Here is a 141,105-nt window from a genome sequence, read left to right on the forward strand (position 1 = left end):
AGTAAAGTCTATATTAAAAAAAACGTTGCAGCTCTCAAAGAAGAGGGAGTCATGGGCTGGGCTTCCTTTCTCAAAGGTGCCTACCACATTCCACCCCTTGGCTACTCCATACACCCATACCCCCTTGCTCTCTACATACAAACTTGTTTTTGCTTAACTCAACCCAACTGTCTCGCATTCCACTACAAAGTTATTAACTTTCCCCCACCCAGAGGCAACCAACATCATGTCCAGATGTTACATCCAGATGCAGTCAAATTAAGGCCCCTGTTCAGCATCCACCATCCTCAGGGGACTGTCCTCCACTAATTCTGTAACAATCCCTGTAGCAATCAGGACTGTTAGTCGCAAGCTGTGGAAACCAACTCTGGTTGAAGTCAATAGAAAGAAATTTATCGAAATGGTATTGGGTAGCTTGTAGAATTATCAGAAATACTGCAGACCAAGTCTAAACCTGGGCTAGACCGGGGACACTTGGAGTAAAGCCAGGGCTACAGCCAAATTCAGGGCACAAAACCGGTCAGGTGATGTCACTGCCAGCTACCACCGTGCCACTCAGCGCCGGCCGCCATGGCTTGCTCTGCTTCCAGCACTGACCCCAGAAACTCCATGTTCTCGCTGCTGCTGCTTTTAACTGCTAACACAATGGATTCGCCACCAACCTTGCTTCCTTCCTTCACCAGCTGCCTGTACAAAATCTGGGGCAGTTCCATGAGATTGGCTCGCCTTGGTCACAGGCCAGCACCCTAGCTTTAAGGGAGGCTGGTGTGGGGATGTGAGGGTTTAGTTTCTGCAGTGGGAAGGAAGCAGTGCCTCCCCCTGAGGCTCTAAAGTGGGGAATTTCTCAAACAAAGGTGGAAAATGGATAGATGCCTATTATACTCCCATTCACTTTTCTGGACTAGCAGGAAATTTCAAGATCGTCATTCTTTTGTCTGCGGCCAACAACAAAAGAAATGCAAATCTGCCCTGAAACAAGCAAAAACCCAAGCTCAAATCTTCCCAGCCTCCACTGCTGCCCCCAGGGCATCCGGAGAGCGTTTTTCCAGAACCTCAGCAGTTAGAGTTTCATTTTGTCAAAACAAAATTACATGTGCTTCAGCCTTGGAATGGCTTCTCCTCCTCCCTTCTTTTCTTCTTTGACCACAGGAGCTCCAATGATTTTAATCTTTATAACTATCACCTTTCCCATTTCCACTTCCCTGCTCTTAGGACAGCCGCGTACCATGCCCCTACCCCCCACATCAGGCTCGTATCGCGGGCTTTTCTGTTTTCTGGGCTTTGTGCGAGGCAGCAGTTTTATATAGTCTCCAAAGCAGAGTACAGCTCCTCGAGAACTATCTTTTCACAGAAAATTCAACGATGGCGGTTTTTATTTGAATTTGCCCTGATAATCCTTCTTCTGGTCCGCGGAGAGTTCCAGGACAGCTGACGTCATAAGAGTCCCTCGGACCTTGTTGCTCCCCGACCTGCTTCCTCCCCTGGTCCCAACGCCTATTTATAGAGTCCCTGACCACAGACACGGAATACCTCTTCCGAACCCCTCTCTGACTGTATCAGTCTGCAGTGCTGCATAACAAAGTACCACAGACCGGGGGACGGAAACGATAGAAAGGTATTTCCTCACAGTTCTGGAAGACAGAAGTTCGAGATCCAGGTGTTGGTAGAGCTGGTCCCTTCTGAGGTTTCTCTCTTTGGCGTGTAGACGGCTCTCCTCACCCCGTGTCCTCACATGGTCTTTCCTCCGTGTGTGTCTGTGTCCTCACCTCCTTTTCTTCTAAGGACCCCAGTCCTACTGGATGGGGGACCACTCTAATGACCCCGTTTAATGTGATGCCCTCTTCAATGGCCTGGTCTCCAAATACAGTCACATTCTGAAGAACTGGGGGTTAGGACTTGTGACTTTTGCGGGGGACTCAATTCAGCCCAGGACACTCACTCACCAACCACCTGTCACCGGCTGGGTGGGCACTGCGGGCTGGTGACGAATGCGTGGGCTCAGGACCCAGACATGCTGGGGTGCACCCCGGCCCCGCTGCTGGTGCACGTGAGGCTGGCAGTCCTCCTCTATGGTCCTGCCCACCCTGCTGTGAAAGAGGGTTCGTGCAGAGTGAAATGGGATCAAAGGCGGAGACGTGCAAAGGTGCGGGACAGATGGGAACAACATCGTTCGCCGTCAGCGGGGAGGTGGACGAATGAGACGGGCCCAAGCAGGGACTTCTGGTCACTTCCCGGTCACCGGCGGTCCTGACGATGGGGGCTGCCGTGCCGCGTGGGGGGCACAGGTTCAAGGCGTAAGAGTCAGGAGAGAGAGGCGTCTGTGGGAGGCCCGGGAGAGCCCAGGGCTTCTCCACAGCTTGTGTACTTGGCACAATTTGGAAGCTCTCATTTTGGGAGCCCACTTGAAGGGTTGGGACTTTTTGCACTCGTCCCCCTAGTCACACGGTTGCGCCTCTGAGGAACACCTTCCGCATGAGGAAAGACGCCAGTGGAGTGGAGCAGGGACCCAGAGGGGGCGGTGAATGGGCTCAGGAGCGGAGGTGCTTGGATGGCAGCCCTGGGCCAGTTCCCAGGCTGGCAGAGGGCGGCGTCTGGGGCCACACTGGGCGCCAGCTCTGCCATGCCCCTGAGCCACAGGCTCCCCAGCCGTCACGTGGGGGGGAGGATGCCCATCTCAGCAGAGGTTTGGATGCTGGGCGTGGCCCTGACTCAAAGCCGCGCTTGCTCTCCATGCTGCACTGCCAGCTGCTGGAAAGGCCGCTTCTGCATTCACACACTAGACAGGATTTGGTTTTCGGCTGTGCCCTGCGGCATGCAGGATCTTAGTTTCCCAGCCAGGGATCGAACCCTCCCTCGCCCCCTGCAGTGGAAGCGCGGGGTCTTAACCACCGGACCGCCAGGGAAGTCCCTTGACAGGATTTATTGAGCACCCAAGGTGTGCAGACACAGTCCTTGCCCTCAGGGAGCTAGTGGGTTAGTGGGTGGGGAGAAAACCAACACTTTAACAAAGAAAGAAAGGAGTATGAAAGGGAGAAGTGTCATGAAGGGGGTGGCATCTCGCCTGAGACCTGAAGGATCGAACGGGGCGGCTGGCCGAGTGGAGAGGCAGGAAGGGAGGGGAGGAGCTTGGGTGTTCTAGGAGCTGTGCAAAGGCCAGGGGGCTGCCGCCAGGGCGTGAGGGGTGCAGGGCCAAGATGAGCCTGGAGCGGTGGGCAGGGGCCAGGGCAGCCACTGCCCTGAGAAAACCACCCAGGTGGGTAGCAGCACCTCATGTGAGAAAACATAGCGGTCCTGTCCTCCAGAGCCTGGGCAGCGTCAAAAACATTTGCTTTCTGACTTGGGGAAAAACAGTCCACGTGTGCCAACAGTGATCTTTCAAACAAAATGGAGAATTATTTGTTATGTGGAGGAGGGCAAGCATTTGTTCTGCTCCTCAGAGATGGGAGAAAGCTGGACTGTCACAACGGGACATAACGAATGACTTCCTGCTTGGAGCAGAATCCGAGGGGTGTGTGTCATCTTGTCCTGGACTGGGGGCCAGGTGGCGGGGGGCTCCTTTGGTCCCTAATTCCCCCTGTGGAACCTCTCTGAAGACCATTCCATCTTCCACAAACTACAAGCAAATGTGCAGCTCATCAAGTTTCCTGACTCTTACCTCAAGACCCAGAAAGAAAATGATTAGAATTTAGTGCCAGAAAGAAACTTGTCTCTCCAGATAAAATGATACATTTCCTTTGGTCAGAAAACAGGGACTGCATAAGTGATCATAATTAGATTTTTGCTTTGGTTGCCAAGAAACTCAGAGTCAAGTTTATGTGCAGGAGTTATATCACTCCAGGTTTCCTCCCTGTCTCAATTGTATCCTAAAAAATAAAAATTAAACATAACAATATTTTCACTAGTCAAACACAACATCCACTTTCATTTAGCTCCCTTTTGATCTTTAGCTGCATGACTATAGCTTTTACAGAGTCATAACTGCAGTGTGAATGTAAACATTCTCACTCAATCTTGTTTTCCTTTTTCTTTTTACATAATATTAGTTCGCAAAGATCCTATTTCTACTCAAGCATTGTATTTAGCCCTTTCGACTACGGCACAATATTCTGTTGAATCACTGACTACTGACATCGGTGAATTCAATTGTACATACCGTAAATAAGCTATTGTCGGACATTGCATTTTTCTAGCTTTTCACCGGAATAAACAATTCTGCTACCATAAAAATAAATGAATAAAAGTTATGAAAGAGAAATACAGATATGAAAAATGTTCAACCTCTGTGATGATGAAAGACATATATTGAAACATCGAGACACCCGTCCTTTTGACTGTGGAAATAGCCCAGATGAAACAAAGATACTCGTGCTGGAGAGGAGATGGAGACACGCACGGCTCAGCTCCTGTCTCTCTCTGGGCATGTGAATTAGTCCATTTCTGGGTGTAGCATCTGCTCTTCTAGTGTATCCATGCGGGGAGCTGAGCCCAGAGCACACAGGTTTCACTGCAGCACGATTTATAGCCCCCAACGTTGAAATGATCTAAATGTCCAATAATAGGAGAGTGGTTAATTAAACGTGTGTACAACTTTTATACTATTCACTCACTGGATGTATAATTTAGATTTCTAATAAGAGGGGGAATGTTTATGCTATAGTGTTCGGTGAAGAACAGAACCCTGGATACAGATGAGCCCGGGATTGGGAGTCAGATGGCCTGGATTCAGATCCCAGAGCTGCCAATCACTGGTCGTGAGAATTTGACCAATGACCTCACCTTTCTGAGCCTTGGCTTCCTCATCTGCAGAATAGGGGTACTAAAGCCTCCTGGGGCTGTTGTATTAATGAAATAACGTAAGAGCATATAATCTACTACACACGCTACACTTTCCCTGGTTCTCTAACCTCCTTCCACGGCACCCTGATTCTCCCATGGCTTAAGAACATCAAATTAATATGAAAGTACTAGTGAGTCTCCAATCTGCCTCCAGCTCAGAGCTCCCCACTCACCCTTTATCCAACTGCCTTCAGGACTTTACCATAGCACATCTGTGGGCTTCAGGGACCCACATTGTCCAGTCAAAATGGACCAGATAATCTTCCTGAGCTGCTCAGGGTCTCTGATGCCTCCACACTTTGCAGATGCTACTCCCTCTGCCCAGGAAATCCTTCTCCCTCTACTGCTCGTCTTTCAAGGGCCAGTCCCATGTCCCGTTTCTGGGAAGCCTCCTTAACCCGGGAGGCCATTAGCAAGTGAGCCCCTTTCATGAGCTTTTCTGGGCTCTTTGCAAACCTCAAACTTAGGAGGTAACCTGTGGGGAGATGAGTGTTGTGTCCTTCTGTTGTTGTTGGGGTTTTTTTCTGGCTGTGTTGGGTCTTGGCCACTGCGCGCAGGCTTTCTCTGGTTGTGGAGCAGGGGCTGCTCTTTGCTGCGGTGCGCGGGCTTCTCATCGCGGTGGCTTCTCTTGTTGCGGCGCACAGGCTCTAGGCACGCAGGCTCCAGTAGTGGTGGCTCACAGGCTCAGTAGTTGTGGCTCACAGGCTCTAGGCACACGGGCTCAGTAGTTGTGGCTCACGGGCTCTAGAGCGCAGTCTCAGTAGTTGTGGCTCGCGGGCTCAGTAGCTGTGGTGCATGGGCTTAGTTGCTCCGCGGCATGTGGGATCTTCCCGGACCAGGGCTGGAACCCGTGTCCCCTGCACTGGCAGGTGGATTCTTAACCACTGCGCTACCAGGGAAGCCCTGTCTTTCTGTTTTTGATTTTTTTTTGTTAGAAAATTTCTTTATTATTACTCATTAAGCACCAGCTTAATACTGCAGAAATTTCAGATCACCCATCAACAACTCATTCTTCCCCACCCCACAGCCCAAATTCTTGATAAAGAGCTCTTCAAGTAAAGACACACTCTCTTCTCTCCTCTGTATAAAACTTGACGAAATAAAGGCAAAGAACTGTGTACATCTTGCTGTAAAGGCTGCCCACAGCTGTGGAGACAGTGTCTGCCCAAGGCTCCCTTTACTGTCCAGGTCCTGAAAGACTCTTGTTCATGAATTGTCTCTTCACAAAGCGAGTCCACCACTTGCTGGGTTTATCATTCTGAGGGTTAAAAACTTTCTCCCAAAGTCTCAGTCCAGTCTCTTGCCTCAGCTGTTGTAAGCAGGTCCTCATCACTTCATCTTCCTGTTTGTTCGCAGGTTTGGCGTAAATTGCATTAAGTGGAAAACCAGGCTCTGGGGGAATGGGAAAATTAGTGATTCCCAGTGTATACATTTCTTTCTCCCCTTGGCTTTTAGAATTGCACTTTTGGAGTTTCTTTAGACACTCAGAAATGTAGAGGGTTATATATATCAAGGTCCTATCAGCTTCATTCTTAATTTCATAGTTTTTGAAGAAGACATTGGCCTTGAAGTAATAGATAGCTTCAGTCACAATATCTGTATCTTTTGTCTCTCTAGGGGCGGGTCCTTTGAACTGACTGCTGATAGGCAACAGTGCCATGTTTCCAATGAGTTTCATGTCAGGGTCCATGAGGGGAGAGTGGTAAGCCGGCATCCTGGAGGCGCCCAGGTTTCAACCCCGGTGAGGAGGGTCGGGTTAGAGCGCGGCGCTTCCGCTCTGGCAGCCCGGGTGGGGTTGTTTTTGATTTTTAAATCTATCATTCATTCAGAAAAGGGCTCATGTAAGTGAGCAGCTTCATAAAATTGCACACAATGAACCCAACCTTGAAACCAATACACAGATTTTAAAAAACATCCTAACTGGCCCCGGAGAAAGCTGCCTCATGCCCCCTCCAGTCCCTAACCCATCACCAGGGTCATCACTCTCCTGACGTGTCTGAGAGCCTCCCTGTAGCTGCCTGGGTTGTAGAGCTCTCACTTTTCAGGGCTGTGTAGTGCTCCAACCTGACTGCCCAGGGCTTTCCTTTCGCTGCTGGTGAGGTTGGGGCCTTCCTTGTTGGAAGCCGTTATGAACTACGCTGCAGTGAACACTCTGGTACAGGACTTTCTGTCTCTCGGTGCACACTGCACAACACGTATATGCCTTTCCGCTGGGTGTAAACCCAGAGTGGGACTGCTGGGTCAGGGGACCCCTACACTTGGCTAATGGTGTTCCTGCGGGTCTCATCCCGTTGCCCCTCATCTTCACCCGTACACGTTTTGTTTTTGTTTTTCTTCTTCTTTTAAATAAATCTATTTATGTTCCCAACGGATTAATTCATCCTCAGTAACCACCGACTGGTTGCAGCCATGAACTCCTACACAGGCCCAGCGCAAAGGCTGCTTCCTCTCCGGCAAAAAGAATCTCTTTCTCCCCGCGGTTGGGTGTCCCGGGTTCATCATCCTCCACGGATGCTGGGATGTTGGTGGAGTCTGTCCGCTGCCCGCCCCACTGGCAGTCCCCTGAGGGCAGAGCCAGGTCGCAGCCCGGGACACACCTGGAGTTAGCCACCGACCTGCAGAGCCCCGGGCGACCCGCGCGCAGGGATGGCGAAGGCGCGAAACCCGCAGACCGCGGGTTCGGGGCATTACTTGGGGGCCGGGTCCCACAGGGAGCCCCCCGAATGGTCACTACCCTCAGAAGGCGCCTCCGACCCTGGGGACCCCTCGTCGCCTGACTTCCTTTTTGGCGGAGTCGGGCGGAGCTAACCTTTGCTACCCAGCCCGCCCCTCCGGCCGCTGGGTGGGAAGGGGATCGGGTTTCACTGGCGCAGGGGGGGTGAGGGGTGAGGGGGGAGTGCCTCCCGCCTGACTGCGCCCCCCTTCCCCGGCCCCCACCAGGGAGAAGTCTGGGGTCCCTGCTCCCAGCCCGGCCGTGGGCCTGCGCGCCCCTCGGGCCTGGGGTGCCAGGAGGGAGGGCCCAGGAGGTCCCGGGCGGGGAGCGGTCGAGGGGGGAGGGGAGCGGGCGCCCCGCGGCCCCGCCTCCGCCGCGCCCTCCTCCGGGGCGGGATAATTGAACCGCGCGGCCGGGGCGCTGCGTTGGCTGTGGAGGCTCTGCTGGAGCTTGGAGCCCGCGCTGCCCGCGTGCCGCGCCCGGAGCCGAGAGCCGCGCCCCGCGCCCCGCGCCTTTGTCCGCCCGCCGCCCGCCGCCCATGGAGCGCGCCGTCCCGTCGCGCCGGGTCCAGCTGCCGCTGCTGCTGCTCGGCGGCCTCTCGCTGCTGGCGGCCCAAGGTAGGGGCGCGGGGGCGCGCCGGGGGGGTAGGGAGCGCCCAGAGCCCACGGCCCCCACGTTAGTGACTCCCCGACACCCCGACCGCCCGGACCCGCGCCCCGTGCGACTCTTGGAGCTGCCGGCGCCCGGGAGCGTCGACCGGCGCTGCGCCCCTCCGCGGTCTTCAGGCTGTGTGTGCTGCGCTGCCGCTAGGCCCCGGCGACGCTTCCCGCCCCCACCCCGACCCGTCTCCTGGCTTCGGTCCTGATCACCTCGCTGACGTGGGGATTTGTTTTAAAGACGGATCCCTGCAGACACATCCTCCTGCCGGCCCTCTCGCATCCACCCTGCCCACCCTAGCGCCCACCCACCCCCTGGGGCCAGGGTGCGGGCTGGGGGAGAGGAAGGCTGGCTGGTGGTTGCCAAGGACCCCCCCCTACCTTGCACCACCCAGTGCCTGCTCCTTGCACCTGGAGCGCCCCTGGCGTACCTGTTCCCACTGCCCCCACCTCCACCCCTGCGCAGGCGCTGTGGTACCCAGCTTGCTGGGCAGTGGGGACAGTAATTTGCCCAAGAGGCAAAAGCAGTCATGGGGTAGGAGGTGGACGTGAAGAAAGCAGAGAGGAAGGGAGTGGGCTGAAGGTGTTCAGGGCCATGGCTGTGTGTGCAGAGACCCCTGCCTGCCCACCTGAGACACCGAGGACCCCAAGGCACGGGGTTCTGCCAGGCTCCAGACTCAGCTGTGGCTGGGGACAGGCCACCTCCAAACCCAGCCACCTGGTGGCAGAGGGCTGCCAGGGGGTCTCCACCAGCAGACCCGTGGCCCAGAGCTCCCAGCCATGACCTCTGACCTCTCTGCTGACCCGTGGCTCATCAGTCATTAGCCAGGCCAGCCTTCCTGGGGCCAGGCCCAGATAAGAGCCCCGACCACCCTTGGCATCCCACATTCTTTATCTCTGGCTCAGTTGAGTTTCTTTTAAACTCTCTGGGGACCACCCTCCTCCTCCGTCAAAGGTCACTGGTCAAAGGTCACTGGTCTCAGCTAATACTTTGCCAGGATTCAGGGATTCCTGGAGAGGCTGCCGGGGGGCGGGGGGCGGGGGGAAGAGCTGTGCAGAGGTTTCTTGGCTCAATGGCTCCCTGCAGCAGACCTTCACGGAGCTCTGGCTGTTCCAGGCATCGGCTCCATCCTGGGCATGTCTCGGGTGGGACATCTCATGGGGTGGGGGGAGGTGCAGGGCTCAGCATTGGCAGCAAGAGCCATCCCAGGCCCTGGGGCTTACGGGAGGCTTCCTGGAGGAGATGGCGTTTGGGCAGGAGCTGGTCAGGCAGGCAGGGAAAGAAGGGAATTCTGGTGACCCCTGGCTGGAGTGAAAGCCCAGAGGGGCCTTAGACTGGGGGCCAAGACTCCTGTTGGAAATGGAAGGGGCCCCAGAACCTCCTGTATTTTACACCCAAGGAAACTGAGGCGCAGAGAGAAAGCTTAGTTGAACTTTCCTGAGCCCGAGTCCCCAGATACTCCATCGCTGTTCTTTTCTGCCTGCTGTTTGAGAAGGGTCCCCTGCAGCCTGGCAGTGTCCAGCTTTGAAGGAGCACCGAGACTTGCTAGGCTGAAGCCTGACTGACGGTTTACAACCATCTTCTTCACAGAGAAGGTCCTAACTTGAAGTGTATAAAGGAAACCTTAATTGCACACTGATGAGAACGCTGTGGTCCTTTGTCTCTTTTGGGAGGTCCCTCTCTGGAGTTTCAACAAGTTTAGTGTGGTTTGGGGAGAGAGAGTTAGAAACTTGCCTGGTTCCTTTCTGTGCCTGCAAACTCAGAAGCTGTAAGGTTCCCTGAAGCCTTGTAAGGCCGAGGGTGACACTGTCCCCACCCTCCGTAGAGCTGCGGGGTCCAAGAGGAAACATGCAGTTTAAAAGTGATCATGGAAAAGGCCTCGATGGTGAGCCCTTTAGCTAATCTGCTGAAACCCATTTGGTGACCTGGCCACGGAAACGCAGAAGGGGCCTGGACTTCCGTGCCAGGGGGCAGAGTTGGAACCACCGGTCTGTCCTGTATCCATCTGTCCAGTTGGGTTTTCCTGAGAGCCAGGGTGGGCGGGAGTAGAGAGAAGGACGGTGTTGGGAAAGACGGTTGTGTTTTCTCCAAGACTTCTTGGCCTCTGGCTCCAGCCGGGCAGCCTTCCTGACTGATTACAGAGAACATCGCTGGGAGGAGAACAAAGGGGAGAGAGGACTTGGCTTGGAAACACGTGGCGGCACCGCTGCCGCTCCTAGAAGTTTCCCAGTTGGGTGGCAGTGGCGGGACATGCTGATGGGGCTGCTGGAGCGTGAGACAGTGTGCGCTGAGGGTGCAGTGCCAGGGCCTCTCCCGCGGAGCCACAGCTCTGGGTCACGACCCCTCCTGGCACTGCCCAAGGCCACTCCCAACTTGGGCTCATTTGCCGCCTCTGATGGTGGCGGGGGAGCATGACTCACCGTTGGGACCCAGCAGGCTGCCAGGAGCGTTTGTGGGACTGCAAACATCTTTGCCTATCATCCCTCAGAAAAGAACCACGGGCTTATCTGGTGGTTTTCTCATTTGTAAAATGGGGATAACAGAGACCAACTTTTTAGTTTGGCTGGAGGATTGAGGGAGAGAACAAAGGACGACGCCTGTCATGGTAGCTGTATTATTATTATCTGTTATTTGTGATGTCCCCTTCCTAGAGTAGGATAGGACAGTATCCTTTTCCCCAAGATTGCACTACTAAAACTGCATTTCCCCAGCCAGGAGCTGGGAAGGAGGCCCAACAGGGCCGCAGAACCTGCGGCAGCTGTCGAATGCAAAAGCCGTGTTGGTAAAGGTCATGCAAAGTGGCCTCAGCTGGCCTCCTTAGGCGTTCAGTCATCTGTACGCGAAATATCTGCTGAGGGCCAGCTCCGTGCCAGACACTGTTCTAGGTCTTGGGGATATGGCAAGGAGGAAGAGAGACCTGGCCCTTCTGCCCATGGGGCACATCTCCCGGGAGATCCAGAAAAGCGAACAATTACAAACCAACTCCAACTGGGAGTGAGTCAGGGAAGACTTCCCGGAGGAAGCAGCATGCAAACTGGGATGTAAAGGAACAGAAGGAGGGCTGGGAGGAGGATGGGGAGGGTGTCCCAGGCAGAGAGAACAGCATGGACAAAGGTCCGGAAGGTGAGAGAGAACGTGGGACTTCTAGGAGTTCTGCCCCCTCCTCATGCTTGGGGAAGACCGCCGTGCCTCGCACCTTTTCCAGCAGCCCCTTCCCCAGCAGCCTCTTCCCCAGCGGCCTGCACACACCTCCCCCCGCCCTTTCCTCTGAAGGTGGAGCTCTGAGCAGTGGGCACAGTGGGTGGAGCAGGTTTGCAGGAAGACTGTTCTAATAGGGAGTATTTTGTTGGTATGTTTTACATGATAAGAGGTTTTTCTTTTGCAAAACATCAAATTATAACAATTTCATTAATAATGCTTTTGCAGGCTTCATATGGTTCCAGTTTCCCTGTAATGGTCTCAAATGTGGCCAGATAACAAAACGGGCGGCGCACCCATTATGTCCACTTTCCTGGGGTCAGAGACCCTTCAGCCTGGAGGGGAGCTCAGTGTGGAGAGGGTGTGGCGCTGAGGCCAAGTCGTCTGTCCCAAGTCATCCAGCTCATAGCAGGCATGGCTGGACCAGAGGCTGTGCTTTGCGGCCAGCACTCTTTCCACTGGTCACTGCTTTTAAGCCCCAGGCTGGTCATAACGAGAGGCTGGGACAGGAGGGTCCTACACCGACCCACCCATTGCTGGGGGTCAGCACTTGACCAGGGTTAGGAGACTGGTCCCAGCCCTGAAAGTGATTGGAGAGAGCTTGACAGACTCCCACACGCTCTCTGCTCTGTTTCCTTAAAAACAGAATGAAAACTCTCTGCCCTAGGAAATTATGATAGTTGGAAGTCTTTTACACTTAGTCACTAACTTAGTCCTTCTCCACAGCCCCATGAAGTAGGTACTACTGTTATTTCCACTTTACAGGCATGTAAACTAAGACCCAGAGCGTATATTCTAGCGGACGACAGGCTCCAAAAGGAAGAATAGGTTCATGAAAAATACTGGCTCAGCCCATTAGCGTAAAAACACTGTGATCTTGGGCGTTTAAAATCCAGTCCTGGGGCTTCCCTGGTGGCGCAGTGGTTGAGAGTCCGCCTGCCGATGCAGGGGACACGGGTTCGTGCCCCAGTCCGGGAGGATCCCACATGCCGCGGAGCGGCTGGGCCCGTGAGCCATGGCCGCTGAGCCTGTGCGTCCGGAGCCTGTGCTCCGCAGCGGGAGAGGCCACAACAGTGAGAGGCCCGCGTACCGCAAAAAAAAAAAAAAAAAAATCCAGTCCTGGCAACCAGCCCTTGCTCAGGACGATGTGGTAGTAAATAGAGGACTCGGGACCCCGTGCTCCTAACCACTCGGCTGGACGGGCACTTCAGTGCCAGAAACGAGTGCTGTGTGTACGAGGGGCTCCTTTGAAAGAACAGGCATTTTCCATGGAGGGTAATGGACGGGCGGGGGGGGAGACCACAGAAGTGGGAGCCACAGTCTGGGCCCTTGAGGGGCTCGCAGCTGGCTTGACAGGAGATGGCCCCCCAGACGACAGCACCCATCTTGGTTCAGATCTGTGGATGGGCCTGTCCTGTGCTGGCTGGGCCATCCAGCCCAGGGTCTGGCTTGGTCGCACCTCTCCCTCAGGTGTGGCCTGAGTCAGGGCCTCCTCCCTGCCATCTGGGGTGGCGCCTAGGAGTCCCCCAAAGAACCAGAGCCTGTAGTGCTCACCCCGCTGCAGGGCTTGGCTGGCTGTGGCCTCGGGATGCTGGGAGCGGTCCAGAACCGTCCTCAGGATAGGGAGTCGCCCCTTTGCTGACACTCTGTAAAGGAGAGTACTCTTGGCTGGTCTTGGGTCCTGGACACAGCAGGGCAGGCCCGGCCTCTGAAGAGAGCAGCCCTGGAAGTTGTTTAAGTCCCGTTTCTGCTTAAGCCATGGGGACACCGCCGCCGGCCTTGCCAAGGAAACTTGTCAGAGCGCTGGGCCGACACGGCCGGGGCCAGGAGTCTGGAAACCAGGTTCCCGCCCAGCTCTGTCCCCGGCTTCCTGGGGGATCCAATGGGCAAGGGCGCCCGGTTATTCCTTCCCGAGGCCAGAGGCCCAGAGCCTCTTTTCCCCCAGTGAAGGGTTCGAGGTGTCTGAGGGTTTCCCTTCCTCCACGGCTCTGGGGCGCCCAGAACTCCGTGGCTTGAGGCTGCCTCCCTCCAGTCTCTGCCTCCATCTTAACGTGGCTTCCTCCTGCATCTCCTCTGTGAATCTCTAAGGACACTTTCGTGGGACTCCGGGCTCACCTGGATAATCCAGGATGATCTCATCTTGAGAGACTTCATTCCATCTACAAAGATTCTTATTCCAAATAAGGCCACATGCACAGGTTCCGGGGGTCAGGACATGGACATATCTTTCTGGGGGCCCCCGTTGAACCCACTACACACACTAAGAGTAAACACAGAAACAGATGCACTAACAAAAAGTATCGGGGGCACCCGTGCCATAGTGACTGTAACACACTGTGACAGTGGGACACGGGTGGCTCTTGAGTGGGTGTCGGGGGAGGGAGGGAGCGAGTGAGAGCAAGTGATACCTGAGCTCAGATGTGAGTGGCGAGAAGCCGACTCTGAAAAGACCTGGGGAAGAGCGTCTGGGCGAAGGGGACAGCCAGCACGAAGGCCCCCAGGTGGGACCAGGTGTACCAGAGGGACCGGAGAGCTGGTGTGAAGGGAGGGGAAGGGGGGGTGCCCGAGAGGGTGGCCAAGGCGGGAGGGGCAAGGCAGTCTTGCAGGGCCTTAGAAATCAGGGTGTGGACTGGATTTTATCCTAGATGCTTGGGGAAGGCGCTGGAGGATCCTCCCCAGGGGGGTGACATTCCTTGACTCCCACTTCTAGAAGTCCCTCTGTGCTGCCTGGTGAATGCATTATAGGGAGACCAGAATGAAGGTGGAATAAGCTGGGGGGAGGCTCCTGCAGGATCCAGGGCCAAAGATGCCCTGGGCGGGGGGGCGGGGGGGGCGGGATCTGCGGGCCAGAGGGAAGTGGACAGATCTAGGGCGTTTGGGAGGTAGAGTGGACAGGACTCGCTGAGGGCTTGGATGTGGAGGGGGAGGGAGATGGAATAATTCAAGCTGGCCCAGTTATTTTGGCTCCAGCCTCTGGATGCATGGTGACTGCTAATGGCTGAGGCGGAGAAGCTGGACAGGGGAGGGGATCAGAGTCCTGTGTGGAAACCTTAAGTTTCCTATTAGACGTCCGGGTGGAGCCTGGGCTCATGGGCGAGACCAGGCTGCAGACAGAAGTGTGGGAGTCTCGGCCGATAGGGGAGGCTGGATGAGGCCACCCAGGGAGGTGGGGGCAGTGGAGGGAGAGAACAAGGGGCCACGGCACTGAGCCCTCCCAGGCAGTTTGAGGAAGAAGAGTGGCTAAGTGGCATCCCCTCAGGGGGGTCCCCAGAGCCGTGGGTGGTAGCTGGGACGCGGCCAGGACGGGTTTTTAGATGCTAGCTATCAGTGTTTTTATGCTAATGGACTGAGCTAGTATTTTTCTTTCTTTCTTTTTTTTTTTTGAGCCAGTATTTTTCTTGAACCTATTTTTCCTTTTGGATTGTGTTGCCTGCTGGAGTGAAATGTACTGGAAGTTTTGTTACCTACGTGCGCCACTCGTTTTGATGTAAGACGGCTCCCTGAAACCCATCGCGCCACGCGTGTCGTTATCCCCATTTTCCATTGTTGGTGTGAGACCCACCCCACCCAGGCACAGAGAGGCCAGGCAGCACGCCTGTGGACACACAGCTGCTAAGTGGCAGCCCCAGGATTCGAACACAGGCAGCTTGGCTCTCACATCGTATTCTTAAGCAGGACACTGAACTAACCGCCTCACTTTTCTAACTGAAAAGTCTCCAGTTTTTTAAGTCCAGCTTCAGGGGGAAGCCACTGTCTGCTTCGGGCCGCCTTTGTGTTTGTCCCATGGCCTCGGGCAAATTGCTTCATCTCTTCCCGTCCCCTGTGTCATAGAGTTGCTAGGATCACATGAGATCATTCGTCCATTCATTCCTTCACGGACATTTACTGTGTGCTGGCTCTGGACCGGCTGTGGGGCAGGGTGCAGAATGAGACTCCTGTCCAGCCCTCGTGGCACAAGTACACCCTCGGTTAATTACTTGTACTAATTGCTGGGAAGTTCAGGGAGCAAAGAAACCAAGAAAGAAAGGAAACATGTCTGCCCCATGTTCACGTGTGTGCACGTGTGTGTGTTGGAGGGTGCAGTTAGGGAGGACTTCCCGGAGGAAAGGACCTTTGTACTGCTGTGGGTGTGAACGAGCTAGCTGGAGGAGAGGAGGGACCCGGCACCACCCAGCCTGGCAGAGCTTCAGTTTCCAAAAGCCGGGTGCAGAGGACACTTGACAGGTATGCATACATGGTCTAAGATGTGAGAGGAGAACCAGGGGTGTTGGGTCCTGCAGTGGGGGATGCTGTAGAGATGCGGGCAGGGGGAGGACGGCCCACACGTCCCCTGGGCTTGATCCAGGAGGTCACTGTGAGCTGCCTGGAGGGAGCAGTGTAGAAGCTGCTGCTTCTCGCCTTCCCAGAGATGTGTCTTCTGGTCCTTGTCTCCTGCTGCCTCCTTTTAGCTGGTGCTCTATCCGAGACCCCGTCTCTCTGTGCCGGGTGCTGGTGTCAGGGGGTGTGAGGGCACCAGCCGTTCTTGTGCTGAGGACAGGGCCTGGAGCCATAAGAGCAGACTCAGCACGCCCTGCTTCGTCCTGGGGAGGTCTCGGGGTCTTGAGGAGGGGAGATGGGTCTGTCCTCATCCCAGTCGTACAGAATGGTGCCAAAGCACTGGGACACACCAGGTGACAGTTGCTTGTCGTCTCCCTGAGAACGGGGTCGTGACTCTGGATCCCTCGCCCCAAGCTCAGAGCCTGGCACGTGGAAGGGTCCTAAGAGGGGCATCTGCTGGCTGCCCAGGCTCGTGAGGTGGGGGGCCCCGCAGGGGCTGGGAGTCTTGCGTGGTTCTGTTGGGTTGGAATTTCCTGTTGGCGTCTCCTTGCATCTCAGGCTTCCCAGCCATGCAGGTCCTGGACCCCACGGGGACCCCCCCCAACTTTTTGCTGCAGCTTTAGGCAGTGCCGTGGAGCGGATGGGGCGTGAGCCTTGCGTCAACTCTTTATTTTTCCAAATGAGGGTATTAAAATAAAACCAAACAGAGAGCTAACCAACCACCATCTCATATCTCAGCAGTTCATGTACATGGAGGGCATTTTAATGCCCCAGGTTTTGGAAGGACAAGGATCTCATCTAGTCAGATTAACAGGGACCAGAGATGAAAACTGTGCCCTGCTGAAGTTTCTTCTCAGAGAGGGAAAGGATCTGAGGGAGAAGATTCCAGACTCGCCCGAAGCCCCACTTCTCTCTTAAGAGCAACTATGGGCTCTTAAGGATGGGCGTTGAGTGAACAGTAAGCGCGTGGTGGGTGTGGGTAGGTGACAGCGCTCCCCGGGGTCGGGGACAGAAGAAACAGTGATGGCCTTGTCGCTCCAGGTTGCTTTCGTGACATGATTTAGGAGGGCCGCTCAGACATGGCGGCGTCTGTGCCTGAGGTTTCCTCAATGTTACGCCCTTTGGGAGGTGCTGCCAGGGGATCTGCTGGTGAGCCTGGTTGGTCTGGTGCTGTCAGCTGCTGTGAAACCCTTGGTACCAGTGAGGTGTGGCATCAGGTGGGGTGGCACCTTGGTCGTCTTCTTGCCCCCCGTGCCCAGCCCAGCCATGTGCCCTGTGTCAGAGATTGGGGCCACAGCCTTGAACCCCCATCCCTCTTTCCCCTTCCACTGATGTCACAGAGTTCCTGCTGTGAGTGGTTGGGGGAAGTGATGCTGGAAGAGGGGCCTCCCCATCACCTCCAGAAAGCCTTCCCTCCCATCTCCCCTGGGCTCGGGCAGTGAGCGGCCTCCTCTGCTCCGTGGCCCCATCTGCCAAAGGACTTGTCACACTCCCAGGTGACAATCGCTTGACCCAGCCGCTCCCCCCACTAGTCTGGGAGTGGCGGACCGGCACTGAGAAGGTGGTGCATTGGGGTGTGACAGGATGCACAGGCTGAGGGTGGGCGTCGACGGACATGTCCACAAGTGGGGACAGGAGAGAGGCGCCTCTTTGGGCTTCAGGTCACCCCCGGTTTGGTGATGGGGCAGAACTGAGAGGCATCCTGACCCCCCAGGTACAATGAACAAGCCACGGTGTCCGCAGTGATGCAGGAGGTCAAAGCCAGGGCAAGTCTGAACTTTAGGTCTTTCTGCCTCTCCTCCACCTGTCCCACCCTCTGCTGACCACTGCCCCAGATGCATGGGGGAGAGACGATCCCTGGGGATTTTTGTTTTGTTTTTAAACTTTTAAATCATCTTTATTTTGGTTGCAAAGTTACAATTTACTTTTTAAAAAAATATATTTATTTATTTATTGGCTGCGTTGCGTCTTCGTTGCTGTGCACGGGCTTTCTCTAGTTGCGGTGAGCGGGGGCTACTCTTCGTTGCGTCGCACGGGCTTCTCATTGTCGTGGCTTCTCTTGTGTGGAGCACGGGCTCTAGGCGCGCAAGCTTCAGTAATTGTGGCACGCAGCCTCAGTAGTTGTGGCTTGTGGGCTCTAGAGCTCAGGCTCAGTAGTTGTGGTGCACGGGCTTAGTTGTTCCGCGGCACGTGGGATCTTCCTGGGCCAGGGCTTGAACCCGTGTCCCCTGCACTGGCAGGCGGCTTCTTAACCACTGCGCCACCAGGAAAGTCCCACAATTTACTTTTTAATTAATATTTTCACCCTTCCCGTTTGAGGTCTCATAGCTTGCCTTGGAAAACATTGCATTCTCTACCAAACTGCTATACAAAGATGTTGTAAAATACAGTTTCCCAAATTAATCCTCTTTGCCGGTATTCAGATTAATGCATAAAGACAACATCGATTGAAAATGGCAAGTGACTTAATCGGCAGAACGTACAATTCCTTTCCTAATGAAGGGTGCTACAAAATGGTACACGAAAGCTCAGTTTTTCAAATGCATTTTAAAAACACACATAACAGTGTGAGCTATTACATATAGAATGGATACACATCAAGGTCCTGCTGTATAGCACAGAGAACTATATTCAATATCCAATGATAAGCCGTAATGGAAAAGAATATATCGAAACAGAGTGTATATATATGTATAACTGAATCACTTTGCTGTACAGCAGAAATTAACACAACATTGTAAATCAACTCTACTTCAATTAAAAAATTTAAAAATACGCATAACATACAGTTGACCATTTCAGCTCTTTTTTATGTGTTCAGCTCAGTGGCATTAAGCACATTCACATTGCTGTGCAACCGTCACCACCATCCGTCTCCAGAACTTTTCATCTCCCCCAGTGGAAACTCCGTCCGCATTAAACACTAACTCCCCCTCCCCCTCCCCCAGCCCCTGGCACCCACCATTCTACTTTCTGTCTCCATGGATTTGACTGTTCTCAGGACCTCATATAAGTGGCATCGTACAGTCCTTTTGTTTGCCCTTTTGTGACTGGTTTCACTTAGTATAATGTCATCAACAATAAAAAAATTAAAAGAAGGATTCCTTTCAATGTTGGGCATTCAGCTTCCAAAAACAACAATCATGGGGAAGTTAGTTCCCCAAAGTAATTTTAACCCGAGGCTGCATATATAACCGTTGTTCTACAGGACATAAGGAAAGATAAATAATGGCCTGTAGAACCAGACCGTCATACTCAACGTGGTTTCAATGGAATAGCCAAGTTGGGATCGTTAGAATCTGAAGACAAGGTTGACAGATGAAGATGCTCAACCCAGAGCTGTTTGTTCCCATAGTGAAATATCGGAAGTAACGTAGATGCCCAGACTGGGGGGAGTGGGTTGTAGACGATGCTACTTCTGTACAACAGTGTGACGCCTTGTGCCTGGCACAGTGGCATAAAAAAGGAATTTAAGAGGGTGAGAGGTGGTGAATGGACGGGCTGTCTCTGCGGGGATCCTCATGTGTCCGGCTGTTACGAGGAGGACGGCGTTGTCCTGTCTGCTCTGACCTCTGCTGTGTCACCATCCAGCCTGGCCGTGGGTGCCCCGTGGCCCCTCGGATTGGGAGTGCAGGAGCTTCCCCCTGGCTGGAGAGGGGGCGCATCCTGCCCAAGGAGGGTGTGCTGACCCCGGCCACCGGGAGTTCCAGCTTTATGGCTGCTTGGGGCATTCCGGGGATGTTCCACGTTTTTGGATTGAGCGAAAGATGTCACATTTCATTGTCCTTCTGAGAATAAGGTTCAGAGTGCTCCAGGCTCCCCAGTGGGAATCATTTCCAAACGTTTCTACAGCTTGGGCACAAAGTTCTCGCGCCACTGAGCCAGCTCCAGGAGTCTGAGCTTCACCTGTGCTTGCCTTTCTCAGAGTTGAGGGAGGCCGAGGGGCCGCCACTCATCTCTGGGCCATTCTGCACCCCGAGACGGGGCCTTGGTTCCCGCATTCTTCACGGACAACGGCAAGCAAATTCCCTTTGTTCCTTCCACGTGTAATCCAGCCACTGTTTACTGGGGTTCCCTGTGTGCTCGGAACTTTGTAAGCTTTATCCATCTCCTCAGCCACCTTCAGAAGGTACTGTGAGCCCCGTTTTGCCGTCCAGGAAGCTGTGGCTTAGAGAGGTGAAGTGTCCTGCCTAGGGTCACACAGCAAGAAGGCGCCGGAACTGGGATTGGAGCCCACGCCTGTTCGGCTCCGAAGCTGGCATTGCTACTCACCCCTGTAGCTGCTGAGGGCTGGCTGTGGGCTGAGGGCTGAGCCGGAGAGGGAGGCCTAGCTCTGCATGGGTGGGAGGGAGGGAGGGAGGGAGGGTGAGGCAGACAGATGTTGTCAATTGTGAGTTTGCTCGAGGCCGGGCTGGTGGGCAGGCGGGCTGCAGGGGCGGGGGAGAGACTGGATGGGGGTTGGGCCGGGGCCAGAGGGGCTGAGAGAGCCAGGAGGGGTGAGACTGTGGGCGGGAGAGCTAGGCGGGCCCGGCTGGGATTGGGGTGAAGGGGTACAGCACAGGGGACACGTGGCTGGGTCACAGTCATCTTGGGGGAGAACCACAGGCCATGTTTTATCTGTGACGGGTCAGGTCCTGCATTTCGTGAATGCTTCCCTTAGGATCAACTGGAGCAAGAATGAAGGAAGGAACGAATGAATGAGTGGGGCCCCTGGAGGTCACCCCGGTAACCGAGAGGCTCTCCCTCACGAGGGACCTCGCTGTTTGGGGCTGGGAAGCCAGTGATGCCAATTATATCTGACCCCCAGCCCACGGTGCCCCCCACATTCACCAGATGGCATCGTCGGGAAGTGTGGAGGGGGACAGCTGAGGTCGGGATGGGCCGAGCGGCCGGTTGGCAGTGGACCGGCAGACTTTGCTCTGGGGTGGACTGTCACCCTTATTGCCAGCCTGGGGGAACCCGAGAGAGCAAGGATGCAGCAGCGCATCTTCCGCTCCAAGCTCCCCCGGCTGCGGATGGGGCTGAGGTTGTCATCGTTGGGGGACCTGGCAAGGCCCTTCCTCCTCCTGGTTCAAGAAATGCCCGGGGCTTCCCTGGTGGCTCAGTGGTTGAGAATCTGCCTGGCAATGCAGGGGACGCGGTTCGAGCCCTGGTCTGGGAGGATCCCACATGCCGCGGAGCAACTAGGCCCGTGAGCCACAACTGCTGAGCCTGCGCGTCTGGAGCCTGTGCTCTGCAACAAGAGAGGCTGCGATAGTGAGAGCCCCGCGCACCACGATGAAGAGTGGCCCCCACTTGCCACGACTAGAGAAAGCCCTCGCACGGAAACGAAGACCCAACACAGCCACAAATAAATAAATACATTTAAATCATATGGGCTTCTAAGAAGACCTCTGCTTATAAAAAAAAAAAAAAGAAGGAAAAAACAGAAACGCCTGGCCCAGCCTCGGACCACGCCCATTGGGGTCTCCCTGGAGGTGAGCTAAGAGCTCAAGGGCACCGTGTTCCAGGTGCCGTTTGTCGGCAGAGGTGCTCGAGGTGGCCGCGGGCAAGCCGTCCCAGCCGGTGTTTCTGGACGCATTGGCCTCGTGCTGAGCCCTGGAGTGACCCTCTCTTTTGGGGGCCACCCCGAGGGCCGGGCCTTGGAAGAATAATGAGCTCAAACAGAACACCCAAGGCCCTTGGTGCCAGGAAACGCTGCCAAGTCCGACGGGATTTACCCCGTGGGGCGCGGGAAGCTCAGCCGTGAGGAACCGTGGCGTTTTTTTTTTTTTTTTTTTTTTTTTTGCGGTACGCGGGCCTCTCACTGTTGTGGCCTCTCCCGTTGCAGAGCACAGGCTCCGGACGCGCAGGCTCAGCGGCCATGGCTCACGGGCCCAGCCGCTCCGCGGCATGTGGGATCTTCCCGGACCGGAGCACGAACCCGTGTCCCCTGCATCGGCAGGCGGACTCTCAACCACTGCGCCACCAGGGAAGCCCCCCGTGGCGTTTCTTAGAGCCCAATTTTGAAATGTCCTGCTGAGAGGTGACCTTCCGCCTGGGAGCAGAGGCTGTTGCCACTAACAACAGCCCCCTCCCGGCTGCGGGTGGAACTGACGCTGGGGGCGCCTCGGTATCCGGTTGCTCCTCCCTTGGGGAACGGTGGGGTCCCCTCCTTCCTGTGAGCCGAGGGGCCCAGCGGGGCAGCAGCCTGGGTGGGGCTGAGTGCCGGGCTGGGCGCTGGAGGGCGTGGGTGCCCCAGCGGCTGGACCCACCTGAGCCTTCCATCTTTCCTTTTTGTGAGCAAAGAGGCAACCTTGTGACAAAGCAAGGGCAGAGACCATCACCGGCCTCAGTTTCCCGACCCGCACAGTGAGGACTGATGCTCTCCTAGAAAATGGCTCCGACGATGAAGTGAGAACACAGACTGGGTCCCGGAAACTCTGGCTCTCTGCTTCTCCGCAGAGCCGGCTGGTTGCATTCGAGGCCCCGCATCACGGTTCCCTCCTCTGTCCTCTGTTCATGCTGTACCTCTTCCTTGGTGTTCGCTCCCCACTCTCGAGAGATGCCTTCCTTGGTTGTCCCAGTTCGGGGGACACCTGTAGGCCTCCCCAGTTCTGCACTGTTCATTTTTAGTGATAGAAACCATCTGTGACCCCATAGGAGCGGGGTCGGCAGCATCCTGGATACCCACCCGCTGGGCTGGACGGCAGCTCGGCCGTGCCTTGGTCAGTAACACCGGTCTTTCTTTCTTCTGGACTGCAAAGGCAGGGACCCCGTCTGGGCAGGTCCCCATCCCCGTTTCCGGCATCTGGCTGGAGCAGGGATCCCGGTGCTGAGCTGCAGCCCCGTCAGAATTGGATTTGGAAGGTAGTAGTTAAGGTTTCAGGCCTTTCTAGGAGGAGAGGAGTGTGTGCTCCCAGCCTGCGACTCAGCGTTTTCAGTACACGTTTGTCGAGTGACTGAAGGACCAGATGTGCCGCGGCCTTTCGGCCCCGTCCTGATGCTGTAGAGGAGACCTAAGGAAGGGGTGTCCAGATGGTGCGGCTGGGAGGGGGCGCTCTCGGCCACCTGAGGGGGCCACCCGTCTAAGGGGACCTTGGGCAGGGTCCGAGGTGAGTCACCTGTCGCCAGTCACCCCGTTCTCTTCCCTGCACGGCAGGCGCAGACGTCCCCATGGAGGCTTGCTGTGCAGACGGACATCGAATGGCCACTCAGCACAGGGACTGCTCACTGCCGTACGTCTCGGAATCTAAGGAATGCAGGTATGTTTGCCAGTGCCGCTGTGCTACCAGAATAGTGTTCTTCTAGACAACAGCAGGGGAGGAAGGGGCAGTGGGTGCCAGGCCCCCGGGAGAGGCTGGGCCCCCAGGGCCAGGCTGCGGGAGGTGTGGGGGGCTGGTGACCCCCGCGTCCCTCCTCTGTGCTCCCACGGGCCTTGTACGGGACTCCGCTTACCTGTCCCGTGCCACCCTGGCATTGCCGGGGCATCCCGTCATTTCACCAGGCTGCAAGCAAGGGGATGTGGGTCTGTAGCCCTCGCTGCCGCACCTGGGCCGTGTGGCCAAGTCACCCAGCAAGGGGGTGGTTGTTGGGGGCGGCGGATGAGATCGTGTGACTGCAAATGCTTTGCAGATAAAAGCATGGGCCACCTTCAGACCCCGAAAACGCAGACAAGCGAGTCCCAGAGCAAAAGTTCTGCCAGACCGTTGTCTACTTTATACAGTAGCCAGCCTCTGGATCAACTAGTTTTGTTCCTCTCTTCCTCAGTTGACTCAAGCTCCCTCAAAGTTTTGGGAGAATGTAAGCTTAGAATAAATGATAAAGGAATGTAATGTTGATCATCACCGTAAAAATAATAGCGAGCCTTTATGAAGCACCGACTTTGTGCTGGGCGTTTGCTGCCCTTCGTCTCATTTCACCCTGTTCCTGATCCCATTTTACAGATGAGGAAACTGAGCTTTCCCCAGTACGCACAGCTGGTAGTTGATGGCCTTAGGACTTGAACCCAGATCTGCTTGCCTGGGGAGCAGAGGTTGAGGGGGAGGCGAGGGTATGAACGCATTCCATCACTTGACATCCGTTCATTTTCTCTGCCTCTAATCCGAGTCTAAGCTGCTTGGACGCTTGGAGCTGTGGGATGCTAGGTGGAGAGCTGCCATGGAAGGAATGTGCAGGGGGGGCTTGTCTGCCTCACTCTGGAGTTTTGCATTTGTGTTGGCATCGAGCAGAGACTGCTGCCTGCCAGCAGTGACGGAGGATGTAAATCTCGATTTAGGAAATTCTTGAAAAGTCGAAAGCATTATAGACCAAACAAAGGAAGGGAAGACGGGGCACTCGGATTGTTTGAATTGACTGGGAGACCACGCCGTTAGGATTTATGGCGCGTCTGATGAGTGAGAGCGAGAATCTTGGCTCCCGAGCGTGGCTTCGAGCTGGAAACGTCAGAGGGTGGCTGGCAGTTGCGGAGCGAAGCTGGGTGGTGAGCGCCAAGCGTTCTGTTTGCAGACTGGGCTCTGAGAGGCAGCCGGGCCCTGGGGACCCTCCTGGGCCGGCTTTCAGGCTGTGTGACTTGAGCCAACTTGTAACCTCAGTTTCCCCAAATGTAAAAGGAGGACAGCGATAGCTTCCTTTCAGGGTTGTGATAATGACCAAGGCTAGGGAAGCAACCGGGACCACCAGGCCAGGCTGTGGGGCTGTATGTGTCTGCTCAAGCCGCCAGCACATATCCCTCTGCCCGGACGGCTTAAACCACAGACATTTACTGTCTCACAGCCTGGAGGAACTGAGGTCAGCGACTCAGTGGCCTCTGGGCCCCACCTGTGAATTTGGATTTTAGTCACAACTGAATTTGTTACTGACTTCTACTCACCAGTGTCTTGACTGGGCTTTGGAGGTATCTTGAACCCCCAGTGGGCTCCAGGCTCTAGAGAAACTACCTTCTTGGCTATGCAGCAGGCATTCGTGTTATGATCTACTTTTTTTTTTTTTTTTTTGACAGTTATGTTTTATTTGGTGGACTTTCTGAGGACTTCAAGCCTGGGACACAGTCTCTCAGATAATGCTGAGAAAACTGTTCCAAAGAGGCAAGGGGGGAGCCAGGATATGTAGGAGTTTTTGCAACAAAAGACCAGGTAGTCGGAACATCGAGATTACGGTCCATGATCTACATTTTGGGCAGGGTTGTAAACTTCAGACGCGCAGTCAGAGATTTCCTGAAACGTGAGTCATATCACCTGAATGGCCGAGAGGGAAGGTCTTCTCTCTTGGGGGCAGATATGGGTGCAAGTCCAGGTTCCCCCTGACCCCCGACATGTTTCCAGTGGGGCCCACTCACTTCATCACGTGGGACCCAAGGGAACTCTGGCTGGGTAGTGCGAGTTTCCATATGACAGGGTCCTCAAGACGTGTTATTCAACTCCCAGGACGCTGACTGCCAGCGATTGGCCTTTTGTTGCCCCGAGGCCCAGGGAGGCCGGTGGACTTGTCCCTGAACTCACGGCCAGGGGCTGCGTCTGTGTCCAAGGCCTCTTAGTGAGTCAGCTGCTGGGCTGCTGGGCTCTGACCGCACCCCGGTCCTGTTTCCCTAGGTGCTGCCTGCCCTGCACCCTTTCCTCTTTGTCAGTTAATGTCGGGGTCTGAACCCCATACCATCTGCAGAGGTCAGAGGCCAAGCTTGTGGTCTTGGGCTCAAAGTAAGATGCAGCTCATCTAAGAACACAACTGGGTTTTAATTCCAGGGGCAGCCCTGGGTGCCACCGTAGGGGATGCTCCGGAGAACAAGAACCGCCCCCCGCCCCGCCCCAGCCCTCCATGCTTTCCTCGCCCGGTGGATGGGGACGGCACACGACAGGTGACTCTGAGCCCCAAGTCAGAGCCACGGTGCTAGGATGAGCGGGGCCGTGTGCAGGGGGGAGTGACAAGCAGCGCAGTGATGCTGATAGCAGGGATTTTCTAACAAGTTCAGGGTTATCGTTTTTAATGAAGGCAGAGAAGGGAGAGAGCAGGTCAGAAATCCAATCTAAGAGAGTCCTCTTACTAGTAATAGGTAAAAGATACAAGAAACAGGGCTTCCCTGGTGACGCAGTGGTTGGGAGTCTGCCTGCCGATGCAGGGGACGTCGGGTTTGTGCCCTGGTCCGGGAGGATCCCACATGCCGCGGAGTGGCTGGGCCCGTGAGCCATGGCCGCTGAGCCTGCGCGTCCGGAGCCTGTGCTCCGCAACGGGAGAGGCCACAACAGTGAGAGGCCCGCCTACCGCAAAAAAAAAAAAAAAAGATACAAGAAACAGAGACCAGCGACCACCTGGTAACTCAGTAGTTCTGGTATCATTTTTCTTCTTTTGAAGTGGAATTCTGCCGGGATCTCCGGTTTTAAGTTCTCATTCATTTGGCAAATCTTTATTGATCTCAGTGCTGTTCTAAGCTCAGCATGAGGAGAATGGGATCACACGGGTGGGCGAGCCCCAGCCCGAGCCTCCAGGGTAGAGTCGAGGAAGGAAGGCACTGAGGGTTCTGTGGGGCCCAAGAGGCCTGGGGTTGGTGCCACTGGCAGACGAGGGGATTGGCAAGGACCGCAGAGGGGCCAGCCCCTCTCTGCACACATGGACTCCAGCTGGGCACGTTCGGCCTCTGCCTGAGCCTCTAACACATGGCACGTTTGGGGGCGATCGTTTCCTCAACTCATGCATCGCCATGCCTTCTGGCCTCGACCAAGGGCCCATACGCCTTAGGACCCACATATAAATTTGCCTCGAACCTTGGGTTGAATTAAGCCCGCGAGTCTCTCGGAGGAATTTGGATACACACGGAGCCAAAACCTAAGGCGGATCCTCAGATGATGTTTTTCCGTCTACCAGTCACTGTCTGAACCCCTTCGTTTATTTATTTCACAAATCGTATTGAGGGCATTCTGGACAAGATGGAGATGAATCAGTGAACAAAATGGGCAAAATCTCTTCTACGGAGGATACAGATGACGGCATGGGAAAGTCTGTCGTTTGTAAGAAGGCACAAGGTGTCATGGGAACGGAAAACCCAGGGACAGGAGGCAGGGTCTCCTGATCAGGGCAGGTTTACAATTTTAAATAGAGCTGTCGGGGGACGCCTCGCTGAGAACAGACGTCTGAGCCAGCACCTGAAGGAGGTGAGCCAGGCAGCCAGGTGAATGCTTGTCCAAGTTGAAAGGCAGCAAGGGGAGAGCAGCTCTCTGGACGCCCAGCCCCACCAGGGTAGAACATAGTAACTGCTACCCCAGAAGCCCCCTGGTGTGGGAGGCTGAGCTTCCCCACCAGGCCATCCCTCTCCCCGTCCCTGAAGCCTCTGTACAGGTCTGGCACACAGTAGGGCCACAGCCGCATTTTTTTAAAAATTGCATTAAAATATCCATAACACAAACTGTGCCATCGTAGCCACGTTTAGGTGTATAGTTCAGTGTATTCACATCACTCTATCGCCATCACCACCATCCATCTCCAGAACTTTTCCGTCTTCCTAGTGAAACTCGAAGCCATGAAAGAAAAGCGGCTGCTTACGCCCCTCCCCCAGCCCGCCCCTGCTGTCTTCCGTCTTTGTGCGTTTGACCCCGCCGGCCCATACGGCGGCCACAGTGCCCCTCCTTTCGTGTCTGGCTTATTGCACTTCGCTTGCTGTCCTCGAGGTTTATCCGTGTTGCAACATGTGTCAAGGTTTCCTTCCTTGTTGAGGCCGAATCCAAGTCCATCATGCGTACAGACCACATTTAGCTCATCTCTTCCTTGATGGACGCTTGGGTTGCTCCCGTCTTCTGGCGATTATGAACCACGCTGCTGGGAATGTGGGTGTGCAAATATCTGTCTGAGTCACTGCTTTCGACTCTTTTGGGTTTATGTGCAGAAGTAGGATGGCTGGATCCTAGGGTCATTCAATTTTCTTTTTTTTTTTTTTTTTGCGGTACGCGGGCCTCTCGCTGCTGTGGCCTCTCCCGTTGCGGAGCACAGGCTCCGGACGCGCAGGCTCAGCCGCCATGGCTCACGGGCCCAGCCGCTCCGCGGCATGTGGGATCCTCCCGGACCGGGGCACGAACCCGTGTCCCCTGCATCGGCAGGCGGACTCTCAACCACTGCGCCACCAGGGAAGCCCCCTATGGTCATTCTATTTAAAATTTTTGGAGTACCTGCCATACTGCACCATTTTACCTTCCCACCCACAGTGCATCAGGGCTCCCATTTTTCCACACCACTTGTTTCCTCTTCAGTCAATAAATATCTTTGAGTGAATGGATCAATGAATGCATATCTGCTTGCTCTCCCTGATAATGCGGTGAAATGCCTGCCATTTGCAAATCCACTGAGAGCACGAGTGGATGTGTGGTAGCAGAGTACAGGCATATCTCATTTTATTGCTTTGAAGGTTGCGTGTTTTTTTTTCTTTACAAATTGAAGGTTTGTGGCAACTCCGCGTTGTCAGATGATGGTTAGCATTTTTTAGCAAGGAAGGTTTTTTTAATTAAGGTATGTATTGCTTTTTTAGACATAATGCTATTGTACACTTATTGGACTACAGTACAGTGTGAACATAATTTTTATATGCACGAAGAAACCAAAAAATTCATGTGACTAACTTTATTGTGGTTGCCTGGAACCAAACCTGCAGTATCTCGGAGGTCTCTCTGCAGACAAATCCATCCTGGAGCCCGAGGGCAGTTCTAGAAGTTCACGGGAAGCCGGGTGCAGAGCTCTGGCCCCATAGGGTGGAGGCTGGGGGCCGAGGCAGCCTGGCTGGCAGCACACGGAGCCCAGCGGGGCCCCTCCCTCTCCGGCCAGTGCAGGTCTGACGGCTTCTCCTGCCCTTGGTGGCTCTGGCCAAAGCCAGGGTTATTTGGGGTCTGGTGGGAGCCACACCTGTGATCACACACCTCGATTTCCGTCACCTGCCTGCCCTCACCACCTGGAGCTGTGTCTGAGGGACCAAGCCTGGGAGGTGACGGTCCTTCTGGCGACATAAGCTTTTGTGCACGTGTGTCCTCGGGTTTCCGAGGACCTCCCTCCCGGAGCCCTCAACGGGGCTGCGAGACGTGGCTGCCACGGCCCGGTGTCACCGTTGCCACCATCCCTCACTCCGTGGCCTTGGGCAGGCTACTCCACCTCTCTGGAGCTGTTTCCTCTGATTCCGGAAACTGGAGATGAGTGTTGGGAAGGATTCAACTTGATAAAGGATCAGAAGGTCTGGCCCAGAGTCAGCAATCGGCTGTTTTTGTTTTTTAAAATAGGTGGGAACTTTCTGTGGCTGGGGCTCAGAGGTCACAGAGGTGAACTGGAGCTCTGGCCACACAACTGGGGCTCTCGACTCCACTCCCAGATACCACCCTGCATCCAGTCTTCCTAATTAAACACTGTTGGGCACCTTCTGTATGAAGGCGTTGTGTGTGTGTCTGTGGATGAGTGGAGGGGATGGGGAAGGGGGGACACCCAAAGATGACAGAGCTCCCATCCCCGAGGGGCTACTGCTTCCAGGCCCTGAGTACCAGCTGGTGGGCCCCCCGCCCCACAGAGCCCTTGGGCCAGCCTGCCCCCTCTGCCCACAGGATGGTCCAGGAGCAGTGCTGTCATAGCCAGCTAGAGGAGCTGCACTGTGCCACGGGCATCAACCTGGCCAACGAGCAGGACGGCTGCACCGTGCCGCGTGGTGACAACACCAGCCTCGAGGCCATGTTCGTGAAGGTGAGGACCTGGGCCCCTCCCAGCTCAGCAGCCACTGCGTCAGCAGGAGGCCTGGGGCGCTCCTCCCTGCACCCCCGACCTCAGATGCCTTTCCTTATGAGCAGCGCATTGTGCTCAACTCGGGGGGGAGGAGGGACACTCAAGTCTCCCCACCTCCTCCAGTTTATTCAGTAAACCCTGGACAACACCCCGGGCCCTGTCCGACACCGGGGAAACAGGGATGGAGTGACCCAGCCTTGCCCTGAAGACTGCCAGTCCCGGGGCTTCAAACAGGAATGTGGAGGTCAGAGCAGGGGTTATCTGGGCTCAGGGCCTTCTGAAGCCTCTTCTCAATTCAGATAGGCATTCCCCACCCCACTCTGGAGGCCCTCCAGCTTCTCTGCTCTCCCGAACTAGTCAGAGTTCAGGATGGGCCCCCACCAACGCCTCTGATGACACGTGACCTCCATAACCGCCCTGGAAGAGAAAACTGAGGTTCAGAGAGGCCCACACTCCAAAGTGGCCTCTCAGCAGGGGTCCCTTCAGGACCAGCAAGGGAGGGATCTGGTGAGGCAGAGCTGGGAGTGTGGTCCATCTGGCCCAGAGGGAACCCTGCCCAAAGGTCAGCTATGAATGAAGGCCGTAATCCATCCTGGGACTCCAAGTCCGGGCCAGGTCACTCAGGACCTCTGTCACTGTGGAAGGCCTGCATCTTTGCACGGATGTGGAAAGGTTACTGAGAGCGTTCCCAGGTCTGAAGACTGCAAATAAACCAGGCTGTCCCTCTCTTGCCACCTACTGAGGGAGAAAAACAGCCCGACCAGAAGGCACTCAGGTTTGGAAAGTTAATTAACCTGGACATCTGGGTTTCTGTTGGAGGTGCCAGGTGACAAAGATGAATTCCCTGGAAGAAAGATGCCCCCGTTCCCAGTTAGGAAGGCCCTGGAGTAATTTCAAGGAGCAAGCATTGGAATGAAGTCTGGATCCCGAGACGGGGTGTGTGGGTTCCTTTCCGGGGATTCTCTTTCCACGCAGGTCGGAATGTGTAGGGAGATTCCACGTAGAGGAGCTGTGGGTCCAGAGCCCCTCTGCCCGCCCCTCAGCCTTTGTGGGCTTTCATGGGAGGAGGCTTCTGGTGTGAGAGAGCTGGCGGCGGGGGCGAGGGGGGTTGATCTGGTCAAGGGGGCCTAGGAGCCAGGACCTTATGTGTTCAGTGACTGCCTCCCAGGAAGGGTTGGGGCTCTGCAGACGCTGTCTGCCCCGCAGACACTTCCGCCAGTGTCCCCCGACTTGAGAGAAAGGCATGGAACTTTCTAAGGGGAGTGGAAACGGATGGCTTTGGCAGATGCGTGGTCTGTGTTTCCGGGAAGGGTGCCTCATGGCCTAAAAGGTGGGGGAGGTAACTGAGGCTCCCACTCTTTCCGGCAGCAGAGGCTGTAGAATGAGCGGATGGGAGACCCGTCAACCTCTACGAGACTCAAGCAAAGCCACCCCTCCTCTGTTCCTGCTGTGGACCTTCTGGAAAGCTCTTATGCTTTTCTTAGAATGATAAGGACTGAAATGGGGCTTTTCATGTGCCCGGGTGAATGTTGTCCCTGGGATTCAGCTGTGACTTTTGGAAACACTGGGGTCCAGGTGACAGGCAGCAACTCTGTTCCTCACTTGATGGCCAGGCTTGAGGTTCCCTTCCTGCTGCTTGAACCACCCTCACTCAGTGCGGGAAGAGACGAGGTGCATATTCATCCTTCCAGGCGTGGTAGAGAAATCTCAGACCACGCAGAAGTCATGGACCCTTAGGGAGCTCTTGTGTGAGCCCCAGAAGGCCCTCTCCTAACCCCCTCTTCCTGGAGGTGGAAGCTGGGCCGGCAGGGATGTTGGGGGGCAGTCAGGTATCATGGAGCGTGTGCTGGGATAAGGCCCTTTAAGGTTCCTTTCAAAATCAGGACCTGCGAGATTTGGGGGCAGCAGGCTTCGGGCCTGGATTGCTTTGCTGTTTCCTGCCAACATGTAGAAGATGCAGCCCAGGTCAGGCACATGTCATCACCGTCCAGGGAGCATTAACACGGCAGGGCTGAGAGGTCCGTGGGGATCCGCTGTGTCCTGTGTCTGGCTTCCCCAACGGGAGTCTCCTCCTGTGTTTGCAGAGGTGCTGCCATTGCTGCCTGCTGGGGAGGGCGGCCCAGGCCCAGGGTCAGAGCTGCGAGTACAGCCTCATGGTCGGCTACCAGTGTGGGCTGGTCTTCCGGGCATGCTGTGTCAAGGGCCAGGAGACAGCAGAGTTTGCCCCGGGGGACGTTGGGGACCTTCAAGAAGCAGGTAATTACCCCCTTTCTTCCCTCTTGGGCAGTGCAATTAGTTAAGGTCATCCAGAGAAACAGAACCAATAGGACTTGGAGACAGACAGACATTTTAAGAAATTGGTTCACACAGTTGTGAGGGCTGCCAGGTCTGAAATCTGCAGGGTGGGCCCACTGGCCAGGGACCCAGGGGAGAGCTGATGTTGCAGCTCGAGTCCAAAGGCTGTCTGCTAGCAGGGTTCCTTCTTACTTGGGAGAGGTCAGTCTTTCTCTTAAGGCCTTCACCTGATTGGACGAGGCCCACCCACATGATGGAGGGCAATCTGCTTTACTCAAAGTCTGCTGATTTCAATGTCAAACTCATCTAAAAAATACCATCACAGCCATATCCAGACTAGTGCCGGACCAAACATCTGGGCACCGTGGCCCAACCAAGGTGACACATAAAATTGACCATCACAGGCAGTGTGGGCACACACATTTACCATTGTCTTAACTCAGAAGAGACGGGTTCTAGTTGTCAGAGCAGTTTCACGTTTGTCACTGTCCTGGAGTGAAACTGAGGACTTGGGATCTGGGATCTGACAAATCTGTGTTCATGTCCCTGTCCTGACATGTATTTGGGGGGCAAACTGGTGTATCCAGGCCTTAGTTCCCTCATCTGTGAAAAGGGGATAATTAGAGTCCTACTTCCTCAGGTTGCTGGGATTAAATGGGAGAAGTATAAAGTGTTTGCCATCACATTTCGTCCCATCCCTCCAACCGCCTTGGGCAGCGTGGGTGGCCGGCCGTGCTTTTGTTTCACAGAGGAGGACCTGGCACTCAGGATCACGTGGCCAGGGGACTTCCCTGGTGGTCCAGTGGTTAAGACTTCGCCTTCCAATGCAAGGGGTGCAGGTTCGATCCCTGGTCGGGGAGCTAAGATCCCACATGCCTTGGGGCCAAGAAACCAAAACATAAAACAGAAGCAATAGTGTAACAAATTCAATGGAGACTTTAAAAATAGTCCACCTCAAAAAAACCCAAAAATCTTTAAAAAAAAATCACAATTATTAAAAAAAAAACGATCACGTGGCTGACATACAGAGGAGGGAGAGTGCTGGCCTTCCGATGCCTGGCCAGTGCCACCTCTCCATCTGGAGCTGAGGCAGGGGGCACCAGTCGTAATAGCAGGGGCAACACTCATTAACAGCAGGCTGTGAGCGTTCAAACACTAGATATTTATTCAGCAAAGGGGCAAATGACCCCAAGAGCAGCTTCAAGAGGGCTCCCAGCTGTGTGTCCACCAGTTCAGTCTCCACCCTCCACTTGTCTGAAGCCACATAAATCCTGAAACCTTGGGGCTTCATGATTCAGTTACATGGTTCAGGAAACTTCTTGGTTGTCTAATCATCTCTTCCACTTATGCAATGGTTTCCTGTGCCATAATGGAAAGAGCCCTGGAAAATTTCAAGCATCTGCTCTGCCCCAAGCTTGCTGCGTGACTGGGACCTTTGCCTTCTCACTCTGAGCTCCGTCTGCCCTCTGTTAAAAATGGGAAAGGGGCAGGAAGGGGCTCGGAAGGGCGAGCTCACAGACCAGTGAGTCAGGCCATCCATTCATGTGGCTTTGGGGTCCTCGGTCCAACGACCAGGCTTTCATTCTTTGTTTTGATTTCTCAAGTCCAGGGCCCCATGGCCGCCGTGGGGCTGATTTCAGATATTTTAGTCATAAAGGGGGATTGGAACCACATTCTGGCTCCTTCCTTGACTTTTGAAATCATGGATGACATTTTCACTTTAAACAAACTCAAATTCTTCATACTGATGGAGAATTTCTCCTGTGTCTCCAGGGAGCACTTTTGTTGATTTATGTCTTGTTTCATTAATGATCTCTGAGCTTTTCTGTTGCTCCAGATGTCTTATTTCTCCCTTGTCTTTTATCTGCTTCATTTCTTGCCTCAGACTTTCCTCAGTGTCTCTATGAGGACTTCCCTGTGTTTCCTCCTCACCCAGACACAGACCTGCTTTTCTGTCTTCCACTGACATTTATTGTGGGCCTACTGTGTGCTACCGTAGCAGGCCCACAGACCAGTGCTGGCCTGCAACAAAACAAGTACAGAAGTTGGGAGTAAGCTTTTAGAAACTTCTATAAGCATTTGATAGAGTAACATGTCTGTTTAAATATAAAATTGGGACTTACATGTCTGTTTTCTTATCTTAGTTTTTCTAATAATCTATATTATAAGTGATCAAAGTATTGGTCTAAGATGGGGGAAAGAACCCTGTTCCTTTGGGATGAACTGTGCTAGGGCGTATCTTGGTTATGTCCATTCTACAGATTGGGAGACTGAGGCTGTGGAAACCTCAGTTCAAGATTCCTTTTCTGGCATTCTTTGCCAGGCTTGCTGGCTCCTGAAAAATGCTGTGGAAATCTTGATGACCTCATCACCTGAGTGATAAATAGTTTCTCATGAGTCCTCCTGGCCTTCTTACCATGAGTCCTTTGGAGGATGAGGTCTGGACACCCTGGCCTGTGCCTGGCACATGGCAGGGACTTGGGCTTTGCTGGGATGGAGTGCACCAAGTGAATGAAGAGTCCCCAAGTTAAACATTCTTTTTTTTTCTTTTTTTCTCTCTTTTTTAAAAATTGAAGTATAGTTGATTTACAGTGTTGTGTTAATTTCTGCTGCACAGAAAAGTGATTCAGTTATACATACAGACACACACACACACACACACACACACACACACACACACACACACATTCTTTTTCATATTCTTTTCCATTGTGGTTTATCCCAGGATATTGAATATAGTTCCCTGTGCTCTACAGTAGGACCTTGTTGTTTATTCATTCTCTATCTAATAGCTTACATCTGCTAACCCCAACCTCCCACTCCATCCCCCCCACCCCCCTCCCCCTTGGCAACCACAAGTCTGTTCTCTATGTCCGAGAGTCTGTGTCTGTTTCATAGATAGGTTCATTTGCGTCATATTTTAGATTCCACATGTAAGTGATATCATATGGCATTTGTCTTTCTCTTTCTGACCTGCTTCACTTAGTGTGATCATCTCTAGTTGCACCGACATTAAACATTCTGAGCAAAGGTGCTCCCGGCCTCCTAACCTAGAGATGACTCACACCCTAAGTGCCTCTGGCTTAGTTCCTCCCTAGCTGAAAAATTCTTTGGATTATTTAGGAACCCTTACCATACCTTAATAACCTCTAAAAAATAACACCTTATGCGTAGTTAGTGTCTATAAATTATGTTACGCTGAAACTTACAGCAGAATTACTAATATGTGTCTTTCTACTGATGTCTGCTTTTCCAGTGTGTGTGTATCATGTGCTCACTGTAGGCATTTTAGAAGACACGGGAAGGTAGAAGGAAGAGGAAGTCAACATGGAGATAAATATGGTTTCCATTAGGTCACGTTTCCTTCCAGTCTTTTTTCTGTCTCTCTTGGCTTCTCTTGTGTAGGTGTGGCTGTGCTGGGGATACCTTTGCTTTATGCTTCCCCCCACCCAGCGTTGTAATGTAATGGCTGTTGGATTGTGATTGAATTGTGATCACTGTCATTCCATCTTGCGGAAGGTCCTCATCCGCAGAGCACTTGGTTTTCCAAGTATTCTAGGAATTCTGGGGTCTACCCACCCAGGCTAAAAGGACTAATCCGTTTCTTCTATACCAGAATTGCCAGTGGAATCCAACCCTTTAAAATGAGGGCCCAGGTCTCCCGCTGGGTCCCTCTCTATCCTGTTGTAATTACTGAGAGGAGGGGCCTTGTCTGTGCCGAGCGCTTGACCCTCAGACCAGATACTCAGATACCTTTGTTGAATGAACTGAGTGAGTGACTGTTGATGTCCGGCACTACATTGAGCTTTGCAGGCAAAGTGTATAAAATAAGTGAATTCATTTCCTGGGGCTGCTGTAATAAAGCACCACAGACTGGGGAGCTTAAACCACAGACATGTGTTGTCTCACAGTCTGGAGGCCAGAAGTCCGAGACCGAGGTGTCGGCAGGGCCGGCTGCTTCTGAGGCCTCTGGGAGCATCTGCTCCAGGCTTCTCTCCCAGCTTCTGGGAGCATCGGGTATACCTGGCTTGTAGATGGCTGTCTTCTCCCTGTTTCTTCACACCGCTTTTCCTCTGCGTGTCTGTCACTGAGTCCCAGTTTCCCCTTTTTGTGAGGACACTCATCATTGGATTAGGACCCACGCTAATGACCTCATCTTAACTTGACTGTCTGCAGTGACCCTTCTCCAAACTAAGGTCCCATTTCCAGGTACTGGGGATGAGGACTGCAACATCTTCTGGGGTTTGGGGGGGCGGGTGGGACACAATTCAACCTGTAGCCATAAGCTTTTACCAGGTGCATTGTTTTCGGTTTGGAAGACGTGACTTAGTTTATAGTAGGGCCGTGACTGCATTTGCAGAAATATTTGAGTAATGTGGACAATGTAACCACACTCAGCATTAAGTTGATGACTACAGACAGACCCTTGTGCCAGTGCTGTTTCTGTTATAATAGATCTTTTAGAGTTTTAGCTACATTTATAAGTGTGACTCTGTTTTTAAAAAGGATAAAATGAACACTGAGCTTTTTATAAGATGTACCAACAGGCGTTACTGCGTGATATTTACAAGAAGAGAAGATGCTCGGCGTTGCCTCTGTGTTAACGTGGGCACTGTGTGTGGACAAACCTGTGTTTGCCTCTTCCCCCTCAGCTAAGGTCTCTGAGATCGAGGAGGGACAGGAGGACCCCTACCTGAATGACCGCTGCCGAGGTGAGACTGGCCCCCCCCACCCCAGGACTAGCTGGTGGTTAATGAAGCCCGAGGGGAAGTCAGTGCTAATCTCGCTGGGAGCTTGACCGCAGCCCTTTGGCTGGGAGTCAGATGTAAGGCCCTGTTGTCTGCACTCCCAGGCTCCTTCCCTTCCTCTCCTCCTACCTGGGGCCTGATGGGCGAGCGAGGGAGAGGGTGGGCTTGTAGAGAAGGGGCCGCTTGAGGAGCTGGTGTGCAGAGCTCTCCCACCACAGCCCACAGACTCTGTGAACGGTGACCCCCAAGGCTGGGAGCCCCTTAGGGGACGGGGGTGAGTGATACTTCATTTTGCGGCTGGAGCTCCAGCTGTACCATCTGTGATAGTCATTTGTCTCATAAGAGAGGCGTTTGCAGATTTAGTCAGTAGGGCCTTGGGACTTCCCTGGTGGCACAGTGGTTAAGACTCCGTTCGTGCTCCCAGTGAGTCAGGGGGCCCGGGTTCAATCCCTGGTCAGGGAACTAGAGCCCACACGCATGCCGCAACTAAGAGTTCTCATGCCGCAACTAAGGAGCCCGCCTGCCGCAACTAAGACCCGGCACAACCAAATAAATAAATATATATACACATATATATATATATATATATATATATATATATTTTTAAAAGACTTTAAAAATGGTCCACATCCAAAAAAAAAAAGTCACTAGAGCCTTGCACCTTTGTTTTCCATATGCTAAGACTTTATTTCTCTTTATGGAACATTCCCGCATGTCTGGACTGGCAAGTCCGCTCCCCGAGCACATTCAGTGGCTCGCCTTGTGGTTGGGCTTTCATTAGGGAGCCAGTTTAATCACAAAATGATGTGGTTGGTGTACAGTGACACTCGGCACAGAGGGCTGGGGGTTGGGGGTAGGCGGAAGGGAGGGCAGAGAACCCCAGAAAGGCTCGTAATCCTCTCTGGGGGGCGTGCGAGGCTCTCCCTGGGGGAGGGGATAGCTGGCTTGCAATGGCTGAGGATGGGTTAGCCAGGGAGATGACACTGGCAGGGGGTTTGTGGCAGTGGGAGCGGGGACTTGCAGACCCGCAGCAGCTGGGCACTGGTGGGTCATGGGGTGGGGTGTGGGGAGAAAGGAAGAGGCTGGAGAAGTGGGCGGGGCCCTGCAGGCCCCGGGCAGCAGTCAGAATTTTATTCCCTGGAATCTTTGCCCGGTAGAGGTTTTGTCCCCATGGGATTTGCTCTTTGGGCATCACGCTGGCCGCCCTGCAGGAAGCCTGGTTGGAGGGTGGTACCAAGCGATGCTCAGAGAGCCAGGGGAGCGGGCGGCCGGAGCTGAGGCAGTGGCGGTGGAAATGGGATATCGGGGCCCCACACACACCCCCGATCTGTCAGATCAGGGCTGGGACCTGAAGCCGCAGCCCCGGGGGGTCTCCCATGGGAAGGGAGGGCGCTGTGAAGGCTGCAGTGGGCTCCAGTCTGGGGAGCCTGCCCTTCTGTGTCAGCCTACCCTGAGGGCGCTTTCTCTGATCCCATCCAAACACCTGGAAAAAACCAGGAGGTCTCCGGGGTGCACCTGGCCTCCGCTCACGTTTGCTCTGACTCCAGGCGGCGGGCCCTGCAAACAGCAGTGCCGAGACACGGGGGAGGAGGTCGTCTGCTCCTGCTTTGTGGGCTACCAGCTGCTCCCGGACGGCGTCTCCTGTGAAGGTAAATGTCGTCCTGCCCCGGGAGCCTCTGCCTCTGCCTGACAGCCAAGCAGGGCCTGCTTTGCACAACTTGGGGCCCCATTCGTAGGTGAAGAACGGTCCAGGACCGGCTTCCCAGCATCTCCTGGAGTTTGCAGCGCCTGGCTTCCGGCCACGGCTGTCCTCCAGCAGGATGTAAACACCGTGCTGTGAAAAGGGGTTGGGTTTGGGGTGTGACCGGGCTCTGAATCCAGGATCTGCTGAGTGGCCCTGGGCACGTCCCTCAGCCTCTCTTGGCCTCTCACCTGTGAGATGGGGGAGACGGAGGGAGGTGGTAGCCCCGAATAGGGGGTTCTCTGGGATCACATGAGTCCAGTTCAGGGCCTGGTGCTTGCTTAGCAGGTGCTCAGGAAGAGCAGTACGTCTGAAATAGCTCAGCAGGGCAGAGAAGCCGTTGCTTTTGCACTGATGGCGAGCACCCAGGGCTCCATTCCGGTGCACGGCCTGAATACGCACGTGCCCGGGGAGCTTGGTGGATGCGGGGGGTCGATCCCATCGTGCCCTCTGGTACATTCCTTCTGATAAAGCGTGAGGGTCGGTTGTTCTTGCTGGTTACTCCTGCGTCACCTGTGTCTCTCCTAGATATCAATGAATGTATCATGGGCGGCCAAAACTGCCGTCTTGGAGAATCCTGCATCAATACAGTGGGCTCTTTCCGCTGCCAGCGCGACAGCAGCTGTGGGACTGGCTATGAGCTCACAGAGGGCAATGACTGCAAAGGTAGGATAAGCTCCGAGTCTCAAAACCCCATCCCCCGGAAGTGCGTATGATGCGATGGGGAAGTGGCACTGGGCTCCCTGGGGTCTGGGCTCCGTGGTGCCGTGTCCCCCCTTTGGCTGCCTGGGGCACTGGCCAACCCTGTTATTAGTGAAGATTTACCTCCTTTACCGTAATGCTGAGTTAATGACAGTGGAGAGTTTGGATTTCTGAAAAGGCTTAGAACACGCTCATTTAAAAACAAGACCAGAGATGAATTTCAGGTGCTCACATGTGCTTTCCAGTCCCCCCACCCCCGAGCTGTTTTTTTGCACAACAGCTGCCTTCCATCTGATTCCAGGTTTCCTTGAAGTTCAAAGCATATTCCCTTCCGCTGCATAAAAAAACATGACATTTCTGGCTGCTGGCTTTCCCCCGCCAAACCATAGATGTTATTTAGCAGATAAGCCTTTGATGAGGATCTGTTAGAACATAGTTTTCTGCTGAGGGTTTCCAGCCCTTCAGAACGACAAGACCACTTGTGTAAAAACGTCGTTTGAATTATGAGGGCCTTTGGATGAGCTCAGTCCTCCCCACCCCTGCAGACTCCCTGGGCGGTGTGGACCTCGAGAACCCAGGGGCCCAGCCAGCTGAGTATACACTTTTGAACATTTGACGCCATGAACTTCAAGGGAAGGGCAGCCAACGTCCAGTCACGACAATCATCTTTGTTAATATCTGGAATATTGCGAGGACTGCAGAGTGAATAAGTTTATAGGGACAGTGTTTATTGCAACTTAAGATCATCGTCGCTTTGTAATCTAAACTAAACATGCCTGAAATGAAAACCAAATCAAACCACATATTGCCAGGAAAATGCCTGGGTTATTTATCACATAACAGAAAATTTGCATCATAAGAACCTTGGGGGAAAAGTCAGTTTTGAATCTTCAGAAACACGAGCACCATTTGGCTAAGGCCCTTTTGGAATGTGACCTCTCTATTGGAACGTTTGGGGTTATAGTCTGAGTAATGAGCATTAAAAAAAAAAAAAATTCTTGTGATTTTAAAGTGTTGAAAGATGCTTCTGGCAGGACTCTTGCTAACAATTTCCTTTTTTTATGATGTACCAGATATTGACGAGTGTGAGAGTGGTATTCATAACTGCCTCCCCGATTTTATCTGTCAGAATACTCTGGGATCCTTCCGCTGCAGACCCAAGCTACAGTGCAAGAGCGGCTTTATACAAGATGCTCTAGGCAACTGTATTGGTAAGATGCTGCCGCCAGGGCTAACGGGTCCGCCAGGTGGGGGAACCGTCCAGTGATGGGGCACTGCGTAGTGTATAGAACGGAGGTCAGCAAGCTTTTTCTATAAAGGACTGGATAATAAGTTATTCACGGTGGGCTGTGTGGTCTCCGCTGCAACTACTTAGCTCTGCGGTTGGAGCTGGAAAGCAGCCATGGCGGTGTTGAACAAGTGGGTGGGTCTGTGTCCCAATAAAACTTTATTTACAAACACAGGCGGCAGCTGGGTTTGGCCCCACGGCTATAGTTTAGCAATCTCTGGTTTAGATGAAAGCGCTTGTGTTTTGAGGTCAGAGACACCTGGTGTTGAACCAAGTGACCTAAGGTCATTTACTTCCTCGGAGCCTCAACTTGCTTCTCTATAAAATGGGAATAATCATCATGTCTGGCTTGTAGGCTTGAGGCAAGGATTAAACAAGGTGGTTGTGAAGTGCCCTGTGTATTAAAAAATGGTTTTAGAAGATACTCTGTGTTAGGAGTCAAGTTCATAGAGACAGAGAGTAGAATGGCGGTTGCCAGGGGCTGGGAGACAGGGGTGGGGAGTTATGGCTTAACAGGTGGAATTCTGCTTGGGATGAGGAATGAGGTCTGTGGCTGGACAGCGCTGCTGGTCGCACAACACTGAATGTGCCTGATGCCACTCACCTGTACACTTAAAAATGGTTAAAATGGCAAAATACTGTGTTGATATCGGAGGAAGATCAACGTGAAATGAAAGCAAATCCCGTGGAATTTAGTAAAAAGAGGAGGTCTGGGTGAGACTGCTTCAGTTGCAGAGGCAGTGCGGGGCAGGGGCGAGCGCGGGAGTAGTGGCCAGAGTGACCTGTTCTTCAGACAGGAGGTGGTCCCCGCTTTCTCCTGCAGTCGCCCGAGACTAGCCATCTGGCCAGATCACTGTATGCTGTTGGCGTTTGAGTCCAGGTCTGCCGGGCTGCCCTTGCCCTCTGCTCAGCAGAAGCTTCCGGGTCCTCCCTTTGAGGTCAGAGAGTCGTCTCCCTTGTTCTGCGCTGCAGGCGCCACTAGTCAGAACTCACCCTTCCTGGAGCTGCCCCGTCGCCCCCCCTGGAAAGGCTGGTACGCCACGAGCAGGGGGCCGAGAATTTCTTCTGTCTCACCCTCTTGCAGATAAATCTGTATTGATCTTTGATTTGAAATGGCAGTTTGGACTGAAAGTCCTTCCCCGCTTTTATTACCATCCCAGGATATCTAAGGACGAATAGAACATCAGCCCCTTAGGACAGGGGCCTCGTCTGAAGCCAACCCCAGTCTTTGTTCCTAAAGCTCCCCTTTCAAGGGCAGGCGAGGCTTCGGAGCCGCGGGGGCCTCAGCTTGGCTGCATTGGCCCCTCGCCAGCCTCCTGCCAGCAGGGGGGCTGTCCTCGCTCCCAGAAGGAGGCCGGGCGAGCCGCAGGCTGACAGCTCTCCCAGGGCCAGGAGGGAGGAGGGGCCTGCCTAGACTTGCAGCGCACTTGCAGGGGGCTCCGCGGAGGATGGCATCTGCCGGGGATGGAAACCCTGACTCATGGCAAAATCAGCCCGATTTCCACAAAGAAGGGACCGTTGCAAGTCTCGACTTAGCCTCGGTTCTCACCCGCCCCCCACCCCCGATGGCAGGGGTGCAGTTCTACGGGGGAGGCTCCAGAGCAGGAGCCCGGGGGCCCAGGACTGGCCGCAGCCCAGCACCCACCCCCGAACTTGGGTCTTCAGAGGTCCTAGAGGCGCCCCTCGTCTCAGCACGCTGGGAGGGTGGGGCAGTCCCGCTTTTTGTGCGCCCACAATCAGGTTCACAGCCTAGTTCACAGTCAAGTGCCACGACCAAGTTCAGGAGTCTTTTCGTTTTAAAAATTATCTTTTTTATTTCAAAAGTTATGTCCCTCTTTATTTGCAAAAAAGAAAGCAAAAGCCGAGTGCAGAAAGGGAAAGCTTCCACCCTGCTTGGCAGCGGGAAAAGTTCTAAACACTGCATTCATTCTCGACACAGGGCCAAGCTTTTTCTGAGAAGGACTAGAGAGTAAATATCAACCTCGTCGACCGAAGGGTCTCCGTCACAGCCACGTGGAAGCAGCCGTGGGCACTACATAAAGGAATGGGCCTGGCTGTGCTCCAGTAGAACTGAACTTACGAAAACAGGCAGGGGGTGGGATCTGGCCGGCGGGTTGTGGTTCGCCCACGCCAGGTTTAGGGGCCCTCGTCCTGGCTGGGAGGCGGGAGACCCTGATTCTAGACCTGAGTGGGTCCCAGCCTTGGGCTCGGGGAGTTTCCTGTTTATAAAATGCAGATAATTCCGTCCTGCCTAACTTGCAGGGCAGTACTGGAGGGGAAAGCTTTTGTAAACTGTAAAGTGCTGCACTGCAAGACCGGCAGCACAAAGGCCGACACCAGGATGGGGAGGGAGTCGGGCTGCCCATTTGTCCGAGGAGGGTGGGCCTTGGCTGCGAGGGGAGAAGTACAGCTGGTCCTCTACCATCACCCCCTTCTCTTGGCCCCCCTAGATGTTTATAGGTGATTCCTGAAACCTTAGGTCCTTCTGGGAGAATACTCCTGGTAGGAAGTTCAATCTGTGCGGTTTGGCACTGAATCTCAGTGTGATCAGTGAACACATGTGTAACCCAGTTCTCCTTCTTGGTTTACTGGTTCACACTTGCTGGGCATGTGTTCATCAAAGGGGAATGCACGCCCCACGGTCCCCCATCAGAGGCGTGTCCAGTCGGGGAGGGAGCCACCGTGCGGAGAGCTTAGAGCAGCCCTTCCCCGGGGGCGCGAGTGCACACAGGCCCTGTGGAGCCCGGAATGGGGGTGGGGATGTGGGAGAAGGTCGTGCCCAAGCTGTAAGAAAGGCACGTTCACCAGGCAGACCCGGGCGCTGGCTTCCCAGGAAGGAACTGTGAATAAAGGCACAGAGGCGGGATCTGAGTGGCCGCTGGAGGCTAGGGCTGGAGTCTGGGCTGCAGGAGAGATGGACCCGAGTAAGGCTGGGGAGTGGGGCGCGGGGGCCAGCCAGTCACTGGAGGAGCGCAGAGCATGAGTGCCGGCACCGAGGGGGCGGCTGCCTCTGCCCCTCAGCCACTGCTCAGCTCAGGGAAGACCCTCATTAACCGTGTGGAGTATGTGAACACAGGACGGCACCTGAATTGCCAAGTTCACCGTGTGGGACTCACAGGCGGGCAGCTTCGGATTCTGTGCAGTGGAAGATGGAAGTGTTGCGGGTTTAGGGGCAGGAGGATGGACCGGGGAGGGGTCGTTACGGTGTGGTATGCTGCTGAAACCTGGGAGCCAGTTGGGAGGCTGCTGTGTGGTCCAGGGCGAGGGCATCGTCGTAACTGCATTCGTGGTTTTTAAAGAGGAGGGAAATGGGATTTCTTTGAAGATCCAGGGGTTGGGTTTTGGGAAGCCCTCCGGGTTTAACCCCGTTGTCTCCGTCTTTCCCCCTGTAGATATCAATGAGTGTTTGAGTATCAGTGCCCCATGCCCTGTGGGGCAGACATGCATCAACACGGAGGGCTCCTACACATGCCAGAAGAACGTGCCCAACTGTGGCCGTGGCTACCATCTCAATGAGGAGGGGACCCGCTGTGTTGGTTGGTATTAAAAAAAGAAAACCTATTTGAAATGGACTTTTGGTCTGCTCCCAGCACAGCCCTCCCTTCCCTGGAAGGAGAGAGCAGATCCCCAAAGGAAGCTGTTTGCACCTGTCCGTCCATCCCATTGCTGATCTCCAAGCATAGGTCTTTACTGGCTATAGCCTGCACCGTTGCAGTAGAATGCCAACCCACCCACTGCCGCCAGCTTTGCCCCTTCAGTCTGTCTGGTTCCTCCTGAGCTGAAAGCTCTCTTGCGCCTCCCTGCTCACAGCCCCCGTCGGTGATGGCCCCCCATTGGCGGCAGACAGAGGACAGATGCCCTCTGCTTACAAGTCAGTCCTCCCGAGTTGGCCCCAACCTCACAAACTTTATGATCCAGGTGCCCTTTCCTCTCTGTGTGGTGTTTGCTCTTACATGCTTCCCTCTTAACCTACGTTCTTTTGGATTCGGGCAAGGGCATTGTGCGCCCCGCCTGCCCAGATCCCTGCCACACCGAGGAGTCTCCTCCCTGTAACGCCCAGGGCACTTCCTCAGCCTCTGCCCAGTCACTGGGCACTTCCTGCCTTAACTAGGGTCACTGCTGGCCCAGAGCAGCAGGAGGCCCCCGAGGGTAGAGGCTGCGTCTGCGTCAGCCATCTCGCCAGCATGGACTTGGCACATCGTAGGTGCTCTATGAAATCGGGTTAAGAATTAAATGATGCCGCTTTGTCCATTACGTTTTAGTTGGCTCCTTCCTTTCTGATCATCTTAGGGCAAAAAGCCGCCGGCACACTAAAGGTTCTTCACCGTGTCTTTCTCTTTTGCAAGATGTGGATGAGTGCTTGCCGCCCTCTGAGCCCTGTGGGCCGGGGCATCACTGTGTGAACTCCCCTGGAAGTTTCCGCTGTGAGTGCAAGGCCGGCTACTACTTCGACGGCATCAGCAGAACGTGTGTGGGTACGTGGGTGTCCCTGCAGAGGGCCCGGCCAGATGATATCAAGGAGAACCCAGCCTGGGGCACCCTGGAATGACCGTGGTCTACTCCTCACCTCTGAAAATCCCAAGTGCAGACAGTGCCAGAGAAGGGACCCCGATCGGGAGACCCCCGTTCTGGTTCCAGCTCTGCTGCTGCCAACCATGTAGCTCCTGGGGAGGCCCTCCTGGGCGTGAGCCAGGGTCCTTACCTGTAGAACAGGTGCTCTGCTTGCCCCGGGACCTCTGAGTGTTTGAGGCTCCAGCCAGCTCTACAAATGCCCCAAAGTCTTAGTGATTTCCCAGAGGTTCCTGCCGACGTGCAGGGCTGCAGGGCCCAGAGCTGTGTGCTCGCCCAGGGCAGTGAGAACCCAAGATGGCATGGTGGCCCGAACACCAGGGGCTAGGACAGGTCCTGCTGGTGGACGCCAGCCATCCCCAAACCAGGGTGCTCAGGGGAGCTGGCACCTGCCCCGCCCAGCCCCACAGCACCTTTGTCGGATCCTGGAGGGCACTCTCTCGGGCTCTGGGGTGGAGAACTGGCGGGTGGGAACGTGCCCAGGCGTGCCGTCGCGGAAGGAGCACGAGGCTCGCCCAGCGGGCAGACAGGCCGGGGCCGTCCCAGCTCCCCTGCTGACTTGCCGCGTGTTTGGGACAAGTCAGTGGGCTTTCTCTTGGAGAGGAGGCCAGGGGAAGTGGGGGACAAAGGTCGTGAGCTGCCACCACGGGCAGCACTGCCCAGGGAGGACGCTGCCTGAGCCACCTCCTGCTCTGTTTCAGACATCAACGAGTGCCGGCGCTACCCCGGGCGCCTGTGTGGCCACAAGTGCGAGAACACGCCTGGCTCCTACTACTGCAGCTGCACCATGGGCTTCCGGCTCTCCTCTGATGGCCGGTCCTGTGAAGGTGAGGGCAGGGCGGGGCAGGGTCAGGAGCTCTGTGACTGCATCCGCGCCCCTTCCCCCAGGCTGCCCACCTCCTGGGGAAACCACCACTCTCCCTGCAGCTCCGCGTGGGACCGACTCACATTTATGCCCTAGAGCGTATCAAACAGCGTATCAGCAGGGGAAGGACCTCTAAAAGCTTGCTTGTCGGAGATGACTGCCCTCCCCAGTTTCTCCTGGGCCCTGCAAGGGGTGATACCACCTGTGCACACGTAGGGATGGACAAGTTGGCTGCAGAAGCCGGGTGGGAGGTGGCTGAGGGTGTGGGGTTTGGGGGCGTCTGGCCCACTGCTTACTCACATGACCCTGGGGAGTGGCTGACCTCGCCTGCCTAATTGTCCTCACAGGGGAAACGGGGTTGTTTATGCCAAAGAGAAACAAAAGCTGGACACTTGTTAAAAGTGGGAAGACAGACTTTATTTAGACTACGCAGTAGGGGAAAGAGACTTCAGCGTAAATTGGTCTCAACTCCACCAAAAAAAAAAGGTGCAGGTTTTTTAAATGCTGGGGCCTGCTAAGGAATAGTTCTAGAGGATGTTAAGGGCCCTGGTCAGTGGAATTAGGCCAGCTGTGTCTTCTCACTGGCTCTGACCCTCCTGCAGAGTCTGGGAGATGCGGTGGGGGTGGGACCTCCCCCTGATGACCGCATTTCAAAGGCCTGGTTCCCACCTTAAAAGGACCTGGGTTGCAGAAGATACATCTCAAAGGGACAGAAAGGATTTACATCTGCAGGTTTTCTAAAGTAAATGCTTCTAAGGAAAAGGGAGGTCAGGGCCTGTCTTCCGGTGTTGGCTGGAATACACAGGAAATTCTTTGGCAGCATCAAGCTTTCCCAGGCAGGCATTTCAAGGGTCATGGTCTTGGGCTGATGCTAAAGTTTGGTCAGGTCTCTGGGTTGGGGGGCGGGTTGGACCGAGTCATGAGTGTCAAGAGTCTTGGGGTTGTCAGATAACACGGACCCCACCTGATGGGATGGACTGAAATGAGGGGAGGGCCTGGCACATAGGAGGTGCTCAGTGGATGTCACATCTTCTGCGGGAATTAGGTGATGAGGTCAGCGAAACTGAGAGCTTCTGACCCCCCTCGGCAGTCCCTCACATTGCCCATCGAGCTCCCTTCTTTGCAGCGCGGTGCCCAGGGGCAACCGGTAGAGCCACACTCAAGACATGGCAGGTCTTAAATTTCTGGATTAAGAAGGATGATCACCAAAGTCACATATGCCAGGATGCACCCCAGTGTGTAATTCTCAACCTGGAGCATGGACAGTGTGAGGACTCCTGGGGCCGAGGCTTCTCCTGAGATTCTGGAATTTGTCCCCAAAAACCAGACCCAACACACACATGTAATGGCAAGGGGCAAGATTCATGCACGGTGGTCCCCCTCGGGCCTGGGTTCACATCCCAGCTCTGTCACATTTGCGGCCTTGAAGGAGTAACTCAGCGTTTCTGGGCCTCAGTGTGCTCATCCGTAAAATGGGGAGAGTAGGACCCACCTTGTAGGGGGTCGTGAGGGTGAGTCAAGGTGAAGCCTGTCAAGGGTTTGTCATGGTGCCCACTTGTGACATGGGGACTGCTCGGATCACTGTCATTATCACTCGTGGCTAGTGCCGTCCCCGGTCACTCCTCAATGGCTGAATAGTAGGTATTCATATCTATGTTAGTGGACAGTATTGTGGACACAAGGCCAGGGCCTGGCCAGCCTTGCAGTGTTACTCCACTAAGCACTTATCAAGCACCCGCCGCCCCAGACGTGTAGCAATAACATGGTTCCTGTCTTCAGGGAGTGTCTCTAGGATGCAAGAAACCACACTGAGCAGAGGTGAGCAAGTGAACAGGTGGCAGCCAGGCCAGGCACGCGGGGCTGCAGGGATGAGACCCGGGGCAAGAGGCTAACGGACATTCTCGGCTGCTCACCCCTCCTGCACCACTGAGAATTAGCAGTAAACAAAAATGACGAGGGACGTCTAGGTCAGAGGTTGGCAAACTTTTTTTCTGAAAGCCACGTAGTAAATAGGCTTTGCCAGCTGCATCTCTTTTGCGACTATTCAACTCCGCCCTTGTAACGCACAAGCAGCCGTGGACCATAGTAAATGAATAAGCGGGGCCACGTACCAATAAAACTTTATTTGCAAACACAGGTGGTGGGCCGGAAGTTTACTGATCTCTGCTCTAGGCAAAGGGAGCAGAGGAGCAACAGCCCAGAGTCGGTCTGGCTTGAAGCAGGTGGTGGGTGTGGGGAGATGCCAGGTCCTCCGGCCGTGAGGGGCCGGAGTGGGGCCTCTCTCCCTTGGGGCAACTCCAGGCAGGTCTCTGGCCCTACACGTGGTAACCTCTGCCTCTGTGTGTGTGTGTGTTAACTTGAGGGAGGTCACGGCCCCGCCGGCACTGAGCGGTGACCCCGGGACCCTTTCTTTCAGACGTGAATGAGTGTAGCAGCAGCCCCTGCAGCCAGGAGTGCGCCAACGTCTACGGTTCCTACCAGTGTTACTGCCGGCGAGGCTACCAGCTCAGTGACGTGGACGGGGTCACCTGCGAAGGTGAGGGCTCCCCGCTCGGCTGGGGGCGAAAGCACCCCCTCTCCTGATCCCCATCCCCCACCTCCTGGCTGCCGGGTGGTTTGTGTATTTTTCCCTCTAACTGAAATTTATTCGGATGCACGTTGCCCATCGTTAAGAGTGAAGTGTGTAAAGGGGCAAAGCCGCTCACAGATTTTTCTTTAGTAAAATGACACGTGACAGTGGGGATCGCCATGTGTGCTGGGACCTCGAGCAGGGCAGTGGTAGGTGAGGAGGGGCCTCAGGGGCCGCCCACGTCTCTGACACGCAGCTCTGCCTCTGGCCTTATTAAAAGCCCCTCCCTGGGCCTGGACCATCCTCTCTGTCACATGGAGGTTAAACCCACACACACCAGGTTGTCAAAGGATGAATCCAAATGGTGCCTCAAAAGCACTTCATATGTGCCTGGCACGATGTAGGTGCTCAAAGGATGACTCTGGTTAAGATTATTACTGTTTCTGTATAAGGTGTGTTTGTTATTAGCACATTTATAATAAACAGCATTAGGACGTAGCCAGCCAGGGCACCTCTACGTGTGTCATTCTGAAGCCCTGGGCACTGCCTCCTGCCTCCGGTTCCCCAGTCTCCCTCCTCCCCTTCCACGTGCACACTTCACACCATGAACTTGCTTTGTGGCCCTAGGCTAGGCTCTTACCCTCTCTGGGCTTCAGTTTCCCCTTCTGGCGTGATGGTCTCTGAGGCCGCCCCAGCCACAGCACTGTGAGACCCCCCGCGCCGTGTCCGGCTTGTACTGTGTGGCTGCCCTCCAGGCCGCAGCTCAGCCCACCACGGGGGGTGTAGCCCAGCCGGGGTCCACACAGATGCTGAGGGTGGGCTTTGCCGTCACAGACATCGACGAGTGTGCCCTGCCCACTGGGGGCCACATCTGCTCCTACCGCTGCCTCAACATCCCCGGAAGCTTCCAGTGCAGCTGCCCCTCGACCGGATACAGGCTGGCTCCCAATGGCCGCAACTGTCAAGGTGAGCGGGGTGGGACTCCCGGGGTGTCTCGGGCCGGCTCGGGACTCTGCGGTGTTGGGGGACAGAGGCCTGGCAGCCACACCACAGACGGGATGCGTTCGGAGAGGGGACAGCTCTGCATCCTGGGTGTGTCCTGGGCTCCACGGGCACCCTGGTCTCCCATACCCGGGCACACTTGTCCGCCGGGGGTTCTGAGCCTTCCACCCTGCCCTGGGCCAGCCCCAAGAGGGCCCGAAGCAGGGCTGACAGCCTTTAGGAAGATGCCCACCGTGGAGGAAACAGGATGTCAGTTCCCGGAAGACCCCATAGCATAGCACTGCTGTTTAGTCTTTCGTTCAGTCACTCGACAAACCCAGGCCCTGCTGGGTGTTAAGGGCAAAGCAGTGAGCAGACGGCGCAGTCCTCTGTCCCAGGGTGATGATCCCCACTTGGCGAGGGGATGGGCCTGGTCAGGGTGTGTGACAACCCAGAGGTCTCTGTATTTAGGGACACTATGGCTGGAGGATGCCGCGGGGGCCCGGGGGTCGGCTAAACGAGGGGCCAGCGACATCCATCCAGTTGTACTAGGCTCCCATTTCTAAGGACACTCCAGGGGTCATCAGCGTCCTGTAACCGTCCCTTTGGTTACGGGGGTGGGGGGTGCTAAGTAGATATTTGTGAAGGGGCGACCCTGGAACGGGCGCGTGGGCCTCACCTCCGGGAATGGCCGCAGAAGCTGAGTCAGAAGTTGGCTCTGTTCAGCCCCTCCTGATGAGTCCCCACGTGGGGCTGGTGGCCCAGAGGCTCTGGAGGGCCCGGGTCCTGCAGATGTCCTTTCTGGTCATGAAGAAGGTTTGAAGACTTTGATCAAAGGCGGGCAGGAGCTGTGGCGTTTCCTGGGAGGGACCCGCTCAGCTCGTCCAGAGCTCCGGATGGAAGTTGCTCTGTTTTCACATTTCTGACGAAGCAGATGACCTGGCCAGGCGCCCTCACCGCAGCCTGGGGTCCTGCCAGACGCAGTGAAAACACATTCCTGAGCCTCAGCCTTTGAGATGGGGGAGAGCTGTTTTTGCCACCAATGGTCAGGATTTGGCATCTCTTAACAGATGCCTCTGGCACAGTGACATCCCCTGGGCCCACCATTTGGCTGCTCCGGAAAGTTGAGGGAAGGGGACGGCTCCCCATGTCCAGGGTGACCTCGTGACATGCCCCAGGCCGGGTTCCGGTCCATCCCAGATACTCACTGACTTTGGACACTGGGCCCAACATAGAATCCCTTTAAGCCTCAGTTTCCTCGTCTGTAATATGGGGCTAGTGGCTTCTGCTCATTCCCTCCTAGGATGTTACAAGTGGCACGTGAGGTAAGGCTGATGCAACTCGAGAGCCTCAGAGAGGCACTGGCTGCCTGGATTCAAAGCTCGGCTCCACCACTTACAGAATGTGTGACCTTAGGCCAGTCACTTAACCCCTATGACTCTTCCCTAAAATGGGGAACGTGGTTCTAGAATAGAATGAAATAGAATAGTGAAATATTTCACAACAGAATAGAATAAGTGGGGATAATAACAGTACTTGCCTCATTTAATTAGAATGAGAAGCAGGTGTTTCCTGCAAAACACTTTAAGGGCTGTCATATAGTATTTGCCATTATCCTTATTATGCTTAATCCTAGGATTGTGAATAATAGGTATATTAAATATAATCTCCTATAAGTAAAAACGCTGGCACAGGGCTCTGCTCCAGAGAGCAGCCTGTGGAGGGCAAGGATGGCCTGATCCCCCCTGACCCTGGTTGATGGGAGGCCTGGGCACCCCTGTCTGTGGATGGGGATGGCTGGGGGGCCTTGGCCTTCACTGTGCTGCCTTGGGATCTCCTGCAGACATTGATGAGTGTGTGACCGGCATCCACAACTGCTCCATCAACGAGACCTGCTTCAACATCCAGGGCGGCTTCCGCTGCCTGGCCTTCGAGTGTCCCGAGAACTACCGCCGCTCCGCAGACACGTAAGTCCCTCGGTCCCCGCGATCGTCTGTCTGTGTTGGCCTTCCTGGGGGCCCGGCTCCCGGCCTGGGCGGGTAGTTAATGAGCCGTGCCCTCCCATGTGGGTGTTGGGAAACTCAAGGATCCCTGGTTCTCAGGCGCCTAAATGCCAATGAGACTGGTTGCAGAAAGTGAAGGTAGTGACCTCATATGGGCTCAAGGTGGGCAGGCCTGCTCCCAGACCCGCCTGTGCATGGAGCCAGGCAGAAACCTCTCTCCCCGGGGTGAAGCCTTGGGCAAGGGACAGCTCTCTGGGCCTCAGTTTCCTCATCTGCGACACGCAGATGGCAGAACCTGCTCTGACTCGGATAAAGGTAGCAATGACTCTGGGTGAGCCGACGTGCCTTGTTAGGGTGTCACTGTTAGATGACCTCACCTGAAAGTCAGATTCTCTTCAACCCAGTGACGGCGTGGGAACAGCACGAAAGGTTCTGTGTCCTCAGCTTGAAGCTGTGTGTCCATATGTCACTGCAAGCTCACTCAGTCTCAGGCCACCGGGATATATCCTGCTGGGGTGTCCAGGAGCCCTGTTCCTCAGGGAGCAGTGAGGACCCTCTGGTCTCGCCCCACACGACCCCATCCCTTATTTTATCAGATGGGTCTCCTTTCGTGCCCCCTGGCGGTTGTTTCAGGAAAAGCTCCACGGTGGGAGCCAATCTCAGGAGCGTGGATGCGTGACCCCTTCCCTCCAGCCCCGGGAAGTGCTCACAGCCAGCACACAGCCAGGCTGCCTGGGAGACTCGGCCTCTTGGCCTTGGCGCTGGTCAGTGCCATCTTGGGCGGGGTCCCAGGCCCCAGCATCCACTTGTTGTTCTGGTCCCGCCTCCTGCTGGCCGAATGCCAGAGCAGGAGATGCTCAGATGGCCCCAGTGTTCTTCCCGGCATCCGCAGTGTTCATCCCCCGGCCTTGCGGCTCCTGCCCCCACCCCCGCAGGTCCTCTCAGTTTCCCCAGCGGGCGTGCTTGCCAGGTAGGGAGAATCCACTCCAGAACTGGGTTTGCCAGCATTCCAAAGAGCCTGTGGGTTATGCAACAGCTAAGTGGGCGGTCTTGGTGCTCCCCTGAGCCGTGAAGAAAGATCCCTGTCCTTACTTTGAGGCTGCGCTGCTCCCAGGACCCTCGTCGGGGTCTGGGTCTGGGTCTGGGGATTCTGGAAGACTGGCTGACTGCTCTCCATGTGTAACTCACACACAATCACGAAAGCAAAAGGGAAGGAGGCTGCCCTGTGCAGGGACTTCACGCCTCCTAAGCGGGGGGTGGGCAGGCCGGCAGGCTAGCGTCGTGTCCTGAGGTTGCGGCTGAAGTTGCCCCCTGCGCCCCACCGCGTTGACGCTCATTGCGGAATCCTTCGCCGCCCCGCAGTGCCAGCGAAAGTCATTTACTTGTTTGGGGAATGTTCACCGTGAGCCTACTGTGTGCGGGCACCTGGGCAGACAGTGGGCCCACAGAGGCCCCCCATCCCCTGCTCTGAGCCCCGGAGGAGCATATGCAGAATGGCAGTGGGCAGGGTGCAGGGGTACTGAGACCAAGGAGGGCCCCCCGGCTCCGGCGGGGAGCACGGTAGCCAGGGGAGCCTGGAGTCCTGGCCGTGAATATGGGGTATTCAGCGAGGAACCACGTTCTGCTGACCGAGGGATTGATGCTCCAGGGCCTGGTCTGTCTCCATCCCATGGGTTCCTCAGCCTGACCCCCAGGGGATGATAAAGAGGGGGCTCCGTCATTCTCTGTATTAAAAGGGCAGGAAGTGAGCCCCTCCCCACAGTCAAGGTGAGAGGGGAAGGGTGAAGCTCCAAGCAGTCTCTCCAGGGAAGACTGTGGCCCCATTGACCAACGTGCCGCTCACCAGCGCCACCCAGCGGCCGGAGCAGAGGCTGGGAGGCGAGTGGAGCTGGGAGAAGGTGTGGTCCCCGCCCTGAGGGTCCTGACTGAGCCCCTGTGGCTGTTCTCGGATCTCATGGAGATGCTGTCTGGCATTGAGATGAATGTCCGGCTCGCTTAGGTTTGCCTCCTACGCTCAGTCCGTTCCAGGCCCCTTGACCTTGACCCTGACCAGGTCCCGTGAGCTTCTTGCTGTAAAGGGGGCAGTGATATCGCCCTCCTGCGTTCCTGTAGGGTGACCTGCGATTGTGGGGCTGAGCCACCCCCGTACCGCTCTGAGTTCAGCCCTGGGGGGTATGGATAGGCGCCCCAAGGCGTGTTTTACTGCCAGTATTTATGGATGGAGGGAAGGTGGGCCCTGGTGTCCAGGTTGGGGCATGGCCCGGGAGGCCGCCCGGAGGAAGAAGGAACCAGGGCTGGGTCCCATCCTGGCTTCCGGGCCTGGCTCTCCTGTTCCTCGGTGCTGTGACCTTGGGTCTTGGTCACCCAAGGGCCCTTTTTGCCTCTGTAACACAGCGCTGACAATACCTGCTTGTCAGTGCCTGGAGGATTGGCAGTAACGCCCCACGTGCCCAGCCCACGGCCAGCATTGGTGCCCAGACAACAGTGGTGGTGAGAAGGAGGCAGCCGGCCACCCTGTTCTCTCGTCCTCAGAATCCAGAGGTTCCTCAGAGCAACTCTGCAGCCCTCGCTCTGCTGCTGACTGTGTGCCTGTGGGCTGACTGTGTGACTGGAAGGTCTAGGGTCGCTCAGCCCTTAGATGGGAAGACGAGACATGGGTTCCTGAAGGGCTGTGTGGTCCTGGGGCCATGCCTGCTGCACATGGGAATCTGTCTAGTTAGAGTTTCTCCTTTGTTAACCCTGTTGAGGTATCACGGACCAGCCAGGAGCCCCGCGTCAGGCACAGGAAGTGAGGGCCGGGCCTGGAATCCCAGGTTGAGGGGCCATAGGGGGTCTCATCCTGGTTGCCTCGTCCCAGTTGCGGGGGGTTACTCTGGGACCACAGGAGCACCGCTAGCTTAGGGTGAGCACGGTGACAGGTCACTGACACGTCATGTAGACCGACGTGGGCAGGACGCAGGCCAGAGCTCCAGGTGCTCCAGGTGCGGAGGGGCCGCCCCTCTCTCAGCACTGCAGACCCCTCAGACTGGAGTTTTCTACTTTACAGCCCTTTTCCTTCTCCACAAAAATCCTCTTAAAGAATTTACTATCTGACCTTCGAAAGCAATTTGTAAAATTTAAAAAGGCTGCATTAGGAAGGACCCAGTAACTGGCCCTTCTGTAGTTAACATTAAGGGAGCCTTTACAGGCAAGACTTGAGTCTCTCTCTCTCTCTCTCTCTCTCTCTCTCTCTGTGTCTCTTTGTCTTTCTGTCTCTGGGCCTCAGCCTTCCCTCTCTCCACACAGCCTCCTTCTGGCCAGTGGTAACTGGAACATGACCCAGCAGGCTGGGCCGCAAACCACAGGGCTGGGCCTCACAGACTGACCAGGCTGTTAAGATCCCAAACACACAATTCCCTCCTCCCCACAGGAGGAATGTTCAGTGTTGCAGAGCCTGGGGTGGGACCGAAAACATCCTCTTTATCCCCTCGGCGGGGCAGCCCCCTGAGACCCGGGGTCTTGGAAGCCAGAGCGAGGCTGGGCAGCCTTGGCTGGCACAGCTGTTCGGCCCCAGGTGGTAATGCGGGTGGACAGAACGGGTGAAGCCCTGCCCCGGCCGGTTCCTGGGGCTTGTGTCCAGAATGACAGGAGCCTGAAAGTCAGGGAACCGCCAGCAGGGATGGCTGCGGGCATCAGACAGCCTGGGGGGCGGCCAGAATGGCCATGCCTCTCGAGAGAAGGGACTGGCCTTGAGGACCTTTTTTCTCTGGCGTGTGGTGGCCTTCAATGATTGCATTTTCATGGAACTTGGGGTGCCCCGATCAAATTCGTTGAACTGAAAAATCGGGGCACATTGTTCTCTCATGCGGGTCGAGATGGAAACCAAGGTGCATGGTCCCGGGGGTCCGGGCCTCCTCTGCTCCGTAATAGATGCAGTGGCGACGGCCCCTCCTCTGTCTAGACATACCGGCTGACAAAGACTCCGCTGCCGTCCCCAGGCTGACAGGCAGTTTGCCAGAGGCAGTTGTTACAATTTCTGAGATGTTTCAACAAATATGGGGGAGAGCAGGATAGGATAATTGATGTTGGAACTGACCAGGAAAATCAGGCCCGTATTTACTCGTGTGCAGGTAGAAAGCACGTAGGTGTCGAGCTGGTCCTGGAGATGAAGCCAGAGAGCCACAGCCCCACCCTTGGGAAGCAAGCCATCTGAAAGGAGCCAGGCCCAGAAGGGCCCAGAGTGACGAAGGGCTGGCTCTGCTTGGTGACCCTGTGGGGTTGGGGGTGGGTGGAGACCATCGAGGAGGAAGGAGGATCCAGCTCTCTGGTGTGTGATATCAGACCTTCATGCACACCTCATGTCCCTGCCTTCCACCCATGCCGGGTTAATCCTATGGCGAATCAAAATCCTGGCCTTGGATACGGGAAACGTGGGAAAACTTTAACGCCCATGCAGGAGACCCTGGCGCCACCTGCTGGCCAGATCCACCAGGCCCTTCCTGAAGCAGGTGTGTGTGTGTGTGTGTGTGTGTGTGTGTGTGTGTGTGTGTGTGTGTGTGTGTGTGTGTGTGTGTCCGCCCTTCCTGAAGCAGGTGTGTGTGTGTGTGTGTGTGTGTGTGTGTGTGTGTGTGTGTGTGTGTCCGTCCTCACTGTCAGGAGAAGCCCCAATGCACCCAGCAGCACCCACGCCCACCTTCTTTCCTCCCTCTCCCCCTGCCTCTGAGCCCCCTCCCGTGCAGGACCCTCCTCTTCGGTGTTCCTGATCTCCACACCCCTTTACTACCGTGGAGCTCATTCCCAGGGCTGCCCTTTCTAAGAGCTCAGAATGGTAAATGGCCAACTAAAAGAAAGGATTTTACATCCTGGGCATAGGATGTAAAAAGAGACAGCGCTCACAATAAACGCCAAGTGTAAGTAAGTCCTAGTCACCTGACAAGAGGCATGGAAACTAGAAAAGTTGAAATGGAGGCATGATAGAAGACTAGGACAGTAGAGGCTTGTGCTTGGAGAAGCCAGACAGTCAAGATGGCAGGACTTCCTGGGACACGTGCTCTGTCAGGTCCCGCAGGGCTCCGCACCTTGGCTCTGCTCCTAAGGCAGTTGCCTTCGGAGTGTGATGGGCCTGGAGTTCAGGAGGCAGAAGATAGGCCCTGTTCTTATCTCACAGGGCGTTAGAACCTGTCCCCATCCTGTCACAGGACGTTAGAACCTGTCCCCGTCCTGTCACAGGACGTTAGAACCTGTCCCCGTCCTGTCACAGGACGTTAGAACCTGTCCCCGTCCTGTCACAGGACGTTAGAACCTGTCCCCATCCTGCCACAGGACGTTAGAACCTGTCTCCATCCTTGTACAGGAAGTTAGAACCTGTCCCCGTCCTGTCACAGGACGTTAGAACCTGTCCCCATCCTGCCACAGGACGTTAGAACCTGTCCCCGTCCTGTCACAGGAAGTTAGATCCTGTCCCCATCCTGTCACAGGACGTTAGAACCTGTCCCCATCCTGTCACAGGACGTTAGAACCTGTCCCCGTCCTGTCACAGGACATTAGAACCTGTCCCCGTCCTGTCACAGGACGTTAGAACCTGTCCCCGAACTGTGACAGTAGTTTAGAACCTGTCTCCATCCTTGTACAGGACATTAGAACCTGTCCCCGTCCTGTCACAGGACGTTAGAACCTGTCCCCATCCTGTCACAGGATGTTAGAACCTGTCCCCGTCCTGTGACAGTAGGTTAGAACCTGTCTCCATCCTTGTACAGGACATTAGAACCTGTCCCCGTCCTGTCACAGGACGTTAGAACCTGTCCCCGTGCTGTCACAGGACGTTAGAACCTGTCCTCGTCCTGTGACAGTAGGTTAGAACCTGTCTCCATCCTTGTACAGGAAGTTAGAACCTGTCCGCATCCTGTCACCGGAAGTTAGAACATCTCTCCATCTCCGTCTCAAGCCCTGGTTGGCCCTGTGGACACAGACAGGGAACTGGGCCTAGAGCACAGGGAGTGGGGGAAGATGGGGAACAGACCTCACTGCCTGAGCACAAATCTAGCTTCCCCACGCACTCTGTGACCTCAGGAAGGCCACTGACTCTTTTCAGCCTCAGTTTCCTCATCTGAAAAATGGCCCTCAGCCCCCCATCCCCAAGGGGTGTGATCACACTAGCGGAGGCGTGGTGACGAGTAGCCGTGCGCTCCGTAAGCGGCAGCAGCCGTGCTTGCCGGCGTGCAGACAGACACGCACTTCGGGGGTCGTCTCCAAGACCCGCTCGGGAGCCCTGTGTCGCCCTGACCACTGTCTGGGTGAGGAGCCAGGAGCCTGGACGACACTCAGAGGGCAGGGTGTGCCTGGTGAGGACAGCCCGGGGTGGGGCTCTGCCAGTGAGAAGGGGACACATCTCGCTCCAGGCACGACCCTTGACCCCAGCCACCCAGCGCCCCCTGAGGGTGTTGGAAGAGGCTAGTGCCTGAGCCCGCGGCCCGGAGGTCCCCGGCACCTCCCACAGGTGAGTGAGGGGTGCTCTTCCCGTTGGCTGATTGGCCAGAGGGGCGGCGGGAGGCCCCGCCCAGCGAGCCCCCGCTTCCCCGCCCCCATGCTCTGTTGTTTCTCCGCTTGCTGAATGGGCCCTAACGCTCTTTCTCTCTGTCCACTTTTCTTGCAGCCGCTGCGAGCGCTTGCCTTGCCATGAGAATCAGGAGTGCCCCAAGCTGCCTCTGCGAATAACCTACTACCACCTCTCTTTCCCCACCAACATCCAAGTGCCCGCCGTGGTTTTCCGCATGGGCCCCTCCAGTGCCGTCCCCGGGGACAGCATGCAGCTGGCCATCACCGGCGGCAACGAGGAGGGCTTTTTCACCACCCAGAAGGTGAGCCACCACAGTGGGGTGGTGGCCCTCACCAAGCCCGTCCCCGAGCCCAGGGACTTGCTCCTGACCGTCAGGATGGAGCTCTCTCGCCACGGCACCGTCAGCTCCTTTGTGGCCAAGCTTTACATCTTTGTGTCTGCAGAGCTCTGAGCACGCGCTTTGGGCCGTGGGGGGGCCCCCTCTTGTTGCTTTCCTCACCCTCCCCTCCGGGATCCGAATAAAGGTTCAGCGGACGATCCCACACAGCATGGCTGGCGTGCCTTGGTTTTATTTGGCGTGGTCGGGTGTCTCTGTGCTTGTCCCTGGTGGGGAGGGGGCAGCCGAGCAATGCCTGGCGCCCCCAAGGGTGACCACGGAGTGTTTTCCGTGAGGGGTGTGCGCCCAGGAGCCCCCGTTGGGGGGCCTCACAGCCCACGCCGCCAGGGAGCCCAGGCCCGGAGAGAACGAGGCTCGGGTGTTTCATTTGACGTGATTCTCTCTCCTCCGCTTGTGTTTAGCCCAGAGGATGAGGTGACCAAGGCCCCCAGGGTTGATTGACCTCCGTCCCCTCTCACTTCACAGATGTGGAAACTGAGGCCCAGAGAAGGGGAGGGACTTGGCCAAGGTGACGTGGGCCATTTGTGGTAGAGCCAGGTCTACTGGCCCCAGCTTCGTTTCCTTACTGTGTCACCAGGAGCTGAGCCTTTAACCGAGGCAAAAAAGCTCTATCGTGAGACTCAAACCTCCCTTTCTGTTTGTCTTGATGGGAGGCCCGAACTTGTGGAAAAACACTGAACGCAATCGCAGCATCTTGGATGCAGCCCTTACCTAAGTGAGGTCGGTTCCCTCCACGAAGGTTCTCAGCTTCGTACCAGGAAGAGGCAAAGGACAGCACGATGAATGTGCCGCTCATGGGAACCCCTAAGCCAGCGTCAGGTCCTTCATATGCGTTGCTTCCCATCCTGTGGGGCGGGTGTTTCATCCCAGGAGAGACTCAGAGGGAGCGAGCGATTTGCCCAAGATGACACAGTGGGTATTGGAACCTCGGTTTGCTGACTACACAGCTTTGACTCTTCCACCATGATCCCAGCCCAGTCCCCAACGTGCCTCTCAAGGCCCTGCATCATTTAGTGCTAATGTCCATCTCCAGCCTGACCTCAAATTGTTCTCCCTTCGCTCACCTCCCTGGAGCCACACTGCCCAGCTCTTTGCTGCCTCAGGCCCTTTGCACATGCTTTTGCACGCTTGGCCTGAATGTTGGTTAAACCTCAGCCTGTATGTTCCTGTCTCAGCTGGGCCTCCCTTGACATCCGTTGGTTATGTTTTTCTGTCAGTCTTTCTCATAACACTGCCTTTGTGATGCTCACCACAGTTTGCAGTTCCTATTTATCTGTTTTGCTTTTGTCTTCCCCACCATCCAGAAGGCTCCATGAAGGCAGGGACCAAGTCTGTCTCATTCAGTGCCGTGTCGCTAGCTCCCGGCAGGGCCTAGCGCACAGTAGGTGCTCTACCCCGTCTGTTGGGGGAATGGATGACTTCCTGCCAACATTGCTTTGCATGTCTAGCATTTCTGTGGCTGCTGGCTCTGTTTTCAAGCAGAAATGTGAAGGGAAGGCAGAATGTCAAGAGGAATCAAGTAAAGGTTACTGGAGGATCCTAAGGTCTTTCCTACAAGTACATGGAAGGAAAATGGGGAAGAGGCCCACCTTGCTGTCTAGTGGAGAGGACGGGTATACAGTTAACACTATGCCCAGTGCCCTGTGACAGAGGCAGCGGTTAACTCGCCATGGGAGCACGCACATGCTCCTAGCCATTCATCTCCAAGCCCCCACTGTCTCCCAGACCCCTCTCTGAGCATCTCTGGTCTGGACTGGCTTCCAGTCTCCTATCTTCCAAGCTGAAGCCAGAGGACCTCTCTGAAGGACCAGTCTGGTTATGTCCCTCCCCTCTTTAGAAACTTCTATGATTCTTTCACTAGCAGATGAAGCCCAACTCCCTTGGAATGGCATTCGAGGCCCTGCCTACTCCAGCCTCTGCCCATCTTTTCAGCTACATCTCCCTCCCGCTCCCCGCTCTAGCTCACCCCCTTGCTTGTGTTCCAGCCACGCGGGGCTCTTGTCCTTCTCCGCATGCACTTTTTCTGGGCTTTAGCATGTACCATGCCATCCTCCTGCAAACTGCCGTTCTCCCTGAAGCCACGTCCTCAGCGAAACCTCTCCTGAAGCTGAGCTCTTCTAGCGCCGGGCGTACTCCATCAGAGCAGTTACCCTGTCGTTACTTTTTATCGTCCCCACTTCTCTGGGCCTGTTGGAAGGCAGGGATTGTATCTGTGTTCTCTACACTTTCAGAATGTCTGGCCTCTGGAAGGAGCTCAGTAAACATCCGAGTAAACATATGGATGGATGGATGGATGGATGGATGGATGGATGGATGGTTGGACGGGTGGATAGTATTTTCAAGGTTTAGTTCAAATATCACCTCTTCTGTGAAATCAGCAAGACACAGCAGGGATTCATCATGTATTCAGTTATTCTTTTATCATGGTCCAGATTATTCAGGCCACAGAAGCACTTTTCCCATAGGAGTGTTAAGATGGGGGGGGGAGAAATTCTCGGGGGCTCTAGAAGCCAGAATCCCCTCTACAACATCCCCACCAGCTTTGTTTGCACTTGCCCTTGTCTGTGGAACTCCCTGCCTCTTAAGGTGGCCTGTTCCATTTCAGGACGCCTCTGATGTTTCTCTGTGTGTACCTGAGAGCACATGTGGGGATGATATCTGAATTACCTGCCTGCTCACCTCCCTGCAGTTCCTTGAGGCTACTTAGCAGTATTCCTGGATCATCCTGCTGAGATCACACAGTGCAGAAGAAACCAACCAACCAAACAAACAAAAACACAAGAGTTTTAATGTCCTCCTTGCCATTTATTAGTTCTGTGACCTCGGATAAGTCATTTGCCTTTCAGAGCTTCAAGGCCCACTTCCTGGATTATTTTGAACATTACGTGAAGTTACTTACACACGAGGCAGTGTCTGGCATGTGGTAGGCAGTTAATAAGTGTTGGTTTCTCCCCTCATTGGAAGGTACTTGAGTGTTCATTTGGATCTTGATTTAAATGGGGAATAGAAGTTCAGAGGGTTTGTAGAGCTGCCATCGCTTCCGACTCCTGGACCTGCGTGTGCACTTTTTTGGGGGGGGGCTGTGCCAAAAAGCACAGTGTGCTTTGTGGCTTGTGGGATCTTAGTTCCCCAACCAGGGATTGAACCTGCACCCTTGGCAGTGAAAGTGCAGATTCCTAACCACTGGACCGCCAGGGAATTCCCATGTGTGTGCCCTTCTGACTGTCACGGTACCAAATCAGGCTCCCAAGGGTAGAGGATAATAATTATGATTATCATTATTATACTGATGAAAATAATAACAACTATGACAGCTAACACCTGGACACTGCTGTCTGTGAGCCAGGCACTGTGCCAAGCGTTTAACTAACCCTCACGGAGCCTAGTGAGGAAAGTGCTGTTATGATCCTCATTTCACAATGAAGACATCGGGGAGAGAGAGGTTAAGTAACTTGCCCAAAGTCCCAATGCTGATGTAAGGTGGGCCCGGGGTTCGAACACAGGCAGCCTGGCTCTGGAGTCTGCTCTCAGAAGGGCAGCCCCATGCTGTGAAGGGGGCAGGATACCGGGATGAGTCAGTGCTCCTCAGCTTGCTACTCTAGCCTCTTCTCAGAAAGCCCTGCATACCAGCCCCATTCTAAAATTCCCAAGTGAAAAACAAAGCATTTTATTAGCTAAGGAAGGAGGCAGTGTGGTGTAGAGGGAAAAGCTGTGAAGGTTAAATGAAGTGATGTGTGCAGCTGTCCAGCAGAGACATCAATGAGGTCTGAAAAACCACTGTGAACCACGCCTCTTTCTCAAATTTCAGGAAAACTAATTTCACATAAAAATGATCAACTCAAAATTATCCAGGTTAAGTCTCATAAAAGATATTGTAGGGAAAAAGAGAATAAAGAACAGAATGATATCCTTCTGGGTAATGAAAGTACACCAGGAAGATATGCTCACAGACTAGATCAAAACTGTAGCCTATATCAAAACAAACTAAAAGGATTGAGAAAATTACCAAAAATGAAGGGAAAATGTAAGCCAGAATTAAGAAAAACCAAGAAATGAAGTAATGGAACTCAAGAAATAATTTAAAATTAAAGCAGAAAGCAATTTCAGAAATAAATACTTAAGGAGAAGTTGAAAAGAAGAAAAATTTTATAAATTGAAAAATGAATAACGAAAGAGATGAAAAGGCTTGAAGAGAAAGTGACAGATGTTAAAGATAGGCAAAGAAGATCCAACATACAGATAATAGAAATCTCCAAAGAACTAACCCAAAACAAGGGAGGGGAGCAATAAATACTAAAAATGATTACTCAAGAAACTTTACAGAAATTTTAAGAAAAAGATTTGAAATTCCATATTGAAAGAACACCCAACATACCTGAAGATATTGACTCAGAGCAACCAACACCAAGACAAAGAGAAAACAAAAAAATCCCTGTGCTTTTGGGCAAAAACAGCAAGTGACTTATATGGGAAAAAATTATATTATCATCAGACTTCTTCACAGCAACACTTATGCCAGAAGGAAATGAATACTTAGGATATTCAGGAAAACGTAAGCCAAGGATTTTATACCCAACAAAACAGACTTTCCTGTACAAAGGGCACAAACTATTATCAACATGCGAAATTGTCAACATGCAAGCACTAAACATAGTTACTCATAGAACTACAACTAAATGAGTGCAGTAAGAAAAAAGGGAAGTATGGGGACTTCCCTGGCGGTCTAGTTAAGACTCGGCGCTTCCACCGCAGGTGGCGCGGGTTCGATCCTTGGTCAGGGAACTAAGATCCTGCATGCCACGTGGTGTGGCAAAAAAAGAAAAAAAAGAAAGGAAAGAAATGGCTCAGACAATGTAGAAATAGCACATCTATTTAAAAATTGTAGGTAGAATAGGGAGAACATAACCCCAAAAAATTATTCTGATTAATTATGTTAGTGGTAGTAATTTTAGTTGTTGTTCTGAGAGTACTGGGTTAAATATGAGATATACTAAATAAATAAGTATGGAATATTCTATCATCTCCTGTGTTCTTAAGAACGAGGATTTTGATATGGAAAAAAGGAGATTCCTTTGGTACATAGAAGAGATTAAGTAAAAAACTATGTGGTTCTTGTTTTGAATTGTCAGTATCAGTATGAACTCATGATGTAGTTTATCTCTAAAAATGTCCACTGAAGAAGCCTAGAAACAATGACCAGCTCAGTAGGACTGAGCAGTCCTGGTATCCAGACTGTGGTCTTGAAATACCATTTTCTACTAAAAAACAAAACAAACCCAACACTTCTTGGAGAAATAGCTGGGGCAGTAAAAGTGTAAGATGAGGCTGGACCGCCTTGTCAAGCCAGACAGCAAGAAAACCATCAGAGATTCCTAGGGCCAGGTCCAAAGGACTTGGGAGCCAACCCGATTTACCCTGTGGCCAAAGATGGGAAAACGTGAGCTCCAGTAAAGGATAATAATTGCAATAGGTTGAAATCCACCCAATAGTTTAAATCTATGAGTTCATACTGATATTTTTAAAGAGTCAACTGATAACCTCTGGATAACGATCGCTAGTTCCTTATCCTGAAAACAGGTCAACACAAAGAAAGAACCAAGCATTAATCTTGCTTTTCCTCTATGAACTATACCCCCTGGTAACCAGATAGTGTATGAGGGGAAGCATCTCTTTAGAGAAGTATTCAAACTAACAAGTGAAAAAGAAATTATCAGCTCGGACCACAGCATCGTGCCGTCCCCGGTGAATCAGTGGACCTGGACCCTGAGCATTAGCAGCTGCTAACGTCACAGAAAGGAGATGACCAGACACCACGTGCCTCCGATGGAAGACACACCAGCACCTGTCATTTCGCTGAAGGACCTGGGTCTGCATCTGATCAGGTGTCTGGATCCGGCTGCCCATGGGCAGGGAATGCAGAGGACAGGGGAACACGCTGGGCTGCGCCGCCAGGATGCAGTCAGCAAGTCCAGAAGCTACGGAAGCTCCATAGCTCAGATGCTTTGCTTCCCTAACAGGTAAACTGTATGGAAAATGAAGGAATGGAGAGGAAACCTCAAGGTTAAAAAGGACTTTAGAAAGATATAACAGGGACTTCCCTGGTGGTCCAGTGGGTAAGGCTCCACGCTCCCAATGCAGGGGGCCCGGGTTCGATCCCTGGTCAGGGAACTAGGTCCCTCATGCCACAACTAAGAGCCCGCATGCTGCAGCTAAGAGCCCGCATGCTGCAACAAAGATCCCACGTGCTGCAACTAAGACCTGGTGCAGCCAAATAAATAAAAAGAGAAAGATATAACAGAAATGTTTTAATGGACAAGTTTAAACGATAGTGTCTTGAGATGCACACTTACGTGACACAGATGTAAAGGAACTCAGGTAAGTGATTGCTAGGACAGTCAGGACAGGAGTTACCTTGGGGGTGCACGCGGGGGTTGAGACGGGTCTGGGGCCCACGAAGGGCCCTCAGGTGGCAGGTGAAGCTCTCTTTCCTGACCTGGGTGCTGATTATAAAGTGGTTTGCCTTGTAATACTCATTCAGTGGTACCTTTGTTTTGTGTAGCTCTTGCATTTGTGTTTTATTTTATGATAAATAGGTTTTGAAAATATCGCTAGACCTGTAACAAACTTGGGCCCCTTTTCCTTCCTCCCCGTCCATCGTGTGACACTGGAGATTTGACCGCTTTGTGCTGGGCGCCAAGCTGGGTGCTTTACATACGCTCCCTCATTTATTCCCCCTGCAGCCCCCCGACCCGGGGCCCCAGGAAAGCCGGACCCTGTCTCCCTTGTTTGCTTTGGTGTCCCTGGTGCCTGACACCCAGCAGATGCTCAAAACACACTTGTTGAGCAAGTGAATGAATGAATGTGATTTGCAGTTGTAGAAACTGAAGCTCAGTTCGTATAGTTGGCAAATAGCAAAGCTTTGCTTATCCCAGCCGGGACGGACGGAAACCGGGGTGTGTCTCGGGGGTTTGGGTTCTGGTCCAGTTTGCAGCAAGGGCAGAGAAGCATCCTCTCGGAGCAGCCGGGCTGCGGAGGCCAGTGCGGGTCTCCGATGGAGCCATCTCTGGGACAGGTGGTCCCGCCTGGCCACCTGCTTGTCCTCCCCGGACCCCAGTCTCTGTGGGAGTGCTGGTTCCACCTTTCCCATCGCTTCTTGTGCTGTGGTTCCCCTCAGGCTCCGCCAAGAGAAGACAGACACCGTCCGCTGCATCAAGTCCTGCCGCCCCAATGACGTCACCTGCGTGCTGGACCCAGTGCACACCATCTCCCACACTGTCGTGTCGCTGCCCACCTTCCGCGAGTTCACCCGCCCTGAAGGTGAGTGGCCGCTCCCACGGCTTGGAACCGGCGTAGGGGTCCCGGGGGAGGCCGTCGTCTGGAGGAGCTTCCTTGCCAGGCAGCCCCCTTGCTGGAGTTGAGAGCCTGGCCTGCAGGAGCCACTCCTTGGTTGGGGTGTGGGTTTGGGGTTTGGAATGCAGACCCCTCCCTGCCTCTGCATCTCCTCCGTGTCCCCAGGCTACATGGCGATACCGTTCCAGCCCATTCCCAGCTCTCAGTTCGGGGGTCTCTTCTTAGGGGTTACAGTTGTTCAACAAATAGCTATCAAGTGTTGATTCTGTGCCAAGCGCGGGGCTATGGGGGCCTACAGGAGGCAGTGACTCCACTCTGGGTCCTGAGGGGTCAGTAGGAGGCAACTTAGTGAAAGTGGGGAGAACGGAGACATCTGGAGGTGAGTGCGGAGTGTAGACCTTCGAGGAACAAAGCCAAGTTTTTCTGGCTGGAGTGGTGGACGGCTTGGCAAGAGAGGGCCTGAAAGGGTGAGAGCGGGAGGCTGCACTTGGAGTTGGGGCTTCAGCTCCTAGGCCTTGGGAGCCAGTAGAGGGTTGGGACTGATGCTATTTGCACACAGAAGCATCATCCTGGAGACCAAGGGGCAGATAGGCTGGTGCGGCCAGACCAGCCCCAGGGAGCCCAGCAGTAACGCAGTCAGTGTGCCCTGCGCCCAGGCAGCTCCTGGCCTGCAGTGTAGACCTGCCATCACAGCCCCCTTTTCACACAGGTAGTCCCAAGGCAGCGGGCTCCTGGCGCCCGGCAGAGGGCTGTGGACGGGGTGCTTCTCCGTATGCCTTGCTTCGGGGTGTGCAGCCCACGTGCCAGGGCTGGTGTGGTCTCCAGACACCGCCTCCCTCTGTGGAGGCCTTCAGGGGAGCTCGCCATGAGGATTCACTCTGTAAACGTCGACTGAGCCTCCGATGTGTCAGGCTCGGGCCAGGCTCTGGGACACAGTGATAAGAAAGGGCCCTCTGACCATCTCAGGGAAGACGACAGTTTGCCCTGTGTTTACACGCGGCAACGGGGTCCTGGGGGGTAATGCAGGTGCACATGCCGGAGCGTGGAGCCTGGCCACGGGGGTGGGAGGGCACCAGAGGCACCCCGGGGATGTGCTTGCCTGCGGGAGCCGGTGGCCCTTGCCCCGCCTGCCCACTCCTTCCTCTAGAAAAGGGGAGGCACAGAATCTTCACAGGGTGCGCGGACTTGGGTCGGAGAAAATCACTGACTGCTGTTCGCCTTGTGCAGAATGACGGGTTCCACCAAACCACAAATCCTTCCCAAATCCCTAATGGCCGGTTTTGTGGCCTCCTGGCCAGTGCCGATCCATGATTTTGTTCTAGCGGGAACTGGGTGTGGTTAGAGACACCTGTCGGCGTCCTGGGCCCAGGCAGTCCAGACCTTGACCATTAGCGTTGAGAGGATCCTTGATAGGCCCTGACGGGCTGCCTCGTTCACTTTACGGATGAGGAAACTGAGGCCCAGAGAGAAGACATTCCCCCCCGACCCGAGACAACACAGAGCGGGGGTCAATCGGGGCCTCGCGCTCCCCGCCCAGGGCAGGCTGCCGGCTTCGTGTCAGGTGGCCCGGGAGACGCATACAGCCACCAAACTGCCCGGCCCGGCCTGAGAAGTGGCTTCTGACCCACATCACTGTGGGGCAGGGGACCAGCCTGCTCCCTTGCCCTTTCTGACCTCTCGCCCATATCCCGTCATCCACCCCCCTTCCCCATCTCGCCAGCGTCAGGGAGACTCCCGAATCATCACCAGTTCCTTTAGCACCGGCCCTGCTTCTGATCAGCTCCATGACTTTAGGGAAGACTCGCAGGCGCTCCAGGCCTCGGCTTCCCCGTTGATGAGAAGGGGGGACAGGCTATGATCTAGGGCCCCTGAGGGGCCCTCCACCTTCTCCATGCAGGGGGTCCCTCATGTTGGGTCCTCATTGCCTTGGGGGGCATTTCCAGGGTCCCAGGGCCCAGTGCTGCACGCTCTCCATGCCGTGCTTCTCTCTGCAGAAATCATCTTCCTCCGGGCCATCACGCCCGCGTATCCTGCCAACCACGCTGACATCATCTTCGACATAACAGACGGGAACCTCCGCGACTCCTTCGATATCATCAAGCGCTACATGGACGGCATGACCGTGGGTGAGTGGCCGGAGACGGCAGGTCCACCTAGACTCCCCCTCGTCCTCCCAGCCAGCGGCTTAGCCGAGGCCTGTTGGGAACCAGCCCGGCTCCCATCTGAGTCCCCTGGTCCTTCAGGGCTCAGCTGGAACCCCCCCCCCACACACACCCCAGCCAATCACAGTGTGAGGAGCATCAGGGTGGTGGAGCCGCCAGCTCTCGGGGAGACCCCTGTGGGCTCAGTCTCCCGACCTACGAAGGGTGGATTAACTAGGTCTCTGCATCTCATGGATTTCAAACATGGATTTCAGACAAGGTCACACAGGTAAAGCGCTGGTCCGGGGACGCGGCGCAGCTGCCCCATCGTGGGAGCTGATACGATCTTTATTCTTATGGTGCAACAGAGGAATAGCTACCGGGCGTCAGGGCCTGGCTCGCCTTGCAGGGTGTCCGGTCTTGTCCCCTCCCGCGTGTCATTGGGTAGGAGGACCGAAGTCGCATCAAGGTGCACGTACAGCCCCCCCCCCCCACACACCCCGAGATTCAGCACCGAAGGAGGGCTGGCCGGGAGGGGGAGAAGCAGAAGCGGGTGCGTCTGGGAAGCTGTTCACGGTGCCTCTCCTGAACTGTCACGCTTTCAAGACTTCAAATTCATGGAGAATGAAAAGCATCACATCTGCCACTTTGGACTTAAATTTAGACTCGCGTTTTCAAAGCAGCTGAGCAACTGAGGGCCAGGCCTGTCCTCGCCTAGGCCTCCGTCTCCTCGTCGTGAATAGGGTGGGCAGGAGTGGGCCTCGTGGTCTCTTAGGCCCCCTGGATTTTGTGAGGTCTTGAGCGCCCACTCGGCTGGTCCTGGAGCCGAGCATTTTGGAACATGGTCTGTAGGTGGCGCTGTTGGACCTCAGAACCCCGGTCCCCTAGGCCCCCAGCCACCACCGTTGTCGAGCTGCAGCTGAAGATAGGGAATGGTTATTCCCCTGTTGCCAAAGAGCCATCTATAGCGACTTTACAAGCTCTTAAGTGGGTTTGCATGTTGTAAACATGACTGAGTCATCTGGGGGGTCCCCACCCCCGGCTCCTCCTCCGCTAGTTGGCAGCAGGAATAATTAGTTAATTACAGTTAATGGTACATTAGCTCACACTGGGATTCCGAGGGGAGGGTGTGCAGTTTGGTCCTCAGCAGGCTTAAAACTTGCCGCTTGCGCGTCAGTCACTGCCCACCCTGGGCCTCAGTTTCCCCCATCGTTAGGTGAAGAGACACTTAAGGGACCTTCGGGCGCCTGGGGATAAGGGCAGACAGGAGGAAGTAGGGTCACCTCGCCCACAGAAGCCCCCCTTGAGCCAGCCCTGTGCTTGACGCTGGGCCTGCAGGTGTGGCTGCAACACAGCCCACCCTGGGGCAGTTCACAGCTCTCGGAACCACAGGAGTTGGAATCAGAACCTTCCGACGCACTCATTCATTCTTTGCATTTCTGCATTCTTCCCAAGCCCGCCCTGTACCAGGCCCTGGGCCCGGCCTTGTGGGTACAGAGATGGGTCAATACCACGCAGCCCCTGCCCCTAAGGGCTTTGCATTCCACCGGGGTGGGAGGGGGTGTGCGGCGCATAAACAGATCATCAAAATGCGGCGGTGGAGAGACAGTGGCAAGCGTCTCCAGCCGAGGCCTCCCTGGGGGCGGGCTCTGTACAGTGTGTGCCTTCACTTCCCAGCTAAAGCCTTCCTGAAGTGACCCACGCCAGGGGCTGGGCAGCGGCCAGGCCCGGAGCCGGTGCTCAGCGGCACAGTTTTCTAGCCGCATCTATACTCCAAACAGAACCAACCTGGGAGTCTCGACTTCTTGGCTTCCCATCCCCTGGGGCAGAAAATCCTGGCATCTCAGAGCCTGGAGGCTCCTGGAGGCCACCTCTTCCAAATTCTTCTTTGGCAGAGGGGGCAGCAAGGGGGCTGGCCGATCTTCCCAGGGTGACTCGGGGTAAGGTGGGGAACAGGACAGACCCCTGGTGTGAGAGGCGACGCCCAGGCCGCAGAGACAGAGCAGCCTCTCTCCTCACTGTGCTTCGTCACATGGGCCCCGGTCTTTGGATTCTGGTGCTGGGGGAGGGCCCAGGCTGGCCCTTGGGAAGTCATCCTGCCTGTGATCCGGCCTCCTGGGTAGGCCCGGCCTCTTCAACTTCTCAGGACATTTGCTGGACGTCCCGTCCGGTTGGGCCCCTGGAGTTTACCAATGCCCTCTCCCAGGTGGAGGACCAAGGCCAGAGGGGGCAGGGTCTCGCTGAGGTGGGACCCAGGCTGTGCTGGGCTCTGGTCTCTGTACCCTCCGGTCGCTGCCTTGTTTGTCTGCTTGGGGTCTCTTCCCTGGGCTTCCCTCTCCCCACCTCCTTCCTGCTCCTCTAATGAACCAAATAGCTTCTGTGCCCTCCAGGAGCTTCTGGGCTCTGGGGGTAGCCACCCTGGCACACGCTGGCCCTGGACACAGGCCTGTCCGCCTGCAATGGACTTGAGACCAGTCTGAGCAGCCCTGGGAACCACCGCTGGGCACGCTCACCCCCGCACCCCTGCTTGGTCCTTACAGATGCCTCAGGGGATGTGATCACCTCCCTTGGGCAAAGGAGGGAGCAGAGTAAATGACCACCTGAGACTGAGCAATGGAAAAACCACAGGGCCCGGGTTGTTTGCAGACTTGTTAACGGATGAAGGAGCGATGGCCAGAAAGGGCAGGAGGCTGGTCCTAGGCCCCCTGGTGCTGGGGGGCAGAGCAGGCCTAGAACCCAGTCTTCCCCAGACACCCAGAGTTGGAGGCTGCGGACAGCTGGTGTTGACTCGGGCAAAGTTACCGCGAGTTCGTGTCCCGGAAAATTACCCAGCGTACGAGCCGCCATTGAGTTCATTCCTCCCCCAAATAACAGAAGAAGAAGAAAGTACCCCAAGTCGATTAAGAACCGAAAAAGGCCAGACTTTCCCCTAATGTATCCTTTAAAAACCAGTTCTTCGCAGGGATAAAGGCGGCTCTGAAGCAGAGCTGAGCTGCTGTCTCTGTAAAGCCCCTTGCAGCCACCCTGTTGCATTCCTCTTTCACCAGCTGTCAATGAAAAATGAAGAATGCATTTTCGACCTGTGCGAAAATGCTCTATTAATGCCTGAGGTATTCTCCGGCCACTACAAAGCCTTCCTTATCCAGCCCCGGTTTCATTCTTCGCTCAGCAGAGTACTGACTGTAATCAGGGGCTGCTCCAGAAGGGGTCTTTCAGGTGATAGCTCCTGAGAGATGACTCATGAGGACCCTGGCAAATGGGCGCAGGCAGTGTAGCATCAGCCCCAGCAACTGGGGGCCACCCCTGGACTCCCCAGGCCGCTGGGTGGCAGCTGGTGTCTGAGCCTCAGCCTTCCCCAGCCCCTCCCTGCTCACTACTTCTTTTTAACTATTTTTCTAAGGAGGGGAAGCAAAAGTCTGTCTATATTGAGGGTCAGCTTGGCCACAATTTCTGCTAAAACCTCCCCAAAGCCAATAGGAACTAGACAGCGCTCAGCGGAAGCTGCTTTTTAGACCCACTGGTTGATTTTGTGAACAGCCTTCCTGATCCTTGGCTGGCATCACTGTTTCTATAAGAAAAGGCTGACGTGCTGGCCCGGGGTCCCACGGGCTGCAGCTGACAAGCAGGTATGCTGTATGTTGAGTCTGTTCTAGGTTGTTCCCTGAGCTCCGCTTCCTCCGCTGGGTCCCCTGAGAAACAGAAGCGCTCCCGTCCTCAGCTCCTGGCGAGGCACCATGGCAGCCAGTCCTGCTCCCAGTAAAGTCTGAATGAATGGCGATTGGCTGGCTCACCTCAGAGATTGCTTACCTGTATTAGGTTGAGGAGTGATATTCCCTAATCACAGACACCATTATTGTCATTAGATGAAATGATTACATGACAGGTCCTAGCAGCGCCTGGCACACAGTAGGTGTGCAGGAGCTCAATCATAATGGAACCCAAACCTTTTCCCAATGCCGATGCTGTCTGTACTGAAGCAAGATGCAGGGCCTCTAAGTTTGCCCGGTCTGTACCACCCTCGTAACAATATCCTCACTCCCCCTCCTGAAGGGAACCAAAACCTTTTGCATTTTGAAATAGCATTCTAAGTTTCATCTGTGAGCATATAAGGATTATTACCCTATTTCAAGTTAAGTTTGAAAATATCAGTGGCTGGGGTGGCCCTTTTTGGGCAAAACACAGTGGAGTCTCTGCCGCCACAGAGGGAGCATGGAACTTGGGCTCAGATGTTCTGGGCATAATTCTTGCTTGATTCTCTGTTTCGAGCTGTGTGACCTCAGGCAGGTCTCATAACCTCTCTGAGCCTCAGTTTTCTTCTCAGCAAGCTTGCCATAATAATACTTGCCTTGCCGGGTTATGAGGATTGGAAGGAGTTGTGTGTATTTTAACATAACGGGCTAGGTTGTTAGGGTGATACATGAGCCACTGTGAGGAAGCCGTTTGGAGTGGGAGAGCTGGTGAGAGCTCGGAGCTCCCTGAGAGGACAGGACAGCAGGCCAGAGGGAGGCACGTGGGACGGTGCCAGGACTGTTCGCCCCAAAGTGGCTCCAGCTACCTGGGAGCTATGTAATAGGCACATCTCGTGGCCTCGGCTGACCAGTCGGGCCCACCCTGAAGCAGAATGATGGAGGCTGTGCCTCCCGAGCTCTGTCATCCTTGAATTATCTCACTCATTCAACAAGAGCATCCTGGGTTCCTACTCCACGCCGAGCCCCGGGCTGGCTGCTGAGGAACAAATTTACACCCAAGCCCCAGGTCCTGCTTTCAAGAAGCTGCCTCCTGGCTTCCCTAGCATCCTGCCATCGGAATTCCTATAGCAGAAAGTGCTTCTTTTTCAGCAGTAGGCTCTGTGCCTGTTAATGTCTCAGTGGGAGAGACAAGTGGTGTGTGTCAGGGCTGCCATGTACAGTTGAATATGTTGTGCACTGAGAAACCCTAGGGGGGACCATTCGCAGCTGCTTCTATGTGCAGTGCACAACCTAGTCAGCTGTACGTAGCAGCCCCAGTACAAGAGCTTGTGAGTGAAGATACCAGCCTAGGGCTTCCCTGGTGGTGCAGTGGTTGGGAGTCCGCCTGCCGATGCAGGGGACACGGGTTCGTGCCCCGGTCTGGGAGGATCCCACATGCCGCGGAGTGGCTGGGCCCATGAGCCATGGCCGCTGAGCCTGTGCGTCCGGAGCCTGTGCTCCGCGGCGGGAGGGGCCACAGCGGTGAGAGGCCCGCGTACCGCAAAAAAAAAAAAAAAAGAGAGATACCAACCTAGCTGTGCCTCTGCCCCTGGCCAGGCAAGGCCTCATGCAAAGCAAAGAGCTTGTTCGCCTGGCCATCTGGCTTCAAGTTACCCTCAGTGGTCCCAGCTACCAGGGCCCAGATCGCCTCTGCAAAATCATTACCTCTTAAGGGGTTAAACATGCGCTGCTGACCCCATCCAGCAGCCTGATTTGGAAAGCTTGGCCCGGGATCAGTACACATTACGAATGAGATTCAGAAATTCCACCTAAAAACAACAGCGCAGCCATCCCTGCCAGTGATGAGTGATCCGCCCTGTCCCGGCTTTCACGGCAAATCCCGGGGATTAGGCGCTTTCTCTTCTCCGGGAGGCACAGCCCCGTCACCAGGGGGTGGGGGGTGGGGGGCCACACCCTGGCCAACAGCCAAGTTGTTTCCCGGGTGACAGCGCAGGGACGGGCCTCGGCCCGACTTCACCTGGAGGCTGGCCGTGCGGGGAGGGCAGGCGGGGGTCTCTCAGAGGGGTGAGATGGGGCGCGAGAGGGGGACAAACTTTGACACTGTTTGTGCTTCCTGCGCTGGGACCCCGCGGAGCAGAGATGGGTTCGTAGGCGTCAGGCCCAGCGCCGTCCTGACTCGTAGAAATGCAACTATTCCCCCTGCAAAGCCCTGTGAGGAGGGCTTCTGACACCCAGTTTCACAGGTGCAGAAGCTCTCAGAGGCCACCCCCCCGGCAGCCCCCTGGCTCGGGCAGGACTCTCAGGGCTCAGAGGGGTCCACTGGGGCACAGCCCTGCTTTTGAGCCCCCCACCCCTAGGGGGGCACACAGGGGCCACAGGGATCCTCGCTGGACACCTGCCCGCTCCTGCCCCTGGACCCATGCGTCACATGGGCTGCTTCTCACACCTGCCTCCGATGTCTTCGCCTGGCTGTGAGGTCCCGCGAGCCTGGCCAGAGCATCTTCCTCTCTTAGCAGAGCACTTCCGTGTCACGGGGAAATGTGCTGCAGCTACTCTGTTCCTGAAGCTGGAAGCCAGGGACCCTCTGCTCTCCTCCTCCCCCCCCCCCCCCGCCCCACCCACAGCCAGTAGCTGCTGGTTCTGTCAGGTTTTAAACCCCAGCTTTCACGTCCAAACCTGCTGCCTGGCCCGAGAGACGTCCTCAGCCTCAGCCTGCTTTTCTCCTCCCCAGCGTCCAGCGCTCTCATCCCTTCCTTTCCCCTCCACTCTGCTCCAGCCACCCCAGCCCGTGCCCCAGACCCCAGACATTTTATGGCCTCTCTCTTCTCCTGAACTTTAGCCATAGCATCCACCTGCTTCTCCTCTTGGTAAGCTCCTATTCATCCCTCAAAGCCCAAGTCAGCCATCACCTCCTCTCACATGCCCTCCATGCCCCCCACAGGCAGAGTGTGCAGCTCCTTCCTTTGTGCTCCCAGGGCACCCTGGATGAGCTTCTTATAGGACTCCTGTCATACTCATTCTTCTAGCAAATAACGTGTGTGTCCAACGGGTGCAGACCCTGCTCCAGGGGATGTAGCAATGACCAAGACAGACAGACAGACATGAATCCTTACCTCATACATGTTTTATTCCAGAGGGTAGCAGCAGACAAGAAACAAGTACAGTCTCCACACTGTCAGGCGGTGGCGAGTGTTATGCAGAGGCAGGAGAGGAGGGGGGCAGCGTGTGGGGAGCAGCAACTGTACATCTGGTGGTGGAGACATTCGCCTAAGACCCGAGGAGCTGAGGAAATGAACCATGCGGAGATCTGGAGGAAGAGCTCCAGGCAGCAGGAACAGCAGGTGCAAAGTCCCTGAGGCAGCGGCGAGCCTGGCGTGTTTGAATCACGGCAAGGAGGCTGCAGCTAGAGCAGAGGCACGGTCTTGAGGCTGTCGGAACGGCTCTGGCTTTTCTGCTGAGAGAGGTGGGAGCCACATGAGGGTTTCGGGACGAGGAGGGAGATGACCTAATATTATAAAGGCTCCCTCTGGGCTCCGGGGTGAGGCTGGGCTCAGGAAGACACTGCGGCTAGCTCAGTGATCCAGGCTGGAGATGACGGTAGTTTTGACCATGTGGCCCCGGCAGGAGGGGCGAACAGTAGACAGATACCAGATGTGCTGGGAGGTGGTGCCAGGCTTTGCGGACAAATTAGGTGCCGAGGCAGGGATGACCCCTTGGATTTCACCTAAGGAACAAGGAGACTAGGGTTGTCATCAGGTGAGCCAGGGGAGCTGTGGCATGGCAGCTTTGCGGAGGCCAGAGTTCCATTCGACATCAAGGTTGAGGGGCTTGTCGCACACCCGCGGCCAGGCGGGGTAGAATAAGTGAGTCTGGGAGGTGTTAGTACGTGGATGGTAGTTGGAGCCCCAAGGCCAGACAAGCTTGCCAAGGAATTGAGTGTAGACAGAGGAGAGAGGAGGCCAGAGACCAGGCGCTGCAGCCTCCTGTGCTCAGAGGTCGGGGAGATCAGGAGAGGAGGCCAGCCTGGAGGAGGAGGCCTTTCCAGGAGGAGGCACAGTGAGCCGTGTCAACGATGGTGAGTCCGGTCAGATGAGGACCAAGGATTCACCATCGGATTCAGTGTCGCCCCAGCTGACGGTGACCTTGACAAGGCTGTCTCAGTGCAGCGGGGTCAAGGGGAGAGACACCGGAGTGGGAGTGCTGGAGGTGGCTCTGGGGACTCCTTCTAGAAGATCTGCCGTGCGTGGGAGCAGAGAAACGCTGGTGCCAGCAGGAAGGGTGTGGTGGGCATGACATTGTGAGTTTCTGCTTGACTCTTCTCTTCCACCGATTGTGAATTCCTAGAGGCAAGAGCCTACGAGGCGATCATTTGTGCCATGCCCCCGTCACCCTGTTTGTCTTTCTTTCTTGCACACGCACGCATGCACACACACAACACACCCACTAGGAGGTCACCCGGGCCCGGCACCCAGCAGGCTGCAGGGTCACACTCACCTGCTCACTTCCAGAGTAACCAAGGGGTTAAAGTGAGTCCAGAGCAGCCTCTTAGCGTTTCCCGAGGTTCTCCTGGGGATCGGCTGCGTCCAGAATGATTTGTGACCCTCTTACTGCTGCTGTTATGCACCTTTTGAAAAGCCTTTGATATCACCGGCACATTCATAAATTATTCTTTTTTTTAAGAAAATGAAGTGTTTTCAGTCAAACAGCAGTAGAGGCATGTTGTGCAAAATTAGAAAAAAAGAGTCTGACGATGATATGAATCTTCCGACGGCCTCACCTGACAACCATATACACGCAGAGGACCCAGACACCCACCGTCAACCACTATCATGGAGAATGCTTCCTGTGGCCTCGGAGTTGGGTGTTTCCAGATGGAACGTCCAATCCGTGCCTGCGGCTTGAGGACCCCAAGTATTGGGTCCCGATTATCACAGTTTTGTCTTAACAGCAAGCCCTCCTGGGCCCCTGCCATGTGCCAGGCACTCTTCCAGCATGTTGTACACACGTATTGTGTCACTTAAGCCTGTGGGTGATGGCCCCATTCTCCAGGTGAGGAAACTGAGGCACGGAGGGAGTTCCAGGCTCAGGGGGCGTGACTGAGGCATGCACACAGCGTGTTGGGACTCGGTGTGGGGTTCCTGCTGCCATGACCGTCCTCTGTGACCTTGAACCAGCAGGCAGAGTCCTCCTCTTTGAGGTCTACCCCCGTCCTGAAATTTCTCTGCATCCCTGGTAGCCGTGAACACAGTACATAGAGTCACTGCATAACAAGTGTTTAGTCACTGGCTGGTCAAATGATTCTCTTTCTGAGGATCCAGTGCCGGAAGAGCCTCTGTGGAGCCTTGGCCAGGGATAAAGGGAACTGAAGGCTTGGGTGTTTCGGGCTGCCGCCCTGCCAGCAGGAAGCCCTCTGTGTCCTGAATGGGCTCATTCTTAGTGCCTCTTGGGAAGGAAAGGAGAAAAAGGGATGGTTCTCACCAAACCTCAGCATGTCCCCTCCTTGTGAGATCTGGCAGTGACCCCATCACTCCAGGAAAGAGTCTCAGCTCCTCGGGGCCACCAAGCCGCTGCCCACCTGCTGGCCTCCTTGCTCGCCCCTCCCCCCTAATTCTCACCCACTTGGGAAACTGAGAGCAGAAATCCTCCACCTGAGCCCCTCCCCGAGGCCTGTTTCTGTCCTTCAGAATCGAGCTCCAGGTCAAAGTCCTTGGTGATGCGCGCACGGGCGCCGTAGCGGGTCCCAGCGGAGCGCTTCCCTTTAGCGCTGCCGAAGCACCTTTGCTGACCTTTACCGGCCTCTACGCCCCGTCATCTGTGTCTGCCTCCCCGGGGGCCCAGAGCTCCGTGAGGACGCAGACCTGCGCTGCTCTCCCTGTCTGTAACCCCAGCACCCGCGCAGCTCAGCAGCAGGGGGGGCTCGGGGCCCCCAGGCTGCACTCACCAGCCAGGCGGGCCTCTTAATCCCTCGGGGCCTAATCGCCTCTGGAGAAGGAGGTGGCACAGCCTCAATGCCTGCAAAGCAGAGGGGGGACCCGTCTCTCTGCAGTTTCCCGTCTTTGAGTCTAAGTCAGGCCGAGCTGGCCAGACCCCTGCTCTTCCTGCCCTCTCGTGGCTTTTGCTCATCTTGGGGGTCTGCGAGGGGTCTGGCGTGGCCGGGGTACGGCCAGTGCTGAGAAACCAGGCTGGACGGGGAGGCGGGGCCTAATCAAGGGGTGCCTCACCTGCTCTGGGCCAGGGGCTGGGCGGCGGGTCGAGAAGAGTTCTGGCCTTGGGGCAAGAGGCCTGTGGACTCCAAGTGCCGGGCCCAGGGGCCTGGGGGAAGGGCATCGGGTTTGGGGGAAGGGGGGGAGTTCCAGTTGCCCATCTGGGGGCATCTGGAGAGATGTGAGTGAGCTGATGAGCTTGGGACTGGGCCAGGGAGGGACCCCAGCGGGCACGTGGGTAGGGGCTGATCCAGGCGGGAGGACACACAGAGGAAGAGGAAAGGGTTTCTCACCCTTCCCGTCACAGTCACAGTTTTGGCCAAGTTGGTAAAAGCAGGTGCATCAGACGGTAAATCCCTTCTGGACAACTGCCCAGGCCTCCTCTTCCTCTGGCGAGGGCACGTGGCTTGGTGGACAGGGCAGCAGGCAGGGATCTGGGTTCGGGACCTGCTTTGCTGTTGCTGGTACCCTGAGGTTCAGAACTCACTTCACCACCGGAACCTCCTTTGCTCTTCCTGGAACCTCGGACCACGAGGCCCCAACGAGTGTAGCTGAGATGAGGGAGAGGAGATAGTGGATGGGGGTGGGGACCATACCGACCACGCGCCCTGGAAATGTTTGGACCCGCGTCCCGGAAGGAGTCTGAAAAGTTCAGGGCGGAGCTGACATTTCTTCTATTTCTCCTCTAGGGAAACGTGGAGCCTGGGGGTTGACTCTTAGTTGCTTACAGCTGTCCAGACTGTCCGGTTTAGCTCACAGGAGACCCGTGGAGAAAGCGCATTTGTAATAATCAAGGAATCGGGAGGATAAGTTCTGCTGAGGCACGTTGGGTGCCATTTGGTATTTGAATATGTGGCCCAGACACCTGTCCCCCTCCTTCTAAGCTCCTACCTGAGCGTTTTTCAGGGCAAGAAGAGAAGACAGGGTGTCAGGAACTCCATTCCTTCCCTGCCAGTGAGTGATGTGATTACCCTCTAGTTCCTTTCTGCCATTTTTGCCCTATAGCGATGACTCGGCCAAGGGCAGTAAAGTTTCCTCCATACCACGTCACACCGTGAGGAGAGAGCAGATGCCGTGGGGCGGAGAGAGCTGGGCTTGGGGTCAGTCCTGGCTGGATAGACGCCGTGCCCTGAGGGCTGTGTGATCCGGGACATACAGCCCCCAGAACCTCATTCTCGTCCCCAGTGGAAGGAAGGCGATGATTCTTCCCCACTAGCAGTGTGGGGAGAACAGGATGGAGCAGTGGACACGTGGGGCCCCTCCGTTTCTGTTCCCCTCCCCTGCCCATCAGTACTCTAGGCTGTTTGCTTTAGAAGTATGGACCGCATCTCCTCGTGTTCCTGATTTTTCCTCTTTGCCTTTGGTCTGTGCTGTTAATGCTAGCCTGCAGAGATCGTTATTCCTATCAAGGCAGATTTCCCGAGATCTGGGTGATGGTTTGCTCCTTTCCAGTCGCCCATCGTGTTAGTGTTTGGCGAGACCACCTGGGCCTCCTGAGCTCCTGGGTTCCAGCACCTTGTCCACACAGACCCACTCGTCACCTTCCCCCTGCTCGTGGCTCTGTGTGGTGGCCACCAGGGCCAGACAGTGAGACCTGGCTGTCACGTGTCGCCTTCCTCCTGCCATGCGGTCAACGCCTGAAAAGCCAGCGCCTTTTGACTATTGTTCATTTCTTTCCGACACTTTCATTTCTGGGTGGTAACTTTCAACTTTATAAATTGTGCTTAGCACTTTGATCTTTAGTTCATTCATTCATTTAGCAATTCATGTACCGAGTGCCTCCTGTGTGTCCGGTCCATAGTGGAACCAAGGACCTACTATGTTCAAGAACGAGAGATACAAGAGTGACCAGGAAAGACAGTGCCGTTGGCCTCTGGCCTCACATTGCAGTGGGGAGACTGTGATAACCAAGAAGAAAAATGACTCTATAACCTGATTTCAGGTAGTGATCACTTCTTATTCTTTTATGATGTGGACATGTGGCTTTTTTTTTTAATAAATTTATTTATTGGCTGCTTTGGGTCTTCGTTGCTGCACGCGGGCTTTCTCTAGTTGCGGCGAGCAGGGGCTACTCTTTGTTGCGGTGCGCGGGCTTCTCATTGTGGTGGCTTCTCTTGTTGCAGAGCACGGGCTCTAGGCGTGGGGCTTCAGTAGTCGTGGCACGCGGGCTCCAGTAGTCGTGGCTCACGGGCTCTAGAGCGCAGGCTCAGTAGTTGTGGCGCACGGGCTTAGTTGCTCCGCGGCATGTGGGATCCTCCCGGACCAGGGCTCCAACCCGTGTCCCCTGCATTGGCAGGTGGATTCTTAACCACTGCACCACCAGGGAAGTCCCGACATGTGGCTTTCTTCCCTCTTCCTTTTCTAACTGGAATCTCTGTCTTTTGAAAAGCACAATTTCCACTGGCATGAGATATCATGCAGTCTCTAGATTGATCATCCTTTTTGTCAAGATACTCTTTGACAACTCTGTTCACGCCATTTCACTTGGTCGGTTGTGGAATCACAGGACTTGTGAGTTGGAGGCTGAACTTCAGAAAGACGGTGACTCGTACAAGGTCACACGGCTGGTCGCTAAGGAACCAGCATAGGAACCTAAGCTGTGACTCCAGGTCTCTTTATAGATCAGTGTCTCATGCTGGCGAGACACTCCGTGGCTGGTCTTCCTCCTTAGAAACAACGGGGACACAATCAGCTGCAACCTCAGTCAAGCAGCAGAAGCTTGGAGGTGGCGTCAGGGGCCTGGAATCCAGACCACAGTCCCCGAGAGGTGACGGAGGTCTCCCACTGGACTCTCGTGCTCGGTGTTCAGGCTTCTGCATCCCCCGCACGTCAGCTGCAATTTACAAAGCAGAGACGACACACGAAGATGAAGTGCCTGAGGGGACCTACATTTTTCAAAGGGAAAAAAAGGCTTAATTATATCTTTAAGAGGCACAGACACGCCGAGGAATACCAGCAGTGTCTGAGACCCGAAGCAGAAATGCCAAGGATGAGGATTTGGAAGATTAACACAGTTGAACTCAGCATCATGGCCTTTTTTTTTTCCTGGGGCTCTTGAAAGGTAGGGAGGTAAATACTCCAGCAGGTAAGATGGACAAGGCAGGCGTGATGGAAAGGCAGCTCTCCCTTTGTCCTGCATTTTGCTGCTGGAATGGTCATTGCACGTAAAGCTGCTCTCACTCGGAGCCTTCAGTGGCCCCCTTTCCTTCAGGACAGTTTTGAGGGGCCCTCAAGGACTGGTGTCCCTTCTTTCCTCTCTCCTTCTCTTTTCTCTCTCCTCCGTTCTTCCTCTGCCTTCATTTCACTCAGTAACCTTAATGGTGCTCCTGCTGTGTCCTGCCCCAGGCCCTGGGCTGGGGACAGTGAGACAGAGACGAGTATGATGCAGACCCTGCCTGGGAAGGGGGAGCCGACTGTGAATATTCCCTGCACTGGGCAGATGCAGGGCTACAGCCGAGGGAGACACAGAGTGGGGCTGCGGAGGCTTCAGGAAAGAGGACCCAGGCAGTCTAGCTGGTCCCTGGTGCCTGGCACATAGCAGATGCCAGCTATATCTCTGTAGAACCAAGTGGACGATGGAATCGGACCCCTGGTGGAGGTCCAGTTTCTAATGTTTGTGATGCCACATATGGGCAGCAAGGGTTTCTCTTCTTCCCCCTCTTGTTTCCCTGCACTGGGAATGTTGTTGGTAGTTCTGAAAGAACACTGGTCTAGAATCGGCGTTGGGGAGGAAGTCAGGAAACTGCTGACCTGGGTTCTGGGTTCTGTGAGCCTGACGAGGTGTGAGGTCCCTGGAGAAGCCCTTTACCACCTTCTCAGCCTCATCCATCTATCTTCCCCAAGATTAACACTGTTCCCAGAGCTGACCCGAACCTTCATACTTTTGGCCTTTGCACGTGTCATACTTGCCTCCTTAGCTCCTACTTACTCTTGAAAATCTGATTTGAAGTCAGCTCCTCTGTAGAATCTTCCTTAAACCTCCCCCGTGCAGAATGGCCCCTATTGAATGGATGGGTGGGTGGATGGATGGATGGGTGGGTGGATGGATGGATGGGTGGGTGGATGGATGGATGGGTGGGTGGGTGGATGGATGGATGGATGGATGGATGGGTGGGTGGATGGGTGGATGGATGGATGGATGGATGGATGATGGATGGATGGATGGATGGGTGGATGGGTGGGTGGGTGGGTGGATGGATGGGTGGATGCATGGATGGATGGATGGATGGATGGGTGGATGGATGGATGGATGGGTGGGTGGATGGATGGATGGGTGGGTGGATGGATGGATGGGTGGGTGGATGGATGATGGATGGATGGATGGATGGATGGGTGGATGGATGGATGGGTAGGAAAGCTGTGAAGAAAGAAGTGATATCAAGAGAAAGTCTAGGTTCAGTGAAGATGAAGACAAGGAGGTGGAACTCAGGCTTGAAGTAACCTGGGAATGAAGGGAGCGTGTTCACCCAATCAGAGCCCCCAGGAAGTGTGGCTAGGCTGAAGAAGAAGTGGTCAGGTCTACTGATTGGGCGTGGGTAGCCTGGGAAACTAGGGCTGACTAAGGTTATAGATAGAGTTGGAGATTCAATGTGGACCTCAGGGCAGAGGAGAGGGACAGAGCAGCTGATTCTGGAGGAGTGGGAAGGGAGGCACATTCCTCAGCCCCTGCTGTGTACACACCTACGACGATTTCTTTAACCCTTGCGGCACACCTATTTCTTCCACCTTAATCATTTTTTTTGTTAAATGCAAAGACCCTGAGAAAATCCAGGCCGTGAATGTGCCCTGAATCTGTATTCAGCCCCTTCTCAACACCCTTTTCATTAGAACAGCCCTTTCGTCCTTCAGTGTTTCACTTGTCTCTTAGCTGTTTACAGTCGGAACAACCAGCCGACAGCATGCAGTTCTGGGCTTCGGCCATCGTAGAAACTAAACCTCGTGAAGTGTCCTAACACGACATATTTAGGTACATTTTCTACACGTTCAGAGCTTTCCTTTCTCATAAATTTTTAAGTCAATCCAATAAAAATATTCAACTCTTGCCATATTGTTCAATCATGTAAGAATTCAGCTCTATTTTAACTGAAAATCAGATCACATTTGAACGTTGGGAAGCTTCGTGACATCCAGCAGTCCCTTCTGAGGGAGAAGCGGCAGGATGGCCTTGGGATGGTTTTGTTTCTGATTCTGAAGTTGGCTATTGTTTTTCGTTTTTTGGCCGCGCCGTGTGGCACATGGGATCTTAGTTCCCCAACCAGGGATCAAACCCGCGCCCTTGGCAATGGAAGCCGGAGTCCTAACCACTGGACTGCCGGGGAAGTCCCTGAAGGTTGCTGTGTTTAATCCTTGTTTCACAGGAGAGGAAATGAGGACTCAGAAAGGTTGGATAACTAACCTGGGGTCATGCTACTGACCGAGGTCGGCTGGACTCCAACCCTTTGTCCTGAAGAACTGCAGTCTTATAATCCAGCTAGAATGACCCTGTCCTCGAGCCCAGCTCCCTGCATCAGCACCTTCTCTTTCCTCTCTGTCCCCAGGCTGAGCCCACCAAGGACAGCCCCTCATGTTCTCTACACTAGCTCCTTAGCCTGGTGCCCGGCACACACAGGTGGGCCCAGAAACTTCTGTGGGTCTGAACTGTTGATGCTACCAGAGCTCCCACACGCAGCCAGGAATCTTCATTTAAATGTGCGTGTGTGTGATGTAATTATTTTGTAATATTTACATTTTATATATACATTTATAATAATACATATTTATATATTAATATATAAATTGTATTTTATATAATAGTAGTATAAATTATATAAACATCTATATAAAATATATGGATATATGCAAAAGATTATATAAATATAAAATAAATACTATACATTGTAATAGTATTTATATATAAATTAGATTTTGATCTATTTTAAATAAGCTCACTTATATTTTTATATATGGTTATAATATATATTTTGTATTTATAATAATCAAACTATATTTCTATATCATATATTAATTATGATATTTAATATAATAATAATATATAGAAATAAATATATATCGGATCATAGCTTGCAGAAGCGTTTCCTCCACCTCCGTTGCTCTCTGTCCTAAAATAGTTGTCAGGCTCGCGCAGCCTCTCACCCCTCTCCTTCAAGCCCCCCGAGGCCCCCTGAGCACCGCCCCTGGGATGGATGCCGTCGGCAGGTAACCCAGGCCACTGAGGCTGGTGGGTGCCCGTGGTGGTCTCAGGCCTGGGGAGAGAAGAGGGTGACACTGATGGGGCTGCTGAGGAGGCAGGAGAGCTTGGGGCCGCGCCCCCCACAGGGGCCACGCTGACCCAGGTCCAGCCAGTGCCCAGGGAAGGGCAAGTGGGAGTGGCCCGGTCGTACTGAGGGTGGTGACAAGCCCGCATCTTTAGCCGGGAGCTGAAGATGTTCATGGGCGTTCAAACAGGACAGAGCTGCCATGTCATCACCAAGTAGGGGCAGAGAAAGGGTGCTGACAGCCCGCAGAAGCCTGTGCTTATCTCTCCATCAGAGCTAAAGCCCTTGTTTGCTTAGAATAGCTTGGAATTCCGCCCTGCTGCTGGGCATTTCACTTTTGAAACTCCAGCTCAGGGAGTGGAAGGGGGGATGGCGTGCCCAAATTCCCCTTCTGAGCATGAACTTGGTGGTCCTGACTGGGAACTGACCGCTGGTGCAGAAGGCCTTAGGGACACTTCGGTCTCCCTGGAGCCTTTGCTCCTCGCGGGACGGATGTCAGGGGCCTGACTGCTCTGCCCCATGTGCACGTTTCCCAGGTCTGCGGCAGGGCTGTTTGTAGAGACCAGCTTGGAATCCGTGGTTGGATGCAGCAAACAGTCAGTGGCTCTTTCTCAGCATGCGGTTGAGGAGCTGCAGGCTCCAGGGTGTTCTCTGCGGGCATCCCTGCAGTGGTGTACGGGCACTGAGCGCTCTTTCCCCCCCTGCCTTGTGTGACGTCATGTTGGTGGCTTGAGATCGGCCATGGAGATTGTCATGAGGCACAAGTAGAGGGCCGGCCGCTCCAGCACACCCCTGCGCCACGTGACTTTGGGGAAGTCCTAATATCAGAGCGGGTATGATGGAGGAGTGACCTTTCCTAAATGTCAACAGCTATGGGTGGCGCCTGCTCTGTGCCAGGCACTGAAGATCTACAGGGAGGGCCACCTCCTCCAGGAAGCCTTTCCTGATCCCCTAGCCATGCTCACCTCCATCTTTGCCCCTGCTGGACAACGTGCAGACTTCTATCAGAGCACGGCACTCATCTAGATCTGCCACCAGCTTTGAAGCCAGGATTCTTTTCATTTTCTCGGTATCACCGGGAACAGTGTCTGGTACCAGTTGAGGAAATGCATGAACTCAAGTGGAAATGAAGCACTGAGCCCGCTGGTCTGGTGGGGAGGTAGCCCTGCACACCTGGAGCTCACACCTTGGCAGACGCTGTACTGGGGTGTCTGGATCACACAGTGCAGAAGCACGGGGTCAGGTGGCATCATATGCTCACTGAGGAATCTGAGGCCCAGAGAGAACGGTGGTCTCTCCAAGTCCATGCAGGTGGATAGCACTCACCTTAGCCCCATCTGTCTGGTCCCAGAGCGCAGGAGCATATTCTCTCCGTGAGCCTTGGGGTTGTGCTGCATGGCCAGGCAGTGGCAGCAGGGTCCCGCCTGGAGACGTGGAGCTTCCAGGCACAGGTCTGGGGAGACTTACGGAATCCACTCGTACCACCCAACCCCGCTCCCCTGCAAGTCTGCAGAACGCCTGGGGTTGTTCCTTCTTCCACTGTGACTGAGCTGAGCTTGTCTGCCCTGTACTCTGAGCCTTGACAGGGGAGGCCTTGGGTCATGACCTTTGCCTGGCCCCTATCTGATCCAGGCAGAACTCCTCGCCACCCCCAGCAGCTTCACACAGGTTTCTGCTTCCCCAGAATGGACACCTGTCTCCACTCTGCCACCTGTCCCATTTCTGCTTGCTCTGCTCGGGCTGGACCTGAGCCGCCTCTTGCGTACTTGTTACCATGAACACGGAACAATGAACTTAGGTGTCACCCTCCAGAAAAGAAGTGTGGAGAGCGAGGGAGCCAGGAGTATGTCCCATGGGGAATCGGGACTTCTCTGCTCAGATAAAGCGTTTCTGGGACCCCACTGCAATCCTCAGTGGGAGGGATTGAGAGAAGAGGATCATACCTGCTTTATTTCTTCCCAAGGGTCACAACTGGGCACAGTGGGTAGAAGGGAGTGGGACAGGTGTCTACTGGGCATCTACTCCATGCCAGGCCCTTTATCTAGACTCTTAAATCCTCGGTCACGTAGACGGTGGTAGAGGAGGGAACCTGGGCTCAGAACAGGAGCTGGTGTTGACCCTAAGGCATCTGACTCCAAAGCCCACACGCACAGATTCCCTCACACTCTGAGCCGCACACAGTGGAAAGGTTGTGGTGAGCTCACTGTCACTCGTCCCTAGAGGTGGCAGCAGAGCCTGGGAGTGACCACTTGGAGGGAGATGCTAAGCATCTGGTTCAGGTGGGACTTGATGAGGCCTAAGTCCTCCTCTAGCTGTGAAATTCCTGGAGGGAAATCATTTCCCAGATCTCCGTGTTCCTTCGGTCCCTGCTAACTCCCAGAACACCTTCTGCTCTCTCCCCAGGTGTTGTGCGCCAGGTGCGGCCCATTGTGGGCCCATTTCACGCTGTCCTGAAGCTAGAGATGAACTACGTGGTCGGGGGCGTGGTGTCCCACCGAAATGTCGTCAACGTCCACATCTTCGTCTCTGAGTACTGGTTCTGAGGGCCAGCTCACAGCGCAGCCAAGCCTGTGCCTCCAGGCCAAGTCATTGCTGACGATGACAACGCCCTGTCCCTGTTTGTACCACCCAGACATATCTTGATTTTATGTATTTGTTTGTAGTGTTAGGCCGACATGTATTAAGCTGGGCCAGATGAATAAGTCCATCTTTTGTATTTTGGTGTTTAAATAATGAGTCCAATTACCTAACTGTTTGGTTGAAAACCTTGCTTATTTTTTAATGCGAAAGTTACATTTTGCTCCCTTTTTCTGCCTCTGGGCTGGGCGTTGCTAAGGACCAAGGGAAAACAAGACATTTTTCAGGGGGCAGCTAGTCCAAATGCTAAGAGAAGACCAGTTCTTGCCCTGATTTTATGAAATTTGACATTTGGTGCTTTTTTCGCCAATCAGATTTTGTATGTCCAATTCTAAGGACGCAGCTGCCAAAGAAGAGCAGGTATGATAAACTCTGCCCAGAAGCAGCGTGCCACAGTGCCTTGGGGAGCACTTCTAGGGTAAATTACAGTTCTGTGGAGACAGAAAAATCCCTCAGTAAAGACAGAGCCAGTTAGGCTTGTGTGTGGCTCCAGTATGGTCACCAAAGGCATCTCTGGGTTTTCCGCAGCCTGCGTCCATCATAGGTGGGAAAATAAACAGCTTTGTGGTCCTCCCGATGGCCTGTGCAGGGGAGTCTTTCAAGAGGGGGGATCCCGACCAGCAAAGAGCCTGCGAATATTCCCCAAGGCCTTCTCAAAACCCTCCTGCCTCCCAGGGTTCTGGGCGGGGTCCAGCACGTGTGTTGGAAAGCTTCCAACTCACATCATTTCTGACGGCCTGCCCGCCCCCTAGGAAGTGGGGCTCAAGCACCCCCCATGCCCCACGCTCAGCCCAGCGGGCACGTCACGGACCTCTGCTGATGGGGTCCGTCGTGGGCACTCTGATCCCCTCTAGAAGTTGCTGGGGAGAAATAAGGAGTCTCTTCAGTGGGAAGGAGAGACCACCAGAGGCACTGACGCCCCGTGCATTCTAAAGCTGGTGCTTCGTTTATTCCTCCTGGGAACCCAGCGGGGGGGCTGTGGTCTTGCCCGATTTAGAGACACGCAAACTGGGCTCAGAGAGAGGAACTCGACTGCCCAAAGTCACACAACTTTTTAGAGATAAAGAAGGGATTCAAATTCAGTCTATCAGACTCCAAACTCCATTCCTCTGTAAAACCCTGGGTCAGAAGAGACTGGATTTATGGGGTATCCTGACACCACCTTCAGCATGGATGGTGGAGCCAGGAGCAGCCTATGCCCAGAGGCCCGCTGGGACCCGCAGGAGTTCAGCGTCCACGCCCTTCGTTTCCACGCACGTGTGTTCTCCGAATCCTGCCCCGGGTTTATCCCATATTTTTAGGCATCTCATTCGTGCCCAGCTCATCTCAGCAGCCTGGACCCTGGCACTAGCTGAGCTCTCAGCCCCACACGTGGGATTTCAGCCTGGCCGGTGTTCTGGTCATTCAAACCTGTCCTGCTCCAACTGTAGAAACTTTGGGAACTCCCAGCATCTCTGAGGTCACTCATTTGGGGTACTTGTCCATCAAAGCCAGACCTGGGCCAGCCTGTCACATCGGGAGCTGTTGGGGAGGGGAAGAGTCAATGTGGGGCTGGACTGTCCTGGGAGTCAGGTCCAGGGATGAGGCGAGTGCAGGGGACATCTGAGCAGCTCTCAGTGCCAGTGAATTGGGGTCTTGGCAGGGAAGGGGAGGGTGCCTGGGGTCTGATCACAGGAATTGAAGCCTCACTATAGGGGCAGGAAGTGCGGAGGCCACAAAGGGTTCTGGTTTTCCACCTGCAGCCTGTGGGGCAAGTCTGCAGAAGCCAGGCAGTTCTGAGCACAGGCCCTTGGAGAGGAAGGTTTCTGGGAGTCTCTTCCTTCCTGAGGACTGGGTGGAATCGGGTGGGAAGACATAGGCGCTGGCTCCACCTGGGAAACGGCCTTTCCCACACTCTTAACAAGAGTTAAGGTGAGAGGTGCCATTGGTGGACAGGGCCAAGCCTCCCGCCATTGATTGGCTCACAGATGAGCACATGACCCAAGCTGGCCAATCAGACCTTCCTGACGAAGGGTGGCAGGGCATGGGAGAGGGCAGAGGAGAGGCGGTGAGGTCAGGGAGCTGCGGGGTAGAAAAGCAGAGAGGAAAAGGGAACGGAGGCCTGTTCCTGCCTGATTCAGAGAGCCAGAGGGGCCGGGTCCGAACCTCACCTTGGCAGGAGCTAGCCATGTGAGTCACTGCCATCCGCCAAGCCTCAGTTTCTGCATCTGCAAAATGGAGCCAGGAATCCCTGCTCAACTGCCTTGCTTCCCGATGGCAGTGAGCAGCATTGGAGGTGATGAGAGCAAAAGGGCTTTGCAACTGTAAAGTGCTGCGTACTTGCATGAGATCTTATCATTATTCATTGTTAAAGGTAACAATGGTGACGATGATAACGGTTGCCACTGTCAAGCCACACGAATGTCCTCCGGAAGCCAGACATCTTTTTAATTCTGCATTTCCTTTTCTTAATCATCTGTGAGAGATTCGGGACAGACAGTCGCGTATATTACACACGAGCCTAATTTTTCATACGCCACATCACACTCCGGGTTGGGCACGTGATGGACAGTATATATCCCATTATTCTTGCAAAGTAATTACTGTCACTGCTCAGTGTCAGCTGCATTAGGTTCCAGAAGGTCTTGTGCTGTAATATTCTACCAGAAAGCCATGTCTGCTTTGAATGAAGGGAACCTACTTTAATGTTCAGAGCAGCGCCGTAGCGTTGTGGCAGGAAATGATTACCTCCTTTCACCCTGTCCCACTGGTGAATGATTTCACCTGAGTCTACTCTCCTCTATATTCAAGCCTCCCCACAGCTGCGAAGTCATCTTTCCAAAACACAGATTGGATGGAGCTCCTCCTGGTTTCAGATCCTTCAGGGCCTCCACACCAACCTGGTGGTGTGGCTACAGGACCCTCCACGTTTGGGCCAGAACCTTACTGCCCATCACTTCCACCGTCCACTCGACACAGGGTTCAGACACGCAGAATTCATTAGCCTCGGACACGCAGGCCTCTGAGCCTTTGCACACAGGGATCCATCCACCTGGAATGATACCGCTTCCACCTTCTCTGCCTGGGGAATTTCTCCTGACCCTCCACGACCCAGCATAAGATGCCAGCTGCCCTAGGTACGTATCCAGAAGAATCAAAAGCAGGGACACAAACAGATACTTGTACACACATGTTCAGAGCAGCAGTGCTCACAGTCGCCAAAAGGTGGAAACAACCCAAGGGTCCATTAACAGCTGAATGGGTAAACAAAATGTGTTCTGTCCATACAGTGGAATATTATTTATCCGTGACAAAGAATGAAATTTTGATATATGCTGCAACATGGATGGACCTCATAAACAGTATGCTTAATGAAATAAGCCAGACATGGGACAAATATGATATGATTCTACTTAGAAGAGGTACCTAGAATAGGCAAATTCACAGAGACAGAAAGTAAAATAGAGGTTTCCAGGGGCTGGGGGAGGCGAGTCAGTGTTTAATGGGCACAGGGTTTTTGCCGGAGAGGATGAAAAATTTGGGGTAAAGATAGTATAGATACAACACACTGTGAGTATGTTTAGTGTCACTGAATGGTACACTTACCCATGGTTAAAATGATAAATATTATGCTATGAATATTTTATCATAATTTTTTTAACTCTAAAAAAGAAATGCCAATTGCTCTGAGACATCTCCTTTAATTTCCCAGCTATGATCAGTTCTTCCCTTCTCTGCTGTACTTTCAGAATCTTTCTGTGGTACTTGCTTGCTGAACTGTACTTTATTTATTTTTTTATTTTTAATTATTTGGCTGCACCACACAGCTTGTGGGATCTTAGTTCCCTGACCAGGGATGAAACTTGTGCCCCCCTGCAGTGGAAGTGCGGAGTCCTAACCACTGGACCTCCAGGGAAGTCCCTGAACTGTACTTTAAATGGGAAGGGGTGTCCATTTATGTGTCTGTCCCCTGCCAGATGTGGAGCACCTGGAGGGCAGGTCACAGCATAGGCTCTCAGGAAATGTTTATTAGGTGGAAAATATAAAAACACTGTGTCTGGACTGAATTGTATCCCCCCGAGATTCATATGTTGAAGCCTTAACCTCCAATGTGACTGTATTTGGAGATGGGTCCTTTACGGAAGTAATTAAGGTTAAAGGAGGTCATAAGGGTGGGGCCCTGATCCAATAGGGTCAGCGTCCTTGAAGGAATAGGAAGAGACCCCAGAGCTTTGTCTCCCTCCAACATGTGAGGACACAGCGAGAAGGTAGCTGTTCACAAGCCAGGAAGAGGGCCCCCCCGACGACCTGAATTTTCCTGCACCTTGATCTTGGACTGCCCAGACTCCAGAACTGTGAGAAATAGATGTCTGTTATTTAAGCCCCCGAGTCTTTGGTATTTTGTGACGGTGGCCCAAGCTGATGGGTGTGGCAAACAGACAGGAATGGACGTAATGCTCACTGACACAGGACCATCAAGCCATTTGATGACCGGTAATATCAGTGTGGAGCCTGTGTGAGCAGGTGGCAGTGAAGGGAGCTGAAGAAGGGCAAAGGGTTCTAGGGGGCTTCTCCATTTCTCCAGAATTCAGGTATAATAGGGTGTCATGGCGTGAGAAGCTCTTTCTGAGATCTAATCTAAAGCCACCCCTCCTCACCCTCCTCTTCTCTCCCCAAATAGAACTTTAGCTTTTCCAGAAAAGAGTCCATTGAAAAGGCCCAAGACTCAACCTCAAATCTGCCCCGAACCAGGCCTGAAGCACTGGTCTCCCCTCCCCAGGATCCTTGTGCCCTTAACCGTTGTCCTCTCCAGGTCAAGTCTGTTCAGCAGGCAGGGTTGGAAAAGACCAGGAACCATGTCAGCTTCCTCCACCTGCCCCGCTTCCTGATCTCCGAACTCCAACCTGACCCAAGGACCACCACGTCCCCTTCAAATTCCACACTGCCATATCATGTTAATACTGCCAGCTCTGGGGGGTGGCAGCATAGCAGTGCTTGCATGACCGATAACCTCCGTAGCTACAGTTTAGGTTTTGAAAATGATAAATACATGTGTAAGCTGGGCTAACCCCAAAGTGCTGGGTATTGCTTTAAGTGCAGCTGGCCTTGTGGGACTCAGAAATCAGAAAGGAATGTTTTCCGCTCTGCGGAGGGAAACACTCTTACCCGATGGCCTAGCTTGACAACTTGATGGTTGCTCTTCTCAGCCCAGCCTAGATAATTGCATAATTAATTGCAGGCAGGTAACTCACCCAGAGAAGGTGGTTATTAGGAGCCGGGAGCCCGACGCCCACTCCCATGGAAAGTGGCCAGGCTCGCCTCCGCGCCAGGTCCTGGGTGGGGGAGCGCCTGCCCGTGTATGGGGCTGCTGCGCTCCGTCTGATCCAAGGAGCAGCTTGGCCCCAGAACCCGGCAGCCCTGCCGCTGCGTGTTGGCTCGGTCGGGTCAAGTTAGAGGCCGTTTCTGGAACCGAGGCCCGGCCAGGGTGGTTGAGGTGAAGCAGTCTCCCCTCCTTGAGGTTGGGAAGAGTCAGAGGTTTCCCTAGGGGCTTTGTCCATTGCCCCTGGGAGTTTTCTGAGAGGCTCTGGAAAGCCAACCTCCACTTCCTTCCCCCTACACCACGCCCACACCATGATCCACATAGCCGTGCATTCACCCGGGGGTCTGATGCCTCCGCGCCCAGACTGGCTCCCTGAGTCCCAGCCAAGTCACGACGCTGAGGAACGACTGCAGCCCCACCCTGCAGGCTCTCAGCCTTCGGGGAGCCTGACCATCGCTCAGAGGGCTGTCACCTGGCGCGTGTGCCCTGGCACCGCTGGACCAAGTGCTTTGGTGCTGGGGTCAGGGAAGTGGTCCCCAGACAGACCCGATTCTTTAAATTAGCCCCCATCCCCACCATTCTTGGCTTCTGCTGCCCCATCTGCCACTCACACGTTTCCAAAGGCCTCTCCCCACTCTGCTGTTCCGTGGCCTGGGCAGACACAGCTGCCAGTGCTGGAGGGGCAGGGGTGGTGCAGGGGTAAAGGGGGTCAGCCTGGAGTCGTTGTCAAGGGGCCGGCAGAATAACTACATCGCGTCATTGCCCTGCAGACCTCCATTCTCCCTCCCTCTTACTTTCTCTCTCCCTCTGCAGAATATCTGGGGACAAAGCACATGGTCTCTGTATATGGTCAGCTTGTGACCATTTGCCCATGAGTCTGGGGTAACCATAGCGTGCAGTGCAGAAGCCCAAGATGTAGGGAAGCCTGAAGACCCCTTCCAGCACCTTTCCCTCCACACAGGCCCCTCCATGCACCTGGAACCCTAGCTTTGGGCAAGACTATTAAGGAGAGGGACAGTCAGGGGTGGGAGGTAGGGAGAGAGGTGGGTGCCCCTTGTGGAACTGAGAAAGTGGGGGCCACCTGGAGGGTAGGACCCAAAAGCTGTTGAAATGTCACAGAGCAGAGGTGGCCATCTAACACCCCTGCTTGCAGACCTCTTGGGGAAGTGGCCAAGTTCCCACATCCTCAGTGGGAAACCTAAGTAGTTACTGGAGCAACCAGTTGCCGTGCTTGGCAACACCGAGCAACAGCTCTGACCTTGACGTTGTATTACTGCATGAGACCCTCACTCGCAGCACCTTGCCCTACTTTCTGCACATTTAAGGGTAAATGATTCCAGTTGGTCTGTGGAGTGGCCAGTGATACGGGATCATTCCTAAGAGGCGAAAGCCAATTCTGCATTTCTTTTTTTTTTTTCAATAAATCATTCCTTCATTTATTTAGTAATTATTGAACTAAGCATTGTGCTAAGCTCTCATATAAAAACAAAATGCAGCCAGAAAAAGTTAAAAGCAGAGACTCCAATATTTGTACACCAAATGTTCATAGCAGTGTCCACAATAGCCAAAAGGTAGAAAAAACCCAAATGTCCATTGATGAACGAATAGACAAACAAAATGCAGTGTATCCGTACAATGGAACATTATTCCTGCTAATCCATGCTACCGCATGGATGAAACTTAAACATTAGACTAAGTGAAATAAGGCAGACAAAAAAGACCAGATGCTGTATGATTCCATACGAGATACCTGGAACAGGCAAATTCGTAGAAACAGAATCGATTTTTATTCTGCATTTCTTGCGGTCAACATCAGGTAGATCCCAGGAATCGTCTTCAGATTGCCAAGAAAGCGCTCTCCCCCGCATCCTTTCCTCCCTGACTAGCATGCTGCTGTGCACACAACAGATGCTTACTGCCTGCTCTAGACCGCAGAGCCTGCCTGCCCCAGCATGAAGAGTGTGGGTTTGCACAAAAGAGCTATTTCCACATTGTCTCCCTAGATTAGCAAATTTCCTGGTTAAAATCACTTCTCCCGAGACTTTACTGTGAGGAACGAACAGAACCCTTCCAGCAGCGTTGCCCTGGAAACGTGAGCACATCTGCCCCCAAACCCAGGTCGCAGCAGAGAAAGCTTTTGTCATCCCTGGACTGCCTGCTAGTGGCACTGAGGTCACCGGAGAACGCCCTCTGTCCTGTGCTGCTGGTGACTTACTGCTGGTAATATTCGTGTTTTTGAAATCCATTCCAGCAAAATTAATCCAATCGGGATTTAGGAGCATTTTCCACATTCCAGACTTCTTAGGCTCCATGGGGGAAAAAAGGGCTATATTTTTTTTCTTTCTGTGCCACAAAAATTTGGCAGAACTTACTAACCTAGGGTAACATGAGAAAGCTTATTTGGTCGGTCTGTGGCTTTTCTGCCAACCTTTCTGTTTATTATACGACAGGAGACGGATGCAGCTGGAGGTAAGGCCGGCTTGGTGGGTGAGCACCCTGGGTCCTCAGTGCTACCAGAGTGTCTAGGGAGAGGCGGGTTGGGTGTGACGGGAGACAGGCGGGCGGAGCTCAGAGATGGAAGCCATCTAGTGTTCAGTCTGTTTCTAATAGAGGTTGGAAAAGAAAAGTCAAAGACATCCCCAGCCGGACCAGGATGACTTCCTCTAGAGAAATATCACTAGCTCGGCATATGTCACCTTCACACAACACCGGGAGGTCTTTATCATGATTACCATTTTGCGGAGGACAAAACTGAGCCTCAGAAGTTGAGGGACTCACCCAGACCAGCACTCGATCAAGCTGCTTCTCCCGCTGGGGCCCTCCGACGCCCTTCCCATAGAAAGGAGAGGCTACCTTCCATCTTGATAAACTTTGGAGCCAATCTGTCCTCCCTGTAAACAACATTCCTTTCAATTTGCTGAATATCGATTGTTTATTATGTGCCAATCCTTGTATCCAAATACACCTGAAATTAAAACAACAGCACAGTCATAACCAAGCCAGCAGGCATGGACACAGGGTCCAGGACAAGCTCCTCCGTGGGACATGTACCCTGAATCAGCTTAGCTGGTGAGGCTGCTCCAGGGAATCCAAAGGGGGCAGGTCCTTCTAAGGGTTTTCTTCAACTGTATCAGTTTTCTCATCTGAAAAATGGGCCTACTAATTACTACCTGGCAGGGCTTTTGGTGGAAGAAAGCAAGATTGTGGATGTAAAACACAGGGCGCAGAGCCTGGCCTGGAGGAGAAGCTCAGCAAATACCTGTTCCTGGGGACTTGCTTTCATGGGCTCTTGGTAAACATCACTTCACTCTTCATCCTTTTTTTTTAAGCAAATTTTTACTGCACATCTTCTGTATCACAGGTATGAAGCAAGGCCCAGAGATATAGTGAACAAGACACAGTGGCCAGCGGAGAATGTGGAGAAAGGTGGGCAGGGGGGTGGTCTTTTAGGTCCGGAAGAAGTCGGTGTCTTTAATTGTCTCTTCCAAACATGCTGGACTAAGTTTTGTTTTCAGCACTTTTTTTTTTAACATCTTTATTGGAGTATAATTGCTTTACAGTGGCGTATTAGTTTCTGCTTTATAACAAAGTGAATCAGCTATACCTATACATATATTCCCATATCTCAGCACTTTTATTTTATTAGTTTTCTCTCTATGCAGCAAGATGTTTAAGACAAACTCATTTCATTTTCAAAAATATTTAGAGAAATATAGTCTCAAAGAAAGAGGCAATGAATTAGTCATAATTTAACTTAACTAACTTTGCTAATAAAAGTACCATATGGGGACTTCCCTAGTGGCGTAGTGGTTGGGAGTCTGCCTGCTGATGCAGGGGACGCAGGTTCGTGCCCCGGTCCAGGAGGATCCCACGTGCCGTGGAGCGTCTGGGCCCGTGGGCCATGGCCGCTGAGCCTGCGCGTCCGGAGCCTGTGCTCTGCAACGGGAGAGGCCACAACAGTGAGAGGCCCACGTACTGCAAAAAAAAAAAAAAAGTACCGTATGCTTTTAGAATCCTAAGAACCAACATATCCCTTTTTACTTTGGCTACTGGGAAGCTCAAATCTAAATGTGATATCCAATTGAATAATATCCTATCTGACATTTAAAATTTAATTTTACCTTCCACTTTGTTTCTGATCTCCATTTTCTTACTCCATTCTGTGATAAAGCATGGTTTTTACAGGAAGATATCTCATATTCTTTTTTTTAATGAGGCATAAATTATAAATAATTTTATAAAAAATGAAGAGAGTGTTATAACAGAAATCACCTGACACAATAACCAAAATGTGGAAACAACCCAAGCATCCATCAGTAGCTAAATGGGTAAACAAAATGTGGTCTGTGTTACAATGGAATATTATTCAGCCTTAAAAAAGGAAGGAAATTCTGACTCGTGCTACTCCACAAATGAACTTCGAGGACATTATGTTGAGTGAAATAAGTCAGTCACAGAAAGACAAATACTGTGTGATTCCACTTTTCTGAAGGACGTGGAAGAGTCAAATTCATAGAGACAGAAGGTAGGATGGTGGGTGCCAGGGGCTGGGGGAGGGGAGATGCAGAGTTGGTGTTTGATGAGGACAGAGTTTCAGTTTCGCAAGATGAACAAGTTCTGGAGACGGACAGTGGTGAAGGTTGTACAACAATGTGAATGTACTTAATGCCACTGAATGTTACACTTAAGAAGGATTAAAATGGTAAATTTTATATTATGTGTATTTTACCACCAAAAAAATAAAAAACCAGCTTAAAAATAAGAAACCACCTGAAAATGAACACTATAAAATTTTGTCCTATAGAAAATGTCCTAGACCAATTTCTGCTCGTTTTTTCTTAGGAGAAGGGTAATACAGTAGCTTCCACGTAGATGTATCCATCCTCCTACCAAAGCTGATTTGCTCTAGGCCTCTCCAAGGAGGTATCCGTGGTACAAATGCTGACTTGCCACCAGCGCAGCTAATACAGTCCGGCTGTAATTCGATGCAACCCCCTGTCCCCAGAGCAGGTGGCGGTCTGTTAGGCAGCGGGACACAGGCCATGCCTAGAGCAACAGAGTGACGCTGCATCCCCCTCCCCCCAATCCCCGTGCCCCGCCGGCCAGCCCACAGGCCTCGTCAGGAAGGAACACGGTAAATGTGGCCTTTCAGCAGCAGCCGCGACTGTCATCACCGTTTTATTTTATCTCTGGCCTCCGGGGATTCACACTGCTTCCCGGTTATTAGTCCTATTATATCATCATCCACAATTTTGCTTGTCAACCAGTTGGGGGAGGGGGGTATACCATTATAACACGGGAGCACTGAGCAAAGAGAAAGAAGCTGTCTCTCTCTGGGAAAAGAGGAAGCCAGGCGGGGGTGACCGTATGCCTGGTGCTTCAAAGGTGGCTGGTGACAGATGGGGGCCCAGGGAAAGGCTATCGTCTTCGGGAGCCCTCGAGGCCAGTTCTACTAGAGGTGGACAGAGGCCAGGCCACCTTGTTGGCTGGTGCCCTTGGAGGCCTGGCGGCGCTTGTGCCTGACTTGGGTCTTGCTGCCATCTTTTTTTTTTTTTTTCATTTTATTTACTTATTTTATTTTTTATTTTTGGCCACACTGCGTGGCATGTGGGATCTTAGTTCCCCGACCAGGGAACGAACCTGCGACCCCTGCTGTGGGAGCTCAGAGTCTTAACCACTGGACGGCCAGGGAAGTCCCAGGTCTTGCTGCCTTCTGAGCCAAAGGTGACCTAGGCCAGGAGGAGGCGCGGCAGGGACACGGTTTCCTTGGCAACCGACTCTAACAATAGCCAAACTGCAGTGGAGAAGAGCTCAGACTGTGGAGCTGATGGCCTGGCTGTGAGTCCTGGCTCTGCCACTGACAAGCAGTGTGATGTGGGCAGGTTGCTAAACCTCTCTGAGGCTGATACGGGGACCATGATGCTACCTGTGAAAGCTCCTAGAGCGGTCCCTGACACCCGGTCCCCTTCCCCCACCCTCCGCCCCATCAACACACGGTGAGAAATACGGTCCTGTTGGTTTTGGTAACAAGACCCCAGACACCACCCGCATCCTGTGTGCTCAGGCTGTCCCCGCACTTCCTGCTGTCCGTGGAGAGGGCAGCCTCCAAGGCACAGGGATCACCGCCCCCTTCTCAGAACTGCTCTGGCTGGCGTCCTGCACAGTCAGAACGGCTAATTGTAAGGACTTGACCTGGATAGTTTGCAGCTATATCCTGAGGGGGAGAGACAGAAAGTCTCAGAGCTCGTCAGAACCCAGGAGGTGGTGGGAAACTGAATATCCAATTGCTTCACAAGCTGTCTCGCGACAGCCTCCTTGGCGGTCACGGAAGAGAATGAGAAGTGGTCTTGTAGCAGCTCCTCACAAGCCTCCCACGATCCCATGGCCCAGGCGGACCATAAGACTGAGAATCAGACCAGCTGAGTTTCAAGCCTTGCCCGTGAGACCTCTGCTGGGTACACACAGGGGCCAGAACATAGCTGTTTCCCTACAAGAATATAAGCAAAGTATCGCTAATAAAATACTTGATTGGGCTCATAGAAGACCTTTCTTCAACCACAATAGTTTCTTAAAAAGGTGGGTCTACAGTTTGTTGGACCTCAGTTGGTTGTTTTTTTTAAAGTGAGGTTTACCATATATACAATGAAGTGCATAGATCTTAAGTTTACAGCTTAAAGAACATTTATATTTGTATACACCCACGTAATCACCACCCAGATATAGAATATTTCCAGTACCCGGAAAACTCCCGCATGACCCTTCCCTGTCAGTGCTCAGCCCACCAGAGGTAACCACTATTTTGACCCCCGTCATAATTTTGCTTACCCCTGAGCTTCATATAAATGGAACTATGTTTTTTATACTCTTCTGTGTCTGGCTTTTGTTTTTTTTTTTAATATTTTAAACAAATACATTTAATGATTGTATACATACATACAAAAACATACATACATAAAAATTCATTTAAGATTTATTATAGACCTAAGTGGAAAAGGTATAACTATGAAACTTTTGGAAGAAAACATAGAAGAAAATCTTCTTAAACTTGAATTATGCAAAAAGTTCTTAGATATGATGCCAAAAGCATATTACAATTAGAAAAAAAAATCTTCCTCATCCCAATAAATAAAATTATTGAATATGCCTATTCTTTCTATCATGCTTAAAAAAGTTACTTAGACGTTCCCTCTAAGATAGTGATTAAGCTATGCCTTTCCACTCCCTTCACTTCTATTCAACATTTTGTGGAATTCCTTGCCATTGCAATAAGACAAAAACACACATAAAGTGTATATAGATTGGAAAGAAGACTATGTTTTAATTCACAGGTCATATAATTATGGGTAAAGGAAAACTCCAGAAAGACTTCAAGAAAACTCCATCAACTAATATTTTAAATTGGCATCATCACAGGATACAAGGCCAATTTACCAAAATTAATTAAATCTATAAATAAGCCATAGATGCTTGGAATATGAAGTTCTAAAAATAAAAATGTTTAAATTTAAGAATAAATTGAACAAGATATGTTTAAGAGCTGAATACTAAAACGACAACATTCAGGTTGAAATTACAGAGGATCCAAATAAATAGAGATACGTAATTTTCAAAGAACAGAAAACTCAATATGACTAAGATACCAATTTTTTACACTTGATCTGTTGATTCAACATATTCCCAATCAAATTCCACCAGGGACATGTAGAAATAGATAACTGACTCAAAAAATATTTATGAAAATGTAAGTAACCTATAATAGCTGAAACAACATTGATAAAGAAGAAAAAGATGTAAGATTTCACTATCTGATTTCAAGGCTTACTTCAAGAACATATAAAAATCAATGAAATAATAAGAGTTCAAAATCAAATCATGCATATATGATAGATTGACTTTGACAAAGTTACTGATGTAATGCAGTGGGGAATAAAAGTCTTTTCAACAAATGACTCTGAAACAACTATAGTTTTTGGTTTTGGTTTTTGGTTTTTTTTTTTCGGTACGCGGGCCTCTCACTGTCGTGGCCTCTCCCGTTGAGGAGCACAGGCTCCGGACGCGCAGGCTCAGCGGCCATGGCTCACGGGCCCAGCCGCTCCGCGGCATGTGGGATCTTCCCGAACAGGGGCACGAACCCGTGTCCCCTGCATCGGCAGGCGGACTCTCAACCGCTGCGCCACCAGGGAAGCCCAACTATAGTTTTTAATAGAGAGAAATACCTTGATCCTCAACAGAGGCTATGCACAGAAATTAACTAAATCTTGATAAAATGTCTACATGTAATGGCTGAAACTCTAAAATACCTAGGAGAATATCTTGGTAAACTTGGGGTGGGCATAAGTTCCTTTGATGGAATACAAAAAAGATGAACAACAATAGAAAAGAAATAATTAACACATTAGACTTTTGGTCATTGAAAGGGATCATTAATAAGATGAAAATGCAAGTCCTGGAGAACACTATAACAACAATTATAAAAAATAGAATACAGCAGATTACATATGTTCACATTAAAATGGAGAATAAGACTGATATTTTTATGAAAGTCACCATCTGTCATTTCCTCAGAATAAATATAATTATGATAAACATTGCCTGCCTTTTTGCAACAGTAGCAGTAGCGTAATACAGATCACTTTCTACTTTTTAATTCTTCTGGGTTTATTTTTACTACCTGTTGTAACAGAGGGGATAGAATTGTGGAATCCAAGCTCTGGAGTCTTATTGGTGAGAGTCAAGCAGGACAAAGGATTTTAAAATTAGACGTAAATACACTACCGTGTGCAAAATAGCTAGCTAGTGGGCACCTGCTGTATAGCACAGGGAGCTCAGCTCGGTGCTCCGCGATGACCTAGATGGGTGGGATGGGGGGAAGGGAAGTCCAAGAGGGAGAGGAGATATGTATACATATAGCTGATCCACTGCATCGTACAGCAGAAACTAACACAACACTGTAAAGCAACTACACTACAATAAAAAACATTAGCACTGTGAAAATGGAAAGCAGAAAAGTTTTTGTTTATTTTAAAAAATGAATATAGGACATGTGCTTTTTAATTTTTTTTACTATAGAATAACATTTATTTTATTTTATTTTGCCATAAAAAATTCAGAAAAAATTTATATTGGAGTATAGTTGATTTACAATGTTGTGTTAGTTTCAGGTGTACAGCAAAGTGATTTAGTTATACATGCACATATATCTATTCTTTTTGGATATTCTATTTCCCATATAGGTTATTACAAAGTATTTTTTTAACATCTTTATCGGAGTATAATTGCTTTACAATGGTGTGTTAGTTTCTGCTTTGCAACAATGTGAATCAGCTATACATATACATACATGCCCATATCTCCTCCCTCTTGCATCTCCCTCCCTCCCACCCTCCCTATCCCACCGCTCTAGATGGTCACAAAGCACCGAGCTGATCTCCCTGTGCTATGCGACTGCTTCCCGCTAGCTATCTGTTTCACATTCAGTAGTGTATATATGTCCATGCCACTCTCTCACTTCGTCCCAGCTTACCCTTCCCCCTCCCCCTGTCCTCAAGTCCATTCTCTGCGTCTGCATTTTTATTCCTGTCCTGTGTCTGGCTTCTTTTATTCAACATTATTTCTGTGAGATTCATCCATATTACCAGTATATCATGGATTCATCTTTTTTGTCGCTGTGTGGTATTCCACTGTATGAATAAACTACAATTTCTTGATCATCTAGCAGCTATGTGCTTCCCTGTCCATGTCTCTGGGTGGACACATGCACTCATTTCTGTTGGGAATAAATTTAGGAGGGGGATTGTTGGTTCGTGGTGTGGGCCAAAGTGGTTGTACCAGTTCTCAGTTCTGTACAAGAGTTCACTTATTCTACATCCTTACAAACACTGCTATTGTGGTCATTTTCGTTTTAGTCATTCTAGTTGGCTATATCATTTTGAGTACTTTCTTAACTTCAATGAGTTGCAGCTCATTGTGGTTTTAACTTGAATTTTTTTTTTTAATACTTTCCGGTAATTTGGATATTCTCTTTTGTGAGCTGCCTCTTCAAGTCTTTTGTTCATTTTTAATGCAGTTACTTGTCTTTTTTAATTGATTTGTAATGTTTCCTTATATATTCTGGATATGAGTCCTTTATTGGATATAGGTAATGTGAACATCTTCTCCCAGTCTGGAGCTTATATTTTTACTCACTTATTAGTTTCTTTTGGTAAACAGAAGTTCTTAATATTGGTAAAGTCCAATTTATCAACCTGTTCTTTTACAGTTAATGGCTTTTATGTCCTGTTTAAGAAATCTTTGCTTATCTGAAAATCGTGAAGATATTCTTCTGATTTCTTCTGGAAGCTGTATTGTTTTACCTTTCTCATTAGGAATATAGTTCATCTTGAATTGATATTTGTGCATGCTATGAGGTAGGGGTCAAGATTCGCTTTTTTCCAAATGAATATCAATTCAGCATCATTGACTGATGAGAGCATCTTTTCCTCCATTGTCTTGCTAAGTGCTTTATTGTAAATTAAGTGGCCATGTATGTGTGGGTCTATTTCTATTCCATTGGTATGTCTATTCTAATAGCAATATCACACTGTTTAATTGCCATTGCTTACTTATGTTTGCTCTATAACGGGTCTCAATATTTACTAGAGTAAGTCTCCCAACTTTGTTTTTCCTCTTCAAAATTTTCCTGGCTTTCTACGTTCTTTGAAATTTCATTTAAATCAGATTGTCATGATCCATTACAAAACCGCTGCTGGAATTTTGATTGAGGTTACATTGAATCTATAAATCTATTTGGAAGACTTAACACTATAACAATATTGAACTTTCCAATTCATGAACATGGAATATTGCTCTATTTATTTAGATCTTCTTTAATCTCTCTTTAAAATGTTCCATAGTTTTCAGTGTAGGTCTTACACATCTTTCAAAAGATTTATTCCTAATTATTTTATGTTTTTATGCTAGTATAAATTGTTTTAAATTTCATTTTCTAGTTGTTTGTTGCTAGTATATAGAAATAAACTTAATTTCATATACTGACATTTTATCCAGTGATCTTGCTAAATTCATTTATTAATTCTAATAGTTGTACATTCTTTTGGATTTTCTATGTACCTAATTATGTCATCTGAAAATAAAAACAGTTATACTTTCGTCCTTTCCAATCTTTATTTCTTTTTCTTGCTTTATTGCACTGGCTTGGATTTCCAGTACCATACTCAACAGAAGTGGTGATAGTGGACAAGAGGAAAGTGCTTAAGAGTTTTATTTACATTAACAGTAGGGTCTTAAATATACAGCCTTTATTAGATTAAGAAAGTTTTTAAAAATTCTTAATCGATGGACAGTTTTTATCATGAATAAGTGTTGAACTTTATCAAATATTTTTCTGCGTCAATGGGCACGATTGTATGTTTTCTCTCCTTATTCTGTCACTATGGCAAATGGCATTGATTGATTTTCAAATGTTAAACCAACCTTACATTTCTGGAATAAACTCTACTTGTCATGAAGTATTAACCTTTTAATAGATCTCTGAATTTGCTTTACTAATGTGTTGTTTAGGATTTTTCATCTGTGTTCATGAGAGATATAAGCCTGTACATTTCTTTTATTGTAATATCCTTGTCAAGTTTTAATATCAGGGTTTTGCTGGCCTCATAAAATGAGTTGGGAGGTGTTCCCTTTTTATGTTCACTGTAAGATTTTGTGTAAGATTAGTATTATTTCTTCCTTACATGTTTGGAAAATTAATAGTGAAACCACCTGAGTCTAAAGTTTTCTTTGGGAGAGGTTTTAAATTATAGACTTTGTTGTTTTTAACAGTATAGGATTCTTTGGATTTTCTATTTTTTCTTGTATTAGTTTTGCTAAATCGTGATTTTTAAAGAATGTGTCCTTTTCATCCAGGTTGTCACTTTTATTGGCATAATATCCTGTTATTACATTTAACATGTCATTGGGATCTGCAGTGATAGCCCCTTCTAATTTCTGTTATTGGGATTTAAAAAAAGGGGGTGTTATTTTTTTCCTATTTTTTCCTGATCTGTCTTGATGGAATTGTCAAATTGTATACATCTTTTCAAACACCTAACTTGGCTTTGTTAATTTTTTCTATTGCATTTTTGTTCTCTAGTTAATTGATTCCTACTCTTATCTTGTTTACAGTCTTCCTTCCACTTTCCTTGTATTTAACTTACTAATTTTTTTTCTAGTTTCATGAGACAGAAGCTTAGATCATTCTTTTTCAACCTTCTTAATTTATAATTGATGCATTTAAAACTAAACATTTCCACTCGGGTGTTTCTTTAGCTGCTTCCCACAAGTTTCAATGTGTTTGTTTTCATTATCATTCGGTTAAAAGTTAAAAGTATTTTCTAATTTCCATTGTGATTTCTTTCCTGACCCATGAGTTATTCAGAAATGTGTTGTTTAACTTCCAAACACTTGGGAATTCTCCAATTATCTTTCTGTTATTAATTTCTTGTTTAATTGCACTATGGTCACAGAACACACTCTGTGTGTGATTTCAGCTCTTTGAAATCTGTTAAGACTTGCTCTAGGGCCCAACATATGGTCTATTTTGGTAAATGTTCCATGGCTGCATTTATTCCTTCCCCACCCCAGTGCCATTAATATTATGTCTTTTAGCATTTAATAATTGATTATTACTTTAAATAGTTAATGTTTTTGTATCTTTACCGTTTCTAGTGTTCCTCATTCCTTCCTGAAGTTCGGTGCTCCATTCTGGGGTCCCTTTCCTTCAGCCTGAAGAACTTCCTGTGGAGGTTCTTGTAGTGCCGATTTGCTGGTAAATACTTCTCTTAGCTGTTGTTTGAAGGTATTTTTGTTTGGCCTGCACCTCTGAGGAGTTATCTTTCTTCAAAGAGGTTGGCAGGTTTGGGGGTTCTTTTTCTTTCAGCAATTTAAAGATGTTAATCCGTTGTCTCCTGGATTCCAAAAATGTGAAATGCTTCACGAACCTGCATGTCACCCTTGGGGGCCATGCCATCTTCCACGAGTCAGTCTAAAATTAGTGTCGGTGCTGCCAATATAAGCACATAACATAGTTTTTCAAACATTTATACTTGTCCTTAAAAAAAAAACTTTCCTTCCAGCTTCTCTGCTGGTTCCCTCCTCTCACTGAGGAAGCCGACAGTCTCCCACACCCTCTCGGTGTGTTCTTTTTTGGGGGCGGGGGGTGTCCAAAAGCACCTTTATAAATAATACCCTCTTCCTTCACTCAGGTTCTGAGGAAGCTAAGAAGAAAAACAAGGAGTGGCCGTTGCAGAGCTAAATATCCCTTTTATTTTGGACACAGGATCCCAAGTCGAGGGCGGAGGTATTTAGAACAGGGACAGTAGCTCCCATTGTATGAGGGCCGCCATATGCCCAAAACCACAATGGACACACCCCACACATTTTCTCAGCCCACTCAGAGGCCCATCCTCTGAAGCAAGTGCTAATAATTCCACCAAATAGACAGGAGACCAAAGTTCTAAGAATGAAGCAAACTTCCCACCAGTCTTGTAAGCAGGATTCAAATCCTTGCTAGTCACAACTGAATAAGGCTTTAAAAGTGGGATGGGGTCTCAGTTTCCAGCAGAGTGCCTCACATGGCAGATTTATTAAACAGAGTGGAATACGTTATACACTTCTGTGTATGAAATAATGGCATCAAGCCACCCTCTCCCTTGTTCACAATACTCTGGCTACATTGGCCTTTTCAGTTCCCCAAACACTCCAAACTCTTTCCCACCTTGGAGTCCTGCATGCTGTTCCCTTGGTTAATATGCTTGTCCCGGCCCCCTTCACCTGGCTAAGTCCCACTCCTGCGGGTCTTCATTTAAATGTTCCTTCTAAAGTTGTCTGCTTGGGGAATTCTCTGGCTGTCCAGTGGTTAGGACTCAGTGCTTTCACTGCTAGGGCCCAGGTTCCATCCCTGGTCGGGGAACTAGGATCCTGCGTGCCGTGCAGGTGGCCAAAAAAAGAAAAAGAAACAAACAAACAAAAAGCTGTCCATTTTAACCCCTCCCCCGATTTAAATCAGGTCCCCTTTATAACCTTTTTTCACCTCCTTTCAGTTTTTTCTTTCTAGAACTTGCCACAGTTTGTAATCGTATGAGTCTTGTCATATACATAATTTTGCCGTTGACAGATGTTGCCTCCTTTAGACTGGAAGCTCCTCGAAGGCAGGGGCCCATCTCCTTCATTGCTGGCCATCCTCTCAGCCTGCAGCCCAGCACTAGGCACGGGTATTTGTCTCCATCCTTCTCCTCCTCTGTCCTCTTCACAACTTTCCTCTTTCTACTGCCACTTGTTTCCCTCCTTCTCTTGGTCCTGTTTCTAGTGGAGACAAGCCAGCGAGTTTTCTGGGAGTTGCACAGGTGAGCGGAGGTGATCCCTGGCGTGACTGTACTGGCTGGAGCACAGCAGGGCGGCGGGCGGCTTGTTGGCATGTTTACCTGAGTCATCGTTGGCAAAGGTTGCCGGCTCCAGGATGGAACATGTGTGTGAGGAACGCCTTTTCTGTGGGACGCCCACCCCTCTTTAGACAAGGGCAGGCGTGGTCGCCAGGCAAAGAAGTCTTGAGGTTACTAGGGATGAGGAATTTATGAGCCGAATAAGGAATAGGTTTCCTTTTCAAGAAGCTGGGGCAAAAACCCCGTTCAGGTTAGAATACCTCAGCCACCTTTGGTCCTGTTTTATTTGTATGAAGCCATGTCGTCACAACTGGATTCGGCTCCCTCAGAGCAAGGATTCTGTTACCTTTTCCTTTTGTCCCCCACAAACCCCCAGCCCAGTGCCGGGCCAGCAAGCGCCCAGCAGACAGGCTTTTAGCACACCCTGAGCGCTTCCAGTGAGGGCGATCGTAGGAGCAACGGCAGCCGCTTTGAGCCAGGCGTTGCCAATATCACGTACGTGATCTCTCATCCCCACGGCAAAGTCCTGATTTGTTTATTTCTCTTTGATAAATGAGAAAACTGAGGCCCAGGCCTTGCTGCCTTCACACGTTTAGTAAGAAAAGGATTCCAGATGCTGACCTGGCCTCTTGACTTTGGGTAGAGGTATAAATAGGGAAAAAACAAAATAAAATAAAGAAACCCCAGAAACCTCTAATGGCATTGAAAACAATTACTGAAGATATTGAAATGTAAAATTTTTAAACTCTGTACTCTTCCTTGCAAAACCCCAGGCTTGCTGGCTGGTCGAATGAGCGCAGCCGAGCTGGCGCTGTGTTTTACCGCGGTGCGGGCTGCCCGGCCCAGCAGTCAGGCCACCCTTGCTTATCTGCAGGTGCGTCACCGGCCCTGGATTCGTGGGGAGGGAGGGGCATCCAGGCTTTGCTTACCCAGGTGGGTCTCACCCTTGAATTCCTTTCCAGGGACTGGGTAAAGCAAAACAAACCCCCAAACCTCAGATGAAATGGGATATAACAAATCAATGAAGATCCTGCAGTCAGGGATGTTTGCATCTGTAAAATATTTCCAGAAACCCAGGCAGTGCCTGATGCGAATGACTGGTGTGCTGCGTGGCGGGGGCGCTAAGGATCTGTCTCCTCGCTAGAACCAGCCTGATGGTCACTCGGAAGACACGCGAGAAAGATGCAAAGGTGAACGAACTCACCTCAGCCAAACGGATTTGTGTGGGCTTCCCTGGTGGCGCAGTGGTTGAGAGTCCGCCTGCCGATGCAGGGGACACGGGTTCGTGCCCCGGTCCGGGAAGATCCCACATGCCGCGGAGCGGCTGGGCCCGTGAGCCGTGGCCGCTGAGCCTGCATGTCCGGAGCCTGTGCTCCACAACAGGAGAGGCCGCAACAGTGAGAGGCCCGCGTACCGCAAAAAAACCAAAAAAAAAGCAGATTTGTGGCAATTATGTTGTGGCTGCTTCAATTTGGTAATCATCCTTTACGGCAGGAGTAATAGCCTAAGCAAAAAAAGAACGAGAAAAACAGAATTTGTGGCGGCGTTAACTGCTGCAGCAACGGCATCATTTATCAGCACACCCTGATGGGGACTTCTTTGTGCATCCTTAAAAGATTCCTTTCTTTTTTGTTTTTTGGAGATGCTAGTATAGCTATTAGAGGCACGTGAGAAAAAATTCACAACCTCACTTTAGGGAGACAGAGCATCTGTCATTTAAAATGAGTCCAAGCACGTAACCTACCAGAGGGAAGTGGCCACTGACTTGATGGCCCTGTGGGTCTGGATACGTCATTTCAACTCCCTGAGTCCATTTCCTGGTCGAGGAAGTGGGAATAATAACGGGGTAGGAGCGCGCCTTACATTGTGGACAGTACCTAGCCTGGCGCCGAGTCGGGGCTTCTTAAACGTGAGCTGGCTGTCCTTATGAGCAAACACAGCTGCTGTTACACTTCAGTATATACTCTCCCTGTTTGAACGATGGATGTGGGTCTGACTGTAATTTTTACAGAGAACCTATAGATTCTGGGCAAGGTGCGAGAACATGATATTATAGGGAAGTCAAATGACTTGACTGAGGTCACAAAGCTAGTAAGAAGCTGAGCTGGAATTAAAGGCAGACATTCTTTTTTCCTTCTTTTTTTGTTGTGTAAATCCCATCCCACCCCCTCCCAAAAGTGTCAATGAGTTCAGCCTCTTGGGTTTTTTTTAGCCACGTGGCTTACAGGATCTTATTTTCCCAACCAGGGGTCGAACTTGGGCCCCCAGCAATGAAAGTGCCGAGTCCTATAACCACTGGACCACCAGGGAAGTCCCGAGTTCAGCTTTTTGAAATGCGACCTTTTCTACTCAAATTGTCAAATGAAAAATTATTGTAAGGGCTTGTCTCCCCATTCTCCCCTCCCCTCACTTCTCCTCTGTCAGGGGTCAGGATGATGCAGAAATTCTGGAGATGTCCACGTGTCCACACTCTGTGGCCAGGCAGGTCACGTCAAAGGCGTCTGGCCGGGTGAGGGTGCGTTTGAGTTTATACACTTAACCTCACATTACTACCTCATAGAGTGATCTCCTCTGTCCACACTCCGTTAGTTTCATAACATTCTCACCCTTTCTCCGAGGGTCTCCGGGGAAAGTTAAGCCATTTGGGCTACTTAATAACTACAGGGAAAAGTGTGACACTCTCGGCTCAAAGGGGACAGAGGTTCATTTGTGGGCTTGTTAACCGCGTTTTGTCCTTGCCTGCCCTTCATCACTGGTTTTCCCAATTAAGATGTGAAATAGCTGAAAAATTCACATCTCTGGCATAGATGGCAGGGGGCTGAGCATGGTGGAGTCATTCAACCGTGCATGTCATGTCACAAGCCAAGGGCTGTGACTGAGCCACGGCTCAATGAGATTCACCGGAGTTTCCCCTTTAAAAGATGTTTTAAAGAGAGGAAGCAGAGGGATGGCGTGAGACGCACAGGAGGCTGGTGAGAGCGGGATGGAGAGCCAATCTGAGAAGCACCTGCCTGAGATCCACACAGGAGGTGGAGACCACAGGGCTCATGATTCAGCAGATGCGTGTTGAGGGTCTGGTGTGGAATAGGGCCCCCAGAGCATAAAGACAGGTGACTGGTGTACCTGGTCCTGGGGGTTACGCTTGCTCAGGGCTTGCTATTCATCATCTCATTTAGCATCGCCAGGACCCAGAGGCCAGCGCCGCTGGTGGGGGGAGGGATGCACATCTCCAAGGTCAACAGGAGGGATGGAGGGAGCCTGGGGCAGGGGTAAAGGTTGCCAAGACCCTGGGGGGGAAACAGGAGGAATCTGCAGATGGTGCCTTCTCAGGGGGCCGAGAGCCCAGCTGGAGTTGGACCAAGAAATGCCAGGGTCTCCCTGACAGCCCATGAGTGAGAGAGCGAAACCAGCTGGCTCTCAGTTGTCCTGGCAACACGGGAGTTTAGGTTCAGGGAATTATTATGAAAAAGTCGCATGCAAATGAGGTAAATTGCCACGAGGAGGAACCATGTAAGGTCTGTCCTTGAGGAAGTACTGGGGGGAGGGTGGGGATGTCTGGGAGGGACTTGTGCTGCAGACAAAGAACAAGACAGAGAAAGTAAGAACTCGGCCTTGTGTAAGAGCCACACACCAGGCCTGGGGCGCCCTGCTGTAACTCCCCTTAACTTTGCGGCAGTCGGATGAACGGTGCACATCACATTGTGGGACCCTGTGATGCGCCATAGACCAGAGGGGCGGGGTCAGCAACTCAGCAACTAGAATTCTCTCCTTCTCCCAGATGACAAAAAAAGAGGCTTAGAGAGATAGAGCGCCTTACCCAAGCTATCCGAGGTGGCAGCAGGTTGGAACGCTAGCTCTCCCCGAGATAAATTCAAAAGTGGGTTTCTAGAACAGTCAGCCACCTATTCCTGAAAACCCTGGGGGTTAGGCCATATCCTCCCCCACCAAAATCCTTCTCTAAAGACCAACCTCCTGTATTCGGACATTTAGGGAGCCGCTACCCACCTGGTCACTCCAAACTGAAACCCACCAGCGCGGCCTGCCTCCCTGTCCAGGGCTCTGATCCACTCATTTTCTGCCTCAGATGAGGAACACAGACTTCAAGGAAAGCCTCTGACACTGAAGACCAAAGTCAACAGAGAATTAAGGGAATGGGCAAGAGCAAACACAACAACAGAAAGCACCACAAAAACCTCTAATTAGGATCCTTAGAGAGATTGGAGAAGATGCTGCGTTCGTAAAACTAGAAGAGAAAACATTGAGAAAGGACTGTCCAAGCACAGGAGAATGTCTCCGGAAATTAAGAGAGCAAGAAATGAAGCAAAAAGGAGGCAGAAGAGGGAGAGGAGAAGGGAGCGCGGGGAGGTTTGTTCCCAGCAGAGGAAGGCGCCGTGACCCAGGGTTTCTGCATGCTGCCACTAGGTCCTTAGCCACCTACCGGCCAAGGGCACCTCAGACCAGACCTGACCCAGTCCTGCAGCATCACCTCCCCAACCCTCCGAAAAGTGCCCAACCTGTCCTCTTCCACACGGGTCAAGGGACAAGTTGTCTCATTTTCCTCCGGCTAACCCCCACCTGGAAACTGATTCTTTATCCCCCAGAACAGGTGATGGAAAAAGGAGGACATTGTATTCAAGTTCGTAGCCTGCCTTCCCTTCCAGCGGGGCAAGGGGTGGGGTGGACCAGGGCGCCAGTGTTTATTTTCCTACCTGATAGCCTGGGATTATGACCTAACTTCAAACCACCCAAGCAAGAACGCGCTTCCATTGTTCTGTCTCAAGAAGCCACCTTAGCGTGCGTAGCTCAGGGTCGACCCTGGGAAATATTAGTCATGGAAACTAAGACTCGATGAGGGACTGGGATGATTAAAAGCCTCGGGCCAGGGCTTCCCTGGTGGTGCAGTGGTTGAGAGTCCGCCTGCCGATGCAGGGGACACGGGTTCGTGCCCCGGTCCGGGAAGATCCCACATGCCGCGGAGCGGCTGGGCCCGTGAGCCACGGCCGCTGAGCCTGCGCGTCCGGAGCCTGTGCTCTGCAACGGGAGAGGCCACAACAGTGAGAGGCCCGCGTACCGCAAAAAAAAAAAAAGAGAAGCCTTGGACCCAAGAAGCAGCCAGCTAGTCACTGCTTCCCAGGAGTGAGGCCCCTGAACCCCAATGCGTCAGGCTATCCTGCAGAAGTGCTCACAGTAGGACCAGCCTGGCCCAACCTGGCCCAGGTCACTGGTGTGAAGTTGGGGAGAGCCGGGCGGAGAGCGGAAATCCTACAACACAGATAGCTGATGGGGAAACTGAGGCACAGAGAGGTTGCGTAGTGGACCTGAGGTCACACAGCAGCAGCACCAGCATGTGTCTGGGGTGGAGCAGGGCCAGACCCTGCCCTATGCTCTAGGGCCTCTCAAAACTTTTAAAAATATATGTTTGCAGATGGGGTTTAATCAAGGCAATATATTCTCAACCCACCTGCTTTGTTTGCATTGGCTCTTTCTTTCTTTTAATGTCTGGTTGAAGTTTGCATAATTGGGTCTTTAAGAAAAAAAACGACAGACTCCCCAAGGAAAACCACCGGTAAAAGACGGTGGAACTCACAAAGGTTGGCAGGGGACTGGGCAGAGATCTCCAAGCCAGACTTCCACTGTGCTTTCAAGAAAACTCTGGAGCTAGGTCCCAAGTGGCACTGAGGCCAGTGCAAGAGACAATCGTAAGCTGCAAAGAAGACCAGGGACCCCGCTCGCGCAAGTGTCACTATAGTTAGGTGGAAATGTTGAAGATCCCTTCTCTGCGTGAATTTAAACCAATCAGATGAACAGCGGCAGGGCAAGGAATATTCCATTTACTGAGGGATTTTAAGCAGCTGATTTTGACTCTCCTTTTTTAATTAATTAATTATTTATTTTTGGCTGCATTGGGTCTTTGTTGCTGCATGCGGGCTTTCTCTAGTTGCGGTGAGTGGGAGCTAATCTTCGTTGAGGTGCACAGGCTTCTCATTGCGGTGGCTTCTCTTGCTGCGGAGCACAGGCTCTAGGCACACAGGCTTCAGTAGTTGTGGCATGTGAGTTCAGCAGTTGTGGCGCGTGGGCTTAGTTGCTCTGCTGCACGTGGGATCTTCCCAGACCAGGGCTCGAACCCGTGTCCCCTGCATTGGCAGGCAGATTCTTAACCACTGCGCCACTAGGGAAGCCCTTGCCTCTCCTTTATAAGTCCTTAGGAGTATGATCGAGTTAACCCAGCCACTTCAGAGATGACACAGAGGTGGGAGGAAAGTTCTGCAGAGTCACAAAGTCCAGTGAGAAGCCAAGACAGTAGTTGTCTGCAGGAGCTTCCAGAGCCCCCCAAGGCCTCGCTTCTTTGCGTCGTGGCTGCAGGTCCGATGGGGAAGTCTGGGTAAGGTTTGGTAAGAGTGGATGGTGGTATTCCAGCTGTCCCTGCTTCTGCAGAATGATAGCCAGTGATCACCCACTGCTCACTTGCCAGGCACCTCACTGCAGGAAGGCGGCCCTGGCATGGGAACAGTTTATAAAAAGTGTTGGTCTCATCTTTACTGGAAAACCTGAACTGGCAGGAGACAGAACAAGTTGGTCGCAGGTTCCTTACTAACATTCAAGCAAGCTGGCCTCACTTGCTCGAAACCAGGGTCAGGTGGTAGAGAAGCAAGGGCCAAGTTTGGGAAAAACAGTGGAAATTTTTAGTGGTTTCTCATGGCTTGGGTCGCGGGTCAACCGGATTCCACTCCGAAGGTTCTAACATTCCCAGCCTAAAACTTCAGAGGTCCCGTTTGTTTCAGAGAAAACAGGACACTTGGTTGTCAGCGAAATGGGGCATTTCAAAGTTAGCTTTCCTTTCTCCCGCTGCGTGACTCCAATGATATTAAACCTGTGAGTCGTGAAGACTGGGGCCACTCACCCTAAGTTTACATTCCAGATAGTGAGGACCAGCTGACGGATGCGTATTGAAGAAGTGAAACCTCATTGGCTGTTACAACATCAGGTGCAGATGGGCTGATGGGGCTGAGGAGTTAACACTGGCCGGTTGTTTGCTCCCGGTGGATTTTGCTCACGTGGGAGGGGAAGTGATAGTTTTGGAATCTGAAATTTGCCATTAAATAATGTCTTCTCCCCTGACCTGTGCACCTGCCAAGGCCTCGCTAAACCTGTGTCCAGGTAATGCTTTTCCAACCCCTTCAGGCCAAACCAGCCCTGCCCCTTGGCACTCCCTTGTCTATTACAGCACCCGTTCCAGCCAACCGGACCGAGGACTTCCCAAGGTCATCCCCTAGGACACCCTCGTTTGGGTGTAGGCTAGACAAGCGGCCCCCTGCTTGAGCCGCCCTCACCGCTAAGGCTCACCTTGACTGCGACCTGTGCTTCTCAGGCCCAAGATAAGGCGGCTACTGCAGAAAAGGGAACACCTACAAGAATGCAAAGCCGTTCATTGATATGAGGGGAGATTGTCCTGAGCTCCTAGGTTTCTGCTCGCTGGAAAACATTGACTTTCTCCTTTCGTTTTTCCCTAGAAAGGAGATTCCCCTTCCCATCTCTTCCATTTCTTTTTTTTTTTTTTTTTTCCTGCGGTACGCGGGCCTCTCACTGTTGTGGCCTCTCCCGTTGCGGAGCACAGGCTCCGGAGGCGCAGGCTCAGTGGCCATGACTCACGGGTCCAGCTGCTCCGCGGCATGTGGGATCTTCCCAGACCGGGGCACGAACCCACGTCCCCTGCATCGGCAGGCGGACTCTCAACCACTGCGCCGCCAGGGAAGCCCCTCTTCCATTTCTTGTATAACTTGTCCCTCAAAAGGAAAATTACAAAATCCTCTTATAAGAATATTCTCAGCAGCAGTGGCAGATCAAAAAATAATATTCTTGTGTTGGGTGTGAATCCGAATCTATATTCATTCAGATTCTGTATCTATAGCTGTCTGTATCCGTCCATCTGACCAAATTCCTTTACAAGTATTTGCACCAAGGAAATCTGACTTGCTGCCTTTTGAGCTATTGTGGCTCACTGGGCTTTTTACTCGGCAAATCCAGAACCTTCCATCCCCATCCACCAAGTCCTTGTGAGCACTTATTAAGGCCTGATGGTCCTGAACACAAGCAATGAGATTAGTAAAGCTTTTAAAGTAAACAAAGAAAATAACTCAACATTTCTGTTTGTCAGTAAGAAGTTGATGGCGTATATGTGTGTGCGTGTGTGCGTGCACATACGCGTATCTAAATAAACGACACACATTGGTGAAAGCAACGTTATTTGGTTAAGACTGAAGGCTTTGTTGGGAAGGAAAGTGGTGGAATTAGATGTTGATACAGTAGGTGTTTCAAATGTCAGATTTCCATGGTAATGGGAAGGAAAGGAAAGAAGAAAAATGGCTCCTTTAGAATATATCAATTCATCATTTCCCCCTTTGCAAACATTGAAAAAAGCGAGAGAAGCTGTATGCCTTTCCTTGAGAGGTGCCCTTTGGTTCTCAGAGAGATGAAGTTTGGGCTGATGTCAAGGTTACTAAGGAAACGATGTAGGCTTATGGACAGCAAAGCAAATAGACATGTAACACTTGAGTAAATCATTAATTCATTAATATTATTATTGATGGGATCTGGAGAGACTGACATATTCCTTCTTTATTCCAAGTTCTCAAAAGTTTTCTTTCATCACAAGACAAACACTCGGATGGCCACTTTATGGCTCATTATCCCCTCTAGGCCTCACTCTTGAGTCGAAGGAGGACTCGCTCTCGGATTTTAATGGATCAAAGAGAATGGGAAACCAGTCAAGAAGAGCGTGCTTCGTGGTTTTTTTCTTTTTTTAATTGGCGGCTCTGGGTTTTGTAGAGAATGGAAAAATGCATTAAGGATAGTTTGACTTAAACACAAAGCACCTTTTGGTTTGACAAACAGATGTGAGTAGCGGCAAAGTCACACTGTTTCACCCACGATGAGGTCCGTTTTCATGGTGACTTTTTCGTGGCCAGATTTCGTGGCACGAGGAGGGGTGCTAGCAGGAGGCCGTGAGGGACCCCAGCTGCAGGGATGGAACGGTCTCTGTGCGTTGATGCAAACCCGGGAAGAATGTGGGGCCTGGCGGCCGGGCAAGGCCAGAACCCCTGTGAGGCTGAGGTTACAACACGAAGGAGTGTCCTGGCTTCCTATTATTTCCTGCGGTCGAGTGAGTCAGCATTTTCTCCCCTGGCGCCCAGCAGGCCTGGGGGTCACGGTGGAGGTGAGCGAGAGGTAAACCGTTCCAGCTGGGCTTGGCCTCCAGCCCTCCTCACCCCTCATCCATCCAGACCACCTTCATAGAAACCCTTCCTTCACTACTGCATCCTCGTTCTCTCAGGAGCACAGATGCCCAGCCTGAAATGTCATGATCATTGCCACCGGGGAGTGTGAGGTTGAGGCCGGGCCCTTTACGGCAGGGCCAAGCCTGGGGTGCCGGCCAAGAGCACATGTGTGTGGGGAGGCTCCTGCGCCTTCGGAGCTGTGTGACCTGAGAAAGTTGCTTAACCTCTCTGTGCCTTGGTTTCCTCCTCTGTAAACCAGGCTTGGTCATAGCACTTACCTCGAAGGGCGGTTGAAAGCATCACCTGGGGGGGTTGTGTGCATTGCCAGCGTTACCACAGCCAGGGCAGAAGGAGCCCGCAGAATTTCAGCTCGGTTGGCAATCGTCCACCTCCTGGCCCTGCTCTAGGTCCTGGGCGCCTGCAGAGCCTCCGCAGAACGTTAAATGAGGAGGTGCCTCGGGCCTCCCGTCCACCCCTTCCCTTTAGGCCAAGGAGGAAAAACTGTCTCATGTCACCCAGCAGGTTGGAGGGAAGCCTCACGGTGCAGTTCCTGGGCTCTGGGGGCCGAGCCTGCACAGCCAAGCTGAGGACAGTGAAACGCCGGCCAGGAGGAGAGCGGCACGAGTGTTTGTCCATCGAATAAACACGCTCCTCGCAGGAAGGTGCTGTTGTGAAGGCAGACGGGAAAGCCGTAGCCCCCGGCACGTGTGAGCCAGAGGTAGCTGGAGCCCCCGGGGGGAGCAGAATAGCAGGCAGTCCATGCTGATGGGGCACAAGAGGGAGGGTGGGACCAGGGAAAGCTTCCTGGAGGAGGTGACTTTTGAGCGGGGTCTGGAAGAATGAAGAAAGTCTTGCAGAGGCTCAAGAAGCCAGGGAGCAACCTCTTGGAGGTGCGGTGTGCAGGGAGCTGGCTGTCCTTGGTCGGGGTGGGGGTGGGGGGTGCTTGGCAGGCGAGAAGGAAGCTTCCTGTCAGATCCTAAGGTCTCTGAAGGCAAAGCCACCCTAACTCTCCTTAAACCCCAGGGGCTGGGGGCAGCAGTGCCTGCCCACCAGGGTCAGTGGGTCATGCAGACTCGCAGACCTGGCAGCCCCTGGTCAGGAGGCTGCGTTTGGGCTACGGAGGGGTCTGTCCCATGCCAGCGGTTCATCTCGGTGGGGGGGTGGGTCCTGGGGGCTGCAGCGGGGCAGGGGGGACTTTGGGAAGATTCCCTGCGTCCCAGAGGAAGGGGGCTTTGTCTTCATGGCAGCCACACTCAACTTTGAGGGCAACCAAGGACTGGGGACCAAATACTAGAAGAGCGTCCACCCTCTCCCCCTGCTCAAAGGATGGGGGCGGAAGAGGAGAGAGGGGGCAGCCCCCCCCCGCCCCGCCCATGGCCCTGCACGTTCAGAGCACTTTCTCCCCTGAGAAGGAGCAGAGGTGTTCCATTTCCCTGCTGTGTAGATAGAGCGGCTGAGTTTCCGAGAGGCTAGCTGACATCCCAGAAGCTGCACTGCCAGGGAGCAGCCCGGTGGGCCCAGAACCAAGCTCCTCCAGTGCCCTGTGCCCTTCTCCCTTTTGCTCCCAGCTTAGCTCATGTACAGTCCTGCCGACCTTCTCCCCAAGAGGCGGAAAGGTCTGAAGCGCCTCTGTGCTGGGCACTGGGTGAGGCCAAGGGATGGGGCCCTGGAATCCTGGCTCCAATAAGTATGAGCTTTGACTCGAGCTGGAGCCTCTGGGCCCGTCTGTAACATGATGCTGCCAGCCTGTGGGGTTTAACCAGACACACAGGGTGGGTGTGCAAAGCTCCTTGCAAACATGGCAGGGGGTGGGGTAGGACCTTGGCACAGATGGCATTTTAGATTCAATATTTCCATCATCCTGTCCATATCGGTTACAGATTCCAATCTGTTTTCTAATTTTGCATAGCAGTGGGTGGAGCCTCACAGTGTGAGGCACGGCCGTGTTGGACGTCCACCCCTGGGCAAAGTCAAGGCACGGAAGGAAAGACTGGACCTTCCACCAGCGCTTGCTCTGTGGGTTTTGATTTAGTGAGTGGCCAAATCTCAGAGATGACGGAGATCCAGACTCAGAAAGACCAGGATGGGGCCCTATAAGGTGCGATTTTAGCCAAACCCTGTCAGTGATGGATGGCTCCTGATGCAACTCCAGGCCTTGGTCCGGAATGGTACTGGGCCCGGTGGTGGCTGGGTTGGCTGAGAGCTGCGAGGCCCTGGGAGCACAGGGCTGATGGGACTGGACTTGCCCTGGGTTTGGGAGTGGAGACCACATGAGGGGACAAAGCATTTGGTAGTCATTATCAAGAATAAAGTCCCCTTTCATTGACTCCCTACTAGGCCCTTTGTTGAATCTGTCCATGGCGCATTCCCGGAGCTATAGACGCTTCAGAATCATCAAATAATAAGGTTCAAAATCAAACCCTACTCCTTCCTCCTGTCCCAGAAAGACCTGTCTAGTCTAGACCCAACTGTGGGTGGAAATGGGTCTGTCTTCACCCTCTCCTTTCAGTGAAGCACTTTTACTTCGGCTATTGTGTTTAGATTTGATATTTCCATTGTCCTGTTCCTATCAGTTACAGATTCCAATCTGTGTTCCAATTTTTCAGAGCAAAAACTCCCCTGTATGGGAGCCCCGAGTTTTCAGAGGCTCGTCCAAGTGCCTGAGAAAGGCCCCGATGGGTGAGCGATGGAGGGGCAGGGTGCTGAAACGAGGAAGCGCCACAAAGATTTCCGCAGGGGTCCCTACATTCCACCCTGTGTCCCTACCGCTCCCAACAGATTCTTTCCATGGGGAATCAGCCCTCACATGACATGAACGGGCTCGTTTTATATCAGAAGGCTGAATTTTAACTGACAAATTGGACAGTTCCCTAAGGCAAGGGTTACCAAGCTTTGTCATTCTCACTAAAAATGTGATTTATAATATATTCCTATTTGCTAGACGCTCATATTCCCAGGAATGAAGGCCTAGCGCAAAAACAGGAGGTCTACTTACTATCTTGACTCCACGTGAAAATACACTCCGCCAGTGTCTCCGTGAGCATATGTAAACAGATGTGTATAAATCACAGCGCCGAGTAAGCTTAATTTCATTAAGTTTTCATGATAGTTTAAGCAGTCACTTGACATTCAGGAGCGAGCAGAAGTAACCCACAATTTGCTTCGAATTTTACATACTGAAGAAAAGATCCAAGGGTCTGGCGAAAGAAATTTTATTTCCTCTGCTTCCAGTTTATAACGATCAAAACCGTATTTGTTGTTCCCTAAATACTCTGATATTTATGAACACAGATGTGTCAGAGATCAGTCCCCACCTTCAGCCAAGCTACCTCAGAGATTCTTTGTAAAAACCACACACACAAAAACAGGGTAAACCGTCTGACTTCTTAGAAGTCGGAGTTAAAGTTGCAAACTCATTTTGCCCAAGATAACCAGAACTGCCCTACGTTGTCTAAGTGGGCAGAAATGGATTTGATCTCTGTATCTGATTGCTTAGCAGAAGTCATCCAGCCAATTTTTCAACAGTCTCCATATCATGAAACTTCCTAAAAAACTTCAAGGGGGTAACCTGAGCTTGTGAAAAATGATCCCGAATGTCAGTAGGACAAAGCTTCCCTTCCAAGAGGTAATTAGGGGAGCTCCGAGCGCCTTTCATATTATACTTGACAAGCACCTTCTGCCTTTGTTCCGCCTGCTCTGGAGACCTTCAGTAGGGCTTTGCCATTTCTTTGTTAAGAGGAATGGTTTAAAAAGACACATTTATATAATAGTAATTGTTTAAAGTTGAATGCATCTGATAGGAATGTGCGTTTTACCCAGTATCTTTGTGTGTGAAGAGAATACTACTTTTTCTAGGTAATCTTTAATTGTAGGCATGTTTGGGTTTGTAAGTTCTTTGTTCGAAACATTGACTAAGGACATACTGACCATATGAGCAAAGGATTGCTAAAGGGGTGATGTAATCTTTAGGCTCCACTGAGAGACGTCCAGTGTGCAGACCAGACCCCAAGATGCCCAGGCTGGTCGGAGCTGGTCTGGAGTTCTGTACCACATCGCGGTATGAAGAGTGTCCCTTGAAGGGACTGGGATGTTGAGATGTCTTAGCACTCGGAAGCAGGGTTCCACAACCGCAGCACTAAAGCATCTCGGGCTGGATAATTCTTTGTGTGCGTGCTGGGTCGGGGGGCGCGGTCCTGTACCCTGCAGGAGGTTACAGCATCTTGGCCTCTGACCACTAGATGTCAGTAGCAGCCTCCCTCCTCCAGGTGTTCCAGCCTAGAGGTCTCCAGACCCTGCCAAATGCTGCCTGAGGGGCAAAGTCGTCTGTGGTTGAGAATCACTGCTCTAAAGAATGAAGGAAGTTGGGCATGTTTAGCCCCAGATGACAATGTTTACAGGGAACATGAAAGCTGTTTGCAGGCATCGCATAAAAACCAAACGACTTGGAATGGCTTCAGAAGGCTGTATAAGAATAAATGGGGTACAATTACAGAGGCCAATGACTAAGGAACTGACTAAGGAACAGGGAGAAGCTTCTAGAAGAACTGCTCAGCTCCCATTCCCGCAGTGCTTATGTTTAGCTGGGGCTAGAATCCTGACTCAAGATCCAAGGCCCTTTCCTCCGACAGATCTTTCTTGGAGCACTTTCGGCCAGCAGAGCGCTGTGCCCGTAGCTGGGCACCCATGACCGGAGCTAGTCTTCTGTTTGGGGCAGCAGCAGAAGCAGCAGAAGCGGGGTCTCGTGGCCTGAGGAGTCTGCCCTTCCACCAAGCTCGCTCCAGTTCCACAGGGAGGGTGGGCAGGACGGCGGAGGCAGGGGCTGTGCGTGGCGGGGCTGGGGGCTGGCGGAGGATGGGAATCCCAGAACGAGGGGGGCAGAAGGAAGAGCCTTCCCAACACTCGGAGTTTCTGGTCTGAGGTCTCCCGGCTGGTGTCTGAGCCAGGACCGGAATCCAGAGTCTTCATGCACTGCTCTTTCCAGGCGTCCTCCCAGAGCAGAGCCGGGCGAGCCCCGGAGGTAAGCACCTGGCCCCGGTTCTCCCGCCCCCACCCCTCACCTTAGCGTCCTGAGTTCTCTGGAACCGGCCGCCTCCGCAGGGAGCACTTCCCAGCGTGTCCACTAGGTGTCACCCTATGGTCTCAAATGACGGCTTCCTGGGGCCCCAGTCAGAGAGCAGCTTTTTTCAGACTTTTACATTTTTCTCCTCTCTGCCTCTAGCATAAACATTCCAAAATTCTCCATGGCAGATATTTTCTTTTTCTGCTAAGTGGGCTTCCCTCTTTTCTCTCTGCCCCCGCCTCCTTGACGATCTTCCTCCCCCTTTGCCGACCCTTTTGTTGGCAGTGTCCCACCAGGGTGCTCACCATGCGGTGGTGTGGCTCCTGGGGTGAAAACAGCATAGGAGGTCCCCATTGTGAGTGCCCGCCAGAGCAGGAGAGGCCACCCTGGCCTCGAGAGCCTCCTGGGCATCCCCCCAACCACCAGCTACCTCCCCGGGAATGAGTGTGTCCAGCCCCACGTCCTCCCACGCACATTGCTTGTCCTTCCGCGACTTCTGTAAACGCCTGCCTCTTTGGTCTGTTTCACCTTCTAGACTGTGAGCCCTGAACAGCTCCCACCTTTCTTTTTTTTTTTTTTGGCTGCATTGTGCAGCTTGTAGGATTGTAGTTCCCAGTTCCCCAACCAGGGATGGAACCCGGGCCGTTGGCAATGAGGGCGCAGAGTCCTAACCATGGGACCGCCAAGGAATTCCCTCTTCCACCTTTCTATACCCGCATTACGTAGCAAAGCATATGGTAGAATGTGGGGGATTTGGGGTGGACCTCACTGACGAAACGTCAAAAAAGAAACATTTTAAACATAGAAAACCGAGACAAGGAAACACATTAAAAACCCAAACAGTTCTAATCATAACGGTGAAGAAAGCAGGGAGATGTGTGTCCACATGGAGGGTAAGTTTGCGGTGGCTTGCAAAGGCGTGTGCTATGCTCAGAGACGGAAACGAGGGGTGCCTGTAGGAGGACACAGCGTCTTCTGGCCACGGAGGGATAGTCGGGAATTCCTGTAAGTTCAGAGAGTTGCTCCAAACCCCCTCCCAGCCTGGGTCTCACTTCCCGTGCCAGACTGTCTACAAACGTCTCCTCTGCCAGAAGCCTAGGTTAAAAAATGGCCAAACCATCAATGACTTAACATTTTCTCCCGGGAGGTACTGCACGTGCTGGTGGGGTTTGTATGTGGCGTAAAAGCAGCAGAAAACAAAGTTGGGAACCACCGAGGAAGCGGGGGGCGGTCATTCTGTGGATGTCGGGCCTGGGGGGTGTTCATCCCAGGACATTAAATAGTGTGACCACCCTGGGGCGGGCAGGTGATGGGGCTCCATGCATTGGGGAGAACACGTGGACGTTTTTAGATAGTGGGGTGAACTCGTGAAAGGTCTGATAATAAGAGCTCATATATATATGTCTATATCATATATAGCACTTACTATGTGCTATGCTCCCCACGCCCTCGAATGAAACGCTCACAGTTGCCCAGTGAGGCAGGCCTGTCACCACTGGCCACCCCCGCCTTTCAGCTGTGGAAACTGAATCACACGGAGGTTACGTGACGTGCCCAGGGCACACGGCTGAGGGTGCTACAGGCAGGGGTTTGGGCACAGGCTGCTGGACTCCGGAACTCTCCTCTCAGCCAGTCTGCATCGACCAGCCGCCACTATGAAGGTTCTGAACGTTATGAATACAATAGTGTTTCAGGGAGAGTCTTCTCGTTGGACCCAGACTGAAGGGGTCCATGTTGGCAGTAGGCAGGTACATATTAAGAAGCTGGGGACAATAGTTTTCTGACTTACTTGAGGCTAAAACATTGTCACTCTATATGGGAAAAGAATTTTAAAAAAGAGTGGCTATATGTATATGCATAATTGATTTACTTTGCTGGGACACCTGAAACTAACCCAACATTGTAAGTCCACGATACTCCAAAAAAAATTAATTTTAAAAGACTTAACAAAATCATTGTTTAAAAAGATATACCATTATAACAATTAAAGACCAATTGCTTTGTGTGTGCAAAAAAATAATAAAAATAAGTAAAACATTGTCACTTGCAAAGTATCTTCACATCCATAACCGTATGTGGTTCTCCTGACGGCCTTGTGCAGAGTACGAAGCGAATATTAGTGACCCCACCTTACAAATGAGGAAACTGAGACCCGGAGGCTAGTTGGGCGGCTCGTCAGAGGTGGAGCGGGGCTTGACTCTGGCCCAGAGTCTATTCCACCATCCAGTGCGCTGTGCACAGGGCTGCAGCTGCAGTTGTTTTACTGGAAGGGAACCAGCATACAGCAGATGCCTACTATGTGTCTGGTACGTTAAGAGCTAATTTCAGCTAACATTCACCATACACCCCGTTAGGTACCGTTTTCCTCAATTTACTGAGGCTGAGAGAAGTGACTTGCCTGAGGTCCCCCACGAGGCTGGCAGAACCAGGCCCAGAACCCGCGTCTGTCTGACTACAAAGCTATGCTATTCTGACCCCGTCTGAGGGCTTCTTTCCACTCGTTTCCTCCTCTGCACCGCCGCCCACCATGCATCAGCCCGTTTCTCACCCCTCACTTTGTGGAGCTGCGCTGCCAGCTCATGGGTAGGATTTGAGCTCTGAAAACGAAGAAGGGGCTTAGCTTGAAATTGTTACGGACAAAATAATTCACGAGGATCTGTAATAGACTCGATGGCGGGGGCAAAACCAGCAAAGAAGGAGAGGAAGTGAATGACATAAAAATTGGGGGATTGGGAAGCCAATGATAGGGTGGGTGAGAAAGGGAAGGGTTTGGTGTAAAGAAAACAAGTTCTGCTTGAGAAATATTTAGTCGCAAGTGCTGGGACACCACGTACACGTGGTAGGTAAAGGGCAAGGCATAAGAGACAGGACTGAGGGTAAGCGGTGGGGCAGAGAAGCATCTCCTGAGTCATCGGGAGGATGGCAGAGCCCCAGGAACCGGCACCGAGGCCCCCAGACAGGAGGGGGGTCAGCGAGAGAAGGAGGCAGACGGGAGGGGCCGCCGGCTCTGCCCCTGCCTGCCCGCCTCACCCCCTCCCGCCCCGCGACCTTCACCTCCGCTCCCCTCTGGCCACCCACACCCTGGGCCCTGTCATCACTCCGGGAGCCCACTCCCTGACCACAGCTTCCGACGCTGCCCGTCCTCTCACGCCTCCATCCCACCACACCCCTCCGCTGACCTCATCCTGATCTCCACTCCCCGGACTTTCCCACGTGGACCAGCGCCTCCCGGCTCCCCGGCTCCAGACCTCCAGACCGCACAGGGCATCATCACAGCCATTCTCTTGCCAGTACCCTCAACCGCTTTGCCCCCTTGTCCTTCCGCCCTGCTCATCCGGCCAAGCTTGAGCCAGGGATTTGCACCAGCACCTGTCTCCTCCGCCCTGATGGAGGAAATCCCACACCAAGGATGTTTGGTGCCCACGAAGCCATGGTACCCAGAGTCAGCTGCCCAGTCCGCACGGCTCCACCTCCCCCTCTTCACAGCATCTCTTCCAAACCGCCAACATCGTCCCCCAGCAGCTGACTCCGCCTTCTGGTTCACAGAGGAGAGAGAGGGGCTGGGCACGGACGCGATCCGCTCAGTGACCCCCTGCCTGTGCGTGCCTTTTCCTCCCTGTGTGCACCACACTAAGTGCTTCATTACTGCACTATGTCGTTTATCCTCACAGCCTTCCTTTACTCTCATTTCACAGATAAGAAACCAGCAGTTCAGTTAAGCAGTGAAAGGAGGCTGTGTCTTCAATTGTGTGCTTTTTTTTTTGGCCACGCTGCCCAGCTTGCGGGATCTTAGTTCCCCAACCACAGATGGAACCCAGGCCCCTGGCAGTGAAAGCGCTGAGTCCTAACCCCTGGAGCACCAGGGAATTCCCTCAAATGTGTGCTCTTAAATCACAGAGCCAGGCGCTGTGCCAGATGCTAAGGGAATAACGGTAAACAAGGCAAGCAAGTTTCTTACCCTCATGAAGCTCACGTTTTAGAGGGACAGACAGACAATACATAAGTAAACGAATGACTACGTTAAATAGTTGTAGACTGTGTCAGTGCCAGCAAAGGAAGATGCAGAGTTCAGCGACCGAGAACGCAGAGCAGACTGGCTAAGATAAGGGGGAGAGTGGAGGTCTCGGGGAGCAAGGTATGCTGACAGCTCCTGTCCTCGCTCACTACCCACTTGTCCCAAAAGAGACGCCTCCACCTGTTCAAGGGTGGTGCACTCTGGTTACCGTTGTTAGCAAAACAGTCACCTGTGGCAGGAGCAGCTATGCTCTGTGGAGGTGATGAGCTCAGGGGGCTGAATGACCGAGGCCCACAGATGAGAAGGTAGTGGGGGATTTCTGGGGTCAGTTGATCATCTAGGAAAGAAATGGGTCCTTAGAGGCTTGGCTCCCTAGCCTTGGATGGGGGCCTCAGTTGCCTTCCTCCACGGCAGAGAGAAAGATTGCACTGACCACGATGGAGGCGTGTAGTTCAATTCCATCCAACAAAGAGGTGTGGAGTGGGGCTTCCCCGGTGGCGCAGTGGTTAAGAATCCGCCTGCCACTGCAGGGATCGAACATGGGTTCGAGCCCTGGTCTGGGAAGATCCCACATGCCACGGAGCAACTAAGCCCGTGTGCCACAACTACTGAGCCCACAGCCACAACTACTGAAGCCCATGTGCCTAGAGCCCGAGCTCCACAACAAGGGAAGCCCCCGCTGGCTGCAACTAGAGAAAGCCCACGCACAGCAACGGAGACCCAACACAGCGAAAAATAAATAAATAGATTAAAAAAAAAAAAAAAAGAGGTGTGGAGCAACTCGTTCCAGGTTGGGTTCTCTGGGGAGTGGGGGATAGAGATCTGGGTGCGGGAAGCTTATTGGGAAGTACTCACAGGACCAGCACCTGTATGAATTGAAGGAAGCAGGACTGGGGGAGGGAGAAGATTGGATGTTTGACAGAGGCAGTGGGTACATCAGCTTTACTGGGTGTCTGCCCAAGCTGCTGGGCCCACACATAGCCATAATCCCTGACGCTATGGCTAATCAACTCATGCGAACATTGCGTCAGCTCCAGGGTGGCTGGTGACAAAGGCTGTGGCTGGAGTCATTCTGTCTCCTTAGATGTCTAATGCCTCTTTTGTATTGGACACTCTCTGGTCGGCGTAACATGGGATACCCAGATCTTTGTTCATGGTACCTGTTCTCTTAGGTTCATACACATCTTCTTCCCCAGATCTTCTTGTTCCCAATTTTCTAATATTTATTCTTTCAGGGCTCTGCTCACGGTTCTAATCTTGGGCCAATTCTCTCTCCACATAAAATGGCTGACCAGGCCCCCACTCTAAACTCTGTTCTAGACGATTTCAACTCACCACTGTCTTTCAAAGCCATCCCCGAATGGGGCTGCACCGCCGCCACATTCCACTTTGGGTCGGTACCCACACACCAAGGGTGGTAAACAGAATAATGGTCCCCAAAGAGGGCCCCATCCTAATCCCTGGAACCTGGGAATAAGCTAAATTACATGGCAAGGGGGAATTAAGGTTTCAGATGGAAGATTGCTTATCAGTTGATCTTGAGATGGGAGATTATCCTGAATTGTCTGAGGGGGCCCAGTGGGATCACAAAGTTTCTTGCAAGCGAAAGAAGGAGGCAGGAGAGCTACTGGGAGAGTCAGGAAAGCAGATGTGATGATGGGAGCAGAACCAGAGGGCTGGCAGCACGTGAGGGGCTCAACCCTGCAGCCCTGTTGTGGGCTTTGTCGATGAAGGAATGGGCCATAAGCAACGGAACGCGGGCGCCTCTGTAAAGGAAAAGGCCAGGGAATGGTCTCCAGAAGGAACGCAGGCCTGTCCCTGTCAACACCTCAGTCTTAGCCCAGTGAGATCTATTTCAGGCTTCTCAACTCCCGAACAGTAAGATACTAAATTGGTGTTGTTTCAAGCCCCTAAATTTGTGATGATTTGCTACAGCGGCCCCCAGAAACGAATATCACACCCAGCGATCCCATCTGTGAACCAAGCTGGCTCTCTTCCATTCTCTTATCGTGTGGTGGCCAGAGATGGTGAGAGCGGAGGGGCATGTGCCTGTGCCACAGTGGTGGAGGACAGGAGATTGGGCCACTTGCTTGTGCCACTTGCTTTCACCTTCTGGCACTGCCAGTCCTCGGCCCGAGGTGTGCAACTTACCCCATGACTGTTGCACGTTGCGGGGTCTGAAAGAGTCCAGCTCTCGATGGGCAGTTCTGGCCATGTGGCCACTTGACGTCACGGTCAGGTGCCCCATGTCTACCAGGGCCTAGCAGCATGCCAGGAGCTTTTTAAATTTAATGGTTCAATGAGTTTCGGTAAAGCTATTCAGTGGTGTCATCATCACAATATTCCAGTCTTAGGACACTTCCATCATCCCCCCCAGGTTTCCCTCATGTCCACTTGTGGTCTATCCGTGTTCCTACCCCAAACCCCAGGCAAATACAGATATACGTTCTATCTCTATAGTGTTTGCCTTTTCTAGAAATTTCATATAGATGTAATCATACCGTACGTCGTCTCTTTTGTCTGATTTCTTTCATTGATCGTAATGTGTTTGAGGTTCATCCGTGTTGTACGTATCTCTCCCATCTAGCTGGCCAGCACGCACACTCTCCTCACCTTGAGTCCTGGGGGCGGTGACTTACAGCTCCTCACAGCTATGTTTTGTCTTGTTTCATGAGCTCTTGCCCTGTGCACGCACAGTTTAATACCTAGTCTGAAACCCAATCAGATTCCTATCTAGTTTCTGGACTTCCTTCCCTGCGGAGCACCCACCTCCACGAATTCCAGCCACTTTGGTTTGTAACCTGAGATCGCTGTCTTAATTCAGTGAGCCGACCTTGCTGTCCTGAGCACCCGCTTTCTGTACTGTGATGTGAAAATTGGGTCCTTGCCGAAAGGCTGGGGGATCACAAAGACCACCTCATGTATTTCGCTTCTCTCAGGGATCCCTGTGCTATGTTGCCTATTATTCAATGTCTAAAAAGGTTTTTTCCCATATATTTTGTCCAGTTGTCTAGTTGTTTATAGCATGAGGGCAAGTCTGCTACTGGTTATCCATGATGGCCTGCCATGATTTTCTTTTGATTTTTTTTTCACCGGCTACTGTTACATACGATCAAATTCACCTTTTTGAAGTACACAGTCTGTACAATTTTGGTCATTGTATACAATTGGTAGTCAGCACCACAATCATGATAGAGAACAGTTCCCTTACCCTAAAAGGTTTCCTCATGCCCCTTTCACAACCTCACCCCCCCACATGAAAGGTCTGCCTTTTCTATAATTTTGAAGTTATACAGTACATAGTCTTTTGTGTTTGATATCTTTAATTTAGTATAATGTGTGTGAGATTACCCACATTATTGGATGTGTTAATACTTTGTTCCTTTTTATTGCTGAGTAGTATTCCATTGTGTGGATATACCACAACTTATTTATCCACTTACAGTTGATGGACATTTGGGTTACTTCCAGTTTGGGGCTATAATGAATAATGTTGCTAAGAGCATTTTTGTATATGTCTTTGTGTGCGAAGGCATGTACATATACTTTGTGTATATGGAAATGCCGGGACATATTTTAAGTGTATGCTTAACTTTTAAAGATATTGCCATACTGGGCTTCCCTGGTGGCTCAGTGGTTAAGAATCCACCTGCCAATGCAGGGGACACGGGTTTGAGCCCTGCTCCAGGAAGATCCCACATGCCACGGAGCAACTAAGCCCTTGTGCCACCACTACTGAGCCTGCACTTTAGAGCCCATGAGCCACAATTACTGAGCCTGAGTGGCACAACTACTGAAGCCCTTGCGCCTAGAGCCCGTGCTCCACAACAAGAGAAGCCACCGCAATGAGAAGCTCATGCACTGCAACAAGGAGTAGCCCCTGCTAGCCGCAACTAGAGAAAGCCCACATGCAGCGACCAAGACCCAACACAGCCAAAAATAATTAATTAATTTAAAAAAAAAGATACTGCCCTACTGTTTTGCAAAGTAGCTATACAACTTTCAGTCCCACCAGTCCCTCTGCATCATTAATAACACTGTTATTATCTGTCTTCCCAACTTTAGCCTTTCTAATGGATGCATAATGGTATCTCATTGATGTCTCCTTTGAATTACCTCGGTGCTTTTATTAAAAGTGAATTGACCATATAAGTGTGGACATATTTCTGGATTCTCTGTTCTATTCCATTGATCTATGTGCCAATTCCACACTGTTTTTTTGTTTTGTTTTGTTTTTGTTTTTGTTTTTGCGGTACGCGGGCCTCTCACTGTTGTGGCCTCTCCCACTGAGGAGCACAGGTTCTGGACGTGCAGGCTCAGCGGCCATGGCTCACGGGCCCAGCCGCTCTGCGGCATGTGGGATCTTCCCGGACCAGGGCACGAACCTGTGTCCCCTGCATCAGCAGGCGAACTCTCAACCACTGCGCCACCAGGGAAGCCCTCCACACTGTCTTGATGACTGTAGCTTTATAGTAAGTCTTGAAATCAAATAGCTTAAATCCTTCAACTTTGTTCTTATTTTGCAAAATGGTATTGGGTATTTTAGGTCTTTTGTCTTTTCATACAAATTTTTAAATGTCAATGTCCTTTTACAAAGACTGTTAAAATTTTTTTTGCATTGAATATATAGATCAATTTGAGGAGGACTGACATCTTAAAAATATCAAGTCTTTCAATCTATGAACATGGTATATATTTTCATTTATTTAGGTCTTTTTCAATTTCCTTTTGTAATGTTTTGTAGTTTTCATTGTACAGGACTTGTACATCTTTCATTTAAATTTATTCCTAAGTAGTTTTGATGTTATCATAAGTGAAGTCGTTCATTAAATTGAACTTGTAATTGTTCATCGCTAGTGTATAGAAATACAATTGATTTTCATATATAACCCTGCTGCATTCACTTACTAGTTCCAGTAGAGTTTTCATAGACTCATTAGGGCTTTCTACATACATGATTAAGTGGTCTGCAAAAAGGACATTTTCACTTCTTTTCTAATTTGTATATCTTCCATTTCTTTTCCTAGTCTTGGCTAGGACATCCAGTAAAATGTTAAATAGACATAGTAAGAGCAGACATCCTTGCCTTGTTCCTGATCTTATATAGAAAGCATTGTGTCTTTCACCATTGAATATGATGTTGGGTGTAAGTTTTTTGTAAATGCTCTTAATCAGGTTTTGCAAATTCCCTTCTGTTTTTACCTTTCTGGGAGTTTTTGTCAAGAAAGCCTCTTGAATTTTATCAAACGTTTTTACTTGCACCTATTGAAATGATAATATGGCTTTTCTCTTTTATTCGATTAATATGATGAACCATACTGATTGAGTTTGGGATATTAACCTAATCTTACATTCCCAGAATATGACCCCACTTGGTCCTGATGTATTGTCATTTTAATATATGGTTTGATTTGTGAATATTTTGTTAAGGATTTTTGTGTCTATGAGAGATATTAGTCTGTAGCTCTTTTTTCCTTATGAAGTCTTTGCTTGGTTTTGGAATCAGCTCAATACTAGCTAGCCTCATAAAGTAAGTTGAGAAATGTTACCTCTTTTTTCTGAAAGAGTTTGTGTAGAATTTCTACTATTTCTTTCTTAAATGCATGAGAGCATTTACCACTGAAGCCATGTCACTGTGGAGTTTGCTTTATGGGAAGGTTTTTATTTATAAATTCAATTTATTTAATTGATATCAGGCTGGTCAAGTTTTATACTTTTTTCTGGATGAGTTTTGGTAATTCGTGTCTTTCAAGGAATTTGTCCATTTCACATAGATTGTCATGTTTATTGCCATAAAGCTGTTCATAACATGGCCTTATTACTCTTTTAATGTCTATAGAATCTGTAGTAACGTCTTCTCTTTTATTCCCGATAATCAGTCCAGCTAGAAGCGTCTCAATTTTATTATCCTTTTCAAAGAAAAAGCTTTTGCTTTCACTGATACTCCATATTATTTTTCTATTATTTCATTGATTTTTTTCCCCTTACCTTTTTTTAAAATTGCTCTTTTTATTTATTTATTTGGCTGCATTGGGTCTTCGTTGCTGCGCGCGGGCTTTCTTTAGTTGCAGCAAGCGGGGGCTACTCTTTGTTGTGGTGCACGGGCTTCTCACTGCAGTGGCTTCTCTTGTTGCAGAGCACAGGCTCTAGTGACGTGGGCTTCAGTAGTTGTGGCACGTGGGCTCAGTAGTTGTGGCTTGCAGGCTCTAGAGCATAGGCTCAGTAGTTGTGGTGCACGGGCTTAGTTGCTCCGTGGCATGTGGGATCTTCCTGGACCAGGGATCGAACCCGTGTCCCCTGCATTGGCAGGCGGATTCTTAACCACTGCGCCACCAGGGAAGTCCTCCCCTTATTTTTATTATTTCCTTCCTTATGCTTGCTTTGGGTTTAATTTGCTCTCCTTTTTCTAGTATCTTAAGATGAAAGCATAGACAATGTGTTTGAGCTCTTTCTTCTTTTCCAATCTATGCATTTAAAACTACATTTCCTTCTAAACACTGCTTTAACCTTATCCCACCAAATTTGATATGACATTTTCATCATCACTCAGTCCAAAACGCTTTCTAATTTCTTTTGTATTTCTTTTTTGATCCAATTATTATTTAGAAGTTTGTTTTTAAGTTTTTCAAATATTTGGGGGACTTCCAGGTTATTTTATTATTACTGATTTCTGATATAATCCCACTGCAGTCAGAGAACATACTCTGTATGATTTCAATCTTTGTAAAGGTGTTAAGACTTATTTTATGCCCAGAATATGGTCTTCCCAAGTGCACTTGAAAAGAACGCATGCTGTATCATTGTTGAAAATTGTTGCGCTGTGGAACTATTACCTAAGTAAAAAAGGTTTAAACTATTGTTCAGATATTCTATATCATTGCCGATTTTTGTTTAGTTTTTCTAGCCAATGATAAGATAGGAGTGGTAAGATATCCAATTGTGATTGTGGAATTGCCTGTCTCCCTGTAATTCTGTCAGTTTTTGCTTCATGTATCTGAAACTTTCTTATTGGGCAAATACACATTTATGATTATTACATCGTCCTGATGAATTTGCTCTTTCATCGTTATGAAGTGTCCATCTTTATCCCTGGTAAAACGTTCTGATAAAATCTATTTTATCCAATATTAATATAGCCACTCTGAACTTTTATGCTTATAGTTTGCATGGTATATCTATTTTCCATCCGTTAACTTTCAACTTATCTGTCTTTATATAGTTATCTTAAAACAAATCCATTCTGATTATCTCTAACCTTTAATTAGAGTGTTTATTCCATTATCCTTTACCGTAATTATTGATATGGTTGGGTTGAATTTGTCATTTTGTTTGTGTGTTTGTTTGTCTCTTCTGCATTCCCCCCCCACATTGCTCCTTGTTTAGAATGTTTTTTAGAATTCCATTTCAATTTTCCTGTTGGCATCTTATCTATAATTCTTTGCATTTTTTTTTAGTGGTTGCCCTAAGGAATCTATTATACAATGAACTCAGGTCAATATCTCCTCTGTCTCTTCTATTATTGTTGTTACACTTCATACATTTCCACATGTTATAAACCTCACAAGAAAATGTTTTAATTTTCTTATAATTATATTATAATTATAAATTATAAGTTAAATTATAAGCAATAAGTTAAATTATGTTATAATTTTTGCTATAAACTGTTATATGGTTCATAAAACAATTAAGAGGGAAAGGGCAAAGAGAAGAAAATGGTCACTTGCATTTACCCAGATATTACCATTTCTAATACTCTTCCATCTTTTTAGGATTTGCATTTCTATCTGATAGCATTTCCCTCAGCCCAAAGAAGCTCCCTCAGCATTTCCCATGGTGTGGTTCTGTTGGAGAGGAATTCTCTTAGTTATGTTTTATCTTAAAACGTCTTTGTTTTCATTCTTGAATGATGTTTTTTCCAGATACAGAATTGACAGTGTTTTCATTCAGTAAAGAGGTCGTTCTGCTGTCTTCTGGCCTCCATGGTTCCTAATAGGTCAGCCGTCCTTCAGATCATTGTTTTTCTGTGTCTAATATGTATGTTTCCTCTTGGCGCTGTCGGTGTTTGCTCTCTCGTTTCAGCCTTCAATAGTGTGATGTGTCTTGGCATAGGCTCTTTGTGTTTATTTTGCTTGGTGCTGGTTTAACATTTATACCTGCAAATTTCCATCTTTCGTCAGCTTTGGAAAATTTTGGCCATTATTTCTTCAAATATTTTGCGTGTGTGTGTGTGTGTGTGTGTGTCTTGTTCTCTCTCTCCTATCCTCCTGGTATTGCAATTACACTAACATTTGAACATTTGATATCCTCTAACAGGTCCCTGAAATTCTGTTCCTTTTCTTTCCATGTTTTCTCTGTTCTTATTCTTGGAAAATTGTTTTCTCCCCTTCCTCCTTCCCTCCCTCCCTCCCTTCCTTTTTCGCTCTCTCTTCCTTCCTTCCCTACCTCCTTTCTTTAATTTTCTTTCTTTCTTTTCTTCCTTCCTTCCTTTCTTTCTTTCTCTTTTTTTGTTTCTTTTTTCTTTCTTCCTTCTCCCCTTTATTGTTCCCTCCCTCCCTCCCCTTCCTTCCGCTCTTTTTCTCTTTCTTTCTTTTCTTGTTTCATTTATTTACCTATTAATCTATCTCTTGATTTGATTTCACTTACTCTTTTATCTGTCATGTCTTCTTCAAGTCTACAATTTCCATTTGGTCTTTTTTTTTACATTTGTATTTCTCTGCTGAGATTTACCACTTTTCTCTTGAGGTTTTTATTCATTGAGGTCTGTTTTATTTTAATTCATTGAATTTAGTTATAATATTTCTTTAAAATCTGTTTCTGTCAGTTCTAACATCTGGCTCATTGCATGGATGGATTTAATTGGTTTTCTTGTCCATTTTCTTTTTCCTCGTTCCTTTCAGGTAGCTTTTGGATTGTTACCTGATGTGAATATTAAGTTGGAGAGATTCTGGGTTCTGTTATTTTCCTCTACTAAGTGTTAGTTTCATCCTGTGTGGACGTGAACTGGATAGCGCTAGTCTTGCTTCACATTGTTTGTCTTTAGTTGAGTTGCTTTGGGTCTACATCACGTGTGTGTGCTTCAGAGGGCAGTCAGAGGTATGGACAGAATGAATTTGAGGATCCATCCTCTGGCTCTCTCCCTTTTGTGGGTTCTCCCACTCTCCTCAATGTTCATATTTTCATACTTTTATGTTTCTACAGGCCAGAAAAGATGCAGGGTTTTCCACATGTGATCCCCATGCTGGATGCACAATATGTAGTCCCAGGATAAAAGCCACAGGTACAACAACTTACCTGTATGCCTCTCCACCTCCCCTCCTCCAAGGAGCATGCAATCCTCATAAGAGCCTGTCAGCTTCTGTTCACTCTCAAATAACTTCAAGTGGTTTGTGCGTGTGTGTGTGTGTGTGTGTGTGTGTGTGTGTGTGTCATATCCAGGTTTTGTGATGGTTTTTGTGTGTGTGTGTGTGTGTGTGTGTGTGTGTGTGAGGTCTGGTAGGGTCTTCATCCATCTCACCCAGAAGTAGAATCCTGTCATAAACTGGTTCACAAAGAACACTTTGAATAGCACTGGTCTAAACCACTATCTCAACGATGGCTTCGTTCAGAATGGAGATTGTAAGTTTCCCTTCCATAGTTTTCTGCCTGATGTTTATAATTAAGGGCTCAATAACAGACAATGTCAATGCCAGTGGAAGAATTCCAAGTTCAGGCAGAGAAGGCAGGAGGAGCGTTAATAACATCTGACTATTGTTTGGTACTGATTGACTCCACAAAGTTCATCTGATGTTAAGTAGTCTGGCCTTTACAGATTGTTCTCAATGAATTTCTCTTCTTTTCTGACCTTCAACCTCCTGTGACCTTAGCTGCTGAAAAGTGTAAAGCAGAGGAAGTCCTCAGGCAAGAGATATACCTGGGCCTGTGCCCACAGAGGTGGCCTTTTCCCTTCCACTAAAAAAATTGTGTGGGATTCCCTGGTGGTCCAGTGGCTAAGACTCCACGCTCCCAATGCAGGGGGCCCGGGTTCGATCCCTGGTCAGGGAACTAGATCCCACAGGCCATAACTAAGTGTTCGAATGCTGCAACTAAGAGTTCGCATGCCGAAACTAAAGATCTCGTATGCTGCAACTAAGACCTGGCACAGTCAAATAAATAAATAAATAATTTTTAAAATTGTGTTAAAACACACATAATGTAAAATTTGCTATCTTAACCATTTTTAAATGTACTGGTCAGTGATATTAAATGCATTCATAACGTGTAACCATCACCACCATCTATCTCCATAATTCTTTTCACCTTGTGAAACTGAAAACTCTATGTGCATTAAAAAAAAAAAAAATCCTCATTCTTTCCTCCCCCAGCCCCTGGCCACCAGCATTCGGCTTTCTGCTCTATGATTTTGACTAATCATGCAGTATTTTTCCTTCTTGCGAATGGCTTACTTCACTTGGCTTCATGTCCTCTAGCTAAGCTAAATATATGACAGACACTGGGCTATCATAGCGACATAGACTATCTCACTGAATCTTCCCAACCGCTCAATTAAGTATGTATTATTACTATTCCATTTTACAAATGAAAAAAAAAAAGGCTTTAAAAGGTAGTTACTTGTCCAAAGTCAGGTGCTAAGAGATGAAAGCAGGATTCACATCATCCAAGTTTGTCTGGTTCCAGAGCTCATGCTCTTTACCAGAGGTTGGCAAACCTTTCCTGTGAAAAGCCAAATAGTTAATAGTTTAGACTTTGTAGGCCTACAGTCTCTGTCATGACTACTTAACTCTGCCACTGTAGCATAAGAGAGGCCATAGGCAATGTGTAAACGAATGAGTGTGACAGTTTCCAATAACATTTAAGAAAATAGATAGTGGGAAAGATTTGGCTTGCAGGCTGTGGTTTGCTGATCCCTGCTCTTAACAAGTACACTATTCTGTTATTTCTTCCTTTGATCTCTAAAGATTTCAGTTCCGCGAATATTTATAGCATTGCTTCTAAGCACAAGGCATTGAACTTGGTCCTGAACAGGATGAAGAAGATAAAGTCCCTGCCTTGAGGAATCTCAGATTCGAAAGACAGTACATAAACACGTCTACAGTAGAAGGCTGACTCTGCAGAGTTAGTGCCAAAGAGAGTTGTGGGCTGACTCCGGCATCTAACAAACATGATGTTTCAGTGGAGGGGCTGATATATGGCATAAGCTTTCTAGTGAGAGAATCATAGGCAGAGATGGTAAGGACAAGGTTTCAGAGAGAGTAGCCCCCGTTGCTCATCTTTTGTTCCCTTTACCAGCATTCACTTTCATTGCCAAAACCATACGCACTTTGGTCCAAATCTTTTTGCCTTGCACCTCACCTACTTTCTCCCTTGCTTTTCTTTTTCCCCCATTTCTTTTTCCTTTCTTTTTTATTTACTTATTTTCACTTCTTGATTATTGAATCATTGCTGATGCAACTCTTCTGCAGTGGGCTGAATACAAGAACATATCACAAATTTCATCTGAAGTTTAACTCACGTACTTCTACGTGGTGGCACGCCCATCCTAAGGCATGATTTGTACCATTTAAAAAATGCCATTTAGCCCAAGTGAAATATTAACTTAGTTCTGTCAATTCAGCCAGGGTTGAAATCCTCTAGTCAATTCCAGGCAGTCAATAACACCCCACTGTTTGACCAATTTAATATCCTTTTGTTTCTTATACTCACCCATACTTCTAGTCTGTCCTGTTAATGTCTCTATTTCTCTTTTAATCTTCTTTATAAATTTTTTCTTCCTCTCTTGCATCCTTCCTCTTTCCCGTACTTTTTGAATTGTTGACCTTCTTCTGGAGGCATGTTATTTCCTTTCTCTTTTCTGAAAATATATTTTAAAAATATCTTTTGTTCATTAACTTAATTGACATTTACTAAGCAATTACCACATAGCCGGCCCTTTTCTAGATACTGGAGATACAAAAGTTTAAAAAAAAAAAAGGACAACAATCTTTGTCCTCATGGAGCTTAAACATTCTGGCAGTTCACAAAATAAAGTAACGATAAATAAATAGGTAAGTAAAGGATATGATATAGAAACTGTTAAGGGCTATGGAGAAAAAGTCCTGAGGACCAGGAATTTGGGTGGTGTGTTACAGTTTTAAAGACTGATAAGGGAAACCCATTAAGAGGTCTTTTGAGCAGATGAAGGAAGTAAACCACACAAGTATCTGCTGGGAGAGCATTGAAGGTGTTCCATGCAAAAGGAACAGCATGTGCAAAATCCTGAGGCAGGAGGGTACATCCCCAGGTGGGGTACAAGGAGGGCAGGGTGGCTGGAGCTCAATGGATGAGGAAGAGGCTAGTAGATGTGATCAGAGTGGGGGAAGGATGAAGGACGTGCCCTATTTAGGGACTCTTCCATTGGAAGAACTTTGGTTCTTGTTCTGAGTGAAATGGAAATCCTTTAGAGGGTTTTGAGCAAAGTGAAATGTTGACTTATAATATTTTTAAAGGATCTAGAATGTAGGGAGGCAAGAGAAGAAGCAAAGAGAGCAGTCAGGTTCATACTGCAATATTCCAGGTAATGAATTTGAATATTATGGGACATGTTTTCTGGAAGAATCAGAGTAGTTACTTTTGTTTTACAATTAAGGATAGAAAACTAAGGGGTAAGGTTTTTTTCCTTAATTAATTAATTTTTGGCTGTGTTGGGTCTTCGTTGCTGTGCATGGGCTTTCTCTAGTTGCAGTGAGCAGGGGCTACTCTTCATTGCGGTGCGCGGGCTTCTCATTATTGTGGCTTCTCTTGTTGTGGAGTACGGGCTCTAGGTGTGCAGGCTTCAGTAGTTGTGGCACGCGGGCTCAGTAGTTGTGGTGCACGGGCTTAATTGCTCCGCAGCATGTGGCATCTTCCTGGGCCAGGGCTCGAACCCTTGTTCCTTGCATTGGCAGACGGATTCTTAACCACGGTGCCACCAAGGAAGTCCAAGGGGTAAGGTCTTGATTGGTGACAGTACGTTTTCCTATTCCCTGTTCTTCAGGGGAAAATTGGGAGATTTTGCCCTGCTAGTTTAGGGATTGTTAAACATTTTGAATGGTCTTGAGCACTGCCAGGTGATCTAATGCCTGGCACATAGTAGGTACATAGAAATCCTTGTGGAATGAATGAATATGTAGTCAGTTAAATGGGTAAGGCTGAATTACAATATCAGGTGACTTGCTTGTTCATGTTTCAGCTCTCCTGCATACTCTAGTGGTGTTTACTGGGTCTTTAAATTTTATTTAGCAAAGAACATCAAAAGCGCTACGTTATAAACACACACTTACTCTTCCAGTAAAAATGTAGAGGGTACTATTTACATCTTTTAAATGGTTCCATAGCAATTTGTGTAGTCCTCTGTCATAGCAGTAATCAACTGTATTCAATTATGTTTGCATGTCTCTCTCTCAATAGTCTTTGAGTTTCTTCAGGGTTGGGATCGTCTCTTATTGATATTTACACAGGCGTCCCTCTGTATCCATGAGTTCCACATCCGTGGATACAGACGGCCAACTATGGGACTTGAGCATCCACGGATTTTGGGGTCCATGGGAGATCCCGGACCAATCCCACACAGATACCGAGGGACCACCGTTTGTCCAGCACCTAGCATGGGACTTGGCAACAATGCCTGTTGAAAGGACATATACATGATATGCTAAAGCGTGGTGGAAAGAAAACATACGAGTTACCAACACCCCAGAGAAGCCTTGTCTGATTCCTATAAAATATACTCATTTCCCTTAGAAAAACACAATTCTTACCCTACCTATGTAGAATTTAGCTCCTTGATATTTAATTGTATATAAAGCCCTCGATGAGGTGGAACGACGTATTCTCATCCCAAGCAGGCCTGGTAAATGAACTGTTATCGTCAGTAAATGATCAGTACGAATTGGGAAGTGAGCTTCCAGGGTCTGAGACTTGCAAGCTGGAGACAGACTGCTCCAGTTCCGGGTGGGTCGGTGTGGGCACTGATCAACCCACCCAACCGCAGGATCCAGGTCTTCAGCCTTTTCCGCCGGGGGAGCCTCTGCAGGACTCCCCACCCTTCCTCATACCCCTCCCGGGGAGACCCCCTCTGCCCGCACCTCCCCCCTCAGGGTGCCCCTGTCCCAGTGCCCCATCCAGACTTCTCTGGGATCCTCCACCCTCCTGACTTCCCCGCCCCCTCAAACACAACTTCCGCCCGCGCCCCCTCCCCACAGGCCGAACTTCCGGCCGGCGCCCCCTCCCTACAGGCGGGACTTCCGCCCGCGCCCCCTCCCCTAGCCGAGCCGTTGCGTCCTCCAGCCCGAGGCGAGCCGGGGCGCGTGCTCTCGTGCTCTCCCAGCCCGGCCACGGGCTACAGCGGCGCAGAGTCGGCGGCGGCGGCGTCAGGAGGCTGCGGGCGCGCTCCTCCCCCTTCTGCCTTCCCTCCTGCTCCTCCTCCTGCTGCTCCTCGTCGTCGCCAGCTCGGCCCGAGCTGCGAGCGGCAAGATGGCGGCGCCCAGGCCGCCGCCCGGCAGGCTGTCCGGCGTCATGGTGCCCGCGCCCATCCAGGACCTGGAGGCTCTCCGTGCGCTGACGGCGCTCTTCAAAGAGCAGCGGAATCGGTAACGGCCCGGGCGGCGCGAGCGTCGGGGGCGGCCCGGTGGGGCTGCGGGAGCGGGGCGGGGGCGCGGCCTCTGGGGAGCGGGCCGCCCCCTCCTCCCGGGACGTCCGCGGGGTGGCGGCCTCCGCGATGCGCCCGAGGGGCCCCGGGCTGCCGATGCCAGGCCCGCGTCCTCCCGCGCCCGGTCCCCGAGGTGCCCCGGGGGGCTGACACCAGCTGCCCGCCCGTCAGTACAGGTGTGAAGTCGGGGTGCAGGAAGGGGGACCGAGCCAAGTGAGGCTTTGGCCGCTTGCTGCCTGTTTGGTTAGTTGAGTCGCGTTGATGGCGCTCCTGTAATGGGAACAGACCCACAGGACGCCGGAGTCAGCATACGTGCTGGTGGGGGAGAGACACGTTACAGATGTGTAAGGTGGGAGGTGGCGTCACTCCATTCGGCCTGTCAGCTCAGGCTTTGCATCCCCAGTGGTGGCCGCGCTTTGTGGAGAGGCCACTTCAATCCTTACTCTGCCATTGAAGGGCCAGATGGCCATTGTCAAAGGTGCCCAGGAGCCTGACAGACCTGGATTTGATTCCTGGCCCTACAAGCTGTGCGTGCGTTATTGTGCGGTTTTTCCAAGCCTTAAGATTTCTTGCGTAAAATGGGAGTATAATACATGACTTCATTTCTGAATTGTACAGAGGAGTAAATGAAATAAAGCATGTGAAAATATAAAGTATGTGATGCCCTCAGTCAGTGCCTGTTTGATTTTGTTCTAGTCTTTTCTGGGCCTCAGTTTCCACGTCTGTTTAATAGGAATAATGTTGGACAGTACCTTTCTGGGGACATTGTTTGTCAGGATTAAATGAGATAATGAATATTAAATCCTTAGCACACACCTGACACATAGTACTAAGTAACTGCTAGCTGATATTATCCTTTAACACATTTGTGGATGGTCCCCCATGTGCCAGGTTTTGTGCTAGGTGATGAAGTTGAAAAATAAAAAGTCTTCTCCTGGAAAGTCCTGTTCTGGGGAACCAGCAGATAGCAAAGAGTAGAGGGAGCATAGAAGTCCTAGAGGTCCTTTTGATCTGAGCAGTTCTACTGCCTTAAATCACAATAAGAAGTGTTGAGCAATTGGAAGAGTGCTAAGAGCCCAGGGCACTGCTCCTTGGGATTTGGGGGAGATATGTTAATTGATATGACACTCTGGGAGATATGCTGAATGAGTTACTGCTTGAGCATATCTATACCATGAGGACCCTCCTTTTAGTCAGTAATCAGTTATCTACCTTTATTAAGCACCTACTCTGAAACAGGTTCTTTTCTAGAGGCTGAAGGTGCAGAGATGAATGTGATACCCCCCTTTTTTCAAGCATGTTGGAGTAATTGCTGTGTAAACAGATTGTAATGGGGGGTCTAGACAAGAAGAGGTAGTGGCACAGGGGGAACTGCGGACCTCATGGGTAGATTGGTGGGCCAGGAAAGGTTTTAGATTACTTTGGCTTCGTGGCTTACAGATGAGAGGGCTAATTAGAAAGAACAGTATGTGCAAAGGGACTGTGTGCTGATTTTGCACAGTTTCTGAGTGGTCTAAATGAGATAACATAGGTAAGGTGTATGGTACAGAGGAGATGGTCAAACATCAGGACACTATAACCTGGAGGATAAAATCCGAGACCCCGAGCCAGTTTACAAGACCTTTCTTGACTCTGTCCCTTGAGAGGGGAACCATTGAAGGTTCTTTCAAGGGCATGGCATGGCAAGATCTGTATATTAGAAAGATCTCTGACTGCCACTGTTGGGGATACATTAGGGTGAGGGTAGAGGCAGGGGACTTTTAAGAAGATGCAGAAGCCCAAGTGAAAGAGAAAAGTGCCTGAATTTAGGATGTTATCTATGGGGTGGGTAGGATAAATATTGAAAAATATTTACAAGATTGAATAGATAAGACTCAGGGACCAATTGGATTGTTGGGGAAGAATGAGGAAGTGAAGATGTGTCCCATATTTGATTTGAGTTTTTCCTGGGGCTGGCAGGAAGTTTGTCCTAAT

General features: G+C 51.6%; 3 protein-coding genes and 2 long non-coding RNA genes across 7 annotated transcripts in view; 2 read left to right on the plus strand and 3 right to left on the minus strand.

Moving 5' to 3' along the window:
- Positions 1 to 5,744: 5,744 nt before the first annotated feature.
- On the minus strand, positions 5,745 to 6,600 carry LOC101282098 (actin-related protein 2/3 complex subunit 3-like). The gene has a single exon (XM_033404968.2). The coding sequence runs from the start codon at positions 6,548 to 6,550 to the stop codon at positions 6,014 to 6,016; it is 537 nt and encodes a 178-aa protein (XP_033260859.1). The 5' UTR covers positions 6,551 to 6,600; the 3' UTR covers positions 5,745 to 6,013.
- Positions 6,601 to 7,940: 1,340 nt separating this feature from the next.
- On the plus strand, positions 7,941 to 86,517 carry FBLN1 (fibulin 1). 2 transcript variants are annotated; one of them, XM_012536606.3, is made up of 17 exons: positions 7,946 to 8,166; positions 22,863 to 22,965; positions 29,263 to 29,398; positions 31,522 to 31,693; positions 36,385 to 36,444; positions 38,028 to 38,129; positions 38,750 to 38,887; positions 39,997 to 40,134; positions 43,604 to 43,747; positions 44,558 to 44,686; positions 45,482 to 45,607; positions 48,062 to 48,181; positions 49,049 to 49,180; positions 51,039 to 51,162; positions 65,305 to 65,447; positions 67,475 to 67,606; positions 86,171 to 86,517. In XM_012536606.3, the coding sequence occupies exons 1-17, from the start codon at positions 8,088 to 8,090 to the stop codon at positions 86,308 to 86,310; spliced, it is 2,118 nt and encodes a 705-aa protein (XP_012392060.2). In that variant the 5' UTR covers positions 7,946 to 8,087; the 3' UTR covers positions 86,311 to 86,517. The 2 variants fall into 2 exon arrangements, with proteins under 2 accessions (XP_004279635.2, XP_012392060.2); XM_004279587.3 differs by lacking the exons at positions 65,305 to 65,447; positions 67,475 to 67,606; positions 86,171 to 86,517 and adding an exon at positions 57,830 to 58,282 and having other exon boundaries at positions 7,941 to 8,166.
- On the minus strand, positions 56,301 to 56,924 carry LOC125960501 (uncharacterized). Its single transcript, XR_007470226.1, has 4 exons — positions 56,883 to 56,924; positions 56,728 to 56,758; positions 56,449 to 56,665; positions 56,301 to 56,386 (listed from the first exon to the last, which is right to left on the minus strand). It is a non-coding gene; the product is annotated as an uncharacterized LOC125960501 (long non-coding RNA).
- A 46,527-nt stretch (positions 86,518 to 133,044) lies between the features above and the next one.
- On the minus strand, positions 133,045 to 138,638 carry LOC125960502 (uncharacterized). The gene is made up of 3 exons (XR_007470227.1): positions 138,242 to 138,638; positions 136,170 to 136,317; positions 133,045 to 135,179 (listed from the first exon to the last, which is right to left on the minus strand). It is a non-coding gene; the product is annotated as an uncharacterized LOC125960502 (long non-coding RNA).
- Positions 138,639 to 138,749: 111 nt separating this feature from the next.
- The window catches only part of ATXN10 (ataxin 10), a 153,283-nt gene continuing 150,927 nt past the window's right edge, over positions 138,750 to 141,105 (plus strand). For both annotated transcript variants that reach the window (XM_004279588.4, XM_033405244.2), the window contains exon 1: positions 138,750 to 139,072. In XM_004279588.4, coding sequence (XP_004279636.1) covers positions 138,957 to 139,072 — 116 coding nt within the window. In that variant the 5' untranslated portion in view covers positions 138,750 to 138,956. The remainder of the gene's footprint in view (positions 139,073 to 141,105) is intronic.

The sequence above is a fragment of the Orcinus orca genome, chromosome 11, assembly GCF_937001465.1.
Source record: "Orcinus orca chromosome 11, mOrcOrc1.1, whole genome shotgun sequence".
Taxonomy (NCBI): Eukaryota; Metazoa; Chordata; class Mammalia; order Artiodactyla; family Delphinidae; genus Orcinus; species Orcinus orca.

Coding starts and splice junctions, on each gene's coding strand:
- LOC101282098 (XM_033404968.2), bottom strand. CDS start 6,550: ATGCCGGCTTACCACTCTCCCCTCATGGACCCTGACATGAAACTCATT.
- FBLN1 (XM_012536606.3), top strand. CDS start 8,088: ATGGAGCGCGCCGTCCCGTCGCGCCGGGTCCAGCTGCCGCTGCTGCTG. Junction 38,130..38,749: donor GGACGGCGTCTCCTGTGAAG/GTAAATGTCGTC, acceptor TGTCTCTCCTAG/ATATCAATGAATGTATCATG. Junction 49,181..51,038: donor CAATGGCCGCAACTGTCAAG/GTGAGCGGGGTG, acceptor GATCTCCTGCAG/ACATTGATGAGTGTGTGACC.